Consider the following 114,865-nt stretch of genomic DNA (forward strand, 5'->3'; position numbering starts at 1 on the left):
TGAATGGCCAAGGAGACATGACCGAATGTAGTGGTTCCGCCGGTTGATGTACTAGCGGTGCATATCGTTGGCACTTATCGCATTTTTGTACGAAAACTTTGGTGTCTTGTTCCATGCGAGGCCAATAATATACTGCCCTTACCAGTTTTAAAACTAAGGAATTTGCGCCCCAATAGTTTCCGCATATCCCTTCGTGGACCTCTCGCATAACATAATTTAGTCCAGCGGGTATTGGAAAGATTTTGTCACACCCCGAACTCGGGGAGCGCGACCGGCTCTCAACCGAGTGAACCTGGTCAAGCAAGCATGTTAGATAATTTCTACCCAAACTCACTTATGAATAAAGATAATACATATTTTCGTTAATTATACAATAAAGAGATCGTGTATACAATACCAATTCATTACCATTAGTTACTTCATTTTAAAGTCTCAAATTTCACATACTTTCATAGTTTAAAGAGGAAGATGTAACACACATACAACATTACTATCTTGACTTTTCCATTACTAATACAACCCACACCATGTCTACGAAGCCTCGAATAGATACAAAATAGTACTTTGATAGTGCCGGTAACAAGTCCCAAGCTATACCTCAAACACAATACACAAGGAACAAAAGATATGACCCCGAAATGAAGTGGGTCTCACCAAGTAAGTTGGGAAGAAGGTGTACCACTATCACTAATCAATGTCTCTTGCTGTGGAACCACCTGCATCCATTGAAGATGCAGCGCCCCCGAAAAAAGGGATGTTAGTACATATGGAATAGTACTAGTATGAATGACAAAACACCCTTTCAATATAACGATTAATAATACAAGCAAGAACAATCATAATATTAGTGGAAGCCTTAATCAACATCAAATCTCAAGTCAGGACCAAGACAATGTTCAAATAAATTTCATATTTTAAGTTAGGAGATATTTAGTACCAATATTCCACCGTTCATAATACCAATACCACTATACTTTTAGCACAGAGTCCGATCACGACCCGATCGGCTAGGCCGTCTCATCCGAGACTTCAACCACAATCACGATTTCAATTATAATTTCCAGCACAATCACCACCATGTGTGCGGCATGGCGTCCGATCACGACCCGATCGGCTAGGCCGTCTCACCACAATGATGTGTGGATCGACATCATCATTTTCTAACAATAATCTTGTTTCATACTTCTTTCACATCTTTTCATTTCATTGGCACTATTGGCCACAATTACAAAATCATTCATGGCACATCGACCATATTTAGTATTTCATGCTCACCTTTCTCACTTTCAAACATCATCATCAACAACAACAACAACAACAACAACAACAAGGCATTTCAAATCAAGGTTTTTAGTACACATGTGAGTAATTAAGAGTCTTAGGCACATAGAGATCTTTCACAAAATTTGGCATGATAGCCTTCGTTTGGACTTGACTTGAAGTCGAAACATTTTTAATGCACAATCCATACTTTGAACACATTCTCAAATGATAACATAACTTTATAAAAGCATTTGGGATACATATTGAACATATATCTTTCAACACAAGCTTATTTGGAATAGCCAATTTTATAATGAACAACTCGGAACTTGCATAGATTATATGAATACTGTGGGATTCAATTTTAAGAGAGGAGTTTAGCCAACATACCTCGCTATGAGCTGTCCTTAAACTACTACAATGTTTCGGAAATCATAGCAATCCCAATATATTTAGAAACATACAAATTGGATCATAATTAGGAAGATATTCGTGGTTTCAACTCATTTGAGTATTTTATCAAACACTAGGTGCAAATTTGGCTACAAGGTTCTACTACAAGATTTCCTTCATTCCACAACCCAATCTTTACTTATCTGAGCTCAACAATCCTCCCACAAACCTTATTGGTACACGCATGTATACATAATACTTTCACACCCAAGGATCATACTCCCAATCACCCATATTTTACCCCAAATTCAAAATTGAAGAATTGGAAAAATAAATTCTTACCTCTTTGAAGCCCTAGTAAGATCCTTGTGAAATCTTCAAGCCTTGAGCAAGAATTGATGAACAAATGGATAGGTCTTATCTTTCTCTCTCTAAGATACTATGACCTCTCTCTAAAAATATCAGATGAAATCCTTAAAAATGACCCTCAACGCCTTTTTATAAAAATAGGATCGAGTAAAATTTCCAAAATTTAAACTTGCTGAAACGTGTTGCGATCGCAGACCGTGCCGCATAATCGATATGCGGCCCGCATAATGGCCGCAAAAATGATGCCCCAAAACTAGGCTCGTCTGACCCAGTCTGCGATAGTTTTGCGGTCCGCAGACCTGTTTTGCGACCGCAGACCGGACCACATAATCATATTCCAGATTTCCTCATGCCAAGTGTGCGACTGAAATGCGGTCCACGAAGTGCATATGCGATCGCATAATGGACCTTCAAATTCAACAATCTCTCTGCTTCAATTCGTGGCACATCTGCGGTCCGCAAATCAATTATGCGACCGCATAATGAACCGCAGAAATGCCATACACTTCTGAAGATTTTCTTCAACTCCCCAACGCACTGTTCAACCCAACACGTAAGCCTACCTCGGCACCGCGGAATCTTAAATTCCTTTACAAAATTTTACGGGGCCTTATATTCTCCCCCACTTAGGATCATTCGTCCTCGAATGAGGGTCAAAATCCGTCATTAACATTCAATGTGACTTAGCTGTTATAACACACACCAGCAATTCCAAATTTTTGACCAACACCCTAAATTTCCAAAAAATTTGTCAGAGTTCCCCTGTAACTGGGCCTATCCACCTGTAAGAGAATTCCAGAAACCAATCCTAACAACATATACATAATCTGATGATGCAATATAATATAAAAACAACACCAAACGTGGCCTCATAAGCAATATATTACCATAAAAAGAACACCCTTAGCATAAGCTGTACAAATGATACGTAATTCATAGGGAAAAATTTCATAGAATGATTACATAGCTATTCAAACAAATAAGGTTAATTCTTCTTCATTTCTTCCTCGACCTCCCAGTTGGCCTCTTCAACCTGTTGGTTTCGCCATAACACTTTCACGGAGGTAATTTCTTTATTTCTCAACTTTTGAACTTGTCGGTCAATAATAGAAGGTGGAATCTCTTCATAAGTCAATTCCCTATTAACCTCAATAGTCTCAACCAGAACAATGAGTGTCGGGTCTTCAACTACTTTCTTCAACATAGATACATAAAATACCGGGTGCACTAATGACATCTCAGGTGGTGGCTCAAGCTTGTACACCACCTCACTAATCCTTTGAATGATTCTGTACGGTCCGATATACCTTGGACTCAATTTCCCTTTCTTACCAGATCACACTACACCCTTCATGGGGAAAACCTTCAAGAATATCCATTCATCTTCTTTGAACTCCAAATCTTTACGATGAACATCCGAATAGGACTTTTGATGACTCTGAGCAATTTTGAACCGCTCCTTAATGATCTTAGCCTTCTTCATAGTTCGATGCACGAGGTCCGGTCCTATCAACTCTGCTTCCCCAATCTCAAACCACCCAATGGGAGATCTACATCTCCTACCATATAAAACCTCGAACGGTGCCATCTGAAGCCTAGCATTATAACTATTGTTGTAGGCAAATTATATGAGTGTCAAATGATCATCCCAACCACCTTTAAAGTAAAGAACACAAGCGCGCAACATATCCTCAAGCGTATGTATAGTCCGCTCTACCTGTCCGCCGGTCTTTGGATGAAAGATTGTACTAAGATTCACCTGAGTACCCAAACCTTGCTGAAATTTCTTCAAAAAGTTAGCCGCGAACTGTACCCCCCGATCAAAAATGATAGAAACTGGAGTGCCATGCAACCTGATTATTTCTTTGATATACAACTGAGCATACTATTCTGCTGTGTCGGTAGCCTTAACTGACAAAAAGTATGTTGCTTTTGTGAGCCGACCTACAATCACCCAAATCGAGTCAAACTTATAAGGAGTGCGAGGTAGTCCTACCACAAAGTCTATATTAATTATTTTCCACTTTCACATTGGAATTTCTATGTTTTGTGCCAACCTACCGGGCCTTTGGTGTTCGGCCTTTACTTGCTGACAATTTGGACATCTCGCCACAAAATCCGCTACATTTCTATTCATATCATTCCACCAATAGAATTCCTTAAGATCATGATACATTTTCGTAGACTCCGGGTGCACGGAATCCTCAAACACGTAAGCCTACCTCAGCACCACGAAATCTTAAATTCCTTTACAAAATTTTATGGGGCCTTACAGATTTATCCTGCCCTTACCAAACATCGGGCCAGTGGGCATTGGAAATATTTTATGTACAATTATCTTCCTTTAAAGCTATACCGTGTTGCTATGACACGCAATGCCCAAGATGCCTCAGAATCTTCAGGCAATTTTACGTGCTCGAGATAATCGATGATCTCATTCCTCCAGCCCTAGACCAAATTAGTAGTATTTACCTCGTAATAACTATTTGCATCCGGGACTGAGTGCATAAGTTGTACTACCATCCCAAACTCTGATCCCTTCATTTTCGTCGACGATCCGAGGTTAGCCAGTGCATCCACTTCTGCATTTCTTCCCTCGAGATGTGAGTAATCGACCACTCCCGAAATTGATCCAGTAGAGCCTGGACCTTTACCACGTATTGTTGCATGCGCTCTTCTTTGGTTTCGAAGATCCTGTCTACCTGATTTACCACCAGCTGTGAGTCGCACTTGATTTCTATGACCTCAGAATTTAGTCCTCGGGCCAGTTCGAGTCTTGCAATCAAAGCTTCATACTCTGCTTTATTGTTAGTTAAAGGAATAGTTCTGATGGCTTGACTTAGGGTTTCTCCCGAAGGCATAGTTAATACTATGCCAAGGTCGGGCCCTTTTACGATGGAGGCTCCATCTATAAATAAGGTCCAAACTCCCTATGTTGATTCTGACACCATGATTGTCTCTTTGGTTGCTAGAGACAACAATCCCGGACTTAAATCGGCCACAAAGTCAGTCAAGACTTGTGACTTAATAACAGTCTTTGGTTTATATTTTATGTCGAATTTACTCATTTCGACGACCATTTGGCCAGCCTACCCGAGATTTCGGGTTTGTGAAGGATATTATACAAGGTAAATGTGGTCACCACAACTATTGGGTGACATTTGAAGTAGGGCCTCAGCTTCCGAGCGACGACTACGAGAGCTAAGGCAAGCTTCTCCAAGTGCGGGTAGCGAGTTTCTGCTCCCGTTAAAATTTTACTAACATAATAAATGAGAGATTGCGTACCTTCATCCTCTCGGACCAAAACTGCACTTACCACTACTTCCAAGGCTGCGAGGTATACCAACAATGTTTCGCCTTCCTTTGGTTTCGAAAGTAATGTAGGGCTTAACAAGTACCTTTTCAATGTTCTTAGAGCCTACTGGCATTCCGGGGTCCATTCAAAGTTGTTTTTCCTTTTGAGCAGTGTGAAGAAACGATGACATTTCTCTGATGACCGAGAAATGAATCTGCTCAAAGTGGCCAATCTACTCATGAGCCTTTGGACTTCCTTCACGCTTGACAGCTGGTCCGGGATGTCTTCAATGGCCTTGATCTTATCGAGGTTTACCTCAAACCCCCTTTGTGATACCAGAAATCCCAGGAACTTACCGGAGCTGACCCCGAACGAGCACTTCTCTGGGTTAAGCTTCATGTTATGCTTCCTGTCAAAAGTTTCTTGCAGATGCTTAAGGTGATCACTTGTATTCAAAGACTTAAAAAGCATATCGTCTATATAAACTTCCATAGTTTTCCCTATTTGTTTTTCAAACATCTTATTTACGAGCTGCTGATAAGTGGCTCTGACGTTCTTCAACCCGAAGGGCATCACATTATAGTAATATATGCCGAAATTTATTATAAACAGAATCTTTTCCTGATCCTCCGGGTTCATATTAATTTGGTTGTACCCGGGATAAGCATCAAGAAAACTCATTAACTCGTGCCCGTCTATCGCATCAATCATTTGATCGATGTTTAGCAGTGAGAACAAGTCTTTTGGGCACGCCTTATTCAAGTCCTTATAGTTCCACACACACGCAAAATTGATTGTTCTTCTTAGGAACTACTACTATATTAGCTAGCCATTTTAGATACTTTATCTCTCGGATCGAACCGATATCGAGTAAACGAGTTACCTCTTCTTTGACGAATTTATTCTTGGCCTTCGCAATAGGGCGTTTCTTTTGTCTTACCGGAGTGTTGTTGGGATCCAAACTCAGCTTGTGTACGGACACCTCCGTTGGGATACCTGTCATGTCTACATGCGACCAAGCAAAAAAATCAACATTAAGTTTAAGAATTTCAATAAAGCCAGACCTAAGCTTGCAGTCTTTTCCCCAAGTGGAATTTTCTTACTAGGAACTCTTCAAACAATGCAACTCGAGCTCTTCCACCGTGGATTTTGTTACATCCGTCTCTTCTGGTACCTGGAAATACCTTGGCACCTGATAAGATTCCGACGCTTCTACCCCCGAGCTAACTTTATTTGATTCGGGAGCGGGCGCCGGTTCCTGTAGTTGCTATGCCGCGTGTTTCTTCCCTTTGCTAATGGAGATCGATATCACATTCATCTCCCTTGCCTCCTGTTGGTCTCCCCTTATCTCTTTAATTCCTTCGGGTGTTGGAAATTTCAGCAACCGATGATACGTTGACGGTATATCTCTCATCTCGTGCAACCATGGTCTTCCCAAAACAATATTATATCCCATGTCACCATCCACCACTTCAAAAAGAGTCATTTTCATCACCACTTAAGCGTTCGTGGGCAACAAAATCTCTTCTCGGGTTGTCATGCTAGCAAGGTTGAATCTGGCGAGGAGTTTTGTGGACAGAATGATAATTCCGGTGAGTTTAGCTTCCTCCAATACTCTCCATTGTATGATGTTGGCTGAGCTTCCTGGATCCACTAGAACACGTTTGATTTTAAAGTCTAGCACATTTGAAGAAATTACCAATGCGTCGTTGTGCGGTAGCAACAATCCGTCTGCATCTTCCGCCATGAAAAGTGATGTCGTCTTCAGCAACTTCCTGGAGTCTCTTGCTATGGGTTATCAATACTTTCATCTTTTTTACTGCCGAGAAGGTGACCCTGTTGATTTCATTCCCCCTCCCCCCCCCATATCATGTTGATCGTCTGGCACAAAGGATATTCTCCTGCTTTCTAGGGTTCCGCGTTATCCCGGTTATGACCATAGATGTTCTTGGCCCAGTCGCTTAAGAATTCTCTATGGTGTCCATTCTTCAACAATGTCGCCACTTCTTCCCAGAGATGTCAGCAATCCCCAGTCCGGTGGCCATTCATCCCGTGGTATTTACACCACAAGTTGGGATCCCTTTGGTTGGGATCGGATCTCATCGATTTCGGGAACCGTGCTTCTTTGATATTTCTCATAGCTGACACCAACACTACTACACTAACGTTGAAATTGTTTCTGACAACCTGGGGTAGGAAGGATCCTGCGTACCTGATGCTTCTTTATCCTGCAATGATCTATTGTTCTGATCGCGATCAGTCCTTCTATCGGTGGCAAACTTGTCCGCTGACCGAAAGCCTTCAGTCCATTCGTAGGGCAGAAACTGACCCCTTGAAGATCATATGTCCGAGTCGAAATCGTATTTTGATTTTTCTATGTTCTTCTCCCATCCTTTTTTCGACGACGAGAAGCCAACCTGATCATTTTGGATGCTTATCTTCAATTCGTACTGGGTGTGGACATCCGCCCAAGTCGTTGCTTGAAATTCAAGCAAGTTTTCCTTCAGTTTCCGATAAGCATTTGAACTTCTAGGATTCAAAACCTTGGTGAATGCTTCAGCCGCATATTCATCCGGAATAGCTGGGAGCAACATTCTCTCCTTTTGGAATCGGGTAAGGAACTCTCGCAGCAACTCGGATTCTCTTTGTGCAATTCTGAATATGTCGGTCTTTCGGGCATGCACTTTTCTAGCCCCAGCATGAGCCTTAATAAAAGAATCTGCGAGCATCTCAAAGGAATCTATAGAATGCTCGGGCAGCAGCGAATGCCACGTCAAGGCTCCCCTCGTGAGAGTCTCCCCGAATTTCTTCACCAAAACAGATTCGATCTCGTGAGGAGCTAAATCATTCCCCTTCACTGCTATTGTATAAGTGGTAATATGCTTATGAGGGTCTGAAGTTCCGTCATACTTTGGCACGTCAGGTATTTTAAATTGCTTCAGGATTAATTCTGATGTCGCGCTTGGTTTGTACGACAGCTGAGCATACTTCTTTGATTCCGGACCTTTCAGCACCGGTGGTGCATCCGACATTTGGTCCATGCGGGCATTCACTTCCCTTATAAACCGTAAGTGTTCATTCTTGAAGGGATCATTTTCGTTATTGGGGTCGAATCCTCCCCCCCCTCCCAAAGCTCTATTGGAGCCAACCTCTCCCCTCGGGGTGTTATTGTCAACCCTCTGCGTTGTTTGATTCGCGGGAGCACCAGGAGGAATTGGACCTCGTCTATTCGCATTATTTGAAGCCCCCGTTAGCGCCTGTTTTAAATCCATCATAGACTTATCCTACCGTGTGAGGTGGCCTATAATTATCGCTTGTTGTTATTGTAGGACCCTTACCGCATCAACAATATGCTCCTCTTCAGCATCATCGGAAGTTGCCTCCTGAACATGTCGTGGGTATCGCCTGTCGTGGACCGAAGTGGCATCGTTTCCCTCATTGTGGGTGTCACTGACTGAATCCTTAATATGAGGCTGGTCCCCTTGAATCTTAGGATTGTGTGTGTTGTTAACACCATTATCTGTCATTTTTATGATTTTTTTTCTAAGATAATTAATCAAAACACGTTAGTAAAAAAAACAAGGATCAACTTAATTACACGGTTGTCTAGGCCCTAAAGTGGGCGCCAAACTGTTTACCGGTAAAACGGTACAGTTGAATTTATACGTGATTTCTAAATAAATGAATTAATTTGATCATAAAATAATGGAATAATAAAATAAATGCACAATACTTAGCCTTGAAATGAATATAAAATCACGAAAAATAATGATTTGGGGACAGGGCTAACAGGCACAACAGTGATGAAGTCAAGGAACAAGAAAGTAAAATTGTATAAAGATTTTTATTTCTTATAGTGTAAGTTTGCTAGAAAAATCCGGTCATTTACAATGATAATAAAACTCACTATTTATAGTTTCACCTAGGGAACAAGGTCCTAGGATCATGTCCTTCTTTAATGTCAATTATGAGGGCCATTGAAAAAGGTGTAACAGTAAGAGCAAATGACAAATTCTCTGTAACGGGCAACACACTAAATGCTGTGGAATATTCTTCATTAAATGCTACCGGACGGAGTGTATTTATTGTATTTTTTTGAGCGATATTCTTTCTGGTGACAGACGGGATAATTGCCTACGGTTTTAGCTATCCCCTGCCCTAGGTTCCACGTGTCCCTCTTTTGGACGGCCACGTAGCATAGCATATTTTACCCTATACACAAATCTTTTACTTCCATTATAAAAATCTCTGGCAACGCTAAGCTTAATTTACTAGGGATTTTGACTGAGAAAATAGTATTTTCGATGTTATGATTCCTAGTCTGAATGGATTCCTCATCATTAATGGCTGTAGCTATTAATAGAGAGGTTCCTTAGTTTGACTTGCTTTTCCAATGGGGAGAATTCTTGGATTGTCTTAAAGTGAGGGAAGGCAGCAGGTAGTCTAAGATGAGAAAGAGATCACCAGTGAGGTTTTCGATGGTCGGAGGTGGTCTCAGGCGTGGGTAGATAGTGGCGCCAGCAAGGGGGGAGGGGGGGATTCCGGAAAACGTAAATGAAGAAGAAGTTTTTTCTTTAAAAGAGAAATATACGTGTCACCTATTGATTGGTCATTTTTTAAAATTACGAGGCGTTTGAGATTCACACACCTTGTTCTTGTAAGAGGTTATTAATTAAGTGTTTAATAGACCCATTTTAAATAAACATTAGATGTTCAATAGGAATATGGGTTAATTCAAGTGTTTAAATGAAAAAATCGCACAAGTTTAAGGGATTGCATATGTATTTGACCAAAAAATAAATTTAAAAGGTAGTTAATTGTTTTTGGATAATTTGATCCAAAATAATTATTCCCTATGAAATGTTACTTCAAGTTAATAGTAATAATTATAAAAGATAACAAATTATTACACTACTTTGTTCGAAATATGTAGTCAAGATTCAAAAATTCGTGAAAATGAGCTAATAGTTCTTTTAAGAAAAATACTAGTTACGAAATTGGGGATAAGGCAAATTATGTTGAAAAGGCAAATAATGTAAAGGGGGAAAGATGGTGTCATGGTCGATTATTTTATAAAATTTGTACCATACCAATTTTTTGGTTATTCTATTATGTATAACAAAAATTAGATTTTTCGAAATCGTCCCAATCATGTCGGTTTCTCTTCGGTATTGGTACGACTCGGTTAATTTTCGATATTTTTTTTAAATGGCATGTAAAAGTCACTAGTAGAGTAGTAGAATGCAATAACATACATACGTAATTTTATAATAGACATCTTTACTGTTTAAAGGGTGATGAATTAAGAAAACATGAAAATGGCCAGAGTATAGGTCCATCAACTCTTCTATAACAACGTAAAAGAAACTAAATAAATACAGTGAAAATATAAATCACACGAGTGATTTTAACCAAGTTTGGGCTCAAGAATAAAGTCTATAGAAAATTAAATATTCAAAAAGATAAATCTAAATCATACGAAATGAAACATATTCAATAAATTATAGTTTGCTACTCATAATTGCTAGAATACCTTGTGTCTTGGTAGTGAATATGCTAGAAATAACTTAGTTTCAATAGGAGCAGCATAATAGGTCTCATAATTAGGATTTTGAGTTTAATTACTTGTTGGCTTGTAACCGTTTTCATAATTTCAAGGCCCAAGAAAAAATTGAATGCTTTATTATTTTTAAACTTACTATATAAAATAGTATATTTTTCACACGTAAATTTATTCGGGACGGTTCAATATTTTTTTGGTTTATTTTTATAAAATAAAAAACTTATCCTATTATCGGTACAATTCTACATTTATATAAAAGCCAACGGTTGGTTTATTTAGAAAAACCTGAAAATTGGTTTGGTCAATTTAGTCGATTTTTAAATATCCATTGACACCTCTAGAAAATATAATAATTGATGTAAGACAAAACATTACAAGACAAAAAGTGTAGTTGTACTTTTTTTAAAATAAAAATTTGGCATTTTATTCATCTCCAAGAAAAAAGGAGTATTGCAATTTGAGTTGAGAGGTTGAGCTATTCCCCGAAAGATAGACAAAGATATTCTTAGTACAATCGAAATGAGGTAAATTTGCATTTCATTTACACTAAAAAATATTTAAAACAAGAGATAAAAAAGTTTTATTTCAGAAGCAGATCTAGAATTTCTAATACATCGGTACACTACTAAAAAAAAGGAGGAAAAAAAAGAATTATGTGGGAATTGATACATATCCCTCTTGATAAATAATTTAACTTTCAACCAAGTGTACCATTCAATCTTCTTAGATTATGAATGACAGCAGTTAATATTATACAAATTTTTAAAAATATGTATATGAATTATGAAATATCTAATTTTGCGAATAGATCATGTGCTCACGTGCCATAAAATTTTGCATCTAAACCCGCCACTCCTACTCAATGAGGCTCAAAATATGCTCCTACTCAATGAGGCTCAAAATATGGGTATACTCACAGTTCTATGTCGTATAGTTAGCTTCTTAAAAGTATGGTTTTGTGTTGGACACTTCATTATTACGTCAAACAAAGTTGATAGATAAAGTGCAAAAACTTTACAACTTTATAAAGTAATTAGTTGTAAGCTGTAAAACATATGTTATTACTTTAAGAAGTAATCCATAGCTTATCATAGTCCTTTTGAAAGGTAATTCAATGCAACGTGACTTTTTTATTTACTTTAGGGGCAAATTTGTTCAGACCATACCATTATAGAAAAAGTAATATTAAAACTTCCAGTGATCGGTTAAGCGCTGGGACGGATAGAATATGTCTATTTGTTGGTCATGGCTATAATTAGTCCATGATAAGCACACAATTCATTTGTATTGACATATTATATTTTGAGGAGAAATAGCAAAGATTGACAATGGAATAACAATTTGGTTACTAGATCACATTGACATGTTATTAATTATTAGTTGATGGAGAGATGTGTTAAGTTTTGTATCTATTGATTGTTTTTTCATCAATAAATAATGTAAAACTACTATAATTATGCAAAAACTCATAATATAAAACGTTTTCTCCTTTAATTGGCCCATATGCAATATGAATTGAGCAAATTTCATTTGTAGCCCGTTGGTGAAAACAATTATCATTCGCTAGCCATGAATTAAGTCATACAATTTATAGTCCCAAATAAATTATAATGGCTAGCCTAAATTTGCTCAAATACGGTAGATTTTGTTGCCATCGAGCAGTTCCAATCTTCCACCAATCATATGCAAAATTAGGAGTTTTTGGCGTGTTTTAATTTGGGTTTTGGTTTGTTTAGGTTTTTGTTGTTGCCGTCGCTGAGTGTCCATGTGTCTGGTATAACGGAGCAGAAGAATATGTTGGGGTTTGGTTTGGGTTTTTTGGTGGGTTTGCGAGATGGGGTTTTTAGTGGAGTTGAGCAGAGAAACGAAGATTGTAACTCTTCCATTTAGCAATTTGGAAGTCTTTGAGAGAGTTGAAGAAGTAGACGATAGAGCGCATGTTGTTCAGTGGAAAGAAGATAGCATAGATAATGGCGACTCAGCTCAAATTAGCTTCAAAGAATCTAGAGATGAATGAGTGTGTGTTTGTATATGGAGATAAAAAAGAAAAACCTGAATATCACTGAATATTCATTATGCATAACCTTGAAATATATACAAAAATAGACTGTCATATGCAAAAAAATATACTAAATAGATTATCACTATACAAAATATATACAAAATAGACTGTCTCTATATAAAAATATACTAAATAGACTGTCACTATACAATTTATATACAATAGACTGTCACTATACAAAATTTATACTAAATAGACTGTCACTATACAAAAAATATACAAAATGGGTTGTCACTATACAAAATAGACTATCACTATATTACAAATATACAAAATAGACTGTCACTATACAAAAAATATAGAAAATAGATATTTCGAGCTATTAGATGTAATATGTTTGGGCCGGAGGACCATTTTGTGTCAATGGATAAAAACATGGGCTATTAAAAAATTGAGGGGACTATATAGAGCAGTTTTCTCATATGAATTCTTGTGGATTCCATACACGAATGTTTAATTTTTTTCTAAAGAAAACTAAACAAAAATAAAAGAAAAATTTAAGCCCCGTTTGTCCATTTTAAAATTAAAAAAAATCAAAAATGTGTTTGTACCCGAATTTTTGCAAGTTTTTGAAAATTTTTCGAAAAATAAGTTTTTCAAAAATTTCAAAAAAATAATTTTAAATTCTAAATACTATTTTTCAACTTAACTCCGAATATTATCTTTTTTTTCAAAAATTAGTGTTTTTATATCCAAACGCCTACTTAGTCTCCAATAATAATGTAAAAGAAAGAAAATCGAACTAGAAAATATCTAGTAGCCTCAAAATATATGTACAGCGCAACCTCAAAAAAAAAAAATCTTTTAACTTGAGATTTCTATGGCCATGGCTGCGTGGTCATGTTCAAACCAATCTCCAGCTTCACTCTTTCCTTATCCTTCAAAATTCTCTACTAAACCCCTCATCCATTATCACCCTCTAGCAATTCTCTATTGCCCCAAAAATGGTTCTTTTTTGGACCCAAGTCATGCATTGGCAATTGAAGCAAAATCTTTGTTTTTTGAAACCGATATTGAGGAGGAGAGTAGCAGTAAGATTGAGATTATTAATGAGAAGATTGAGTTAGCATTGAGAAGAAAGAAAAGGAGGAAAAGAAGGTGTTATTCAGAATTTTTGGACATGGAGAAAGAGGATAAGATTTCCATTTCTAAACCTGTAAAGACAGGTCTCTACTTGACCCTTAAGGAAGAGTCAGAGTATTCTTGGTATCTCAAGGTGCGACTCTGAAAATCAACAATTACACTAATTCCTGCTTCATAGAACTATAAAATTGAATTACTTCGTATATGTAAAAAGTTGTCTTTTTGTGTAATATGGCCAAATTTTATAATATCCATTATAACAAATTTGTGGTTCATGATATTTGCCATGATATAATATACGTTATAACAAATTTGTGGATAATGACATTTGCCATGATATAATATCCATTATTAGGCTAAGTATTTCTTGCTATAAATAAAATAAAGGAGTTTCTCCTCATTTGTAGATACACCAACAAGACTTGTCTTCAATTCTTGTTTCTTCCTTTCTTCCTTTATTAAGAGTGTTTTGTACGAGAGTTAGTGTTGTGAAATACTTATGTGAACCCTTTCTTTGGAGTGATTTTGTGAGGTTATTCTCTTAGGGTATTTGGGATTAATTAGAGTGTTTACTCTAATTTTGTAGTCTTTTTTGTACTCTTATTGTTATAGTAAATTGTTCCTCTCCGCTTGTGGACGTAGGTCACTTTGACCGAACCACGTTAAATTTGTGTCTTCTTTATCTACTTTAATTGTCGTTGTTATCAACTTCCATTGTCTTTGTTATTGCCATTATACCGTTATTTGGCTATATTACGCACTACCCGGGTTCCCGATCCTAACATTTTGTAGTATTATTTTATTTTCTAATAGCTTAGAAATCAACATTGTAATAGAGCAGGAAGAAGTTCTTGGTTCAAATCTCACCACCACCACCACAAAAAAAGCAAAATAATTTCCACGTGTTCGATCAATGAAAAAGAATCGGAGTCATATGTGATAGGCTGTTGAGACATAAATTGCTCTTTCTAATAGTTTAATTTTTTTAGAAGAAGTCATCACACTTCAACAATAATGTTTGTTTAATTTAAACAAAGGCGGATGTATGATTTTTATAATATGGGTGCACCACTAAATAAAGGAGAAAAAAAATATATTAAGTGGGAATTGATCCTTGCTCCTTTAGGTAAAACTCTTAACATTTAATCAAGTGCACTATTTAACCTCTTTGGAGCATGGGTGCCCAACAGATAATATTAGATCAATTTAAGAAAGTATATACTACATCAAATATCTAGTTTTGCGGAGAGACTGTGGGTTCACGTGCCTCATATATTGTGCTATTTAAATGGAATATATTGATGATAATTTGTATTTTTGGAGCAATTTGATTGGCCATTTGAAAATAAATATTATGTATATAGTCTACATGTCCTATCCTTAGAACACGTTTAAATATGGGCTTATTGTTACTATTCTTTTCTGGCTTTTTAATTCAATTTTTTCCCCCTTAAATCTTGTTCTAGGAAGAAGCAAGAATCGAGACATTGAGAAAGAGGGTTGAGGAAACAAGTGAGATTGAACTAAATCCAAATCAATTAGCTAAGGCTGCAGGAATGAGCAGAAGAAGGCTAGATAAGCTCTTGGTTAATGCTAAGATATCACAAAAGAAGATAATTAAATGCTATAGAGGGCTTGTTGTATCGGTTGCAGCTTCATATCAAGGCAAAGGATTAAGCTTACAAGATCTAATTCAGGTCCAACTTTCATCACTGTAATTGGTTTCATTGGCATTGAAGTTCTGTTATTCTTGGACCATAACCAGCCCCTTTCTTCACTGCCAATTACAGGAAGGAAGCATAGGTCTACTTCATGGTGCTAAGAAGTTTAATCCTAAGAAGGGTTATAAGCTCTCTACTTATGCTTATTGGTGGATTAGGCAAGCTATTACTAGAGCCATAGCAAACAAGTCTAGAGTTATAAGATTACCGGTAAGCTAATGCATTATTAAGGTCTTCCGTTACTCTTTATATTCACCATTGTGCAAGTTTTGCTTGTGACATTGTGATGAGTGTCAAATTTTGTGATGGTTCTTGGCAGTGACCATCAAGTTCTGCAGGGTCTTGTTTTACATGGACTTCCTAAGCATAAGTCATGCAATGAAATGCTGTTAATTTAGCAATATTTGCCCGCAAAAATCATAATAATCTCTCATTTAGTTTATTTAATGATATGCACATTAGGCCAATCATGAACTTTTCCGGTTAAGTAGATATATGTAACTGCCTTTCTCCCTTCTTTAAGTACATGACTGTACGATAAAACTTGTAATTAGTGAAATGCATTGGTTAGTCTGTTATATGCAGGGGAGTATATCTGAGCTTGTGCCAAAGATTTGCAACGCGAACACTGAGTTAAGCAGAAAGCTTCGGCGAATGCCTTCCTACGATGAAATTGCAGAAGCTCTTGATATGGATGTTTCAACTGTTAGACTAGTTATCGAGAGAAACCGAGCACCAATTTCCATTGATCAAATAGTAACTAGCAAAGGCTACATGTCATTGCAGGTTTGCCCCAAGCCTTTGTTGTTTCGACAATTGTTTTTCTTAGATTAGCGTCGCCTAATGAGAATTTGTTGCTTATAAGCTGCTGGAAATTGGATAAGTCTTGCCTACATGGATTAACTTGTCTGCAGTTCATACTTGTAGTACTTGGTGAATTGCAATGAAAAGAAATGAACTACTAGTAAGTGAAATATAATGGAAAAGAAAAGGTAGCATTTTTTCCTCAAAAAGGAAAATAATCATTATGATAGAAATTTCCTTTTAACTACCGGATTAGAGAGGAATGAAGGCAATATATTTGAGGAGAACACATAAACATGCTACTAGACACCTTTCATTTATCTTATCATTCCGTATCCTTCCATTATTTCATATTTCGTCTTTCCACCTATTTCCTTTCCTTCATGTTTTAATCAGTTGGCTTAATCCAAATAGATGAAGGGGAGCCTTGGAGCGGTAAAGTTGTCTCCGTGTGACCTATAGGTCACGGGTTCGAGCCATGGAAGCAGCCACTAATGCTTACATTAGTGCCGGCTGTCTACATCACGCCCCTTGGGGTGCGGTCCTTTCCCGGACCCCGCACGAATGCGTGATGCCTTGTGCACCGGACTGCCCTGACTTAATCCAAATAGATCTAGTTATTGAGCTAATGTTGATCATGCTCGACCGATAATTACACACGAAAAAACAGGGACGTGCCTGATTAAGGATAAGAAAAAACTCATGCTTTTCCTTCAAATTTTGATTATCTTGTAGGATATCATATCAGGGCCTGAAGATATAATACCAGAAGAAATTGTGAAAAGACAAATGATGAAACAAGACCTGGAGAAGCTTCTGCACAATGTGTTATGTGATAGAGAAGCAAAGATTCTGAAATTGCACTTTGGCCTCAATGGAGATACCCCTCAATCTTTTGAGGAGATTGGAAAAGTACTTAAGCTTTCGAGAGAAAGGATCAGACAGATTAATTGCACTGCCTTGTCAAAATTAAGAGAAAGTACTATGTTAGACAGCTTTAAAATGTACATAACATGAATATATTCTGTAAAGGCAAGACATATTTTTAGCATTATCACACGCAAAATTGAATTGATATATAATATAAAAGATCGACAAAGAGTTAATCAATCATATGCAGAACCTTTTCCTTTGAGGTTTAATGATTTATTTAATTACATTGGAGCTAACTTAACAAAAAGGAGAAAAGGGAAACTTTCTACTCCAGTAAAACTATGAAAAATCTACTAAGCTGAACGTAAAATCTTTATTATGAAATGAATCAATGTCTAAATCTATTCTTAAGATAGTATATTTTTTTTCCGTTTTGGTAAACCAAAAGGTGAAAGAAGTTTTCTCGATAGATTACAAGTATAAAATGTATAAACAACAACAAGCGTTTGTAGTCCAACGGTTAGGATAATTGCCTTCCAAGCAATAGACCCGGGTTCGACTCCCGGCAGACGCAGTTCATTCTTTTGATAAGTTTTGCAATTGTTCCTTTTTGCTTTCCAGTCATTTAGTAGAACTCATCCATGGGAAAAATAAGCTGCACATTCTGTAACTCGCGTCCATATGGTATGTAGTTACATACAAATTTTTAAGCATGAATTGTTTGGCCAAATCAAGAAAAGGGTGTGTAATTGGAAAATGTTACTCAAAACAATATGGCCATTACAAGTTATCTAATGCAGACGGGCGGTTTTTCCTATCTTGGAGGGTGAACAACGAATTATAATTTCATTTGTTTGAGTAAATGACGTACAAATTTTTGATTGTCATATACAATTTATGGTTCTCAGTGTAAAAGTAAGGCAAAATTGTTATAGACGTCTTCAGAAATTAAAGTACAGTGCCATTATCTATTGGCATCCACTCAATGTAAAATTTCCTTCTTAACTTCGCCAACAAATTTTCCTGATAGCCATTCAAAACATTGGTTAATCAAAAGGTGCCTGTATTTGAATAATATGGAGTACCTCGTTGACACAGTAGAGGAAAGTGTCTCAATAATACCAGTGGCTATAGTAACCGTTGGACTACAAACGCATTATTAGAGATGAAATGCAGGAGAACGAGCACGCTAGGACTTCAGAAATGGATTAGGATAACCGACTTCCCTAGATATTGTGTTTTCTTTCAATTAAAGTCTATGGTAACTGATCAAGAATTACAATAGATTATGTTGCGGAATATCGTGGGTTAACTAGCACAGAATCATACACAAAGCAAATAGACAAGAAAAAATCAACACAAGGATTTAACAAGGTTCGGCTAAGCCTAATCCTCGGGGCAGAAGCTGAAAGAGTTTTTTGCTATGAACGATAAGAAAAACACAATACAATCTATAGAATCCCTAAGTACAACCCCTACATATAGATCCCAAATAGTCTCAAACCTACAAGAAAAATGTTTCCCAATTTGACAAGGACAATATGTTTTCCTTTCCCAAATTTATTAGGACAATGAGTTTTTCTAAACCTATAGGGATTATGGGTTTCCTAAAAAATACAAGAAAATAATTCAAGCTAAAAAATAACAAATCTTCCCCTTGGCTTGAATTCTCTTCATCAACGGGAACGTCTTTCTACCTTGCCCTTAGCCCTCATGAGGGCTCTACCCATTTCCGCACACATCAACTAAGTCTAGGCAACACTTAAACTGGTTAAGAGACTTAGGCCTCATTTGTTTGCACTTAATAGAGGTCTGAATCTTAATCATTCAGATCTCAGATATTAAGTACGTTTGTTTTCAAAGTATGAATCTTAATTATTCAGATCTTAATCATTAAGGTTTTTTTTTTTTTTTTTACTTCACAACCACTTAGTGAGCCTGAATAGGTATGTATCATTAAGATCTATAACAGAGACTTAATTTCATTAAGATGCTATCATCCATATTCATTATTAACTGCCGCCACCGCCTACCATTGTCAACTACCACCATGCCACCCACCACCACTATCATCCTCAATCATAGCCGCCACCATTGTCGACTACCACCACCCACCATCCCCACCACTCCCACCACCATCATTAACGACAACCAACACTCGTCCACCTCAACTACCACAGCTAACCACCCCATCACCATCAACAACTATAGCTAGCACTGCCCATCATTATAAACTACCACCACCCATCACCATCTTCCTCAATCACAACTACCACAACCAACACTCGCCATTATTAAATATCACCACCCACCATCACCATCTTCAATCATAATAGCTACCACTACCAATCACCACTAGCTACTACCCTAAACTACCACCAACCACCGCTTTTAGTAGGCATTCACAAGCACTGCCGTTAGCCATCACCACCAACAACTATTATTTTTTTGAAAAGCTATATATTTTAGTGATGTAATATTAGATTAATTAGTATTTTATTTGAATTTTATGTTTATTAATTTTCAAATAAACGTAAATTTTATACATTCATATGTTAAAAATCAAACAATCTTAATTATTTAGTATTCAGATCTTAATACACATCTTGACATTAAGATGTGTATTCATATTCGGATGACTTAATCTTAATACACATTTTGATATTCAGACGTATATTAAGATTCAGACGTCTTAATCTTAAAAAAAATAAATGAGGCCTTAATCTCTTTAGCCATAGCACTAAATCGTCGATTTGGTTCTGTATTCGGAATATCTTATGGATAACTATAACACTCAAGCAGATCAACGGTTTCTGCAACTGCTAAAGAAAATCACATAGGATTCGTATATCCAAGAAGATTCCCATCAACTACGTTTGCAAACCTTTGCGGTTGGTTGATCACTCTCTTCTCTCTGCCTGTTGTAATACTATATGGTTGTTGTTGTTGCGCATGTGCATCAACATTATCATCTTGATCAATATTTTTTACCTCATCCACTTCCTCAACTTTAGAATTACTTGGCTGAGCTAGTGGCGATTCAGTTTCTAGCTCTATGCGGTCACTGACACTACGATTTTGTTTATGCTATTGCCTTCTCCCTTTGACTGTCCAGTGAGGCAGATTCGTTGAATGTTACATCCCTACTGATAATTAGCTCTGGAGTCTTTTGATATGTGCACCACCACAACCTATAACCTTCACTCCAGTTACATACCCAAGAAAAATACACTTCTTTGCCCTCGCCTAAAGTTTTCCATCCCTCACATGAACATAAGCATGATAACCAAATATCCTTAAATTTAAATAATTAGCAGGCGAACTGGACCATACCTCCAAAGGAGTGTTACACTAAATAGTTGTGGATGGAGATCTTTTGACCAAATAACAAGCTGTATTGATTCTTTCAGCCCAAAATTCCTTGCTAACACATGAGTGTGAAAGCATGCTTCGTGCCCTATCACAAAGCATCTTGTTCATATGTTCTGCAATACCATTTTGTTGTGGTGTTCCGACACAAGTGTGGTGTCTCACTATGCCCTATCTGCTGCAGAAATTATCGAACTCAGAATTGCAAAATTCCAACCCATTGTCAATTTGAAGACGCTTAACTTTTCTTTCCATTTGCCTCTCAGCCATCGTCTTCCATTTAACAAATGTCGGAAATGCCTAATCTTTTGTTATCAGAAAATACACCCACACCATCCTTGAGTAATCATCAATCAAAGTCATAAAATATCTGGCACCACTCTTTGAGGAAACTCTGTTTGGCCCCCACAAGTCTGAATGTATATAATCTAATTTATCTCTGGTATTGTGTGTTTACCAAACACACAATGCTCACAAAAATTCAAAAGTTGATTTTTGTACCAATTCAACAGATTTTGCTTACTCAACAAAGACAATCCCTTATCACTCATATAACCAAATCACAAGTGTCACAACTGAGACTGATTCATATCACTTTTTCCAGAAGCTACAACAACTTCCCCTTCAATTACACTAGCTTGGAGATGATACAATTTAGAATGCAATTTACCTTTCATGAGTACCATGAAACCTTTACACACTTTAAATATTCCATTCTCGGAGCGAAACTTATACCCTAGATCATTCCCTAGATTGGTTAATCAAAAGGTGCCCCTATGCTTGAATAATAGCACCTCGTTGACACAGTAGAGGAAAGTGTCCCAATAATACTGTTTTGTACAGGCTTGCTTCTTGTTGGACGTAGGGAAATGATTTTTGTGTTGTTTCTTTAATCTATGGTTAATGGTAGATGCTGGAATTTCAGTTTTAGTACTGCCGAGCCATATGAGAGAAAGATAAGTATTCTGCCCTCCACAACTCTAGAGAAACAAACCACCTCGTTTTTTTTTTCTTTCTAAAAACACCTCGGATTGAAATTCCATTTTCTTTCATAAAAGAGACTATTCATACCGAATGAATCATGCAAGGTTTTTCGGGAAAAAAATTAAGGGAAATTGATCAAATATACCCCTTTACTTTTAAATATTATTTATATTTAACCTCCGTTATACTTTGCGTGCAATTATACCCTACCTTTAACAAACTTATCACAAATAGCCCTAACCCTAACGGAACCTCTTTCATCACCAACTGCCCCCCCTCCAATCTTCTTCTCCATAAACCAATAACTTCCTTCATATTTCTCCTATCTAATAAGAGGTTGGTTGCTATTAAAGGGTATTTTGGTCATTTAATACTACTCCTAATTTAACGTGAAAACTAACGCGTGTCCATCAATTTGACAGCTGCTGCAAATAGCATATGACAAATAGGTCACTCTCTGTCTCTGCCAATTCATCTTCTTTGTTTTTCTCTGTCTGCGTTTTGGTTCATTCTCTGGTTTCTGCTTTGTTTCAACTTCCAAGTCACTGATGAATTTGTTATTGCTGTAACCTCTTAGTTTGTTCAGAATTATTGTAAGCTCTTTCTTCTTTTGATAGCAATTTGGTCTCTACTTTAGATTTTAAAAACCCATTTATGTTTTGTTTGCCCGTATTTGTAGTGCTTTGTATGTTCCATTGTTCAGTACCGTTGAAGTAAGGAAAAACTCATGTCCAAAATTCAGGTTGAAATCAGCTGCCGCTCGGTTCTTTACTGCTACACCCGTCTACTGGTCAGTTTACATTTTCTACAATTTTTTTTCTTTCTTCCATTTATAATTTTGCCTTAGTAATTCTGCATAAGGGTCTTATTTTGTACTCCAATTTGTCTTCTCTGAAATTTCTTCGTCTGTGTTTTTTCCCCTTTTTTGGGTGGAGCTTTGGTGTTGTTTCTTACCACTGTGATTCTAGGGCGGAGAAAAATATCAACACTTCTCATGAGAATCTTTGTGAGTTGTTCTTATCTTAGGGGTTTTGACATTTTCGTACGATAAGATTCAACAGTATAAAAGGACTTGCAAACAAGAGAGAATGATTTTTTGTGCATTGGGTTGTCATTAGAAAAGTAAGAATTGAAAAGACAATTTCTTTAAAGGGAAGATCAAAGTGCTTGTTGAAATTGGATTCTGAAATTGGTTTTTGCTTCTTCATTCCACCTTCACTTTTGTAAATCCATTTTGGGGTACTGGGTGCTGGGAATTTTGGGTATTTTATCACGTTATTTTGGTAGTACACGCAGCGCGACGACATGTCTGCTTACTACTAAATGGTCAGTTGGAGATTTTTGTGTTGCTCTTAACAATTGTGAAAGAAACGATGCTACCGATGTATTTGGGCCAACGTTAAGGAATAGTCGAAACGTGGGCGGGGATTTAATCACTTTTAAGCCCACCGCAATGTCTTTAAAGATAGAGAAAATTATGCTATATACCTATTCTACTCAAAATAATTACCCGCCTTTACCTATTCTAGAAATAATTACAATATATACCTATGCAACTAAAAGTAATTCCCCGTTAATCCTTCTTCCTATTTTATTTAATACCTCTTATCTTATCTTATCTTGCAAAGTTAGCATCACTCGAATGAAAAGATCTTGTGACCATTCTTACTTCTGTAGAAGGTAAAATGAGACTTAGCTTTTGGTAGCATCCTGTTGAAAAGACATGTTCCCCGTTATTTTTATATCTGTGAGTCCTCCAGCAATAATCAGATGTGCAATCGATTATAAAGATCTACATGATGTCCACTTTTAAGTTTTCTCTTTTGTGATTTACTAGTACTTGTGGCATGCTAAACTAACACCATAAGTTAAACTTAAATATTCATTCTGCTAGCTTGATACAGAAAATCAGTCATAATAATAACAAAGATGCTGCTGATAGAAGAGTTGATAGAAACAACTTCTTAAAATTTGAGATCTCAGAATTGCAGGAGGTGAGCAATGATTGAAGCTTTTCTTTTTGGATACTCTTACAGACAGTAAAAAAAGGTACTGTAGTGTATTTTTTTACTTTTTGATTCTTGTAGTATCTCTTATTTTTTACAAGCTGGATATGTCATTCATCCAGGTTATTTGTGCAGCCTTTTCACAGCTTTTGACTTAACACGATATTTTTCTTTTATTAATTTTCTAAAAAAATACTTACTTGGTAGTAATTTATTGTACAACATGTTACACTTCTCTATTTGTAGTAAAGTCATTTTAAGTGTTGAACGAATTATCTTGCTTGGCTACATCATTTTTTTTTTTGAGAAGGTAACATGTTATATGTATTAAACACAAAACAGTACATGGGTTGTACTGAAACCATATATACAAGTGAGCAAAAAGAGTAAACCAGTCTACATGTCTAACAGGAACCTAATGTGTCTAAGATAGAAATAGTATCCTCTGGGTAGATCTTGTTGCACCAAAAACAAAAAAGCTTAATACAGTTAAGTTTGATCTCTTGCAATGTGTTGTTGTTGTTCTCGAAACATCTAGAGTTCCTTTCTTTCCAAACTGTCCACCAAATACTAGCAGGGACTATTATCCATCTGTTTTTGTTGTTTGCCCCAGCTCCAGCTGCTTCCTAACTAAAGAGAGCTTCATTAATCTTTCCGGGCATTGTCCAAGCTATGCCTTTGAGATTAATGAAGATCTTCGATAACTGATCAGTTATCCTACAGTGCAAAAATAGGTGACCAACTGTTTCCACTTCATTTTCACAAAGAAAACATCTTGAGCATAGAGTCCACTTCCTCTTGTTTAAGTTTTCATGTGTGAGCACAACTTACTTTGTCAGTAGCCATGAGAAACATGGTATTTTGGTATTTCAAATATGTTTCCAGGTCCAGCTGGTGACTTGAGGTATTGGTTGGTTTATCGTTTTGTAGGCTGCATTGACACTGAATTTTCCACTGCTACCTGCCATCTCAATGTGTCATCTCCATTCTGAATTCCTGTGAAGTTGTCCAATTGTTTGTAGAACTCAATCATTTTATTTATCTCCCAATCATTCAAGTCTCTTCTGAGTATTAGTTTCCAACCTTGAGGTGACCACATTTCCGCTATAGATCTCTGTTGGTGATGAGCTAGAGCATATATGTCACAGCATAAATCCTTCAGAGCTCCATTTCCCATCCAATTGTCATTCCAGAATGATGTCCTGCTACCATTTAGCACTTTAATAGAGATTTGGCTTTTTAGAGCTGGCCATAATACCCTTATGGATCTCCAAAGACTAAATCCATAAGATGTGCTAACTGGTTTAGTCATCCAGTTGTCTTCTACTTCATATTTGGCTTTGATTACCTTGCTCCATAAACTTTGAGGGTCTTGAGAGTACATCCATAGCCATTTTAGTTTAAGGGCTTTGCTGTGATTCTTCAAGTTTCTAATTCCCAATCCACCTTGCGCTTTGCTGAGAGTTACCTCTTTCCACTTGACTAGGTGATAGGCTTTTTTTTTCCTTTTTGCCTTGCCACAAAAAATTCCTTCTTATGTTGTCCAGCCTTTGAATGACTCCCGCAGGAATGGGAAAAAGGGACATCATATAGGTTGGCAGTGAGTCTAATACCGAGTTAATCAGAGTGAGCCTTCCTCCCATTGACAAATATTGACATTTCCATTTTGACAACTTTTTCTCACATTTCTCCAGTACATTGTTCCATATTACAGTAGATTTTGACTTGGCCCCCAGTGGCATACCTAGATAAGTGGTAGGGATAGTCCATACTTCTCCCTCCAGGATCAATGCCAAATCCTCCATGTTTGTTACTTTATTGATCGGGAAAAGATGACTCTTTCTCCAATTAATGTGTAGCCCAGAAATTCCTTCGAAAAGAACCAGTATAATCCTCAAAACTCTTAGTTGTTCCACTTCTGCATCACATAAGATCAAGGTGTCATCAACATATTGAAGATGTGTAATCTCCTGGTTGTTATGTCCATTCATGGCTACCTCAAAGCCTTTAATCCACCCGTTGAGTTTGGCTTTTTTGATCATGTTGTTCAAACCTTCCATGGCTATTATGAAAAGAAAAGGTGACAAGGGATCACCCTGCCTGAGACCTCTCTCAGTAAGAAAGAATCCTTCTGGAGAACCATTAATAATGACTGAGAATTTGACAGTAGATATACAAAATTTCATCCATTTAATCCATTGCACTCCAAATCCCATTTGTTGTAGCATATTTAGTAAGAAATTCCAATTCACATGGTCAAATGCTTTCTCAATATCTAGCTTGCAAAGGATACCAGGCTTCTTCTGTTTGTCTTGAGTCTATTGCTTCATTGGCTATTAGTATGGCATCCATTATTTGCCTTCCTTTTATGAATGCCATTTGCTGAGAATCTATCAATTTTTCCATCACCTTTTTCAGCCTCTCAGTCAGGACTTTTGCAATAATCTTGTAAATGCTCCCTATTAGGCTTATAGGCTTGAAGTCCCTCAATTCATTTGCACCATTCTTCTTGGGGATCAAGGCAATGTAGGTTGCATTGAAACTCTTTTCAAATAAACCATGGGAGTGAAAATTGTGAAACACCCCCATGATGTCCTGTTTAAGCACGTCCCAACATTTAATAAAGAATCCCATTGTAAAGCCATCAGGTCCTGGTGCCTTGTCCATAGCACACAATTTCAAACACCCAAAAACTTCTTGTTCATCGAATCTGCTTTCTAGTAAATTTTTATCTTGCTCAGTTATTGTTGGACAACTCCTAAAATTGGTTGCAGGTCTCCATTCTTCGGTCTCAGCGTAGAGTATTTTGTAGAAACTTACTATCTCATTTTTGATTCTTTGTGGATCTGTGATTGATTCACCTTGGATCGTTAAGTGGTCAATGTTGTTGCATCTTTTGTGAGTATTTGCAGTCTTATGGAAGAACTTTGTATTCCTATCTCCTTCTTTGAGCCAAATGGCCCTGGACCTTTGCTTCCATGCCACTTCTTCATTCTTCAGAAGTTCTTCATACTTTAACAGTAGTGATGTCTTCTCCACCATTTCCCCCTCAGTTAGGCTTCTGATTTCTAGTACTCTATCCAGTGCATCCAGTTGATTAAGAAGGTCTGATTTTTGGGCCTTCAAGTTGCCTTGGTAGCTTTTGCTCCATTCCCTTAGTTTACCTTTCAAGGCTTTCAATTTACAAGCTAGAATATAATCAGGTTTTCCTGCGAAGTCAAATGATGTCCACCAACTCCTGATTCTGTCAACAAAGCCATCTGAGTTCAACCACCAATTGTCAAATTTGAAATATGACTTTGGTTGGTCCCAGTTTCCACATTGTAAAACAATAGGAACATGATCAGATGTCACTCTCTGAAGAGCGAATTGTTTGATGTTGCTAAAACAGTCATCCCACTCTTCAGAGATCAAGATTCTGTCAATTCTTGATGCAGTGGTGTGAGTGTCCCCTTTGTACCAAGTATAAATGCCTCCTTCTAGCTGAAGATCAATAAGACTCATGTCCTCTATGAAGTTTGAGAATTCCACCATAGCTGTGGACCTTCTCCTGCAGTTTCTTTTCTCAGTAGGGAATCTAACAATGTTGAAATCCCCACAAATTGCCCATGGACCCTCCATCAGACCCCTCACAACACTAATTTCTCCCCAAACCTCTTTTCTTTCAATGTCACAATTAGGGGCATACACCCCTGTAATATGACATTCAAAGTGCTGTAACATGCCTTTAAATCTGTAAGTCAAAGTGTATAACCCAATTTGCAGAATCTCCCCTTTCCATACCCTTCTATCCCATATCATCATGATTCCACCTCTAGTACCACTGGCTTCTAGACAATCATAGCTTGCCCATCTTCCTCCCCAAATATAATCAACAATATCTTCTACATCCCCTTCAAGCTTTGTTTCTTGCAAACATATAATGTCTGCTCCCCAATCGATGAAAGAATTCTTCACCAACCTCCTCTTATCTATTTTATTTAATCCCCTCACATTCCATGTGACTAATTTGAGCTTCATTGATCAATTAAGAATAAAGCCCTTCCCCTGCTCCTATTTCCGTTGCTTTTGAATTTAAGATCAAAAGATGCCAACCCTTTTAGTTCTTGTGACCCCTTGAACCTGCTCTTCTTGATATTAACCTCTGCTTCCATCTTCCTTGCCTTTCTGCTACTATCAATCAGCATGAGAAGTTCAAGAGCTTCTTCTTCATGGCCCTGGAAATCAACCCCAAACATTTTCCCCAGTTTTATCAAATTTTGATGAACCCAAAGTGTTGCATCCATCTCCTTATCAAGAAGAAGATTTTGTTGTTGTAAGGGTTCAACATCCTCCACTACCCATTCATCAATATCTGGACCTTCTTGGTGAGTGGTCATGGCCTGGTTCTTCTCAATTGCACTGTAATTGCTACAAGTATCTTCCCTGATCTTGATTATTGCCATGGAGTTTAGGTTTTTCTCTGCTTGCATCTCTTCCTTTTCACCATCAGTTTCAATCGGCTGCTTCCCAGGTTCTGAAGTAGTTGTATTTTCTGTTTCTTCCTTTTCTGATTCTGATGTTAATGAATCAGAGTGATTCATTGTGTATCTTTGTTGTTTCGGTTCAGATGTGGCTTTTAAGTCTATAAAGAAAGGATCAAGTATTCCTTCTTTATTGGGCTTATTGTATAAGTCATTAAATATGACTTGGGCTGCAAAATCTAGCCCATAAGTTGTGTTCACAGAATCTGAAGCATTGGGCCCAGTAGAGTGGCCCATACTTGTGTATAAATCTTCTGAAACCCTAATCTCCTTTTCTCTTGCCTCCCCCTTATTTTGTAAAATTGTGACAGCTGGCTCTTCACTTGAGGATCCCATGTGCACTTTGCCTCTATCACGTGAAACTGTAGGGCTGAGTTGACCCATCTCTTTCACGTAGGTTGTTTTTGTCCATCGGCCCTTTGACATCTTCGGACCTCTGGATTCTTCGGCAATCTCCTTCAGCTCCGACGATCTCAGTTCAAATCGGGTTTTCCTCTCCACCCAAATTGGAATAAAAAACTTGATGCCATCTCTCTCAATAACAACTTCGCTAGGGCAGCATCGACCATCTCCTGCTATCTGGATCCTAGCCCACTTGAGGTGGTTCTTTAGGCCTGTCTCTTCCTCTGTAGAAATCCATCCACCGCATAAGTTTCCAACTTCACTGAATATCTTCTGCGACCATAGATGTACTTCACTGAATATCTTCTGCGACCATAGATGTAGTGGGATCCCCAAAGCTCTAAACCAAGTGGTTTCCACAGAATGGGAATTAGAGATGCAGCCTGCAAAAGGGTTCCACCAATCGAGATTCATCTTAAAGTTCTTCCATCTCCATTCTTTTTGAAGAATCTGTTCTGCCATATTCCTATTTGGAAATTCAAATAGAAACATGTTTCCGGTCATCTCGTGCATGTTCACTCCAAAAGCAGCTTTCCAGGTAGCAGAAGTCCATTTCCTGATGTCTGACAAGGATGGTTTCTCTGCTACTTCTTCCCCAAAATACCCTGTTATGCATCTTTTGAGTAAACCAGTATCCTTCATTCCAGCTGGCTCCGTGACAATGATATCTCCTTTGCAAGCAGTGATAGCAGCTTCTCGAAGGGTATTAGATTGCCATTTATTTTCTCGTACTGCTTTGGCAAAAGGATAGTCCTCTTTAAAGGTTCTGGAAGGTTCTGTATTGCTCAGTTTAGTGGAGCACATAATGAACCTTTCTATCTTTAAAGCTATATCTTTCCACCCCGCATTCAATGCTAGCTCAGGAATTATAATAACCGATCTATCATTGCCCAACAGTGAGAGAATACTCATGTATCTTCCATAATTATTGAATTTTCTGGTGCAGAAATATTCTGTTAGCTGCTCCTTGGTTTTCCATCTCCTAACTGAATTCCTTTGATCTTTCGAGGCCTCTTTGAGAGTACTGCAGATCCATTGCATAGTCTTTTTACTCATTGTTGACCTTCTCATCATGTGACGACTTCTTTCCACCCAATCATACCATATATCTGTGCCGGAAGTCCATCTGGTGATGTCAAAGGATTTGAAACCTGCATTGAAATAAATTCTGTTTTCCTCCATGAGAATGGGAATGCAGGTAAATTGAACAATAATAATAATAATAATAATAATAATAATAATAATAATAATAATAATATTAATAATAATATTAATACTATAAAATCACAGTGGGTGAAAACTGAGCTCCAAAACACTAAAAGAATTCCGATGGAAGGACACCGGAAGTGGTTGCTCTACAGTCCTAGGAAGTAGGAAAGAGAGAAACCTCGGGGAAAGTGCCTGAGAGCATTTCTTTCTTTTCCTAATCCAAGTGGGCTAGGATCCCTAAATGACAGGTTCTGATATATTCGTCAGAGAGTTAGAACAAAAGAAGCTAGTGATATCATAACTAGGTAACGTGATCAATCTTCAGAAATAGCTAGGTAGTTGTAGTGCAGATACCATCAAGCTTAATTTTGTATTTTCTTTACATATGGCTTTAAGTAGCCATGATTTACTGGGTTTTATTATGTGTTTGTCACCTAATGCTTTAAGTAGATATAGTTTACTAGGTATAAGAAATATGATTGTTTTGTCAAATTCACTAATTTGTGTATGGGCAGCTAGCATGAAGGTTTTGCTGAAATGGTGTCCTAGATTCCAACTAAACAAAAAGTACTTAAGATGCCTGCTAATATCTAAATGTATTGTAACCGCAAAATCAGAGTATTTTCATTCGATTTGTGCCCTCATTTTAGATTATCGCTTACGTGGTCCTTCAATGCTGCGTATAGTGGTTAACTTCCATTTTTACATGATATAGTTTACCTTTAATTTTACATCTTTTAGGGTGGAGCTATTCCCTTCTAAAACACCTCCCCCTTCGCATTGTGCTTTTCCTGTGCTTGTGTATGACAACTTCAGAGGTAATCCTAATGCTGTAGACTAACTTTACTAGACAGAATACTCTAATACTGCTCTTGTAAAAATATATCAATCTCAAGGGGAACTAATGTTGAAGGAAAGTGTTCTTCCTTTAATAAACAAATGTGGATTTTGGTTAGAACTATAGTGCTACTTATAATTTAGTTGTGGGCTGCAGATTCATCTTCTTGCCTTCTCTTTTGGTGCTCCTTCGGTAAATAAGAAATGTAAATGTAGAGAGATACATCGTCAATGAAACTAATGCAACAAGAATACCAAGATCCAATTAGTACTAGATAAAATAGGAGTTTCAACAAGATCTGGTTTCAACATTTGTATTAAATCCTTTAGGGTTAATTATCTAAACACAGTTATCCCTCTGGTGGAAGTACCACCTATGCTAAACCTGCAACTGGAAGTGAGCTCATTGTCCTCTTTAGATATTTAGAATATGTTGAATGTGAAAATCTGAGACGTATAAACAAGCCATGGTTCTGCCACTATTATTACCCACTTCAGGCAGGAAATACAGATCCACTAATTGATGTTTTACTTCTTCCTGTCTATATTTTGTGTATGTTATGACCATCCAGCTTTCGTTTGATTTCTTTCCATCCATTCTATTCTTTGTCTTGGTATATGAAGTTATTTCCCATTATATTGGCTCCCTGGAGCTTCAGACCTAAGGCTGCTCAAACTCCTAAGACAATATTCAGTAATTTTCATATAATTTTCTATACTTCCTCGATAACGTTCATTATACTTACAAATATTTTATTAATTATATTTTTATTTTCAGCTAAAGAACAGTTCACTTTTTTAAGACACGAGATACGAAATATGCGCAGTCAGTTTTGCTATCAAGAATGTATAGAAGATTTTATTCCACACGGAGTATAGAACATTAGTTCATTAACTCTTGGAAAAGGGACAAGGAGCAGCAGTACAAGTATTGATATGTGAATGGGTTGATTTCACATAGATAGATTGATTTCATGACAGGGACGCCCCTAGGAAGCTCGAGTATTCCCCTTTTATCTTTTTTTTTGTCAATCAGTTAAGTAGCAATGTACATAAAGGAAGCTTCTTTCTCTGTAACTTTTTCCAATGGGGGTAGGAAATGATATCTCCTCCTACATCTACCACGAATACTCCATGATGATCCCTAAATACAATACTATCCAACTATGATGTGATTTTTATCTATGGGAAATATACCTCTCTCAAAGTAGTACTAAATTACATTTCTTCCTTCAACCTAACTTCATATCCAAATTGTACGTTAATCAAATTTTCAATGGTTGCTCTGTTTGCAGAGATCTTTTGTGGAACAGAAGAAGTTAAAAAGAAGAGCTATTGTAAGTAGATTCTTTCATGTTTTAACAACAAAACTTTCTGATATTGTTATCTTGGTTTTGGAATTCGAAGATATATTATCATGCCTAAAAGCTTCTAGGAGTATTCTCCTAGAGTTGAGACCACTCAAGCATGCCAAACTTTCTTTTTACTTCTTGGCGTAATGCGTATTTTTTATCATTTTAATTTTGTAGCCAGGGCCTTTAATCCCCACGTTAATAGACACAGATCGACCTTTTAAGTAAATTGAATTAAATTTTTTTTGGATTGTCTTTTCAGAGTATAGAATTATTCTATTTCAAAGGTGCTGTGTTTTCTACTAATAAATAGATTGGCAGATGTGGAATCTCTCTCTCTTCGTTCACCTAATGTAGCTTAACAAATATGAAATATGTTCCCTATGGAGTCCATTGGGTGATGCCTGGAAGAGTGGAAGTATGGAGCAAGTTTGAAATTGTTGGCATGGACAGAAAATAGAAAAAAGACGGACATAAGTGTATGGAAAACAATTCAGATATGCATTTATGGATTATTTTATTAGAAAAGAATAATAGGATCTTTGAGGGAACTATGGAATGTATTCCTCATGTAAGATTTATTTGCATTGAGAATTTGGACTGTTGGAGCAAAATAAATGTATCATTTGATATTTCTAGATATCCTGGAATTTATGGACTCCTTGCAGGTGTAGAGTGAGTATATCATGTACACGAGGATCTTTTCTACAGTTTAGTACCTTTTCATGGAAGATGAAGAACGTATTTCTTTGCAACACGCAATGTTCTAAATGTAGATATTTGATTATTAATTTAAGATAAAAATTAATTACATCAGCGGAGCTAACTGGTATATTTTTGGACAGATTCAAAAGGTACGGTGAATGCTTTCCTTCATGTAATCTACTTTGTTTGTTATTGAGTAATTTGATTCTCAAAATGATGTGTAATTCCAGAGCTTCACAGGTATGGTCCTGTCCTTGAATGCATTATCACAATTAGTGAAGAATTATCATAGCAAAAGAGGTCGCTCAACTGCTTTCAAAAGGCAAATATTTGGGTAACATTCCTCCTTCCTTTCTCCCCCTTGGCCCTTTTCCTTTCTTGTATACCCTTCCTGCTATTAGCATTTTACCTACTCTTAACATCCTCCATTGTTCCACTTCTCACTTTATTCTAAGAAATGGATCCTGCTGTTTTTTTTTAATCTTAATTAGAAAAACTTCAATATACAATTAGCTTTCTCTGAATTTGCTCAAAGGGATTAGATACATTTATTTGATTCTTTTCTTTATAGGTCCTCTTCATGGGATTCTGTAGAGACCACATCCAGATATTGAAGCTTGGGTTTACAAGAGGTATTGACAATTAATGAATGTAGAGACCGCATCCAGAAGCAACCCTGTATTTATATAACTACAAGGAAAATTCAACATTCATGTATCTCTTATCTAACTACGTCCTTTTCTATGTAGTATTGATACCTTTAGTACAAATTTACCGTATTGTTTTCTTCCGTCACTTGCATTAAAGGGTAAACCAGCTAGACAAAATATTACACTTGCAGTGTATATATTTAATTTATTCTTTAATCTTGAATTAACTTCTTTTAAATCTATTTACACAAGCTAATCGTATAATCTGGTACATACCAATTGTGTTACCTAAAAATATTGTAGAGATTATCACTGTCTGCATAGCCAACATGGAGGATTCAAATGCAAAAACAATAGTATTAATAACAACCCTAAATAGTTGTTGGGCCTCACTAGTATTTAGCTAGAAAATACTGATTATCAATTCAGTCCAAATGAGAAGCTAAACTCTTATAAAGTTATAAATTTTCAAAACTTTTTAAACCCAAAATGAAAAGATCAGTGCAGACCACCAAATTCGCAAAAGACCCATAAAAAAATTATGCAAGATAAGCAAAATGGAACATTAATGAACATCAAAGAATGTTAATTTTTTCTCATATTCAAGATAGAAATGAGATTGAAGGAATTTATAGGGAGTATGATATTGTTCACTGCTTCTTTCTAATTCTCCCAATATTTCTAGTGCTACAAAATTGTACAATTTAATTGCTCCAAAGTATCAAAATCAGCGGAAATTTGATTTGCGTTGGAATCAAATTCAGTGTTTAGTTAATAGCGTACAACATAGAGGATATTTTGAATTTGAGAAGACCCTCCAAAGGAAGGTTGTTGGCAGTGTTCTCGACTACGGATCTCGAAATTTATGAAGAGGGTGGTCGAGTTTCTCTCTTGTGGGTTGAAGCTGAAGGTCTAACTGTGTTTACATTAGGCAGTGCAGGGCGGAATAGTAGTGGTGGACCTGGTGGTTATGGTGAAAAGGAAGCAGTGATTTTTACCCTTTTTTTTGAAGAATGTTTGAGGTTAAATGCTTGAGGTGAGACTAACAATCTAAAATGATGGAGGCCTGGAGGTGAAGATAATGGTGGTTCATCATTTTAGGTGGTCAGACGGTGGAGATATTAGTGGTGAACGGATGAGGGAATGGAGAATAAGATTGGAATGGTGGCAGTTGGTGATGATGGAGGTTTCTTTAGGGTTAGGGGTATCTTTGATAAGTTTATTAACGGCAGGGGTATATTTATACTCAAAGTATAACGGATGTTAAAATATAGACAATTTTCGATAGTATATTTGAACCTTTTCCCAAAATTTAAATACTAGCTTCAAAAGTTTGATTACTTGGCTATACATACATACATGAGTATGGTACATGTCAACTATTACTCCTTGTGCAGATTATGGAGAATATACAAGGAAGCAGAAGATAAGAAGATACACACTGAGTAGCTCAATAGATCAGTACCAGTGGCTATAGTGACCATCTTGCTCCTCTCGAACATCTTGACAAGAAGGATCATGACAATTACATGTCCCACTTTGGTTTTTAATTCATCAAGCGAACTGATCTTCATCCATTTTGGCCTCTCCTACATGGCACCAACAAGTGATTTAAACAAGAGAATGAAATGGAAAACTCTATATCTAGAGACAGACATGTTTCATGATTGATGTATACAAGATGCATTCGTCGCATCACAAGCTTACATGTTACAGCACCAATTTCTGGTCATTTGCAAACTAGACTAGAATTTCAAATCTCTAATGCTAGTATAGAGGGTCATAAGAGTAGCAGGACAAAAGAAAGAGTGTTACTAGCTTTCATGAAACTTATGCTTCTTCTGACTATAACAATTTTCAGCAGTTCAATTAATTCTTTAATACTTCTTATGTTAGTCTTTTAGGGATATTCAGAGAAACCATGTTTCTTAATACATTATGATTGAAAAATGAACCATATTAGAATGTAACATGACAGCAATTCCAGCTTAAACAATTCTCTTCTAATCCATTTTGAAAGAGAACCATAATTTTTGCCATCTCCAGTTATCAAACAGGAATGAATAAACTGAAGTTTATGAAGAAAGCAACAATATATAGTGGAAGTATAAGACCGTTAAAATTGGCAAAAGAAATCGAGAGAGAAATAGGATACATAAGTGATGAAGATCCAGAGTGCAACTACCTTCAGAGCAAACATCCCAAACAAGGAAGACTGCTTGAGGGCACGATCACTGCTTGGATGCACATCAGGAGAGACATTAGTGATGAACAATCCATACAAGCCCATCCCAAATATTAACATCACGGTCCCAGCAAGATAAACATCTGCATTACAAGGATAGTAAACTCAGGAACACAAAAAGAAGATATTACACGTTTAGATGTAACCAGTGTTATCAAAGGCGCGCTTAAGCCCTAAAGCGAGGCGAAGTGCTCAACATAGCCTCGCTTAGCGGGTGCTTCAGTGTTGTCATCGAGGCTCTAAGCCATACTTTTCCTTGCCAATGAGCGTAATCCTGAAGAGGCGACACTAAGCAATTGATATTTTACTTTATCGTAAATTTTCTTCAATTTCTCTATCCTTATATTTGGCATTCATGCTTATTGATATTAGTTTTGGACTACACATACATATTTGAAGTTTTTCTCCATTTGAGCCTTTCTTCATTAAAGTCCACACTTTATTTGCGCTTAAAGCCCTAATAGACCTTAGAACTTTTTTGCGTTTTTCGCCTTTGATAACGTTAGTTTACAAATATGTATAGTGTAGTCTTGTCCCACATTGGAATAGAAGTAATATCTCCTTGTAGTGTATAGTTATAAATATGGACCTCTTGTATTGTATTTATTATCCAATATTAATAACATATTTTCTCCCGTGCTTTCTCACATGGTATCAGAGCTTTAGTGAGAAACCCGTCGCTGTGCATCATTCCAGCGACTTCCGGGAAGAAAGACCTCTTCGCCGTGCAATTTTCCGGCGACTTAGAAGGCTGTCCGTAAGCAAATCACTTTCTGTTGGTGTTGTGCAAAAACCAACACCACCACAAGACTCCTCAGGGCTTCCGCGACCAAACCCCAATCAACTCCACAGGAAAACACACGTTCACGCGCCCTCACGAGAAAATAAAAATTCCGGCGAGATCTGACCCACGCGCCGGCGCGTGAGCACTGGTCCGGCCAGATTTTGAAAAAGTTCCAGTTGAACAGTAGGATTGCCTAGTAATTCCGATTCTACCCTCACTGGTTTTGTTTCATTCCGACCACTTTGAGTTTTTCCGTCAGCAACCGTAGATTCCTGCGAGTTACAGTGTTTTTAGCGTGAACAGTGTTTCCGGCGCAGAACAATGTTCTGGTCCTGCTGTAAACAGTGTTTTTCAAGCTATTTCTTCAGTTTTCTCACAGGAGTTACTTATTTCTACTATTTCAAGTTAACCCTACTACTACAAATTGTAGCGACATGGGAACTGATACTTTGAATAGTCGGATGGTTTCTTTAGCAGATTATATTGAGTTCCTTCAGTACAAAACATGTAAGCAGACATCTCGTAGCGACATGGGAACCGATGTTTTGAATAGTCAGATGGTTTCTTTAGCAGATTATATTGAGTTCCTTCAGTACAAAGCATGTAAGCAGACATCTCGTAGCGACATGGAAACCAATGTTTTAAATAGTCGGATGGTTTCTTTAGCAGATTATATTGAGTTCCTTCAGTACAAAGCATGTAAGCAGACATCTTCTGAGATAGCTTCTGTTGTTCAAACAGGTAATAGCGTGACTTGTTTCTCCCAATCTTCATCCTCTGAGTCCTGGGTCATTGATTCAGGTGCATCAGATCATATTTCTGGTAACAAATCTCTTTTCACTACTATTTCGTATTCTCAATCTCTTCCAAAAGTCACAATGGCCAATGGGTCTCAAACCATGGTAACTACAATAGGTCAAGCAAGTCCACTTCCTTCCTTACCTTTAGATTCTGTCCTTTATGTTCCCAATAGTCCTTTTAATTTCATAGATGTTAGTCGCTTAGCCAAATCACTTAAATGCGCTGTTTTATTTCTTGATGACCATGTTTTTATACAAGAGCGCAGTACGGGGCGGATCATTGGTACCAGGCGTGAATCAAACAGACTTTATTACCTTATCCTTGCTAAATCACATGGACTCACATCCTGTCTTCCTTCTATAACTTGTCCTGTTACTGATTCACCAGATTTATTACATAAACGGTTGAGACATTCCAGTTTGTCAAAACTTCAGAAAATGGTATCTAGTTTATTTCACTTGTCAGCTCTAGAGTGTGAGTCATGTCAGCTCGGTAAGCATACTCGCTCCCATTTCCCTCGACGTCTTGATAATCGAGCAGAGTCACCTTTTACTTTAGTCCATTCAGATGTTTGGGGTCCTAGTCGGGTCAGTTCCACCTTGGGATTCCGCTACTTTATCAGTTTCATTGATGATTATTTCAGGTGCACTTGGATATTTTTGATAAAAAATCGATCTGAGCTGTTTTCTATTTTCCAGACCTTCCACGCTGAAATTCAAAATCAATTTGGGGTTTCTATTCGCACATTTCGTAGTGATAATGCCCGAAAGTATTTGTCTTCCCAATTTCAGCAGTTTATGAAATCGCATGGGATTATTCATCAAACATCTTGTCCGTACACATCTCAACAAAATAGGGTAGCTGAAAGAAAGAATAGACATCTTATTGAAACTGCTCGTACCCTACTCATACAATCTCATGCTCCATTGCGTTTTGGGGATGCAGTTCTTACATCTTGCTATCTTATTAATGGTATGTCATCTTCAGCTATCCAGAACCAAGTTCCATTCTCTGTCATGTTTCCCCACTTACCTTTGTTCTCTCTTCCACCCCGTATCTTTGGAAGCACTTGTTTTGTCCATAACCTTACTCCAGGAACAGATAAGTTAGCTCCTCGTGCTCTTAAGTGCGTATTTCTGGGTTTCTCAAGAACACAAAAGGGGTATCGATGCTACTCTCCTGACCTCCAGCGGTACTTTATGTCCGCTGATGTTACCTTCTTTGAAACCCAATCATACTTCACAGGTTCACGCCCAGGTGATTCGTCCACATCCAGCATTAGGCCTAGGTGATTCACGCCCCGTATCAGATTCTGCACATACTGCAGACTTGTCTCCTCTTAGTCAACCAATTACACTCAGCAAAGGTGTACAATCCACACTTAATCCTAATCCCCACTATGTCGGTTTAAGTTATCATCGCATGTCTTCACCTCATTATGCTTTTATATCTTCTTTGTCCACTGTTTCTATCCCTATGTCTACAAGTGAGGCATTATCTCATCCAGGATGGCAACATGCTATGATTGACGAGATGTCTGCTTTACATGCGAGTGACACTTGGGAGCTTGTTCCTCTTCCTGCAGGTAAGTCTGTTGTTGGTTGTCGTTGGGTTTATGCAGTCCAAGTCGGCCCGGATGGCCAGGTTGATCTGCTTAAGGCTCATCTTGTTGCAAAAAGGATATACTCGAATTTTTGGGCTTGATTATAGTGATACTTTCTCTCCCGTGGCTAAAGTAGCATATGTTCGTCTCTTTTTGTCCATGGCTGCTATACGTCATTGGCCTCTTTATCAGTAAGACATTAAGAATGCGTTTCTCCACGGTGATCTTGAGAAAGAAGTTTATATGGAGCAACCACCTGGTTTTGTTGCTCAGGGGGAGTTTAATGGTTGTGTTTGCAGATTGCGCAGGTCACCATATGGTTTGAAACAGTCCCCTCGAGCTTGGTTTGGTAAGTTCAGCACAATTATTCAGGAGTTCGGCATGACTCGTAGTGAGGCTGATCACTCTGTGTTTTATCGGCATTTTGCTCCTAATCTATGTATTTATCTAGTGGTTTATGTTGATGATATTGTTATTACTTGCAATGATCAGGATGAAATTACTAATCTGAAGCAACATCTCTTTCAGCACTTCCAGACTAAGGATCTGGGCAGATTGAAGTATTTTCTAGGTATTGAGGTCGCTCAGTCTAGCTCAGGTATTGTTATTTCACAACGGAAGTATGCCTTAGACATTCTTGAGGAGACTGGAATGATAGGTTGCAAACCTATTGACTCTCCTATGGATCCGAATGCTAAGCTTCTGCCTGGACAAGGGGAGCCTCTTAGAGACCCTACGAGATATAGGAGGTTGGTTGGCAAATTGAATTACCTCACAGTGACTAGACCTGACATTTCTTTTCCGGTGAATGTTGTAAGTCAGTTTATGAATTCTCCGTGTGATAGTCACTGGGATGCAGTTGTTCGCATTCTTCGGTATATAAAGTCAGCTACAGGCAAAAGATTACTATTCGAGGATCGAGGTCACGAGCAGATTGTTGGGTACACAGATGCTGATTGGACAGGATCACCTTTTGATAAACGTTCTACGTCTGGATATTGTATTCTAGTAGGAGTAACTTGGTCTCGTGAAAGAGCAAGAAACAGAATGTAGTTGCTCGATCTAGCGCTGAAGCCGAATATCGGGCCATGGCTATGGCGACATGTGAGTTAGTTTAGGTTAAGCAGTTGCTCAAGGAGTTAAAGTTCGGAGAAATCAGCAAGATGGAACTAGTGTGGGATAACCAAGTTGCTCTTCATATTGCGTCAAATCCGGTGTTCCATGAGAGGACTAAACACATTGAGATCGACTGTCACTTTGTCAGAGAAAAAATACTTTCAGGAGATATTGTTATAAAGTTTGTAAAGTCGAATGATCAACTAGCAGATATTTTCACTAAGTCTCTTACTGATTCTCGTATTAGCTATATGTGTAACAAGCTCGGTACATATGATGTGTATGCACCGGCTTGAGGGGGAGTGTTAGTTTACAGATATGTATAGTGTAGTCTTGTCCCACATTGGAAAATGAGTAATATCTCCTTGTAGTGTATAGCTATAAAAGGGACCTCTTGTATTGTATTTATAATCCAATATCAATAACATATTTTCTCCCGTGCTTTCTCACAGATAACACTGGAGGTAAACAATGAGGTACTATACACCTGATAAAGTGACATTTTTGTTGGAAGTTCTGCAACTTTTATGCAAGCGACAACTGAATATTCTTTCACAACCACAATTTTTACATAACTAGGCCGTGACTTCAAGAGCAGTGCATCGAAACCATTGGAAAAGATACTTCGTGAATAATTTACAGGACAACCAGAGGAAGTTACAATAAAAGTGCAAGTGTTCACCAACAAAGCCTGGAATAAAAGAAAGAGTAACAGGTCGTATACTGAAGCGCCATAGATGACTCACTTTAAGGGAGATAAGAAAAGGATTTTCTATCCATCGTCTGAGAGATATTGAAGCACCATAGATGACTCACATCAGGAAGATGAGAAAAAGAATTTCTATCCATCTTCTAGGGGATATTTCGGATGAATATCAGATTCCGGGGTAACTATCAGAATATCCCATACAGTTCTAAAGTGTGATAAGCTTTCTTGTCGTCTGATAAATTTTGCATATAATCTTCCACTATAAAGTGACACTAAACTAGAAGACCGAGAGTAATCGAGATGATATAGAAGCAACTAACTCTAATGCCGTGAATACAAGAGCACTGCATTCAAACCAAGGTAGAGTTACTCCACCGATAATTTACAAGACAACTAGAGGAGTTTCAATTAAATAGAGATAAATGTCCAAGTATATACCAACAAATCTTGGAACATTAGAAAGAATACATGTTGTATTCTGAAGCATCAAAGATGACTCACTTTAGGGAGATGAGAAAAAGAATTTATATCCATCATCTGAGAGATATTCAGATGAATATCAGATTCAAACAACAACAACAACAAAAACAAAGCTAGTGAAATCCCACTAGTGGGGTCTGGGGAGGGTAAAGTGTACGCAGACCTTACCCCTACCTTATGATGGTAGAGAGGCCGTTTCAGATGAATATCGGATTCTGGTGTAAATATCAGGATATCCCATACAGTTCTAAAGTGTTGATAAGCTTTATTCTCGACTGGTAAATTTTGTATATAATCTTCCATTAGAAAGTGACACTAAGCTAGAATAGTGAGAGTAATATAGATAAAATAGCAGCAAATAACTCTAATGAAAAGGAAAACTGTTAAGGCAGGTTAGAATGGGATAGCATATGTACTGGGATTTTGCACAAATAATTTCAAAGGACAAGTGGTCATAAAAAGAGAGGTGACTAAGGATCTATTGAAATGCAATCATCGAATGTCTCCCCTCACTGAGGTGCTCTTCTACTATTTTCTGATTACAAGCATCATGATCTTTTAAAAATCAAGATCATTCAGAAACTCACCTATAGCTTCAACCAATCGCAGAACCATTTGTCCTGTGTGAATTCCTTTGACACAGCTGCTCCAATAAACTTTGTAAGCGTCAACGATGTAGACACAACCCTACAAAAGGGAATTTAACTGTATAAACAACTCATACAACGGGTAAAAATGGCATTATCTCCTTTCCTAATGATGATATGTATTAGAAGGAAGAATAAGATTCAGATTAGCATTAAGCGTATGAACCAAAACCAATGTTTTATGCCTTAAAAAACTAGAGAAAGGCTTTTAAGAACGAAAGTACCTAAATAAATAATTGGCCGAGGATAACTATATTGCACTTAAGTCAACTATAGTCAGAGAATTAACTGATTGTAGAGGTTAAGATAGAGTTGCCCAACAGATGAAGGATAAACAGTATATTACATCTGCAACTTCATTATTTGATATATTGGTGCTATAAGCTAGTGAAAGACTACAAATTTTTGAAATGCAACAGAAATGAGCATGACTAGGACTTCGGAAATGGATTAGGAATAACCGACTCCGGTAGATACTATGTTTTCTATTGATGCAAGTGTATGATAACTGATCAAGAGTTACAAGTATTAATGTTAGTCTGATTCTGGACAAGCCATTTTCATCATATACTAAATCCAAGAAAGAACTCCTGAAGTTTTTCAAAGCAAGAAGTTTCACATTCCCAATCACCCTTTAGCATGTAAAGATCAAATAAAATCTATGAACCAACATCTTGTCAGTTTATGGATTATATATTTTCTGGAAACAACAAGTGCACTAAAGTATACAAGTTCATGCCTTAGTTACAGCCTTAAAAAGAAGTCTTGCCGTCATAAATTTAACCAGGAAACACAAAGATATAAACATTCACCGCCTATAGCATATGATATCCATATATTTCGCACTTAACATTGAAAAAAATAAGGGATGCTTAAAGAAGGATTACATTGAGGAAGCAGAGCAGAGAACCAGCCAGTGAACCTCCAATAGCAAGGAGTGCCAGAAAACGAAAGTCAAATATCGCCTGCTCAAATATAAATAAGCAGTGAGCAATAGATAATATGAAGCATCAATTTTCCACTCATATTAAACAGATATCAATATTAAAACTCGGCTCATTATCAATTTTTGATACCACCCCAAAGGATAGAACAACACAAACCATATCACTCTCCACCCCAAACCTCAAGAATTAGCTTCTGGTTAACGCACTAATATGTTTTGTAAGCCCGGTCACCAATTCAAGCAATCTAGTATAGTGATTCTGTCTTTGAGAGAACAGACTTAAAACCTCATAATAATACTATAGCTCTGTATTAATTCTTCAGACCACCCAAAAAGAATTAAAAACCACAGCATCCTCTAATCCTCAAGAATTAAACAGCAAATAAACAAACAAATATTAGTACTAAGTACCCTTTCAATAGTTGATTCAGTGTGCTGAACAAATCTAACAACTGGGTTTCCATTAGGATTTGCCAAAGCATAGTTGAACCCGTCATCCGGGGTTTTAGAAGACTCAACAAAGGGCACTTTTGGTGGAGAATTAGTTGAGGATAATACACTCCCACTTTGTGTGGATGAAGATGATTCGTGAGAAGGCGTAGCTGATGATGAAGCTAGTAAAATAGGCAAGCGTCTGTAATTTCTTGGAACTTGAAGGTTAGAGATGGAAAATGATACGTGCGCTACTGAAACTGAACTTAATAAAGCCATTGAAGTTGATCACAGAGATAATTAAACTGAGCTACTTTTGTGAAGAAGAGTTTGAACCGCGTTTCTCAATCAGGCTTTGGCGCGTAGTAGTAAGTAGTAAGAGTAAGAGCCACTTGGTTCCTTGTCCCGTTTTCTTTGTTGGACCCGTTTCCTTTGGCCAAGTCGCCAAAAAGATGTATTTTTGTTAAAAAGTGTTTTTTTTAAAAAATTCTTTTATAATTCGTCATTATTTTATGTTTGACCAATCTTTTAAAAAATATTTTTAACTATCAAATTACGAAAAAGACAATAAAGGTTCAATTTGTGATTAATACTATTAAGAAAAGAAAAATAAATTTAAACATTTATTATAAAAGAACTCAATTAAAATATAAAATGTAAAATAAAAATATAAATTAAAAATTTCAATCAATATAAAATATAATTATTCCAAAGCAATAACATTGAGTGTTTAGTATTACTTATTGTTTACATGATAATTTAAATATACCAAAATATATTATTTAATATAAGTTTAAAATCTACTCGTAGGAATAGGAGAAAGAGAATAAAAATATGATTAAAAAAAAAGAAAAAAGAATTGTATAGTAGAAATAAAAAGAAAGAGGAAAAGGAAAAGAAAAATGTTAAATTAATGAAGGATAATTTGAAAAATATAATTATTTTGTAAAGTTATTTTTGTTTTGGACAAATTAATTTTCTGCTTCTGCTTCTTGGAAGAAGCCAAAATTTATAGCTTCTCCCCAAAAGCAGAAAAATTAATTCTGCTTCTATTCAAAAGTACTTTTTCATTTTGGCCAAACACCTTAAATTTTCCAAAAAATATTTTTTTTGACAAAAAAATAATTTTAGCCTCCCAAAAGCTTAGCCAAACAGGCTCTTAATCAGCCTTTGGCGCTTATATCTCTCAAAAAAAGACAATATTAACACATTTCTTATTAGGTATATATAATATACCATGTGAATACCGTTCCTAGTTGTTTCTCTTTATCCCCCTTTTTTAGTGCTACATTTACTCATTTAGAATTCCTAAACATAGACACTTATGTCTAATACAATACCTTCTTGTTGTGAAATCAACGCCTAACCAACATGCATACATCATTCAATCATATGATATTTTTCTGAATTTTTAAGGCAAATGGACCTACATTTTGACTTCACACCACTCTTTCATTTCTCTTGATGTCGGGTTTTATCTATCGGTTATTATTTTGCTTTTCATCTATTTTTTGGTTCTTGTGATGCTGTTATTTTTTTTCTATGGTTTTTATTGATGGTACTGATATATTATCTTTTTTCGTCGTCTTTTCATCTTCTTGAGCCGAGAGTCTATCGGAAACAGCCTCTCTACCCCTTTGGGGTAGGGGTAAGGTCTGCGTACACACTAACCTCCCCACACTCCACTAGTGGGATTTCACTGGGTCGTTGTTGTTGTTGTTGAACCTACATTCTGAATTTGTGGACAGCTCTTTTCTGCTTCTTAATAAAACAGCAAAATGCCTTTTACAAAAACAAGCGTTTGTAGTCCAACGGTTAGGATAATTGCCTTCCAAGCAATAGACCCGGGTTCGACTCCCGGCAGACGCAATTAAAATTTTTAATATTTTTGGCAGTTTTTCCTTTTTGCTTCCCAGATAAGCTGTAAATTTGTAACTCACGTCCATGTTGAATGTAGTTGCATACAAATTTGTAACCGTGAATTCTTTGGCCAAATGAAGAAAATGGTGTCTAATTGAAAAATGTTACCCAAAAAGATATGTTAGTTACAGGTTATTAACTTTATATGGGCGATTTTCCCTGTCTTGGGAGGGTGGACAGTGAATTACAATATCACTTGTGTAAATTTTCCTTCTTATTCTTTGCCAACTAATTTTCGCGATAGGCTATTCAGCACACTGGTTAATGAAAAGGTCCCTGTATTTGAATATCAATACCTCGTTGACACAGTAGAGGAAAGTGTCGCAACAATACTGTATTATACAGGCTTGCTTCTTGTTGGATGTAGGAAGCTCATTATTTTGTTTCTTTTTTTATCTATGGTAAATGTTAGATGCTGGAATAACTTTTAGTGAACACTGTTGAACTATATGAGAGGAAGAGAGAAGCATTCTTTCCTCCACAAGTCCATAGCAATAAACCAAGGTTTTGACTTTTGAGGAAATTTTTTTTAATGCTAGCTTAAAAAATTTGATTACTTGGCTATACATGCTCATCAGTTCGGTACATGTCAAGTGCTACTCCTTGTGCAGATTATGGAGAATATACAAGGAAGCAGAAGATAAAAAGATACACACTGAGTAGCTCAATAGATCAGTACCAGTGGCTATAGTGACCATTTTGCTCCTCTCGAACATCTTGACAAGAAGAATCATGACAATTACATGTCCCACTTTGGTTTTCAGTTCATCAAGTGAACTGATCTTCATCCATTTTGGCCTCTCCTACATGGCACCATCAACTGATTCAAACAAGAGAACAAAACAGAAAACTCTATACCCACAATTGCACATGTTTCATGGTTGATGTATGCAAGATGCAGTCATCTTCACAAGTTTACATGTTACAGCAACATTTTTCCTTCAATCACAAACTGGACTAGACTTTCAAATCTCTAATGCACATTTAAAGGGTCAAAACAGTAGTTAGGTACAAGAGAAAGAATATTACTCGCTTCGTGAAACTTATGCTTTTTATGATTACTACAATCTTCAGCAATCTAATTAAATCTTCAATACCTCTTATATTAGTCTTCTGGGGGATATTCAGAATTTATTGTAGTCGTGAGAGTACCACAATCTTCAGCAGACTGCTAGCAGGAATAGATGATACAATGAACCTTTAGGAGTTTCATTTGGCTGTACCATAAGAGCTTATATAAGTTCAAAAATGATCTCAGAGATTCATTGGCATCTATCCCATCAGAACTCTGGGATTCATTGATACATGAAGCTACAATTAGACTAAAACCTATTTTGTAAAACCTAGTTTCTTAATACATTATGGTTGAGAAGTGCACCATATTAGATCATGTGACATGAATGCAATTCGAGCTGAAACAACTCTCTTCCAAATAAAGTAATTTTCCTTTTGAAAGATCACCATCATTTTTGCCATCTACAATTTCCATTCTCAAGTAATCAAACAGGATTGAATAGTTGAATCCACTTAAGTTTACGAAGAAAGCAACAATGTATAGTGGAAGTATATGAACAGTTAAGATTGGCAAACAGAAATATGTAAGTCAAGAAGATCCAGAGTGCGACTACCTTCAGAGCAAACATCCCAAACAAGGAAGAGTGCTTGAGGGCACGGTCGGCAGTTGGATCCACATTAGCAGAGACATTAGTGATAAACAATCCGTATAAGCCCATCCCAAATATGAACATCACGGTCCCAGCAAGATAAACATCTGCATTACAAGGATAGTAAAATCAGGAACATAAAAAGAAGATATTATGCGTTTAGATGTAAACAATGAGGTATTATATCACTCAAATTGACATTTTAGATAGAAATTCTGCAACTCCCATACAAGCGACAACTAAGTATTCTTTCACAATAGGCACAACCTTTATATGACTAGGCTATGACTTCAAGAGCAGTTCACTGAAAGGGAGCAACTTCACTAATGATTTACAAGACCACCAGAGGAAATTACAGTGCAACAGAGCGAAGTAAGTCCAAGTGTACACCAACAAAGCTTGGAACAAAGAATAGAATAACAAGTTGTATATTGAAGCACCAAAGATGGCTCACTTTAAAGAGAAAAGGATTTTCTACTCAGCTTCTAGGTGATGTTTCAGATGAATATCTTATACAGTTCTACAGTGTTGATCAGCTTATCTTGACTGATAAATTTTGCATATAATCTTCCACTAGAAATTGAAACTAAGCTAGAAGACTGAGAGTAATCCAGATAAAATGGCAGCAACTCTAATGTTAAGGAAATCTACCAAGGCAGATTAGAATGTGATAACACATTTACTGCGAACTGCGATGCAAAAATAATTCCAAAGGGCCAGCGGTTATCAAAAGATGGTTGATTAAAAGATATGTTGAAATGCAATCATTGAATGTGTCGCCTACACTGAGGTGCTCTTCTACAATTTTTTGATTACAAGCATGATGATCTTGAAAAAATCAAGATCATGCAGAAACTCACCTATAGCTTCAACCAAACGCAGAACCATTTGTCCTGTGTGAATTCCCTTGACACAGCTCGTCCAATAAACCTTGTAAGCGTCAATAATGTAGACACAACCCTACAAAAGAGAATTTAACTGCTAAAACAACTGATAGAACCCGTAAAAATGGTATTACCTCTTATGTGATGTCATGATTATATGTATTAAAAGGATTAAGCGCATGAACCAAAATCAATGTTTTGTGCCTTAAAGCACTAGAGAAAGACTTTGACTAAAATAATGTACCTAAACAAATAATTAGCTGAGGATAACTATATTGCACCTAGTAAACTATAGACAAAGAATTAACTGATAGCGTAGAGGTTAAGATAGAGTTGCACACCAGATGAAGGATAAACAGTTTATTGAATCTGCAACTTCGTTATTTGACGAATTGGTATTATAAGCTAGTGATAGACTAAAATTTGAAATGCAAGAGAATGAGCACGTATAGGACTTCGGCAGGAATAACTGACTCCCGTAGATACTATGTTTTCTATCAATGCAAGTGTATGATAACTGATCAAGAATTACAATGGATTAATGTTAGTCTGATTCTCAACAGGCCATTTTCATCATACACTAAATTAAAAAGAATTCCTGGAGTTGATCAAAGCAATAAGTTTCACATACCCAATCACCCTAAAGCATGTCAAATCATATAAGATCTATGAACCAACATCTTGTCGGTCTAAGCCATTATATATGGTCTAAAAAACAATAAATGCACTAAAACAATCGAAGTTTGTGTGTTAATTACAGCCTTCAACACAAGTCTTTCTGTCATAAATTTCCCCAGGAAGTACTAAGATATAAAATTTAACCACCTATAAAAAAAAAGGGCAGCCCGGTGCACTAAGCTCCCGCTATGCGCGGGGTCCGGGGAAGGGCCGGACCATAAGAGTCTATTGTATGCAGCCTTACCCTACATTTCTGCAAGAGGCTGTTTCCACGGCTCGAACCCGTGACCTACTGGTCACATGGCAGCAATTTTACCAGTTAAACACCTATAGTATATGGTTTTTATATATTTTCATACTTCACATTGAAAAATAAGGGATGGTTGGAAAAGGAATTACATTGAGGAAGCAGAGCAGCGAACCAGCCAATGAGCCTCCGATAGCAAGGAATGCTAGAAAACGAAAGTCAAATATTGCCTGCTCAAATATAAATAAGCAGTGAGCATTAGATATATGCAGCATATACCAATTCCTACTCATATTGAACAGATATCAATATTAGAACTCAGTGTCAATTCTTGATAGCACCCAAAAGAATAGAATAAATCATATCATTTTCCAATCCTCAAGATTTATTTCTGGTTGAACACACCAACATGCTTGGAAGCCCGGCACCATTTTAAGTCATCTTGTAGTTATTCTATCTTTGAGCATATAGACTTCTTCTTTTTATATGAAGAAAAATAATTTTATTAATGAATCTTTGTGGTTACAATCCTATTGATGAGCATATAGACTTAGAAACCCCATATTAATACACCCAAAAAGAGTTAAAAATCACAGCACCCTCTAATCCTCAAGAATTAGATAGCAAATAAACAAACAGATATTAATAATAGTAAGTACTATCAAGAAAGAGCAAAAAGATCAAATTTGTACCCTTTCAATTGTTGATTCTGTGTGCTGAACAAATCTAACAACTGGGTTTCCATTAGGATTTGCCAAAGCATAGTTGAATCCATTATCCGGGGTTTTAGAGGACTCAACAAAGGGCACTTTTGGTGGAGAATTAGTTGAGGATAATACACTCCCACTTTGTGTGGATGAAGATGATTCGTGGGAAGGTGTAGTTGATGCTGATGCTGATGCAAATAAAGTAGGCAAACGTCTGTAACTTCTTGGGATTTGAGGGTTAGATATGGAAAATGATACGTGCGCTACTGAAACTGAACTTAATGCAGCCATTGAAGCTTGATCAGAGAGATACTATAAATTTGAGATATTTTTTGTGAAGCAGAGCGGGGAACTAGTAATAAGAGCAAGAGCCACTTGGTTTGCAAGCCCGTTTTCTTCTTTGTTGGACCACGTCTCTCAATCAGTTTTTTGGCGCTAGCCGTATGAAGACAAGAATACTACTAGCATTTTTTTTCATTTCTTCGTTAGATATATATCATGTGAATCCCGTTCCTAGTTGTTTCTCTTTTTCCTGTTTTATTTGTTTTAGTTTTATTTGGCTTTAATAAAACCAGTAGCTTTTAAGAAAGATGATATCTAGTTACGTTGTCAGGAGTTTCAAACTGTGCACCCCTCGAGATTTATCCTTTATCAACAAATTTTTAAAAATAAGAAAAATTTAATATTCTGGATCGAACAAATTTTTCAACAAATTGAACACCCATGTATCTGAGTTTACATTGAAAATGAAGCCAATGAAAAAAATGGGGAAAAAACTTCCACTGACTCGGAGGAAGTTAGATACAGTACGGGTGATTCTGAATAGGTTGACCAAGTCGGCTCATTTCATTACTTATTCTTCAAAGCAGCTGGCTCAAGTTTATATTCGCGAGATTGTCCGACTTCATGGTGTGCCGATATCCATCATCTCTAAATGGGGTACGCAGTTTACATCACGATTCTGGAGGACCGTACAACGTGAGTTAGGCACGCAGGTTGAGTTGATTATAGCATTTCACCCTCAGACGGACAGTCCGACCTCACTATTCAGATATTAGAGAATATGCTTCGTGCATGTGTCGTGGAGTTCAGGGGCCCTTGGGATCAGTTCTTGCCGCTTGCGAAGTTTGCCTACAACAACAGCTACGAGTCGAGCATTCAGATGGCCCCGTAAGAGGCCTTGTATGGGAAGCGGTATCGGTCTCCAGTGGGTTGGTTTGAGCTGGGTGAGGCTAGGCTATTAGGTACAGACTTAGTTCAGGATTCTTTGAAAAAGGTTAAATTGATTCAGGATCGGCTTCGCACAACCCAATCTAGAAAGAAGAGTTATGCAGATCGGAAGGTTTGTGATGTTGTATTCGTGGTTGGGGAGCGGGTCTTGCTTCGGGTTTCGCCCATGAAGGGTGTTATGAGGTTCGGGAAGAAGGGCAAGTTGAGCCCTAGGTATATCGGACCTTTTGAGATTCTTAAGATGATTGGAGAGGTGGCCTACAAGCTTGCACTGCCATCTAGCCTAGCTGCAGTTCATCCAGTATTCCATGTTTCTATGCTCCGGAAGTACCACGGTGATTCGTCTCATGTGTTGGATTTTAGCTCAGTCTAGTTGGACAATGATTTGTCTTATGTTGAGGTGTCGGTGGCCATTTTGGACAGGTAGGTACGAAAACTGAGGTCGAACAACATTGCTTCAGTGAAGGTTCAATGGAGGGGTCAACCAGTCGATGAGGCGACTTGGGAGACCGAACATGATATGTGTAGCCGTTACCCTCATCTTTTCACTACTTCAGGTATATCTCTATACTCGTTAGAGGACGAACGTTTGTTTTAAGAGGGGGAGGATATAACGATCCAGCCAGTCGTTTTGAATATTATAGCCCCGATCCCCTATTTATTGCCTCCCATGTGTTATATTGTGGTTATGTGATTCGGGGTATTTGGTTTTGATTTCGGGTGAGTTTCGGAGTGAAATGGGACACGTAGTCCCTAAGTTGGAGGTTTAAGTTGAAGGAGTTGACCGTAATTTGACTTATGTGTAGACGACTCCGTAATTGAGTTTTGACGGTTCGAATAGCTCCGTATAGTGATTTTAGACTTAGGAGCGAGCCCAGATTGACTTTTTGAGTTGATTTTTTGTTTCTTTGTAAAGATCGTCACTTTGTTGTTCGAAATAGTTTTCTATAGTTTATATTTATGGTGTGAAGTTGTTTTGGCTAGATTCGAGCCGTTCGGAATTGGATAATCGAGGGAATGGCCTATTAGTAGATTGAGTTAGTGTGTTTTGAGGTAAATGTCTTGCCTAATTTTGTGTGGGAGAATTACTCCTTAGGATTAGTGTTATTTTGTGATAATTGTGATGTGTGAAAGCCGTGTACGCAAGGTGACGAGTGTTGGAAAGTGATTTTGGTGTACAGTCTATGTAGGGAAGGGCAAGGCTGAACCTATTCCTAATTCTAATTGGATTCTTATTTAGAAGTTACCCTTTTCAAATTAAAAAATATCAAATTTTTAAATGGCTGAGTTTTGTTTTTAGTCATAAAAGATTACTGATTTGCAAAAAAAGATACACTGGGCACCAAGGGTGGCTGATGTTACATGATTAGCTACTACTGAACTATGATCCATAGTTGGATCAGTACTAAAACTACTTACTACTGCAAAACTAGGATTCATAGATCAGGATCATGACAAAAACCATCTGTAGTACTATATGAAGGAGTGACAGAGATCCTGTTTCAGGATGAATTTACAACTGGGGGATTAGGGGGTGTATCAAAAACGCAAGAGTTGACAAGTCTTCGTCTCTCCACTCCTGCTTTGTCCGACTGGAAGTCATTGTAGACAAAAGACGGTGTTGTATCAAAAAGTTGTAGACTGTTGTTACATGATAACTTTGTACCATATTTCGCTAGGCCAGGAGTTTTTAATGAATCAATATAGACTATATTTTAGGTTTCTATCCTGTTATATAAACTAGTCTACGTGCACTTCAATGATGATTAAGTACAAAATTTGTATCTCAAACGATAACATTTTAAGTTTTTATCTTATAAAAATTATTAGTAAAGATACAAAGTGTGTTTTGGAATGTTTGTCGTTTTAATGTGAAATTGGAAAATTTAAATAAAAACTAATAACTTTGAAAAGAGATTTATTTGCTTTTATTATGTCAATATACAAGAAAATAAAAAATAATCGAAAAGTTATCACATTCCTAATTTCGCAATACAAGAAAAAATAGGTTCTTTAAATAATTAAAAAATATCAAATTAAACAATGAATAACAGAAAATAATGAAAATTTTAAGAACAATTATAATTTTAATTTTATCCAACATAAAATATACTTTTAAATAATAAAAATGTCGACCAATATTTCACTTAAAACTTTGTGCTATTATGATAGAAAAGATAGATAAATAGATTTAAGTCACATATAAGTATATCCTCCCAAAATTAAAATCACTGCTAAGTGCTAACTTATATCCTCCCAAAATTAAAATCATTGCTAACTTTTTCGGGGAACGATAGATAGATGATAAGAACAAATATCATTAAAAATCATGAAAAAACTTATGTGGGGATGGATTTAAATTTCTTCGAGACATTTGCATCTTGCAATACCTATTCTCCTGAGAGATGGTTGAGCTTTAGGACTTGGAATACCTTGTTGAAAGAGTTTCTAATGCTAAGTATTACAAGATGAAACATCCAGCTGTTACAAAATAATGGTCCTGTGGACAACCCCGTACCTGGAAAAGACTTATGGATATCAAAGACGATGGCGCTGAGAATTGCATTCTGTGGAAGATTGAAACGGGTGATGCATCCTTTTGGTCGAATAGTTGGTTTGGTAGAGGTCCTCTTGCCAAGGTGATATATCCAATTTACGAGAGCTTCCAGGCAGGGGCGTACGTAGAAATTTTTGCAAGCAATGTCAAAATATATAGAAGTACAAAAATAATAACTTCAATTATTATACTTCTAGACAAGAAATATTCTCTTTCAAATGTTTGCAGAAAAATGTGCTAGTTAATGTTTGAATCTCTGACTTATTAGAGCAAAATAAAGCATATACCAATGCACCGAGAGACAATTTATGTCAAGTGGTGTCATTGTTTCTTACTTATCTAGTTTCTCACAGTATTAATATATATATTTAGTAAAAAAATTCGACGAAGCGGTGTCGCGTGACACCGCTTCACTAAGAGTGCATCCGCCCCTGCCAGGCACACTAAAATTCATGAATTTCTGGTGGAGGGACATTGGAATACTGTTAAACTTTTCAATGTCTTTCTATGAACAGTGGTCCACACCATATAGGATATTGATATATATGTTGACATTGATGACTATCAGGTTGGCAAAAACCGAGGAAGCAAAGAAACAATTCCTTTGCAACTAAAATGACATGGGAAAAAAATTGTCCTTCAAGCTTTCTTTTTTGCATGTTAAGGGTGTTGTATGCCAGGATTTCCACAAATGACTTAATATAGAAATTTTGTGTCTAGAATATTCTGTAATGTACATAAAGAAGAAACCATCTTGCATCTACTCTGCCAAAAGCCAAATTGCAAAACAAATCTGGTCTTATTTTGGAAATTAGCATTGTGGGATTATAGTGAAACAATGGGACATTAGGCAAATGGTTATGAGCTTGTGGTTGTATAAACCAAAGAATATGATTCATGTTTCTCTTCTTCAGTGCCTACCAATAATGATCTCCTGGGAGATATATAGAAGAATAGGTATGGAGATATTGTTCATATGTTTGCCACGTTTATCATCCAACAAGTATGTAAATATTTAATTATCTTGCTAAATAGTCAATTTCACAAGGTGCAACTTCCTCACTCTTAGGATTGAGATGAGTATAGCTATGGAGAAAGTACAAGTTATCTCTAACCAAATTTGTGAGGTGGAATAAACCTCAAGAAGATTATAAGGGTAACCTCGGGTTTTAGAGGTGGTAACGTTATTAGGGACAGTAAAGGTTATTTTATTTTAGCTTTTGCTGAACAATATGGCCTTTGTAGTAACAATGCAGCTGAGGCCAAAGCCACATTAAGTGGCATCATGGCTTGCAACAACTTATTAGCGAGGGCACCCACTACAAAAAATCGGGATTATTGCGGCGGTTAAATAACGAAGGTTGGAAGGAACCGATTTTTTTTTTATTTGCTAGGGTTCATGCATGTTTGGGAGTGTAGTGATTTTTATCAATTTCTACTAATGTTTTTACCTCTTCTTTCTATTAGTTTTTAGTCTATTTAATTTTTTGTTATTTTTCAGTTCAATTGGTTTGATATTTAGATTGTAGTCAAATACGTGCACTTAATTTTGATATTTTTAGTTGTTGTTCAGTCTAATACTAACCTAAATTATTATATATGCGTTTGATAGGTAGCTGAAGTTATTGGGATTGACGTCGACAGTAAATAATTTGATAGGCATAGCTCTTATCGGTGTAAATTAACAAGGTTATATGAATTTTTTTGCACCACAATATTAATAGTTTTTTGTTTTCCTAGTTGATTTTATTTTCATTGTTGTCACTGCCTGATATTACTATTTTGCAGATTCTTCAAGCTATGAACAAACCTCTTATTCCTTCTATTTTACTTCCCTTGATTCAATTCCTCATCTTTTCACCCAATCGAATGCAGTAGTACATATCTTGAAATTGTGTTAATGGAATTAAGATCATACCTTGCAAGATTCTTAATTAAAAAGATTGAGAAACTTAGAAAGACTATGTAGCATTCAGTTCTTAATCTGAAGCAATGAACTTTGAAATCCATAGAGTTAGACAACAAATTATAATGAGTTCAATATTAAACTTGAAAGTTGAACCCATAGAGTTTGACAACAAAACTAAGAAAATATTAAATCCATTGCAGTATAATTCTATGCTCACAATACAACTTCATGTTCAGTGACTTTTTACTTAGGCCATCTACTGTAGTACATATTATGTATCAGCTACCTATATAAAGTACATTCTGACTGCTTCTATGAATTTGCCGTAGAAACCCTTATTATTAGCAGTAACTATCTTTTTCTGCATCATGATATTAACGTGATTCTTGAGCCATTCATGTCGAGCAAAAGAAGTCGCCGGTGTCGGGACGTGTTTCTTCAATTACCGTATTGTTAACACCATGAATAAATGAAGGCTGCTGTTGACCATCAATTGTTCCAATAATAGTTGCAAGACTACTGGAGAATATGGAATTACCATATTGTTTGTACAACGACTTAAACGTACATCCTTTGGAAGCGTGAGCACCAACACAAAATAAAGAGAGAATTGCGAGAACAAAGAAGAAGTCTACTTTTGTTGCGGCAGCCATGTGTGTAATTAGAACGTACAAGTGATGGAATAAGGTGTTTTGGGAAGTGATTTTGGTGTACAGTATTTATAGAGAAGGGCAGGGGCTGAACCTATTCCTAATTCTAATTGGATTCTTATTTAGAAGTTAGTTACCCTTTTCAAATCTTTCCTCGAAATTTTCTAAATGACTGAGATTTTAATGAATTAATACAGACTATATTTTAGGTTTCTATCCTGTTATATAAACTAATGAATTAATACAGACTATATTAACGTAAATTTGTACCTCAAACGATAATATTTTAAGTTTTTATCTTATAAAAATTACTAGTAAAGATAGAAAGTGTGTTTTGGAATGTTTGTCGTTTTAATGTGAAATTGGAAAGTTTTAATAAAAAGCTGATAATTTTAAAAAAATGATTTATTTGCTTTTATTATGTCAATATACAAGAAAAACAAAAAAAAAAAATTGAAAAGTTATCGCATTCCTAATTTCACAATACAAGAAAAAAAATAGGTTTAAGTAATTGTAAATGTCAAATTAAACAACGAGTAACAGGAAATAATTCAAATTTTAAATTTATCCAACATAAAATACATTTTAGATGATAATAAAATTGTCAACCAATATTTCACTTGAAAACATGACTATGTAGGTGCAATGTAGTGTAGTGTGCTGTTTTTGTAAGCAAATATTTCCTTATAATAGTATTGATAGATAAATAGATTTAAGTCACAATTGTAACTAACCGAGTCAGTAAAATCTTTCTTGCCATAATCATATTTGATCCTTTTTATAATGGTAGAATACTCAACTAACTCCTAAACTTGACGCGATTTATTCAGTGTATTTTTTGTAATTAGCCTTTACTTCTTAGATGTTGATGTGACAAATAGAGTGAATGCACTTCTTATTTATCATGTGAAAGTGTAAAAGAATTGAAAATTTAACTTTCATATATGGTATTTCCCAACGTTAATTTGCCACATCATTATATACTACTACAACTTATTTATTTTAAATTGTGTATTTATTTTTTTTCCACCCAAGTATGTAAATACTCGACTGTAACTCCATTATTTTTAGCTAAATAAAAAAACGTTGAGTCGAGTGAAGTTCAAATTGTATTTTTTAGATGCAATAACCTATTTATTTCAACGATGTATCTTATTGTCATTCAAATATGTAAAAAATAAGAACAATTACACTGTATATCACGCGACCCAATCCTATAACCAAAACGAGCCCATATTTTAGAATTTACCTGTTGGGACGCATATTATACAAAATTATAATAAGTGTATAATATCGTATAATATTGTATATTAGGTGTGTAAATAGTATTATACAACGTTACTCTTTCTATACGCGATTTCTGTTCGACTTTGGTGTAGTGGTCTTTCTTTTGAAGTAAATTCCTCTTTCACATTTGCAATTAGAGGTAATTTTGCTTTTTTGTGTTGGTGAAATACTGGAGTACATTATTATACATTCCATATACATATTTATACAAAGTTATACGTTTTTATACATGTACAATATATGTGAACTTAAAACTGAAATTTTTTCTCACTTTTTCTTGAACAATCAATGTATAAAGTCAATTTTTTGTTGATTTTTCTGCCAAATTGCGAACTTGCAGTAATTTTTTTTTGTTTCTACTAGTTAAAACTTGGGGAAGAAGAAAATTTAATTTTTTTTGAGTTGCATTATAGTTGGTTTGTATTGCTGTAGTTGCAATAGGAATGTATATGATCGATTTAAGCTGGTTGTGTGCAAAGAATAAAAGATCACATATAGATATATAAAGTTATATCCCGGCGATGATGTCATATTACGAGGGTTTCATGGGCTACGCGGATGAAAACTTAAAATGATGGCCATGCGGATGAAGAGCACCTACATGGACTGTACTTTTCTGCAATTATCTCTAAAAAAATATGGCTGTAAATCTATAATTTTTAACCGAATAATTTACTATAACAAAAATAATGGAGTTCTAACTATTTAAATTAGACCAAAACAGTACACTTAATTTAATTGAAGTTCAAATGTGTTCAGTTAAATAATAGGAGGACTGAAACTGTAATAATGTGATAACTCAGAGATCAAAACTACTATTTTTCGAACAAATAAAACGAAAGAAAGAAAGAAGGAAGCAAGAAAAATAAAGGAAAAAAGAAAAAGAAAAAAGAAAAGGGAACACTCCCTAGGGTTTAGAGGTTCTCACTTCCAAAACCCTAAGCTTTAGAAGGGCTTCAATTTCCTGGACGCAAAAAACCTTCTTTCTGGTGTAGTGAAAAGAAGAAGAAATAATAAAGCTTTAGCAGTGATTCAATAAAAGAGCTTCTTTCAAGTGTTGTGGAAAAAAGGGGAATGGGGATATTCGAACCGTTTAGAGCAATTGGATACATTACGACAAATGTTCCCTTCTCTGTACAGAGACTTGGCACTGAGACCTTCGTCACCGTTAGTGTCGGCAAAGCTTTCCAAGTTTACAACGTATGCCTTTTCTCCCTTCAACCTTGTCAAGTTCTATTTTTTTTTTTTTTGTGGGAAAAATTTAATCTTTTTTTCATTTTTGGAATCTGCAGTGCGCTAAACTCAATTTGGTCCTTGCTGGTAAGCAATTAATTTATTTGGTTGTGATTCTGCATAATTTCAGTATTTTCAGTTTTTCTCTAAGCAGTTTAATTCTTGAAATTTGTTAAATTTGAACTTTTGATTCTGTTAAAAATTTTAAATTTTATGGGACCTTTTGGTTTTTGGGGGTTCTTGGTTCTTGGGGGGGCGGGGGTGTTGAAGTGAGAAAGAACATTTCTTTTGGCTGGTAGGTGTAGGTTATGTGAGGTATTAGCTGTAGTTAAGGTTAAGTGAAGATTTTCTGGTAAATGATTTATGCCCTAAATAGGTCTCTTAAGTTACCCAGAGTAGGGTATCCATACCCGTATTTTACCCCTTAATACCAAACGAGGAGTCCCATTTCTGATGTCTGAGAATTACCGCGATGGACTTTGTCATTTTTTAATATCCTGTGGGCGATCTTAGACTGAAATAAATTTATGCACTCTTGAATATCTTCAATAGTTGTAGGCTGCAAAGTACAATGACAATGTGTTTTGAAGAAATTTGTTGTTTTTTTTTCTTCTTTTGAAAGAAGGAGTGTGAAACAGTTAACTATGTTGTGAACCTAAGAAGCCAAGAAGGAATAGCGTAAGACAGAGGCAGATGATATGACAGCACACATGGATTTCGGAAAATAGTTAAAGTTGAGCATAATTAGGGTATATATTATACCACACAATGTGTACCAATGAGTTGGGCTATCCACCAGAGTCTCAAACTTCAGTTTGATACCAGGCTGTTCTCACTGAATTCGCCCAATGAGTTGGGCTATCCACTGCTGTTCTCACTGAATCCCCCAATTTATCAAGCTACTTCTCTAGTAAAGGAATGGTTCAAGGCTGAGAAATAAGTAGATGAAATTTCAATAGACATTGAATGCATGACGGAATTATTATGCCAATTTTTGTTATCAATTTTCATTCATATTCTGTTCTGGTTAACATACTGGGCTTTAGAGCAGATGTAGTTCTTATTATTTTCTGCTAGCTATGTCACTTGATCATGCAAAACAGTGCTTATATTTTCTAGTCCTTTATAACTTAAGAACAAAAAGCCATTACTTTAGAGAGCGTGTCATTGAGTACATCAGTATTATACTGTTATGGCTTTAGGAGAAGACAACAATTCCTTTTCTTTGATGCTATCAGTTGAATCGCCAGTCGTATTCACTTCTTTCCATTGTGGTTTTGGAGCTTATTGCATTCTTTTCAATTTTATCCATATCTTGTCCTACGCTGCAGTAATATTCCTAATTTAGTCTAAACTTCCTTGAAGAGGTCACTGGCGGGAAATCTGGTTCTCTCGAAAAGATAAAATTTGGAACTAGGTTTCTTAAGTTCATAAAAATAAAACACATAAGTCATGTTTAACCTTTTGCAATCCCCTTTTGGGGATTCCAGAAAAGCTTCATTCGTTTAGATATTTAAATGAAGTTCCATTCCTTCTTCAGCAGTTTTACCATCTATATTTTTTTAGAAAAATAAATGATTCTGAGATGTTGTGCCTTTTTTGACATCCCACGAACTGTAATTAATCTATAACTGTAGGATGGGAGAATTAATGTCAGTTATGTTGGACCTGAACTTTTCACTTCAGGTTTTCTTTATGGAGTTCGATGTAAAATTTGAAAAGGGATTTATAAGAGGGCTACAAAAATGGATACAAGTTTTAAGAGCAAATTGTCTTCAGAAGGAGATGTGATAGATTGATCTATAGCTGAAAGACTTACTTGATTTGAGGAGAAATCCTTTGGTTTCAATAGCAGCTAGGTCTAGAGGGAAGTTATGAGAATGATGTTCATGCATTACTTCCATAGGAAGTTTAGCATGGTTAATGATATCAGTTATGCATTACAGTGTTTTGCGGCTCTGGAGTTGGGGGAAGGTCAAATTTAGAGGAAGGTCAATTGACTAGTAGGTGGAAAAGGCATATGTAAGAAGATCATTTCAGTAAAATAAGGGAAACAATATCTTTATAAAAGGTATAATAAGAGAAACAATCAGCTGCTGACAAAAAGAGAGGAAACGATGAGCTCTCCTCTTCTAGAAACAATGATCAGTTGAATTTTACTCATTACTAGTAGTTTTAATACTAGATTGCAGCCCATACTAGTTAGCTATACTGCCATGTCCAGATTGTTGTCAACTAAAAATCAACTATGCCTCAATGCCAAAGTATTTGGGGTTGGCTGTATGAATCCTCTGTATCCATTCCACTGTACCTGAACCTTTTTGTTCCAACATCAAGTAATTTGTCTTTTCTAGGCAAATTGCTGGTTTCTAAAACTTTAGGTTTTCTCTGAATCTCTCACTTTATCCCTTTACTACGTTCGTACAAGTCTCAAACCCGAACACTTTGGCAAACATCTGGCCTAATATAAGTGGTGTTCAGTCTATTGTGTGGTGGAAACGAGTTGTTACTAATCTTTAAGGAGTTATTTAGTGTCGTTCTTAAAACTTTTTCCTGCACTTCCTTGACATACATATTTTAATTATTAAAGGTCCTCAATTGCCAAAGAAGATTCGAGCTCTCGCTTCTTATCGTGAATATACTTTTGCTGCCTATGGGAGTGATATTGCAGTTGTTAAGCGTGCTCATCAGGTTTGCTTTTTCCTCTGAATGTATTAATCTTGATTAGGCTTTGTTGGAAATAGCTCTTTTTCCCAAAACTGTGCATGTTACTCAATATTGTTGAGGAGCCTTAACAATTGAAGCATTCCCACTCAGACGATCTAGATGATTGATCTTATTGCCCTTGTATCAGTTTGAGAAGAATGCCTTCGAACTCTCCGAAATGTGTTGAAGATTACTTGGCCTTGTGTTGGGCATTATTGGTATAATGTTACTTCTGTCATTGCGTCGTTCACAAAAACCCATGATCTTTGGAAAGCTTTGCTATAAATGTGGATGGGCTTTAGCTTCCTATAATTTATTGATGATCTGACAGTTTCTGGAGCAGGAGGATAGAAAGAGTTCGTCTGAGGCATCTGCCTTCAGGGGATCTCTTCTTGAATAATCCCCTTTCCTGATCTCTCTTTCCTTTTTCTCTTCTTTTGCTGGATGAAAGTCAGGTTTTGTTTCAAATGGTGCAAGGATTGGGTCCTCCTGCTCCTATTACCAGTTACTTCGCTGTTTCTTCTTGAATAATCCCCTTTCTTGATCTCTCTTTCCTTTTTCTCTTCTTTTGCTGGATGAAAGTCAGGTTTTGTTTCAAATGGTGCAAGGATTGGGTCCTCCTGCTCCTATTACCAGTTACTTCGCTGTTTCTTTCTATTTCATAGATTATTAGCACATTTTTGTCTTCTCCTTTATCCTTGAAGTATTTCGGTTCAGATTATTATTTTGGGCTTACATTTGAAGTTCAGCATGAAATAAGGGGCCTTTTTATCCTTTTCTGGTGCAATGATTCGCTATTCTTTGGTCAGGTGGCTACTTGGAGTGGCCATAGTGCTAAGGTCAATCAGCTGCTTCTTTTTGGTGAACACGTCCTAAGTGTTGATGTTGAAGGCAATATTTTCATATGGCAGTTTAAAGGTATAGACAAGAATCCTGCTCCGATCGGACACATAAAGCTAGATGATAAATTCTCTCCTAGCTGCATAATGCATCCAGACACTTATTTAAATAAGGTATGGCTTTTTTTTTTTTTTTGACTTTGAGTAACACAACAACTGAAGCATGTGTTGGTGACAGTAGTTAATGCAACCTCTCCCTCTCCTCCTGGAAACCCAAAATGAAAAAGCTAATGTAAAACATGCTTCTTAAAGGAAGAAAAAAGGTAGTTCAACTAGTTTCTTTGTTCCTATATGTTTCACTGGACAGATTTTTCACATTAAGTGGCTTGCAAACAGGTTATGGTAGGAAGTCAAGAAGGTGCTTTGCAACTCTGGAATATAAGCACAAAGAAGAAAATTTATGAGTTCAAGGGATGGGGATCTTCTATTACTTGTTGTGTTTCATCTCCAGCACTAGATGTTATTGCTGTTGGATGTGCGGATGGAAAGATTCATGTTCATAACATTCGTTATGATGAAGAGATAGCTACATTTAGCCACTCTACTAGAGGTGCTGTTAATGCCTTGTCATTCAGCACTGATGGGCAGCCGCTTCTAGCTTCTGGAGGCTCATCTGGTGTTATAAGCATATGGAATCTTGAGAAGAGAAGGCTGCACTCTGTCATCAGGGAGGCCCATGACTCCTCCATAGTTTCACTTCAGTTCTTTGCTAATGAGCCTGTCCTCATGAGTTCATCCGCAGACAATTCAATGAAAATGTGGATCTTCGATACAAGTGATGGGGACCCTCGTTTACTACGGTTTAGAAGTGGTCACAGTGCTCCTCCTCTATGTATCAAGTTCTATGCAAATGGACGTCACATCTTGTCTGCTGGTCAAGATCGAGCGTTTCGTCTTTTTTCTGTTGTTCAGGATCAACAAAGTAGAGAACTTTCCCAGCGACATGTGTCTAAAAGAGCAAAGAAGCTTAAGTTGAAAGAGGAGGAGATAAAATTGAAGCCTGTTATTGCATTTGATGTTGCTGAAATCAGGGAACGTGATTGGTGCAATGTGGTTACATGTCACATGGACACCCCACGGGCTTATGTATGGAGGCTTCAGAATTTTGTTCTCGGTGAACATATCTTAACTCCATGCCCTGAAAATCCAACTCCAGTCAAGGCCTGTGCTATTAGTGCTTGTGGCAATTTTGCTGTACTAGGGACTGCCGGCGGTTGGATTGAGCGATTCAATCTTCAGTCAGGAATCAGCCGTGGCAATTATATTGATCTGTTGGAAGGTAAAAGTGCTGCTCACAATGGGGAAGTAATTGGCATAGCTTGTGATGCAACAAATACCATCGTGATAAGCGCTGGATACCATGGTGATGTAAAAGTTTGGGACTTCAAAGGACGTGATTTGAAATATAAATGGGAGGTTGGGTGTTCCTTAGTTAAGATTGTGTTCCACCGTTCTAATGGTCTTTTGGCTACTGTGGCAGATGACTTAGTTATCCGTCTATTTGATGTTATTGCACAGAGGATGGTTCGTAAATTTGAGGGTCACACTGACCGTATCACTGATATGTGTTTTAGCGAGGATGGGAAATGGCTTTTGACATCCAGTATGGATGGGACTCTCAGAATTTGGGATGTAATTTTAGCTAGGCAGATAGATGCAGTACAGGTTGATCTGTCTATCACTGCATTATCTTTATCGCCTAATATGGATATCTTGGCCACATCTCATGTTGACCAAAATGGCGTCTACCTGTGGGTCAATCAAGCGATGTTCTCTGGAGCTGCCAGCTTTGCATCATACGGAAGTGGACAAGAAATAGTCAATGTTAAGATGCCGTCAGTTTCTTCTGCAAAAGATGGTGAAAACAATGATAACAAAACTATTGTTAAGCAATCGGAGTCCTCTGATACTTCCCAGTTTTTATATTCAGGTCATCAAATTCCAGATCTAGTCACTCTTTCACTATTGCCTAAGAGTCAATGGCAGAGCTTGATCAACCTGGACATAATAAAGGCCCGCAACAAACCCATTGAGCCTCCAAAGAAACCTGAAAGAGCACCTTTTTTCTTGCCTTCAATACCGTCTCTGTCCGGTGAGATATTATTTAAACCAAGCAAAGGTGCTAATGAGGAGAATAATACACAAAATACCGAATTGGAAAAGAACAGTAAGAAAACTGATCTTCCACTATCCAAGTTCTTGCAAATTCTTCAGTCATGCGCGGAGAAAGAGAACTGTAAGCTCCTCTCCTTCTCTTTATATGTATCTACTTTCCTTGTTATTGGACAGACTCTGATGACACGTTTTTTGCCTTTGCAGTTGCAACATTCACTGATTATATCAAAAGCTTGTCGCCTTCAACATTGGATATGGAGCTCCGAATGCTTCAGATAATAGATGACGACGACGAGCAGGAGCCTGAGAAGAGACAAGAATTGCAATTTATTGAACTGCTAGTGGATTACTTTATTCACGAGGTTTCATACAGAAACAATTTTGAGTATATACAGGCTCTGGTTAGATTGTTTTTGAAGGTAAATTCCTGTGTTCACAAGCTGTCTAGTTTTTATTCTCATCTCGACATTGGTGAGATTGTCAAGCTTAGGTCTAGAGAGTGTTCTGAGGATTCAACTACTGACATAAGCCTGACTGGTATTGGCTATTATCCCGCTTGGAATTTCTCTTTGATGTTTTCTGATTTTGACATTTTCATTTAACCCTCTCTTTTGTCCTGGCCAGATTCATGGTGAAACAATTCGGCGCCAATCAAAATTGCAGGATAAGGCAAGAAAGCTTTTAGAAGTTCAATCTGCAGTTTGGCAAAAAGTAGATAAATTGTTCCAAAGCGCCAGATGCATGGTCACATTTCTTAGCAACTCTCAATTTTGATTAATGTCAACATGACATCCTTTGGCTGTTGTAATGTAATTGCAATTTTGTTTTGTTTCAAGAGTTCATTTTGCCACTTCTGCTCATCTTTTCACTTTTGAATCCGCAATCCAAGTGCGGAAATGCTATCATGGCGTTATGATTAACTTGTATCCGACTGAAGAAACAAGAGTTATCGACAGAAGGAGTGAGATGTAATTAAGTCAGAACAAATTTATGAGGAGGAAATAGATTACTTTTTGTTGGTGATACGTGCTAGTGCTATTTTTCTGTTTCTCAATGCCAGTATTCTTTTTGCTTGCATAGGGGAATCTTGATACATATCGTTCTACCTCCTCCTCCTTGTTAAGTGATAACACCTTTTCATATACAAGACACATTTCCCTTCCATGTAACGCTCATGACAATAGCACCTGTTGGGATAACCAGTTAGCAGTGGCGGACCCAGAATTTTGTGCAAGTGGGTTTAATCTTAGAAGTACATAACTTTAGTCGTAAAATAGTAGTTGTCAAGTGGGTTCAAATGAAATATTTATATAAAATTTATGCAGCTTTAATCTTAATTTATATATATATATATATACAATATTATTTTTTGATGAAGCGGGTTCAGTTGAACCCGCTTGCCACCACGTGCGTCCGCCACTACCAGTTAGTACGATGAAAGTCACCTCTTAATGTAAAAATATTCTGAACCCGCTTGCTACCACGTGCGTCCGCCACTACCAGTTAGTACAACGAAAGTCACCTCTTAATATAAAAATATTTTAGAAATGATACCCTGTAGGAATTTGGCTATTTCAATCCTTCTAGTGTAAGATTTTGTATTCCAAGAAGGAATGTATGTTTACCCGAAAAATAGATAAAGTTGAATTTGTACGTAGTTCTAAGGATATATGGTATAACTTGATACAAATCATAGGAATAAATAGAAATATCAAATATGGATTGCAAAGAATGCAAAATAAACCAGGTTGGAAAGAAGATGATTTTTAGGACTAAGCACAATGAATCAATTAATGAAGTTTAAAAGAATAATCCTTGAATGTAAGAGAATATGGTGCTTGAATTACAATGTAAGCAAAAAACTGCCCTCTACAGAAGTGTAGCCATCCTCTTTATAGTGGAGGATCCTACTTTAGATATAATTAAAAATATATAGTGGAGAACCCATGATAAATCAGCTTTTCCCTAATTTCCGTCGAGATTCTCTCCCTTAGTGTGTTTGCAACGGCTCTTGTCTGTGAGCTCGAGCTCGATCGGCCTCGGTGCTGGTCGGTATTGCTTCTAGAACTCGATATGGACTCGGGATCAGGTGATGATTCGGACTCGGTCCCGGTTGACCTCTGCCCCTTAAGCTCAACCCATCTCGATATTACGAAGTCTTTCTTCGATCCATTATGTTTCGACCTCGATCAATCGTACGAATGCCGAAATCTATTTCGACCGTATACAGATAGTCCCCTCGTTTCTCGGGAAGGATGTGGTGAGAAACGGTATGTTTTCTCAATGGCTCGAATGGATTATAAGCTGACGTTCACATTGGCCTCGATCATGACGCATATGATAGTTGTCCCGTCGATTTAGTTTTTCAAGGCATTTAATGCATGTCAGATGGTGGTCGGCCACCACTGATACTGAACCGCCATTGCTTTAATCTATAAATAGCCCTTCCTTTTACCATTTACCACTTTTACATCTTCAATCTTCCAAATTTCCCAAGTTCCTTTTCGTATCCTCTGAGTTTATTCGCAAATCTGTGATTCCTCTTTGCAAAAGCCCTTCTTCAAAATTACCAAATCTTTGTCACTTTCTTCTATTCTCGATCTTTAAATTCGAAAATGGCGAAAACATTACAAACCATTCCTCAGAAAGAGAAAGCTTCATCTTCATAGTCTGCCGCCGACGAAACACCAGTAGAGCCACGACCCGAGGAGTGCGTTCCTGGGGCGTGTGTTCTTACCTCTGATTTTAAGGTCGATAAAGGCTCATCGGTTCCCGGCCGATATGAGCCAGTATCGAGGTACATGTGTTCGATAGCCGAGAGGCACCTCAAACAACTAAAGAAAGATTGCAATTAGGAGAACAAAGAAATAATAATCCCTTCTTCCGACGAAGATATCACCACTTACGTGAAAAAGGTTTTAAGTGTGTATACTTACCCTTTCACGTTAGGTCCCCTCGACTCTGTTATTATTGACTTCTGCCGTCAATACCAAATAACCCTAGGCCAGGTCCATCATTCTTTTTGGCGGATCATTATTTTTATTCGATACTTTGTGAACAAAATCGAGGGGATGTCGTTTACCCTCGACCATCTCATCCGATTGTACCGTCCTCGCCTTTTTCGAGGAGGGTTAATAAAACTTCAGCATCGGTCTACCAAGGCTATGTTCTCGAGCATTGACGAGGACAGGGATCGAGGCTGGATGGGCAGGTTCGTTCGAGTAAGGACTTCGGACCTGATTCCGGCCGAAGAGATGCCTTTTTCCGAGGAGTGGAATATGAAACGTAAGTGTAATTGTGCTGTTACTTCCTTCTATTTTGCCCTTTCATTTCTTTTCTCATCGATATTCCTCTTTTTGTGATGCAGCGGTTCCCTGGATGCCCGGAGCCGTTTTCGATCTCAAGAACTGGGTACGAGCTCTGGCTTCGACCTCCATATACACCGAGCGCTCATGGCGTGATTTGTCAAAGGGCCAATGGGAGGCCAAAAATCATGGTAAGCCCCTTTCTCGTACTTTTTGGTAGTTCGAACGAGATGCTTTTCATATACTTTAATAAAATTTTCCATATGTAGATGTGGGCAAAGATGCGGTTTTGAGGCCCTCGTTCGTCGAGGATGAGGCTTCGGCCTCTGTCCCAAATCCGGTGAATGATAATAAGAGGAAAAAAGCCTCTGTTCCCGAAGATCCAAAACCAAAGAAGCGGATGACTCGTAAGCCGAATAAGAATACCATTCCTTTGACCGTAGAATCAGTTCTGCGTCTAAGGGATAAAGACGAAGAAGAAGAAGAAAATAATGGGTCCGCACTGGCGGCCAGAGCGAAGAAGACCACCGACGTTCCACAAGTAGCTGGATCGATGGTGGTTCATAAGGCTCCGCCTCGAACTAAGGATACATCGGAGAAAGATTCGGGCGGAGTCCCCGAGTTGTTGGAGATCGAAGATGCTTCCCATCGAAGCCAATAGATGAGGGATATGTCTGAAGGGGCTCTCCTCGAATCTCTTCGAACCGAAGAGAATGCTCCAAGTGATTCACTTGGGGCAGTAGTAATCGAAGACTCACCCACCTTCCCTGCTTTTTCCGCAGGGGCGATTCGGGAAGCCCAAGCTTTAGGGGCCCTCAAACTAGACATGCCTCATGATGGAGAGGATCCTTTTCGTGACTTGTTTACTGGTGTCGAGGATATTGCCGATACTAGTGATGCATCAGATCTTTTTCACGGGATGCAGCAGGCTTTGAATCAGGTAAGCCTTAAATTATTTTGTTGGTATTACATTTATGTTTGCTTTTCCTTTCTAACTTTGTTTCTTCTTTCTTTACAGGTCGTGACAGTTTAGCGAGAAGTATGTTCTCGGTCCCGAACCGAGCTGCGTCGATACGAGGCCGACCTTCAACGGGTTACGGAGGAGAGGAACTCCCTAAAACTCCTCTTAGGGCAAATGGGAGAGGAAATAAAAGACCTCCGAGATGTGTTAGCCAAGGCTCACCAAGATCAGACCGATCTGTCCGAATAGGTAATAATACTTTTAAAAGCCTATGGGCTCGATGACGGAACGCTGGCTAATTGTTCGATCTCACAGCTGCAGTAGAAAATTGAGATGATCAGAAAACTCCGTGAAGAAGTCGATGTGATAAAAGCGGAGTCTTTGAATAGAGGAGAAAGGCTCGGTTCTAGCAAGAAGAATAGAGGAGCTCGAGGCTCGGTTGGCCTTTGAATTTGCCAAGGCCGAATCTGACGCCGAAAAGGCAAAGGCCGATGCGGATGCACTTGTGGCCGTCTATCGGGCCGATGCTAAAGCTGCCCAAGTCCAAGCAAGAGAGGCAGCCGAGACCGCCGATACTCGAGCACATTGGGTCGCTGAACTTGCTAAGTGCCGATCTCGGAGGGAGACCCTCGAGGAGATCCATGCTCGAGGTTTCGATCTCGCTGAAGAGATAAAAAGGGCTAAAGAACTCGAAGCTGATGATGAAGCCTTGGCTTCCGATGATGATGATGATGATAATGATGATGATGAGAGTAAGAGCAGGCCCGAGAATGGGGGGAGCCCGGTGGAGAAGAGACCGCTTCCAGAGATGACCAAGAAACTTAGCCCTTAGTTTCCACGTTGCAATCAATCATGTAAATAATCTTGTATATATAAAAATATCTTTTTCTTTTGCCGACTTGCTTCTGTTTTGTTTCTTGCCTTGTGAAGATTTTATTCATGTTTTCACAAGGATTTAGGCAATTTGATCGAATTTGGACTTTGTAGCCTTTATAACCGAGTGAGCGCTTACTCAAAATTGAAATAAGGTAGTTCATAGGCTTAGTAGTCGAGTTGAGTGATTGCTCAAACTTGAGATGATGTAGCCCTTAGGTTTATTAGTTGAGTGAGTGATTCGAATTCGACGTAATACAGCCCGTAGGCATAATAGTCGAGTGATTGTTTCGAACTCAAAGTAATATAGCCTGTAGGCGTAATGATCGAGTGACTGTTTCAAACTCGAAGTAATATATCCCGTAGGCGTAATGGTCGAGTGACTGTTTCGAACTCGAAGTAATATAGCCCGTAGGCGTAATGGTCGAGTGAGTGCTTGCTCGAACTTGAAATAAAAGTAGCCCCTAGGCTTATTAGTCGAGTGAATGTTTCTAACTCGAAGTAATATATCCCGTAGGCTTAGTAGTCGAGTGAATGATTCGAACTCGAAGTAATGTAGCCCATAAGCGTAATGGTCGAGTGAGTGTTTGCTAGAACTCGGAATAAGAGTAGCCCGTAGGCTTATTAGTCGAGTGAATGTTTCGAACTCTAAGTAATATAGCCCGTAGGCGTAATAGTCTAGTGAATGCTTCGAACTCGAATTAATGTAGCCCGTAGGTGTAATGGTCGAGTGAGTGCTTGCTCGAACTCGGAATAAGAGTAGCCCGTAGGCTTATTAGTCGAGTGAATATTTCGAACTCGAAGTAATGTAGCCCGTAGGCTTAATGGTCGAGTGAATGATTTGAACTCTAAGTAATGTAGCCCATAGGCGTAATAGTCGAGTGAATGTTTTCGAACTCGAAGTAATGTAGCTCGTAGGCTTAGTAGTCGAGTGAATGTTTCGAACTCGAAGTAATGTATCCCGTAGGTATAATGGTCGAGTGAATGAGTCGAACTCGAAGTAATGTAGCCCGTAGGCGTAATGGTCGAGTGAGTTCTTGCTCGAACTCGGAATAAGAGTAGCCCGTAGGCTTATTAGTCGAGTGAATGTTTCGAACTCGAAGTAATGTAGCCCGTAGGCGTAATAGTCGAGTGAGTGCTTGCTCGAACTCGGAGATTTATCTCAATCCTGTTTGCATAATAAATCTAGAAATAGAGGAATTTTTCTTGGATATAAGATATCGGTAAAGAAGAGAACTTTCTTTGCAAGTCATTATACATGTGTTCATGTTTTGCATCAGGGCTCGAGCCAACTACATGAGCATGGTTCGTTTTGACCATTTGGCTCTTACAACTTTTCCTATTGGAACCCTGTTTTTACGAAATAACTTTCTTGCATCAGAACTTGATATATTTGAGGGCTAATGCCCCCAGTATTCGAGGTCGATTGTAAAGAGGCCTCGTATACTGTCGAATTGTTTCTAAGTTTAGCACGATCATTGGTTGCCTCATTAAAAACCTTGCTGAAAAACCCATTTAGGATAAAACCGGTGTAAGGGAAAAAGAGTGCAACGCGTGCTTTTAGACCTAAGGCTTCATATTGAAGTATCCATCCTAGCTCCTGATCGGACTCCTGCAGGGGTTAGTTTCGAAATGTAAACGAATATGGGAGGGTCGTACCTTAGCAGTAGTATCGTTTTAGGACATTTTTGTAAACGAATATGTAAACCAATTTCTTGATAGTTGTTTGTTGTTTATAATACCGAGCTTGTATGATCCTTTTACGACATTTTTGAGAACCTGATACGGTCCTTCCCAGTTCGGTCCTAGTTTTCCTTCGTTTGGATTTCGGGTACTGAGGGTGACTTTCCTTAGAACTAAGTCCCCGAGTTTAAAATGGCGAAGCTTGGTTCTTCGATTATAGTATCTTTCGATTTGCTACTTTTGGGCGGCCAATTGGACGAGAGCAGCTTCTCATTTTTCATCCAATAATTCGAGGCTAGTGTTCATGGCCTCGTTATTTGACTCTTCTATTGTATATCGAAACCTGGCACTGGGTTCCCCGACTTCGACTGGAATCAAGGATTCAGAGCCATATACTAAGGAGAAAGAGGTTGCCCCCGTACTAGATTTTGATGTTGTTCGATATGCCCAAAGGACTTCGGGTAGGATTTCTCTCTATTTTCCTTTAGCGTCGTTCAACCTCTTCTTTAGGTTTTGAATGATAGTTTTGTTCGTTGATTCGGCCTGTCCGTTCCCACTGGGGTGATACGGTGTTAATAATATCCTTTTTATTATGTGGTCTTCAAAGAATTTCGTCACTTTGCTGCCGACAAACTGTTTTCCATTGTCACACACTATTTCGGTGGGTATCCCGAATCGACATACGATATGATCCCAGATAAAGTCTATAACCTCTTTCTCTCTTACTTTCACGAACGCCTGTGCTTCAACCTATTTAGAGAAATAGTCAGTCATAAATAAAATGAACTTAGCTTTACCTGGGGCCGATGGCAGAGGGCCGACGATATCCATTCCCCATTTCATGAATGGCCATGGGGATAAGACTGAGTGAAGTTGCTCTCTGCGCTGATGGATCATCGGTGCAAACCTTTGACATTTGTCACATTTTCGAACAAACTCCTTTGCATCTTTGCCCATATCGACCCAATAATACCCCGTCCTGATTATTTTTCAGACTAATGAATCAGCATCGGAGTGATTTTCACAAGTGCCCTCGTGCACCTCACGTAGGATGTAATCGGTATCTCCTGGACCTAAGCATACTGCCAATGGTCCATCTAATGTCCTTCAGTATAGCGTTCCATCTGCAGTTAATATGAATCGAGGAGCTTTGGTTCGTAGGGCCCTCGAATTTTTAGGGTCAGATGGGAGCTTTCCATTCTTTAAGTATTCAATATACTTATTCTTCCAATCCTAGTTTAAGCTCGTAGAATTTATCTCAGCATGACCTTCTTCGATCGCGGATCTCGAGAGTTGAACGACAGTCCCCGAGCTTATCTCGCCTTCCTCGACCGATGATCCCAAATTTGCAAGTGCATCAGCCTCACTGTTTTGCTCTCGTGGAACATGCTGTAAAGTCCATTCTTTGAAATGGTGCAAAGTGACCTACAGTTTGTCCAAATACCTTTGCATTCTATCTTCTCGAACTTCGAAGGTTTTGTTTACTTGATTTACCACCAGCAAAGAGTCACACTTGGCTTCAATGACTTCTGCTCCCAAGCTTTTATCTAGCTCGAGACCTGCAATCATGGCCTCATACTTGGCCTCATTGTTAGTCAACCTAGTAGTTTTGATAGATTGCCTAATAATGTTACCCGTGGGTGGCTTTAAAATGATGCCTAGCCCGGAACCCTTCACGTTCGAAGCCCCGTCCATAAAAAGGGTCCATACCCCCGATGACGTACCCGATTTCAATAAGAGTTCTTTTTCGACTTCGGGTACAAGGGTCGGCGTGAAATCGGCTACGAAGTCCGCTAAAATTTGAGACTTGATGGCCGTACAAGGTTGATATACGATATCGTACCTACTGAGTTCGACAGCCCATTTGGCCAATTGGCCTAATAGTTCGGGCTTGTGCAAAATATTACGAAGCGGGTAAGTGGTTAATACGCATATGGGGTGACATTGAAAGTACGGTCTTAACTTTCTAGAGGTGCTTATCAGTGCAAGTGCCAATTTTTCTAGGTGCGGATATCTAGTTTCTGCTTCTCCTAAGGTTCGACTTACATAATAAACGAGAAATTGCGTACCTTGCTCTTCTCGAACTAGGACACCGCTTACCGCGATTTTCGATACTACCAAGTACAAGCAAAGTTTTTCATTTGTTTTTGGAGTATGAAGCAGTGGTGGGCTCGATAGATATCGTTTTAATTCCTCTAATGCCTATTGGCATTCAGGGGTCCAAGCGAAATCGTTCTTCTTTTTGAGTAGAGAGAAAAATTTGTGACTTCGATCTGACGACCTCGAAATGAATCGGCCTAAGGCTGCAATCTGTCCTGTTAGCCTCTGTACGACTTTTACACTGTCCACAATGGCGATGTCTTCGATGGCCTTGATTTTATCGGGGTTAATACCAATCCCCTGATTTGACACCATGAAGTCGAGGAACTTGCCCGAACCGACCCCGAAAGCACATTTCTCTAGGTTGAGCTTCATGTTGTATTTCCTTAAAATCTCGAATGTTTCTTGCAAATGAGTCAAATGGTCCTCTGCGAGCAGGGACTTAAATAACATGTCATCAATATAAACTTCCATTGATTTACCTATTTGTTACTCGAACATTTTATTTACTAGGCGTTGGTAAGTAACTCGTGCATCGATCTCGTGGCCGGCTGTGGCATCGATCATGCAATCGATGTTGGGTAGTGGAAAGGAATCTTTGGGGCATGCTTTGTTCAAATCCTTATAATCTACACACATTCTAAGTTTGTTCCTTTTTTAGGCACTTCAACTAGATTGGCTAACCATTGAGGATATCTCACTTCCTGAATGGACCCTATTTTGAGAAGTTTGGTTACCTCGTCCTTTATGAATATGTGCTTTACCTCAGACTGGGGTCTTCTATTTTGCTTCACCGGTCTTAACCTAGGGTCCAGGCTTAGCCGATGCGTCATTATATCCGGTGGGATCCCTATTATATCTAAATGGGACCAGGCAAAGCAATCTACGTTATCAATAAGAAATTGAATAAGTTTTTTCCTAAGTTCGGGGGTCAACCCCGTTCCCAGCTATACCTTCCGTTCGGGCCAGTGCTCGATTAGTGTGACTTGCTCCAATTCCTCAATCGTTGATTTGGTAGCGTTGGAATCATTGCAAACCACGAAGGATCGAGGGATCCTTTGATCATCATCTTTATCGATCTTTTGATTATCTGGTCGGGTTAAAGCTGATGTCTGTGATTGCTATTTGGTATCTCGTTCCCCTTTTGAGCTCGATCCCTTTATTGGCGAAGGCAAGGATATTGGATTTGCTTCCTCAACGATAAACATTTCTCTTGCGGCCGGTTGTTCTCCATACACTGTTTTGACTCCCCTTGATGTTGGGAATTTAAGGACCTGGTGTAGGGTCGAAGGTACAACTCTCATGTTATAGATTCATGGCCTTCAAAAAAGGATGTTGTGCCTCATGTCGCCTTCGATTACGTGGAACTTCGTTTCCTAGATGGTCCCGGCCACGTTTATCGGTATAATTATCTCGCCTTTGGTGGTTTCACGTGCCATATTGAATCCGTTTAGAACCAGGGTTGCAGGTACAACCTGGTCCTGTAGACCGAGCTGTTCTACGACCTTCAATCTAATGATGTTGGACGAGTTACCCGGATCAATTAACACACACTTAACTTTAGTTTTATTCATAAGTATGGATATTACCTGTGCATCGTTATGAGGTTGTATGACTCCTTCTGCATCTTCATCATTGAAGGACAAAGTTCCTATGGGTGCGTTATCCCGAGTTCGAGATCGCTTTTCTCTCACAATCGATGTCTTAGTGCGTTTAAGCACCGGTCCTTGAGGGGTATCGGCGCCGCCGATGATCATGTGAACGAAGTGCTGTGGTTCTTCTTGTTCGTTTTTCTTGCCGAAAGCCCTGTTTTTAAAATGGTTCTTCGCCCTATTGCTTAAAAATTCTCGAAGGTGCCCTTTGTTGAATAACCGGGCTACCTCCTCTCTTAGTTGCCTGCAATCTTCCGTTCTGTGGCCATGGGTGCCATGATATTCGCACATTTGATTGGGATTCCTCTAGGTAGGATCGGTCTGCACGGGTCGAGGCCATTTAGTGTCTTTGATGTGTCCGATAGCCGACACGATGGCGGATGCATCAATGCTAAAGTTATACTCCGATAACCGAGGCGCTTCCTTAGATCCGGCAGGCCTGTCGAACCTACTTCTCTTCACCAGCCTCCGGGACCCTTGACCTCGATCACTTCTTTTGTTATTTTGTCTCGGGTTATGTCTCGATTCACCGATTTTGTGGTTTTCGTTATACAGTCGGCATCGATCCCTGATCGGACCTTGTTCTCGATTAATATCCCTTTGAGCAGCGGGTTCAGACCCCAATTGATCATATTCGACCCTAATTTTTGATTGGTACCGATTGTGCATGTCGGCCCATGTGATGGCTGGGTATTCGATCAGGTTATGCTTCAACTGCCGTGAAGCCGTCGAACTTCGTTCGTTCAAACCTTGAGTGAAATCCTGAACAGCCCAATCATTTGTGACTGGTGGCAGATCCATTCGTTCTATTTGAAAACGAGATACGAACTCCCTCAGCATCTCGTTATCCTTTTGTCTTACCTTGAAAAGGTCTGATTTCCTTGTTGCGACTTTTATGGCGCCGACATGTGCTTTTACAAAAGAATCTGCTAACATGGAAAACGAGTCGATGGAATTCGGTGGTTGTGATACCAAATCATTGCTCCATTCGAGAGGGTCTTTCCGAATTTTTTTAACAACACAGATTCGATTTCATCGTCTTCTAAATAATTGCCCTTGATGGAACTCGTGCAAGAAGTAACGTGTTCGTTGGGGTCGGTCGTTCCGTTATATTTGGGAATTTCGGGTATACGAAATTTTTTGGGGATTGGTTTTGGGGTTGCACTCGAGGGAAAGGGTTTTTTCATGAATTTTTTGGAATCCAACCCTTTTATCATTGATGGAGCTCCCGGGATCTGATCGACCCTGGAGTTATATGTTTATACTTTTTTATTGTTGGCTTCGATTCGCTTTGTGAGCTCCTCGAGTCTTTTAGCAATTTCGGGAGTAGTCCCCGATTCTGGCTCATTTGACCTCACTATGGGTGGCTCCGTTCTGTGGGCAATTTCTCGAGGTGGACTGGGCTCCAGCCTGCTCAGTAGCTGGGTTTGGCTCTGCAACTGAGCTATTGCTGCTTGTTAAGCTTGCAACATTTCGAAAATCATACGTAAGCTGACGCCGTTTTTCTCGACGTTATGGGTATCTCGAGCTGTAGACCGAGTGCCACCATGAATGCTATTTTCAGGTTTAGAATGTAGGTTCTCCTCAATGGCCACATGCGAATTGATGTCCATCGGCACTTCGATTCGAGCTCTAACGGCGTTGACAAGTGGCCTTTTGATACTGGGTGTCAAGTTGTTTTTCTCATCTTGAAGACCGGCTTCGTTGTCGATAGGTGAGGCCATTTGATTGGTAGTTAGTCGTTGCTAATCCGAAATCCAAGATACTTTCGGAAACAAGCGCAAAACGGTGTGTGTTTGCAGATTCGTATCAAATAACCACTGTTATCCTTAGCCCCACGGTGGGCGCCAAACTATTTACCCGAAAAACGGATAGAATTGAATTTGTACGTAGTTCTAAGGATATGTGGTATAGCTTGATACAAATCATAGGGATAAATAGAAATATCAAATATGGATTGCAAAGAATGCAAAATAAACAAGGTTGGAAAGAAGATGATTTTTAGGACTAAGCACAATGAATCAATTAATGAAGTTTAAAAGAATAATCCTTGAATATAAGAGAATATGGTGCTTGAATTACAATGTAAGCAAAAAACTGCCCTCTACAGAAATGTAGCCATCCTCTTTATAGTGGAGGATCCTACTTTAGATATAATTAAAAATACATAGTGGAGAACCCATGATAAATTAATTTTTCCCTAATTTCCGTCGAGATTCTCTCCCTTAGTGTGTTTGCAACGGCTCTTGTTTGTGTGCTCGAGCTCGATCGGCCTCGGTGCTGGTCGGTATTGCTTCTAGAACTCGATATGGACTCGGGATCAGGTGATGATTCAGACTCGGTCCCGGTTGGCCTTTGCCCCTTAAGCTCGAAATCATCTGATCATAGTTTGATTCGCACCCGAGCTCGATAATGACTTCGAACTCGGTGTTTGACCTATGCCCGAAATCTGAAGCTTGCTTGTACCATCTTCGAAACCCATCTCGATATTACGAAGTCTTTCTTCGATCCATTATGTTTCGACCTCGATCAATCGTACGATGGCCGAAATCTATTTCGACCATATACAATGTACTCGAACAAGCCAAATCACTAACTTGACATGATTAAAAGAAGGGGATAGAGAAGCATAACTCAGAGAAAGGGGATGCATACACATCATAACATTTCCCATAAACTAATACTTTCTAAGCCCTAGTCCTTTTAACCAGTTGCCAATTGGGTCTGGATCCCAAATAAACTCTGCGACATTATATTTGGCCTAATAATTCCAACTGAATTAGTCACATTCTCCACTTCTAGCACATAGGCCCTTAGGAAATCAACTTCGACATTTAATATGGAGGAATACAACAAAGGGTTTATTCAGTAACACATTGAAATAAGACAATCTGGATTTGCTACGTAACTTTAGGACAAAGCTTAAGAAGGAAAATAGAAAAGAAACTAACTATAAATATAAACTCACGTTACGTTTTTCATGTTTTAGATCCAATTTTGTAGCATATAGATAATTTAGGTATCTCTCAAGTCTATTTTCTTTCCAAGGAATTTATATCTAGTCCATTTTTTTCGTACTTCTTTATGGTTTTTGTTAACATAGTTGCTATTCACCCTAAGACTTTTGATTTTTTTTTTCTCGAATTTTTAACAATACCTTAGGTACAAATAATGCACATTTTAGACATCATTTTAAGGAGCTAAGAATATCCAAAAATAGCTTGTAGACCTTAGTGACAGGAAAAATAATAGGTCCCAAAAATATTGTGATGGAATAATGCATCATATTTTCCTTACAAAATTTGCTTTTATGAAAATGTAACAGTTATTTTCCGGATCGAACGATGTAATCAAGGCATCTTTGGTAGATTTACAACTTAAATGGATAGTAGAAAATAGTATGAAGGTAATGAATCAGAATTATTATTTCGTATATCAGTTAAGCGAGAATACAAAAGACATTTATATAAAAGAAAAGGAAAAATGAATTTCTTGATTGCAAAGGTCCAAAAAAAAAGTTTACTTTTGGTGGAAGAAATTAATTTAACCTTATGAAAATATTATTACACTTTTTTGATTCTTTTTCCTACCCGGATACACAAATGCATGAAAAGTTGATTCCTAATCGTTTTGTTTTGTTGTTTCCTAATTAGAATAAGATTAGAAGTAGGAATAAATATTATAAATAAGTGCAAAACCATTGAGAGACACTACCCAGAATTAACTTAGCAATTCCTTTCTCTTTGTCTCTAAGCAATTTCTCTTTTTTTTTTTTTTTTTTTTTTTGGTGTAATGGATATTGAATCAATGTTTCTAAACCGTTTTGGCATAGAAAAAAACTCAGATGATATCTTTGAGTTGATTCAAGCAGCTATAACAGTGAGTAAATAGAAGTACCCTACTGAGTTTAAGAAGCACAAATAATATAATGAAGTGGTTGATGAATCCGGAAATATCAGAGTATGAATCTCATCCATTGAAGTGGAGCTCATAGAATCTCATCATTTAACATCACCTAATAATATTATTATTTATATTGTTAAGACTTAATTCAAGCTAATAAGATATTAGCCATGTATTTGCAATATATTACCGTGGATCTTATTGTAAAAATTTTGTTTGCCAATATGAATTTTTGAGTTGTCTAATTCAAAATTCTAAATTTTTTGTACCGTCAAAAAGTCGATAGTCTTTCTTTCTTTTTATAAAGATTTTGTTCTTTTTTCTACAAACTTCAATATTATTATTTATTTAAATATTAATACTTTTTGGAGCCTCAAATTTTTGGGGCCTTAAAGCAAAGGCTTTACTAACATTCCCTTGAGCCACCCCTGGATGGAAGTGGAGCAGCTGGAAGCAATTGTTCAAGAGAAGATTCATATTTTTCAAGATTAAGAAAAACAAACCTAACTCTAGTGCGGCAACAAAAAAATAGAGTTTCAAGAAGATGGTCACGTTTCCAATACAAGAACATGAGTACAGTAACAATGATGTCAGACAGTTGCACGAGTGGTTTAAGGAAGATCAAGGTGTCCATCAAAAACACAAAAAGGTTGAGGAATTAGGAGATCAACTCAAAACAATTGGATGATGGTGATAAAAAAGGAACAAAATACACCATAATACCGAAAGAAACAACTAGACAATCACTACTACTGTTAATATGAAATCAGCAATAAATCAGTGTAACAGAGTTATGAGGAAGAGTGGCAAAAGTTTCAAGAAGATAGATATTGACGGTGACGCTCAAAGAAAGAACACGAGTACAGTAACAACAACTAAGAATTGCCCTACAAATTTAAGGAAGATGAACGAGAGACTACTACTGGAGTTTCGAGGAATGCGGCAATCATATGTGTGGAGTTGCTCCTCTTCATGACAAAAAGTCTTCTGGTGATTGTTCCCAGCAGAAGAGACCATTTCTATTTCTGACCATTTTCCAAAGGAGACAGTCGGGAATAAGCGATTTTCTAGTAGTGCCTGGTGATTACTACTATATTTGCACTTTTGGAAGGCATTGCCAACTTGGTCAAATGCTAGCCATTAACGTCTTTTTGGCACCAGAATTCCGAGCACTCCAAGTCTTATCACATATGTGGTACCAGGCGCTTGTTTTCCCACATCAGCATTACTAGAAATTCGCTAAAAATCGACCAAAAATATCGACCAACGTTGGTCGGTTATGGCAAATTACCGACCAAAACGCGACCATTACGGTGTGGACGGTGTTTTGATGGTCGGAATGGCTTACCGACCAACTTTGGTCGGTATATTAAAACGACCATCTGACAAGTTTAATTACTTACCGACCAACTTTGGTCGGAAATATATTTTATTAATTTAATTTTACCGACCAAAGTTGGTCGGTTTAACTAAATTATATTTTTTTATTAATTATTAAAATTAAAAAAAACCGACCAACTTTGGTCGGTAATTGAAAATATATATTTTTTAAAACTAATTAAAATTAAACATTACCGACCAACTATGGTCGGTAATCTCAACAATGCAAGCAAAATACCGACCAAAGTTGGACGGTAGTCTTGAATTCTGGGAATTCAACGTTCATTAACCGACCAACTTTGGTCGGTATTTTGGAATAATTTATTTTTTTAATTAAAAACCGACCAACGTTGGTCGGTTTTTCTGGGATTAATTTTGGCATAAAATGCCTGTTTTGGCAGCTAAACCACCTGCCAGCATACCAATACAACAACACAACAACAACAACACCAACAACAATAAAAACACAACAACAACAACACAACAATAACAACAACAATAAAAACACAACAACAACAACACAACAATAACAACAATAACAAAAACACAACAACAACAACAACAACACAACAACAACAACACAACAACAACAACAACACAACAACAACAACAACAACACAACAACAACAACAACAACAACAACAACAACAACAACACAACAACAACAACAACCAAAACATTCAATAAATACTTTAAAACTAACAAATTAAAGTTCAATTGAACATAAAAATCCAAAACCAAGTTAAAACTAATTACAACTAGTTCAAAACTGGTTCTATTTGTCTAGTTCAAAGTATATAAAAGCCAAGGAGTATTTTGTATAACATCATCATCACCGTCTGATGAACTTTCATCTACAAGACAATATAGAGAACGGTCTTGTGGAGGACGGGAAGCACGATCACGGGGAGGACGGGAGGAACGATCACGAGCAGGGCGGGAGGAACGATCACGTGGAGGTCGACCCTCTGGAGATGACTCACGAGATCGGGGCAACGGAAAAGCTCCACTAGATAGGAGAGTTCTGATCTGAGCTTGCATGCCAAGGAATTGAGCATCTCTAAGCCTTTCTCTTTCCTTGGCCGCTTCTAGCTCTGATGTGAGCTTTGTCACTGTCTCCCGCATAGCAGAGAGGCTCTCCCTATTAAGTTTTTCGCCATGCGAGGAAGTCCCTATTCCTCGCATTCCACACTTATATCGATGGAAGTTTTTAGTAGGAAGCCCGTATACCTTCCCCCATTTTGGACCGCCAACAGACTCCAACCATATTCTTTCAGCATCCTCGTCCGAAGGTTGGGTTGGCTCACCTGATTCACCAGCTGGATGACTACGGATGAATTCCTCCACGTTACTTTGGTAGCGACCCTATATTATTTTAAATTAAATCAGTATTTCAAGTTGCTTATAAAAGTAAATTATAATACTTAAATAAAATTGAAAGCTTACATACGCAGTCGAGGCCCGGTCCTCAACCCACCTATCTTGATCCCCCTCTTTCTTCTTCTTCATAATATGTGTCTCCTTGAATAGCTCATCATGACTCATTGGACACCCATACTTCTTTTCCTGAAAACAAATTAATTTAGTTAATAAACAGAATAGATATACTTAGAAAAGTAAAATAATTTAAGCAATTACGTACCAATCTTCTTTTTATTGTCCCTAGGCTGATCGCACCTCCAGTGTGCAAGGAGCCTCCCTTCTCGGATGCGCGAGTTTTCTTTCCTTTTTCGCTCCTCTCTAAGAACTCTGCGGTAAGCCATTGCCTTTGCAAATCATTCCACAAATTCTCAAGTAACCAGCCAGGCCTCTTGTTCTTCTTTCTAGCATCCGAGAAAGCATCCGCCAATCTCTTGCGAGCTTTATGATGAAAATTTGTAGCCACTTCTGCGCTATAGCGGTCTTTCCATACACACTTGCTCTGTATTTCAAAAGTTAAATATTAGATGGAAACATCATAAATATAAATTATTAAACTGTTTAAAAGAACATTTATACCTTCAATTGATTGAAAATTTGCTCTTTCAGTGAGAATGGGCAATCAGTCCAAGTCGCATAAGGGCCATCATAAAGCTTTCTGATGGCATTGGTGATTATCCTCGTAGTTTTATTACCCAGCCTGAACCTGTAATTTAACAATAAAAACACATTAATATCTTAGTAAAAATGTTACAAATCAATAGACGCAAAAATAATAAATAACACTTACCCATCACCCTCAGGGACTATGATGATCCTGCCATATCGATCATAATGCACTACCTCGTCATCACCATCCGAAGCATATGTATCAGATGCATGTGAAGACGGTGTAGGCGGGTCAGAGCTAATGCCTCCCAGGTGAAGGCCTGCAATAGATGGAGTCGATGATGAAGATGGTTGCGATCCCTGTGACTGCGACATAGCTGGATGCGACCCAAGTGGATGTGATACCGATGGCTGTGACCCGAGTGGCTGTGACATGGGTGGATGCGATCCATGTGGCTGTGATATGTAGGGATGTGATCCATGTGGATGTGATGCAGATGGCTGTGAGGCAGCTGGACTGTATGTCGGACGTATAGTCCTGTGGCCCTGTGATGGAAGACTGGGTGTCTGAATGAAGGTGTATGGCTCGTGATGCTGTGGCAGCTCAGTATAGCCGTGTGGTGGAGGATAAGACATAGGCATCTCTGAAAAAGGTGGACAAGAGGGAGTATTATTTTCTACCCTCCTCTTTCCCTTCCTACCCTTTTCTCGACCCCGAGAACTAGTAGGGTCATTGTTACCTTGACCCTTGCCTGCCATCTGCATAATATAATACACATTTAGATTGAAACATATAAGAAACTAGCTATAAAACGAGAGTGGTTTAAAAAACTAACTTTTTAATCCTCATCGACGTATTGTTCCTCGTCCGAGAATTCTTCGTCCTCACTTGTTTGAGCTTCATCAGTTGATTCCTCGTCCTCATTTTCTATAATTGTTACTTCATTTATATCAACTTCTTCCAATATGCGTTCAGGATGTTCCAAATCATTTTCTAACTGATCGTCCACTATTTGGTGAATATTGGAGATATCGTTTTGATATGCAACATCTAACACATTCTCGACTTCCACCCTACCTACAGGCTTAGTTTTTATTACAACCCACTAATCGGACTTATTCCGCCGTAATGGATAAGGAGCATAATACACTTGCCTAACGTTATGTGCAATTATGAAAGGATCATAGCGATCATACTCCCTCGTATGATTAACCTCAATTATGTTGTATTGGTTGTGTACTCTTGTACCTCTTGTTGCATTTGAGTCAAACCACTTGCATCTAAAGAGTATCAATTTCTTATATGGCCAACCTGTATATTCTAGTTGTAATATTTCTTTGACCACACCATAATAATCAATATCTCCAACTTGGTTGCCATCACCACCTAGAACCCACACCCCGCTATTGTTGCTATTTTTATTTTTAGAGCAATCCTCTGTATGAATCTTATAACCATTCACTACGTACTTAGACATTGTTGTGACCTGAAGCCCAGGTCCCCAAGATATATCTTTCAAAAATTGATTTACACCATTATTTGGATTATTTACCTACATAGAGTTAAAAAAAGTCATAAGTTAGCACAACTTATGAATCAATTTTTATACATTCACTACATATGTATATATATATATACACACACACTTACAAGCTATATATATATATATAGCGGACACTTCAAAAAAACATTATCAGGATAAACTTACAAACTGTTTGAACCACGTATCAAATCTCGTATATACAGCATCATGGCCAAATTGACCCACGAAGTGACTGTGACACATCAAATATTTTTAGTAGTTGCATCAATATGTAGTCACAGTAAATTTTACATTTTGATAACTAATAAATCAATACTTACTTGAGAAATGGTACAACTTCGGGACAATTTAGCAACACATGAAGTGTAGCTGACTTGTACTCCATATCACTCAAACTTCTCTTTCTAACATCCTTAGAACATCGGCCTGGTTGATTGAATATGGACATTGGTGGATATAATGGATCATTCACACATTCGACCGTGTGCCTATTGGGCCTATTCCAAGAACATGGCACGTTACTCTCAAAATAATAAGAACAAAAATGTGCAGTTTCCTTTGCAAGATAGGCTTCGCATATAGATCCTTCAATCTTATTCCTCTGCTTAACAAATTATTTGCATTTGCCAATTGTCCTACATAATCTCATGTTAGCCAATAACATTCAAATAAAATAGAATAGTACATCAAACTTATAATATTACCTCTCAAAGGGATACATCCATCTGCATTGAACAGGCCCTCCAAGTCGTGCCTCGTGTACAAGGTGTATTGGAAGGTGTTCCATCACATCAAAGAAACCACATGGGAATATTTTTTCCATCTTACTAGAAATTACAGGGATGTTCTGGTCCATCCGAAGTAGGTTTTCTTCCCTTAATGTGGTAGAACACAAGTCTTTGAAAAACAAACTAATCTCTGTGATGGGTTTTCAGATTCTTTCAGGCAAACCACAAAATGCAATAGGCACTAAGGTCTCCATGAAAACATGGCAGTCATGACTTTTCAAATGGCTCAACTTCCCTACCTCCATATCTACTTTTTTTCCAAGATTCGACGCATAACCCTCAGGCATCTTTAATTTCGTAACCCAATCACAAATTTGTCGTCTTTCCTCCAAAGTGAATGTGTAACTTGCTTTGGGCTTGAACACCTTACCATTGTTTGCTGTCTGCAAGTATAATTCAGGCCGCCTGCAATATTCTTGTAAGTCCATTCTAGCCTTCGGGTTATCTTTTGTCTTACCTTTAACATCCATTACTGTGTTGAACAAATTATCAAAATAATTCTTCTCAATATGCATGACATCAAGGTTGTGTCGGAGAAGATTATCCTTCCAATAAGGCAACTCCCAAAATATACTCTGTTTCATCCAATTATGATTAACACCATATTCGGGGAATCTATAAGGTGGAGCCTCAGTAACTTTACTGAAGTTCTGGACCCTCTCCCAAATTTCCTCACCTGAAAGTATTGGAGGTGGAGAATCATATTCCACTTTATTCTTTTTGAATGCATTTTTCATCCTTCTAAACTCATGATCATCAGGCAAGAATTGACGGTGACAATCAAACCATGATTGCTTTCGGCCATGTTTCAAAGTGAACGCTTTACTATTTTCCATGCAGTAAGGACAAGCTAGCTTCCCAGCAGTCATCCACCCAGACAACATTCCATACACAGGAAAATCATTAATAGTCCACATTAAATTAGCACGCATATTAAAATTCTGCTTGGTTGATATGTCATATGTTTCAACACCATCATACCACAATTATTTTAGCTCATCAATCAAAGGTTGCAAATATACATCAATCAAACTTTTCGGATTACGTGGACCGGGGATAATACAATTTAAGAATATATATGGACTAGTCATACACAACTCAGGTGGTAGATTATAAGGTGTAAGAAAGACAGGCCAACATGAATATGGTATCGCAGATATAGAAAAAGGCGTGAAGCCATCGGCACATAGACCTAACCGAATGTTCCTTGGTTCACTAGCAAAATCTGGATATGTCCTATCAAAGTGCTTCCAAGCTTCTCCATCTGAAGGATGACACATAACACCAGGTGGTCTTCTATTTTCAAAATGCCATCTCATATGAGGAGCAGAACTCATCGACGCATATAACCTCTTTAACCTAGGTATAAGAGGTAAATAATGCATTGCCTTGACAGCGACCATATTCCCGCTGGAAAGCCTCTTGAAACGAGGCTTTTCACAGAATTTACAACTGTCTAAAGTTGCATCATCTTTATAATATAACATGCAACCATCTTCACAACAATCAATTCTCATTGACGAAAGTCCTAACTTAGAAACCAATCTCTTCGCCTTATAGAAATCACCAGGTAAGTTGACATTAGGGTCAACTAGTTCACTCATAAGGTCAATGAAACAGTCCATGGCTGCTTGAGAAATATTCCAATTAGATTTGATACTTAGTAATCTAACTGCAACAGACAGCTCAGAGTGAGGACTTCCTTCACGTAGTGGACGACTAGCTTCCTCTAACTGTTCATAAAAACGTTTTGCGTCATCATTAGGAGTTTGTTCAACATTTTCATTGGGCTCACCCCCAAAAGCATCCGCAACCATATCCTGAATTCTAGAATCAAGATTTGTATTCTCCACCGACCTACTACTTTCACCAACAACCATGTTATGAAATATCCCACGGCTACCATCGATCTCTCCATGATTAGTCCACACAAAGTAATTCTCTATAAACCCCTTCCTATAAAGATGAAGCTTAACTTCCTCTGATTTTTTAAACTTCATACAATCGCACCTGACACAAGGGCACCTAATTACTCCTTCACTTTGGTATGGTGGAAGTGACATTGCATGTCTAATAAAGTCATCAACCCCTTCTACAAAATCCTCCCACAATCCTCGCCGATTAGGATAATTTTTATTGTACATCCAAGTACGATGTTCCATCTATACAAATAAAACAAGAATAAATTAATTTATTCTACAATTATAAATTAATTATATCTTTTTTAGTTAATTCAAGATAATTATTTTTTCCTAATTACACCAATTTATATCCTAAAAGTTCAATTCATATCCAAAAGGTCCAATTCATATCTTAAAAGTTCAAATCATATCCTAAAAGTTCAATTCACAAGAACAAATTCTAAAAACTAAAATTTCAATTCATATCCTACGAGTTTAAACATAAACTAACTAAACTAAAGAAATTCAACCCATACCCTAAAAGTTCAATTCCCAAGAACAAATTAATTTATTCTACAATTATAAATTAATTATATCTTTTTTAGTTAATTCAAGATAATTATTTTTTTCTAATTACACCAATTTATATCCTAAAAGTTCAATTCATATCCAAAAGGTCCAATTCATATCTTAAAAGTTCAATTCATATCCTAAAAGTTCAATTCACAAGAACAAATCCTAAAAACTAAAATTTCAATTCATATACTACGAGTTTAAACATAAACTAACTAAACTAAAGAAATTCAACCCATACCCTAAGCTAAACTAATTCATAAATAATTGACTAATTAACAAAACTAATTAGTTAATAAAACTAATTAATAAAACTAATTAAAACAAGACCTAAACCCTAATCCTCAATAAAATGCAATGTTCAAATAATTAAAACACTAATCAATTGAAACTAATTCATAACTAATTAACAAAACCTGGAAATAATAAATAAATGGGTTGTAATTCAAACCTAGAATTTGTAGGAGATGGAGAAGGAGATCGAGGGGCAGCAGTGGCAGTGGCAAAGGCGACGACGACGGCGCGGCGACGGCGAGGGTGAGGGCTGGACGGCGAGGGGAGGCCTGGACGGTGAGGGGGAGGGGCTGGGAGAAGGAAAGAAGGGAAGGAAGAAGAGGGATTTTTTTTAGAGAAATGGGGGTTTCCCCCGTTTTTCACTTCTCTGATTTTAGAATTACCGACCAAAGTTGGTCGGTAATTTTGGTCGGTACATTAAGTGCTGACCGTTTGACCAAAAATTGACCAACTTTGGTCGTTTTTTTTTTAAAAAAAATTTAAAATCTTTAACCGACCAGCGTTGGTCGGTAATTTTAAATATAAATTCTTAAATATTATAAAATATTTAAGAATAATAAAATAATTATTAAAATTTAAAAAATTGGATCCAAATTACCGACCAACGTTGATCGGTAATCCAAAACTTTCTTGTCTGACCAGCTATTGACCAATTTACCGACCAACGTTGGTCGATATTTTATTTAAAAAAAATGTAAATATTTTTTTTCCCAGTTTGCGTCCAACCTGGACGGTTTTTGGTCGTATTTTTTGACCGACCAACGTTGGTCGGAAATAGTTGGTCGATTTTTAGCAGATTTTTAGTAGTACTGCAGCTACCAGATCTTAAGGTTCCAAAACTCATAGTGGGAGCTCTCGGTGATACAATCTAGATAGCCATCGAGCACTTTGGATTCTAATCGAAAGCTACTTTCATAATGGGGTGGCGTGCAATTTGGTTAACAATTGGATACTACATTATACTTGATGGCTATACTTGTAATACTTATCTCCCTAGTATAAATAGCCCTTAAGGCTCTTATTTTAGACTTAGCTTATTTTGATATTGAGATTATAAACTCCTTGAGTGAGTATTGTGGATGAATTTCATTGTTGATTGAAAATTATAAGGTAGCTTTTATGAGGATTCTTGTCCTTGAGGGTTATCCTATAGTTTAGGGTTAACTAGGAATTAAATTAAAGGGTATTTATGTTTGATTTCAAGTGTTCTTCAATTTTCCTAATTAGTTATTTGCTAAATTCTATCTTTCTCGCTTTTTATTTATGTTCTTGTTATTTTTGCTTTCGCATTCATATCATCTTGGTATCAGAGCTTGGATTAGTGTGTGTTTTTACACACATTGTTTAGGATTTGATTATTCAATTTTTTTTTTTGAGTTGTTCTTCAATGTTTGCAATGAATCTATCCAAATCTATTGTTGTTTAAGATTTTGATTGAAGAATTATTGTTGAATCTGATTGCGCACTTGAGTTCCAACATTTTTGTGGAGATACTTTCAGATTTAGGAATGAAAATCGAGCTAATCAAGTAGCCATTGTTGAATAAAGTGTGAGCTCAAACCGAACATTAGATCTCGAATTTGAGCATGATTATGAACCCAAATCAGTGGGGTTTTTGTTTGTTGAGCTACGATTTAAAGAATCCTAGCTGGAAAGTAAAGAAAATATGGCTCCAAATCATGGTAGCTATTGTTAAGGTCTGAAGCTTGGAAGAAGAAACTTGAAAATGAGTTTCAAATTTTGTTGGTGATTTGAAGAAATTGATTATTGGGATTTGTTCTTAGAGATGTGGAGAACTTGTATATCAAATTTGGTGAAGTTTGGTGAAGATTTGAGATGTTTTTGGTTGGATTTGGGATTGAAAAATGAGGAATATTGAAGAACAATGCTAAAATTCAAGGTTTTGCAGAAATAGCCCAAATTTAACATTAACCACTTTGCATCTAGTAGCCACTTTTTACCCAACGACCAATTTGCGTCCAATAGCCACTTTTTGCCCAGTAACCACTTGCACCCAGGAACCAATTTTCTGCCCAATTTCAAATATAACCCTTTTCAGTTTGTTTTTTAACTTTCTTTTCTTGTTTACTCTAGCTAGTTTTCTTAAGTATTAGTTCATACTTAGTGATAATTTTGTTTTTGTTTGCTTTATTTTATTTTGTGCTAATTTTGTTTGTGCCTTTATTTTTGTTTTTAATTTCTTATTTTCATTGTTCTTTAGTTATTTTAGCTTATTTGTTGAGTCACATAAACTCCATTCTCGTCCCGAAGTTAGAAGGTCCATTTGAAAGTACCTTGACTGAGTTTGATATCAACTTTGGATATTCATCCAAGAGTGAAAAAAGGCTTGAGTGGCGAGATCTTAGAGTGTGTGCCTAAAAGTCAAGTGCACAAAAGTAAAAATTTGAGTGCAATCTTTGAGGGATACACTAAGGCAGTGAATTGGAGATGTCCTTTTACTTTTAACTTGGTTTTTGTTTGTTTGTAGGTACTATGTCTTTGAATATTAGAGATACTACAACTCCAACGGAGGGAGTCTCTAATGAGACCATTTTGGAGGCTTTACAAGCTTTAATTATGAAAGTTGATAACATGGAACAAGAGGTCAAGTCTCATGACAACCTTCTTAATCAATGGCAAGGCTTGTCACCTAATCCTAACCAAGGAGTGGGAACTAGTGCAACACAGCAAACTAGTTCAATCAATCACAAGCTAAACAAGCAAGAGTTGAGCAACAACTACAACCTCTTAGGCCACAACGACCACAAAATGACTTTGATGAGGATTTGGACTATGACGAGCAGTATGATGAACTGGTTAGAGTCCAACCAAGGAGAAATGAACAAGGTGGCTTTAGAAGAAGAGGTGGAAGGAATGGTAGGGAATATCAAGGTAGGAACATGGATGATATTTATGATAATGATTATGATTATGGTGGAAATATTGGGAATGGAGAACATGGTAGAAGATGGGGAGATAAAGAAGACTGGGGTCTTAACAACATCAATACTTCACTCCTACTTTCAAGGGAAGTAATGACCCCGAAGAACTTTTAGAATGGAAAATCCAAATGGAAAGGATGTTTGAGATTAACAATGTATCCGATGCAAATATGTTCAAATATGGCATTTCTAAACTTGTTGGTTATGCTTCTTCTTGGTAGGAGAAAGAGAAACGAGATAGAAATAGAAATAGAGATATTTCCATTGATTCTTGGTGGTCTCTTAGAGTGGTTATGAGATCAAAATTTGTGCCCGAAGAGTATATGAATAACTTGCTTACCAAATTTTATAACATGAAGTAAGGAAACAAGAATGTGGAGGCTTAATTTGATAAGTTGGAGACAACTAGTATTGGAGTCAATCTTGATACTAATAGAAGACTCATAATTTCTAGATTTTTGGCGGGGCTTAAGCATGAAATCTCTAGCTAAATAACTTTGCACAAATTTTCTACTGAGGCACTCCAAGGGGCTTTCAAGCTTGAAAATAAACTCCAAGAATAGAAGCAACTCAAAAAGAGCAAATCCAAAAGCTACAACACTTCATGTAAAAACAAGTCAAAAGTTGACTCCAAGTGCCAAAATGATAAAGGCAAACCAAAGGTGGAGGCTAAGGCTGGAGAGGTAACAATTCTAATCCAAAATTCTAACTCTAATAGGTGCTTTAAATGTCAAGGTTATGATCATAAAATGAGTGAATGTCCTAATAGAAGAACCATAATTCTTATGGAGGAAGCCTATAAAAGAGAAGAAAGTAGAGAATTATGTGACGAAGAGGATGCCGAATGTGATGATGAAGTGGAATATGACACTCCTAATTTGCCTTTGTATGTTGTTAGGAGACTGTCGAGTATCCAAATGATGGAAGATATGAACCAAAGATAAAACTTGTTCCATAAAAGGTGTAAGATTAAAGATCAAGTGTGTTCTTTTATTATTGATAGTGATAATTGTGCTAATGTTGCTAGTGCTTCTATAGCTGATAAGTTGAATTTGAAAACCCAAAGACATACTCGTCCTTGTAAACTTCAATGGCTTAATGAATGTGGTGAACTCAAAGTGACTAGACAAGTCTTGGTGAGTTTTAAAATTGGAAAGTATGTTGATGATATTCTTTGTGATGTGATTCCCATGCAAGTATGCTATTTATTGTTGGGGAGGCCATGGCAATATGACAAGGGTGCTCTACATGATGGAAGGACTAATAAGCATTCTTTTGAGGAAAATGGCAAGAAGATAGTCCTTACTCCTTTGACTCCATTTCAAGTGAGTGAAGACTATAGGCATATGAAAGAATTGAGTAAGAGAGCCAAGAAAGAGGGGGAAAAAAGATTGAAGAGAAGAGTGAGAAGAAGGAAGAGAGAAAATAAGAGAGTTCAAGTGAGGAACATCCTTCTTATATTTCTTTTATGACTAATGCTTTTCTTGCTAATTATTTTGGCTTATTGTGTACATCCTTTGAAGAAAATTTCAGGTGGATGTCTTCAAAACAAAGCTCCAATTGAGGTGGCCGAATCCATCCTAGCCTAAAGTGAAGATTCTTTCATTTTTCAAGGAGGTAAAATAGAATCTTTAGAAGTACATCAAGGTATGATCGCTAAGCCTAACACTCTTTCTTCTTGTGATGAGCATAGTTATATTTCAAGTGTTAGTTTTGATACATTTAGTGATTCTAATTATTCTTTGAATTGTGAAAATATACTAGATAGTAATTCTAGTTGTTTTGATGGTTTGAATGACCTATTTGCTTATGAAGAAGTATTGATTGAGGTATATGAAAGCATAAAGGCTGCACCTTTATATGATTTTGTAGAGTTTGATCCATTGATTCCTATTGTTCATACTTTCTATTTTGAGGATCACTCTTTAATTACTGATGATTGCTTATTTGAAGGTGAATTGAGTGATAAAGTTTTAACCTTTAATCCTTTCGATTCTTTCTTATTTGATTATGAGATGGAATCTTTTGAGTTTGATTTGGATTTACCAATTAAGGGTTACATTTTTGAGAAGTCATTTGAGATTACTAATGAGATTGATTTGGAAGGTAAACTTTGTGAAAAGAAAGAAAGTTTTTTACTTGTGCATACTAGTGTCAAATTTCTTACTTTTCCCGCTCACGAGTTTAAAAGAGATAATAATTTGTTTTATTATACTAATGCCTTGAATTTTAAGCAAGTTGATAACTTTCTTGTGGATTGGTGTGATGAGTTTAAAAAAAGCATGCAAAATCTTTCTTGAATGATAATTTTGGTGAATCCAAGAGACTTGTTTTGTTTGAAAATATCGTTCTTATTCTTGATTTGTCATATCTACTTGAATTCAAGAATGGGTTATTTGTTTGGATTATGCTTATGCTTGGACTTGATAAATCTATGAAAGATAATATTTTTCTTGATGATTATTACATTGGGGCAAACTTGGTGTGGATTGAGGGTGTTTCATGATAATTCCCATAATTTTTGTTAGCTTTTATGTTTTATTTTGTCCATGGGTATCATTAGATTTTGGTTTGAATCCTAAGTGTGTCTTACTTGTTGGCTTGATTTCTTGGATTTACCATAAATTTATGAAAATATAGTTTCTTGTTGGTTTGAGGCACTTGTTAGTGTCGAAGTTGAAATGTTACTAATGTAAATTCCCTTTCTTTTGTTTAAAGGACTAAATTTGAGGACGAATTTCATTTAAGGGAGCTCTCCATGGTACAATTTAGATAGCCATCGAGCACTTTGGGTTCAAATCGGAAGTTACTTTCATAACGGGTTGGCGACATGTGCAAATTTGGTCAATAATTGAATACTACATCTTTGATGGCTATACTTTTAATACTTAGCTCCCTAGTATGAATATCCCTTAAGGCTCTTATTTTAGACTTAAATTATTTTAATATTGAGATTATTAACTCATTGAGCGAGTGTTTGTAATGACTCGGCCGGTCGTTTTGAGTATTTTATCCCCGTTCTCCTATTTATTGCCTCCTCTATGTTCAATTGTGGTTATGTGACTTACCGAGGTGATTGATTTGATTTCGGGTGAGTTCGAAGTGAATTGGGACACTTAGTTCCAAGGTTGAAAGCTTAAGTTAAAAGAGTTGACCGGAGTTTGACTTTTGTGTAGATGACTCCGAAATAAAGTTTTGATAGTTTCGATAGTTTCGTATGATAATTTTTGACTTAGGCGTATGTTCGAATATTAATTTGGAGGTCCGTAGGTTGGTTTGAGATTTTTTAGCGAAAGTTGAAAAGTTGAAGGTTTAGAAAGTTGATAGGTTTGACCGAGGGTTGAATTTATTAATACCAAGCTCGGATTGTGATTCCAGGAGTTTGTATAGGTCCGTTGTGTCATTTGGGACTTGCATGCAAAATTTGAGCTCATTCGAAGTTGGTTTGGTATGATTCGACTTTAGTTTTAGAAGTTGAATGTTTATTGATTCAATAGGCTTGAATTGGGGTGCGATACATAGATTTGATATTGTTTGATGTGATTTAAGGTCTCTCGAGTAGGTTTGTGTTGTATTTTGGGACTTGATGGTATCTTTGGACGAGGTCCCGGGGACCTCGGGTGTGATTCGAATTGAAATCGGGTTCATTTTGGACATAGGATGATTGCTGAAGAACATCTGAGATATGGGGCAATAGCACCTGTGACGGCATGGCCGCAGGTGCGGCACTGCAGAAGCGGTCCAGTAACCGTAGGTGCAAAATGGGTCTGGGTGCTGGGTCTGCATATGCGGAGGTCCTTGCGCAGGTGCGAATATCTTCTGCGGAAGCGGATTTATGTCAGTTGTCTCAGGACCGCAGGTGCAGTCAGCTTCCACAGAAGCGGAAGCGCAGGTGCGCGTTTTGTCTGCAGAAGCAAAATTCCCTGAGCCTTATTTGAAGCCACAGATGTGGAGTCGCAGAAGCGACCAGTCGTCCGCAGGTGCGGAATACCTGGGCAGAAACAAAGGAGATCGAGGGTTTTGTTCCATTTTTCATATTTTGAGTAAGAGAGCTCGGTTTTGGACGATTTTAGAGGGGATGTTAAAGGATGGGATTGGGGTAAGAGTTTGTCTCGGATTTGCTTATTATTCATGATTCCATCATTGTTTTTATTATTTAATTAGTGTTTTGAGTTGGAGAGCTTGGGAATTTCGTTAAAACTTTTCTAAACTATAAATTGAGGATTTGAAGGTCGATTTGAGGTCAGAATTGGATAATTTTTGTATGGTTGGACTCGTATCGCATGAGTATTATTTTATAAGTTTGGTCGGGTTCTGAGGTGTGGGCCAGGGGTTGACGTTTTGAGTTGACTTTTTGATTTTCTTTAAAATTACAACTTTATTATCCAGAATCGTTTTCTATGGTTTGTATTTTTGGTATTAAGGTATTTTGGCTAGATTTAAGCCGTCTTGAGTTGGATATTTGAGGAAAAGGCTTACTAGTGGGTTGATTTAGCTTGTTTGAGATAAGTATCTTGTCTAACTTTGTGTGGGGGAACTACCCCTTAGGACTTAGGTTGATTTGTGTTATTTAAATTATGTGAAAGACGTGTACATGAGGTGACGAGTGTATACACATGCTTATATGTGGTATTTTGACCGGTTTAGGCTCTTAGACTCTTTCATGCATTTAATTAGAGATTAAAATATCATGTTAGATCTTCCACTATTAAATTGCTCTTACATGATTTACTTGATGTTGTTATTACACACTCTATCCTTTATTGCTAAACATGCTCTTATATGCCTTGATTGCCTTTGTTATCTCTCTTATTGTTATGATTCCTCCTTTGTTGTCAGGATATTCTTATTTGAAGTTGTTGATTACTGAGATATCTTTCCTTGTTGAGTAATTCTCACTCATTTTGTTAGTACTAATATTTTTGTTCGTATTGTGGTTGAGCCGTGGACTATATGTTATGGTAACTTCAATATTGTTGTTTTTGGCAAGTTGTGGCATATGGGCACTTGTGGTGCGAGTTGTTATTGTGTTGTGATATTGATGCGCATATGGCGGTATAAGGATATGGTTTAATATGCATGCGACGGCATAAGGTGGAAATTTATGTGTGTGTTGCTAGTAAGGGAATTACTTGAAACCACGCGACGACATAAGGGGGCTAAAGTGCGTGTAGCTATTTCGGGAAAAAACATTTTCAAAAATATCTTAATGTAAGGCTCACGCGGCGGTATAAGAAAAGGTTATGATTTTGAATTGAGAAATATAGATACGAGGCGGTACATCACTTGTGATTCTTGTTGTTAATTATTTTGCCTTACTTGCATTTGTCGGTATTGATTACTTGTAATTCTTCCATGTGATCACTCCTTGTAGCCTTTTTTGCTTTAAATTCCGTGTTAACTTACATTATTGAACCGCTTTATAGTCATTTATTTCCTCATCTTTCATTATTCATTTATGCTATACCTTGTTCAGTTTCTCTTATTTTAGTAGGTGTCTTGAACTGACCTCGTCACTACTCTACTGAGGTTAGGCTTGATACTTACTTGGTACCGTTGTGGTGTACTCATACTACGCTTCTGCATATTTTTGTGCATATCTAGGTACTTCATCTTAGGCTAGACATCAGTGATTTGGCTATACATTTTGGAGACTTCAAGGTATACCTGCTTGGCGCTCGCAGGCCTCGGAGTCACCTTCAATCATTATTTTTACTGTTGTTTATATTCTACTCAGACAATGTTGTATTAGAGGTTTTTAGATTATCTCTGTAGAGCTTATGACTCAGTTCTACCGATTTTGGGAATGTTGTTACAGATGTTCTGTTTTGGAGTTATTATGAGTTTTATTGAATTATCTTAGTATCTTAGTTGTTAATTCTGTTAAGCTATCAACGAATGTTAGGATTACCTAGTCTTAGAGACTATGTGCCATCACGACTACCTTAGGTGAGATTTTGGGATCGTGACAAGTTGGTATCAGAACTCTAGGTTCATAGATGTTACGAGTCATAAGGAATTTTAGTAGAGTTTTGCGGATCGGTACGTAGAAGTTTGTACTTATCTTCAAGAGGCTACAAAACTCTTAGGAAAATTCCACTTCCTTGATTCCTTATCATGCGTATTTATTTATTTCAAAATCTGAGTTTTGTCTTTCTATTCTCTCACAGATGGTGAGGACACACACTACTAGTTACGATGATCAGACACCCACTCCCCCTACTAGAGTCGTGAGAGGCCGGGCCAGGGTAGAGGCCGAGGAAGGGAACATGGTGCAACCAGAGCACCTGCCCGGGCAGTGATTGAGGAGCCACCAGTAGCTCCGGTTGGGGGACAGACACCCGAGATGCCTGTTGTTGCCCCTGGACTTCAGGAGACCCTGACACAGTTCATGAGCATGTTCGGTACTCTATTTCAGGAGGGATTGATTCCCCTGGCACCAACTACATCTCTGGATGGGGGAGGAGCTCAGACTCCCGCAACCCACACTCCCGAGCAATGGGCCCATGATGATCAGGTCCCGAGGGTTATGCCACCAGAACTTGTTGTTCCGGTTCAACCTGAGGTCAGACCAGCAACATCTTAGGAGGAGCAAAGGAGACTTGAGAGGTTCAAGAAGTATTATACTCCTATTTTCAGTGGCACAGTTGCAGAGGATGCGTAGGGCTTTCTAGAGAAGTGCCACCATATTCTCTGCACCATGGTTATTGTGGAGGTGAGTGGAGTTGCTTTTACTATATTTCAGCTGTCAGGAGCAGCGTATCAGTGGTGGAAAGCTTGCGAGGAGGGTAGATCAGCTGATGCAGTCCCACTCACTTGGGCACAGGTTTCAGAGATATTTTTGAGAGAGTTCATTCCCAGACCTTTCGGGATGCCTAGCGCATAGAGTTTGAGAAGCTATGTGAGGGGGGTGTGTCAACTATCAGATTCAGTGAGTTATTCGGACATACACCTACCTTAGTTTCTATAGTCAGAGAGCGAGTCCGTAGATTCACCTAGGGGCTCAACTATGGTATTAGATTCAGTATGTCTCGAGAGTTGGAGACATACACTCCATATCAGCAGGTGTTAGAGATCTCATGGAGGTTGGAGGGCATGCAAGGCCGAGAGAGGGAGGACATAGAGGCTAAGAGGCCTCGAGGTACTGGGGGATTTGATGATGGCCACACTGCAACCACAACCCATCATGGTAGGGGATATGTGAGTCGACCAGTTTATTCGGCACTTCCAGCTTCTAGAAGTGCTCCGGCTATTTCTAGGCCCCAAGTTTCCCACTATGCACAATCACTTTCTAGTGCACCTTCCACACGGGGTTCTTTCAGTGGTCAGTCCAGCCGACCTGACCAGGGTCGGTTTCAACAACCACGCCTACCGAGAGCTTATTTTGAGTGTGACCATACCAGAAACATGGTGAGGTACTGTCCCAGACTTTGGAGGGGTGCACCTTCACAAACTACACAGGCTCCACATATTCCACATGGTCCACAGGGTTTTGCCGCTCCAGTTGCCGGCCCACGCGTTTATACCCAATTTTGCCCTCATATTTTTCAAATAATATATATACTTTCAAAATATTATTTTGCATCATTAATGAATTTACAAGGGTTATGTAAGTACTCTCTGTAATGTTTCATAATTGTTAAGGCTTTGAAATTGATTTTCTTGCATTTAAATTGTTCAAATATTTATTAATCACCCCTTTAAATTATTGTGTGATGACTTAATCATCCAAAATTATTATTTGCTTCCACATATATGTTTCATAATATTTTACTTGTTTTTATATAATTATATTTGTATTTTAAAGCGATTTTACATAATTTTATAATAATAGCCTATATTCTGTACATAATTGTATTTATTATATTATTTTTTACTAAAATTGCATTTCTTATATTTTTATAATGTTTAGTTGTTATTTCAATCATTTTACTACGTGAATATTTGTTTTACTATTTATTAATTATTTTTTATAATTATTATTTTCTTAATTCCTTGTATTTAAAATCTATCCCAATCCCAAGCCAATTTTCGGACCAAATTAATGGCCCAAACAGCCCAAACCTTAGCCCAATCTGCCCTGGCCCAAACCAAACGACTTCTTTATTCCAATCCGATCGGGAACCGTTTATTCAACTCGCCCCACCTTCCTTTTAATCTTGGTTGTTGACCTCAAACGATCAACGACCCGAAATAAAATCCTCACTCTTCTTATATCCCCACCCTAAGCCCTAGAGACCATTTTCTTTTCCCAGTCTCCCTCACACGCTCTTATCTTCTACGAACCCTAGCTATCTTACCCCCCCAAAAATCTCTCAGAATCCGGTAATACTATGGAGTCCTACGATCTGCTTACCTTATTTACACTACCCTGCTACTACTCATACTCTCTTGATGTTACTTAGTACTCACCCTAATTTTGGCAAGTATCACCATTCCAGATCGGACCTGTTCAGCTTTGATCTTCAAGATTTGGACGATATCTCGTCCATATACACGGAAAAAGGGATTGATTCCCTACATCCACGGGTCGATTTTCAATTGTTGAACCCTAACTAGGGTTTGAAATTCAATTTCTTCCTTTGCCGGCTCTATTACCGATTGCATGCGATATTTTCTTTCATTATTTATGTTTAATCGATTATTTTCCTTATTTGTTCATTCAATTTCAACATTATATAAACCCCTCCCCTAATTCCCCTAAACGGACTAGATCACTGTTATTCTCTCACTCTCCTTCATTCTACTATTCTGAAATTTGAGACCTTGGCCGGCTGAAAGCCAAGGCAACCAGAATTCAATTGTTGCTCCTTCTCAGTGTGAGCACTGCCCGGGGTTCATTCAAGACCCTTGGGAACTATGACGCACTGCGATTCTAGGAGTCCCGCTGTTTATTGCTAGTTGATTTGCTACCGGAGCTTAATTTCCTTGTTCGTTTAATTTGCAACTGGTGAGTACCTTGACTCTTGCAATTTTATGCTTAGTTGTGGTCATGTCCTGGATACCATGCTTGTTCGAATTTTCTAAACCTATATGATTATAATATGTTGTTACCTTTGTTTGCAATCCTATCTGCCTTGAAGTTAGCTTATAGTCGTGTATTCTCTAGCATATAAACTTGCCTAAATCCTGTGCTCGAATGTTTGCCCACTATGTATATTTTGACCATCTTGAACCTACTTAGTCTACTATGTTTATGCACACATGAGTTTCCTATGTATTTTGCTTGCCCATGTTCATGCACTGCTCTGAGTTATTGTATTAATACTCTTGGGATACTTATTCATGCCCAGTTTCTGCTCGACTGTATTTCTCTATGCTAAGCCATTCAGGCATAACTTGCTACTTGGTCATGTTTGTATAAATTTTGAACTCTGAACTCTTCAAGCAAGCATGCTACTCCACCATTTGCGAACCCCAATCCTCATTGTAGTTTTTTGCTTTACTACCATCCTGTTCGGTAGACTCATGCCTGCTAATGCTAGGATTGCTCAGGTTTAATGCCTAGGGAATCTTTGATATCAATTTGTATTAAGTACTTGTTCACTGACTAGTTGTGGTATTGAGTTTGTGATATTGTTGACCCTAAGCTTATGTAATAGGTTTACTTAGTAGCATTTTTACTTGCCCTAAATTGGTCTGCAACTCTTAGTTATGCCGTGCCTTGAATACTTATGTTCTTCTTGAGAAGGCTGTTGTGGTATATACCCCAAAGAGGAGTCTATCGAGCATGTCATTATCATTTGTTAATATTCTTAGAACTAATCCCTATCCTTAACTCTTATGCTGAGTTTCTTGCTTTGTGGATTCATGTTTCCCATAACTAATCTGGTGCATCTTAAGAAGTCTATGCTTTGAACTTATTTGTTAGTTTGAAAGCCTCACTTATGTGCTCATTGTAAGGTCTTTGTACATGTGCGTCCTCTCACCTGTTAGATGTCACCCCTAAAGTGATACTTAGAAAATCTTTCTGCGGATGATTGTAATAATAGAAATCCATGTGTCTTTGCCTGGGCTCTGAGCCATTTGAATGACATGTTTTATGACCCCATGTTCCTATTATTTGTTAATGGGTATGCAAGACAATTATTTTTATGTTTGGGGCCTGGCTTATTGGGCCGTGTGTGTTATTTGATCTGAGCATTATTTAAATAAGCTTGCGAGCCTGGGTATTGGGCCTATTTGATATGCAAAAGTATGGTTGGTGAAGGCCCAGAAGGGCACTGCTGTGTTACTTTGTACTTGTGCTGGACCTGTAATAGCCCTATTAAGTTTGTATTTGTTTTATTATTCTAAACTGGGCCTGTAATAATTTGTAAACAAACAATTGGGTATATTAATGAATATGGGGGTTTGGGTATTCTAATACTTGCATGAATGGGTTGAAAACATGCCTATAGGGTCTATGCGTTCTATTTGCTATTATGTCCAACATGCTTTGTTTGTTTTGTTAGCTTGCGTTGTATACTTATAGGAATCATGCACACACTTAACATGTCAAAATATGTTACACTCATTTCCATGTCTGCTATTCAACGCTCCTAGATAATAATGCAATACCTTTGCTAACCTAGATACCCTGGCTATAAGGTTTAATAGTTAATCAACTACTTCATGCTGCTTTTGTCTACCTCACTTAGATAGCATGCCTATAGGGATAAAGTATTATAAAATCAAGTCTAATTGTCAATTGTTAGAAATCCTGCCTATAGGGTGTTTATTGACGCTACTAATCTTGTGTTTTCGAATGACCTCACTGCCTAATTATGCGACTACTAGAGATCATGTTTATAGGGTACTGTCACCTACCTAAGACGCATACCTATAAAATTATTGCTGGCAATTTAGAGTTCTGGGATTGTTTTGCATTACCTTATTACTCAAACGATTAGAAATCATATTTATAGGACTTGTAGCGCTCTAATTTGCCTCTACGTTAGTCCAGAAATTACATCACTGTCTGTATAATACTAGAATTATATAGAAATCATGCCTACAAGACTTAAGGATTCTAATACGTCTTAATTCTGTCTACTGCCTAACCAAAAATCTGTTTGCGTGATTTCATGCTTATGTGTGGAGGTTAACTTGAGTCTTTTATTTCTATTGTATGCAGTCCTATCTGTTTTGAATATCACCTAATTTTTATCATTTTTGAGCAACCTAAGTAAAGTCTAGAACCACCTGATAGTAGGTCCAAAGCCTCATGGACCATAGGCATGGGACGGGTAGTGCACGCATAGGGCACGACTTAGAATTTAATTAGAACGCCTTTAAGTAAACAACTTCAACATAGTAATCGGGTAGTGGGAGATGATAGTCTTTGCTTGCTGAATAATATGAGCAACCTCTACCTTAAGAGAGTTGCGAAGTATTATTTATGTTGCACGGGGTGATCCTTTAGGCTAAAAAACACAGGACCCCTCCTACTTTTTAATGCGTGTTATTTACACTTCGTCATTCATCATTGATTAATATAGTTTGTACCTTTGTAGTTATTAAGACTTGTTCCGATTCTCATATGTTTTAATAAGACTCTACAACTTCTGAATTTCCCTTCTATTTATTTGATCACCTAGCCTAATTACACAATCCATACAGTCTAAAGTTCGGTCGGGACCCACAGTTGTGGACCTCGAAGAGTGCCTAACACCTTCTCTTTGAGGTAATTTAAGCCCTTACCTGATCTTTGGTGGCACTGACTAGTCAAATAGAGTTACTGCAAATAGGTGCCCTAACGCATCTTAAAAATTGTTAGGTGGTGAGTCTTCTCTTTCAATACCCATTTAAAAGAGTTGTCACATGTCGAAATCCGCTTTCGCGAGAAAACGGGGCGCGACAGCATGGCGACTCTGCTGGGGAAACTTAGTCTTTTACCATAATGAACTTGACTTATGTGGATTACTTTCTTTTATTTATTTTAAACTGCTATTACATTAACATCCCTTTCCTTATTTACCTTTATTTGTTTTAAACTGCTATTACATGCACATCCCTTTCCTTATTCACCTTTATTTTCTTTAAACTGCTATGACATGCACATCCCTTCCCTTATTTGTTTTAAATTTGCTATGACATGTACGACCTCTCTCAATCTCCTTCATCTTGTCTAAGACTACTACATTATGACTCTCCCATCCCTATTTCCCTGCCTGCTTCATTACGTTCTCACACATTTTCATGAGCTAAACTAACTTCTTTATTTTGTCTTTCTTTTCTTTTCTCTTCTTTTCATGTTCACTTCTGCTATTTTATTTACCGCTTTTACGTACTTTTATCATGAAAATACTTGGTAATGTGTCATTATTTGTGCATAAAGCATGCTCCGCATCATACTCCACTCATGCCAATTATCAACATAACGGCGCTTGATGAGTGTCCGCGCTTTCCTGAAATTACTCTTTTAAATCGAAAAGACTTATTTGCGGTAGACTAGTCGATCAACGGTGCAGTCGACGATCCCGTGCCTTTCCCTCTTAAGTTGTCCACTTGGGAGTACCATTCTAGACCCTTCTAGAAACCCTACTCCAATTTGAAATGTACATGCATCATGCTAAACCTAGTACGGGTTGAAGTGTTGTTAACGTAACAACTCGCTAAGATAAACCTTGTCCAAAGCCCGACGGGATTTCCACAATCCCAATGGACACCATCATAATATTTGCATTACTTGGAGAAAATGTACCAACATGTTGATCATTGTTGCATAAGTAGTCAAATCTGGAGGGGGAAAGGGCTAACCTTTGTTTGTTTACAAAAAATTGAAGCACGAAATCCCCAGATTTGGTATGGTCCAAAACATCCCACCTTTGCTACTTGACTGGTGGAATGACCTTGCACCTTGTGACAAAAATCATATGAGGAGAATACTTGGTGACTTGCCATCTTTGATAAACATTCGACCAAATAGAGAGATGATCGAGGCCGTCACCATGTTATGGGACGAGAAAAGAGCTGTTTTTCAATTTGGTAATATAGAAATGACTCCCCACATAGAATAAATAAGAGGTTTCACCAAGTTGCCATGGGATAGTCCGGGATTACTAGTACCAGAAAATCGCACTCCCCGCGGTTTCCTGAAATTGTTGGGTTTTAAGAAGAATGATGAACTTCTCTGTCTAAAGAAATCATACATTCCTTTTGAGTTTCTTTACAAGCATTATGGGCATAGCACGTCGTATCATCTTCACCATGATGAACTAGCCATTACTTCCTTGGGATGGGTGCACCGCCGGGTGTATGTGTCCGTTGTTTGCTTCTTGGGGTTGCTGATATTTTTGATGAAAGGAGGAAGGATTCATACTCGCTTAGCCATAGTCACCAAGACCTTAATGGATGGCATCGAGGGACAAACTTACACTATCATTCCCATGATCTTAGCTGAGATGTACCGCGCTCTAGATCGGTGTAAGTAGTAATTCGGACACTTTGAGGATTTTAATCTATTGCTACAAGTCTGGTTGCTGGAACACTTTCAAAGAGGAGAGTACCGACAAGAGCTTCTGCAAAGGACATTGAATGACTATATAGCCAACCTGTCACGACCCCAATTTTCCTCCGTAGGATATTGTGATGGCACCTAGTCTCTAAGACTAGGTAAGCCTAACAATTTTATAGAATAACTGAATATAAATATGAAACTCAATCCTTAACAACTGAAATAAATAAGAACTACAAATTAAATAATTACAACACCCAAAATCCGGTAGAAATAAGTCACAAGCTTCTAAGAATTTATTCTGAGTGTCTCTATGCATCTGAGTCTAAGGAGAATAAGGAAAACAACATAATAAGGATAGAGGGGGACTCCAAGGTCTGCAGACGCTGGCAGATATATCTTGAAGTCTCAGCGTACAGACTAGTTCACTAATACCTGGTCTGATAGGAAGTACCTGGATCTGTACAAAAAGATGTGCAGAAGCGTAGTATGAGTACACCACAGCGGTACCCAGTAAGTGCCAAGCCTAACCTCGGTAAAGTGGTGATGAGGTCAGGTCAGGCCCTATTGGAATTAATAAAAGACAGGGCAAAAAGTTTAACAATATAATAATAATAATGACAATGGAAGTGAATCAAGTAAGGAGTACGTCACAATTTAACTACACAGAATAAGGGCAAATAAAATCTCACGGAAGAAAAACAGAAATTTACATATTTAGGAAAAACACAAAACAATCAAGACAAGTACACCAATGAAAAATATACCAACAAGGGCACTCCCAAGGTACCGCCCCGTAGTCCATAATCATAAATAAATTCACAATATTTCTTTTCCTTATATCACCACGGGAGACTTCACATTTAATTTTAAAGAAATTATTTTTTTCGAAATAGCATCCCGTGTTTTAGCCACCCTTATCACACCGCATGACTTCTAGTAGTTTCCCTACTAGCCAAGCATATCAAGACAACCTTATCTCACCGCATGAATTTCAACACCGAGACCTTATACCACCGAATGTGTATCAATATCACAATATATCACAATTTTTACCTCAAGTGCCCAAATATTTCAACTTGCCAAAGTAAATCAACAACAATATTATTTTCCACAATAAGAAGCTCACAACTCAATTACAATGTATACAAAAATCTCAACAAAATATTCGAGAGTGAATAACTCAACAAAATAATATTTCACAAATTTAACACTTTGCCTTAATACCAAATTTTGAATGTCAAATACTCCATATTAACAATAATTCAATTAAGAAATTAAACTTTCAAATAATGAACACATAATAAAAGAAACAAAGCTTCAACTAAACAGGTAAAGCTATTAGCAGGAAAAGGTAAGGCAAGTTTAGAATATATAAATAGACCAATGATGATGAGTATAACGGGATAAAATAATTTAATTAATATGTGACAGAGATCTACACAATTTAAAACCAGAATTTTCCTATATTTAGCCCGTGTACACATTCATCACCTCGCGTACACGACTTTCAACACATCACAATTTTCATAACAATACCAATCCTAAGGGGAATTTCCCCACAAGGTTAGATAAGTCACTTACCTCAAACCATATAATTCTTTACTCTGCTATAGGTTTGCCTCGTGATTTGGCCACTGAAAGCCTCGTATCTAGTCACAATTATTTTAATTCAGTCAATACAATTTATTGAAATTAATTCCATAAGAAAATACTAATTTTTCAACAAAATCTGAAATTTAACTCAAAAATCGTCAGCAGGGCCCACGTCTCGGAACCCAACAAAAGTTACAAAATATAAACTCCCATTCAACCACGAGTCCAACCATACCAATTTTACCAAATTCTGACATCAACTCGACCCTCAAATCTTCAAATTTAACTAAGAGGGTTTCCAAAATTTTCCAACTTAAATTACCAATTAAATGTTAAAAACTACCATAGATTCGGGAACTTTAACCAAAATTGAGTTAAGAATACTTACCCCAATATTTTACTTGAAAAATCTCCTAAAAATCGCCTTACCCGAGCTCTTAAAATCCAAAAATGGGTAAAAATGACCAACCCCCGAATTATATGTTCTGCCCAGGTATTTTCGCATTTGCGAACCAATTGTCGCTTCTGCGGAGTCGCATTTCCGCTTCTGCGAAGAAGCAATGGAAAGCTCCCTTCGCACCTGCAGACAATGGTCCGCTTCTGCGCAACCGCAGGTGCGACCCCGTCTCCCGCTTCTGCGCTTTTCTCGCTTCTGTGGTTCATTCCATCGCAGAAGTGCCTTCGTTTCTGCGGAGCTTGTTCCGCTTCTGCGACTCGAACTGAGCAGCCCTTTGCCCACTTCTGCGAGCCACAACTCGCTTGTGTGAATCCGCACCTGAGGTCAGTCCCTCCGCAGGTGCGATGACACCAGAAGCTGCAAATTTCAGAATTTGCCTAAGTCCAAAAATTTATCCGATTTCGATCTGAATCGCACTCGGGGTACTCGGGACCCCATCCGAATATACCAACAACTCCCGTAACATAACACGGACCTACTCGGTGTTTCAAATTACATCAAACAACATCGAAATTACGAATTGCACCTCGAATCGCACTTATGAGTTTTCAAGTTTCAAATTTACAAAATTAGTGCCGAAACGTATTAAATTAAGTCTAATTGACCTCAAATTCTGCACACAAGTCATAAATGACATAACCATCCTATTCAAATTTTCAGAACTGGATTCCGACCCCGATATCAAAAAGTAAACTCCCCGATCAAACTTCCAAACTTTTAATTTCCTATTTTCGCCATTCCAAGCCTAATTTAACTACGGACTTTCGAATAATTTTCCGGACATACTCCTAAGCCCAAAATCACCATACGGAGTTATTGGAATCATCAAAACTCTATTTCGGGGTCGTTTATACATAAGTCAATATCCGGTCAACCTTTTCAACTTAAGCCTTTAACTTAGGAACTATGTGTCCCATTTATCTCCGAATCCAAAAACCAAACACTCCGACAAGTTATAACACCACGATATAGCATTGAGGAAACAAAATTTAGGGGATCGGGGTTAAAGTATTCGTAACGACCGGCCGGGTCGTTACATTCTCCCCTCTCTTAAACAAGCGTTCGTCCTCGAACGGGTTTAGAATTATACCTGGAGTGGTGAAAATATGAGGATAACAGCTACGCATATCATGCTCGGCCTCCCAAGTCGCCTCCTCGACCGGATGACCCCTCCACTGTACTTTTACTGAAGCAATGCTCTTTGATCTCAACTTTTTAACATGTCTGTCCAAAATGGCCATTGGCTCCTCAGCATAAAATAGATCCTTGTCCAACTGGACTGATCTGAAGTCTAACACATGTGAAGGATCGCCATGATACTTCCGGAGCATGAAAACATGGAACACTGGATGAACTGCAGTGAGACTAGGTGGTAGTGCAAGTCCGTAAGCCACCTCTCCAACTCTCCCAAGAATCTCAAAATGCCCGATATACCTAGGTCTCAACTTATCCTTCTTCCCGAATCTCATAACACCCTTTATGGGAGAAACCCGGAGCAAGACCCGCTCACCAACCATGAATGCAACATTATGAACCTTCTGATCTGTATAACTCTTTAATCTAGATTGGGCTGTATGAAGCCGATCCTGAATTAATTTAACCTTTTTCAAAGCATCATGAACCAGGTCTGTGCCCAATAACCTAGCTTCGCTCGGTTCAAACCAATCCACTAGAGACCAACATTGCCTCCCATATAAGGCCTCATACAGAGCCATCTGAATGCTCGACTGGTAGTTATTGTTGTAAGTAAACTTTGTACGTGGCAAGAACTGATCCCAAGCACTACCAAAATCCATCACACACGCACGAAGCATATCCTCCAATATCTGAATAGCAAGCTCGGACTGTTCGTCCGTCTGAGGCTAAAATGATGTACTCAACTCCACTCGAGTACCCAACTCACGCTATACGGCTCTCCAAAACTGTGATGTAAACTGCATACCCCGGTCAGAGATGATAGATACCGGTACGCCATGAAGTCTGACAATCTCATAAATTTAAACCTGAGCCAGCTGCTCCGAAGAGTAAGTAGTAACCACAGGAATGAAATGAACTGACTTCGTCATTATATCCATAATCACCCAAACTGTATCGAACCTCCTCTGAGTCTGTGGGAGCCCAACAACAAAATCCATAATGATCAGCTCCCATTTCCATTCTAGAATCTCTAACTTCTGAAGCAATCCACCCGGTCGCTGATGCTCATACTTCACCTACTGACAATTTAGGCAACGAGCTACATATTCCACTATGTCCTTCTTCATCCGCCTCCACCAATAGTTCTGCCTCAAATACTGATACATCTTCGCAGCACCTGGGTGAATGGAATACCGCAAACTATGAGCCTCCTGGAGAATCAACTCACACAAACCATCTACATTAGGCACACATAGCCTAACCTTCATCCGTATCACACCGTCATTTCCAATAGTGACTTCTTTGGCATCACCGTGCTGAGCAGTGTCCTTAAGGACAAGCAGATGGGGGTCATCATACTGACGCTCTCTGATACGATCATAAAGGGAAGATTCAGAAACCACACAAGCCAAAACTTGGCTCAGCTCGAAAATATCCAATTTGACAAACTGGTTGGCCAAGCCCTGAACATCCAAGGCTAAAGGTCTATCTGCTACTGGTAGATATGCTAAGCTCCCCAAACTCTCCGCTTTACGACTTAAGGCATCGACCACTACATTGGTTTTCCTGGGATAATAGAGAATGGTGACATCATAATCTTTAAGAAACTCCAACCACCTCCGCTGCCGCAAGTTAAGATCCTTCTGTTTAAACAAATGCTGTAGACTTCGGTGATCGGTGTAAACCTTATAAGGGACACCATACAAATAGTGCCACCTGATTTTTAAGGCATGGACAATAGCTGCTAACTCAAGTCGTCGACCGGATAATTCTTCTCATGTACCTTTAACTGTCTGGACGCATAGGCAATCACCCTACTGTCTTGCTTCAACACTGCGCCAGACCAATATGCGACGCATCAAAATACACAGTATAAGAACCTAAATCTGTAGGTAACACCAATACTGGGGCTGTAGTCAAAGTTGTCTTGAGTTTTTGAAAGCTCTCCTCACATTCCTCAATCCACCTGAACGGAGCACCCTTCTGGGTCAATTTGGTCATATGTGCAACAATAAAAGAGAAACCCTCTACAAATTGGTGATAATACCCTATCAAACCAAGGAAATTCAAGATCTCAGTAGCTGAGGACGGTCTGGACCAACTCTGCACTGCCTCAATATTCTTCGGATCTACCTTGATCCCCACGCACCAAACTATATGACCAATAATTCCACTGACTGCAGCCAGAATTCACATTTTGAAAATTTTGCATATAACTTCTTTTTTCTCAAGGTCTGAAGCACAATCCTCAGGTGCTGCTCATGATCCCCCCCAACTCCGGTAGTATACTAGAATGTCGTCAATAAATACGATGATAAAGAGTCAAGATAGGGCTGAAATACACTATTTGTCAAATGCATAAATGTTGCTGGGGTGTTGGTCAGCCCAAATGACATTACAAGGAACTCATAATGACCGTACCGAGTCCTGAAAGCAGTCTTCAGGATATTTGGCTCCCGAATCTTCAACTGATGATAACCTGAACGTAAGTCGATCATAGAGAACACTCTGGCACCCTGAAGTTGACCAAATAGGTCTTTAATGCGTGGTAATGGATACGTGTTCTTCACTGTAACCTTATTCAACTGGAGGTAATCAATACACATCCGCATAGAACCATCCTTCTTCTTCACAAATAAGACAGTAGTACCCCAAGGTGATACACTGGGCCAAACAAAGCCCTTATCAAGCTGCTCCTGTAACTGCTCTTTTAATTCCTTTAATTCCGCTGGGGCCATATGATATGGTAGAATAGAAATGGGCTGAGTGCCCGGTAACAAATCAATGCCAAAGTCAATATCCCTGTCGGGTGGCATACCCAGAAGATCCATTGGAAATAATTCTGAAAACTCCCTTACGACCGGAACTAACTCCACTGTAGGAGTATCAACACTAACATCTCTCACATAGGCCAGATACGCATCACATCCCTTCTCAACCATTCGTTGAGCCTTAAGAAATGAAATAACCCTACTAGGAACATAATCTAAGGTACCTCTCCACTCTAGCCATGGTAGACCTGGCATAGCCAACGTTATCGTCTTGGCGTAACAATCAAGAATAGCGTGATAGGGCAACAACCAGTCCATGCCCAAAATAATATCAAAATCTACTATACTGAGCAATAATAAATCAGCTCCGGTCTCAAAACCACTGATAACAATTAAACACCACCAATACATGTGATCAACAATAATATAATCACCTACTGATGTAGATACATAAATAGAAGAACTCAAACAATCATGGGATACACCCAAATACGAGGAAAAACAAGATGAAATATAAGAATAGGTGGAGCCTGGATCAAATAAGGCTGATGAATCTCTATGGCAGACCGGAACAATACCTGTGATAATAGAATCAGATGCAACTACCTCCGTCCTAGCAGGAAGGGCATAATATCTATCCTGGCCTCCCGCTCTAGGACCTCTACCTGTCCGACCTCCACCTCTAGCTGGCTGTGCAGGTGGAGTGGCAACTGGTGCAGTAATCATGGCCTGAGAAGCCTAAGGGTCCTGTGGAATAGGTGGGGCCTGAGAAATCTATGGAGGTGCACCCCTCCTAAGTCTGGGGCATTCCCTCATTTTATGACGAGTGTCACCATACTCAAAACAAGCCCTCGGAGGACGTGGTTGCTGGGACTGGCGGTGCATAACACCGAACCTAAGGTTTGGGAGTAGTCGGAATACCGCTGGAAATTGGAAGTTGTGAATAAATAGGATGGCCCACATAGACTCTACCATGACAGGCTGCAGCTGGGGCACGAGAACTGTTATACGTGCAAAACTCTCGAGGTCTCTTAGCTTCCCTCTCTTCTATATCACGGATCCGCATACCCTCCAATCTCCTAGCAATTGCCACCACCTGCTGGTATGCAATGTGCATCTCCAGCTCTCGGGCCATACTGAATCTGATACTAGGGTGGAGTCCTTCAATAAATCGTTGAACATGCTCTCTGACAGTAGCAACCAGGGCAGGTGCATTCCTGGATAAATCAATAAACCGAACTTCATACTCTGATACTGTCATAGAGCCCTAGCGCAACTGCTCAAACTCTGCGCGCTATGAATCTCTGAGACTCTGAGGAACATACTCCCTCAAAAACATATCTGAAAACTGAGTCCAAGTGAGTGAAGCTGCCTCAGTCGGACTATCCGGCTCGTATGCGCGCCACCACTGATAGGCTGCTCCTCTAAGCTGGAATGTCATAAATTAAACCCCACTAGTCTCCGCAATACCCATAGTACGGAGGATACAATGGCACTCCTCAAGAAAACCCTGGGCATCCTCTGACGCCAAGCCACTGAAGGTAGGAGGGTGGTACTTCTTGTACCTCTCAAGCCTGAGCTGCTCCCCTTCAGAAACTGCTACCCTAACCTCGGGTCGAACTGAGATAATTCGCTGCACTGGTATAACCTCTGGGGCATGGTCAAACTGGGCCCGTGGCTTTGGGGTACGGGCGGTAGGAGTTTGTGATCCTCCCCCGGCCTGAGATGTGGCAGAAGTAAGTGGATTCAACCTTGCCTGAGCTAGAGTGCCAAACATGCTCAAAAACTGGGCAAGAGTCTCCTGAAGTGCAGGAGTAGTAACAAGCATCTCAGGTGTCTGTTCTCTAACTTGAGATACGGGTGGTTCCTCTGCAGCAGCTCGTGTAGGTGCTCTGGCTGCACCACGTGGTCATCCTCGGCCTCTGCGCTGGCCCCGACCTCTTGCGGCTCCAACAGGGGGCGCGGATGTCTGATCATCGGATCCAATTGTGCGTGCCCTCACCATTTGTGAGAGAATAGAAAGGCAATGGTTTAGAATTTCAAAGTCAACAAATGTACGAAAAGGAAACAAAGAAGTGAACATTTTCCTAACTGTTCCATAGCCTCCCGAAGATAAGTACAGACGTCTCCGTACCGATCCGCGTGACTCTACTAAACCTGCTTGTGACTCATAATACCTATGAACCTAGAGCTCTGATACCAACTTATCACGACCCCAATTTCCCTCCATAGGATATCGTGATGGCACCTAGTCTCTAAGACTAGGTAAGCCTAACATTTTACAGAATTACTAAATATAAATATGAAACTCAATCCTTAACTGCTGAAATAAATAAGAACTGCAAATAAAATAATTACAACTCCCAAAATCCAGTAGAAATAAGACACAAGCTTCTAAAAATTTATTCTGAGTGTATCTATGCATCAGAGTCTAAGGAAAATAAGGAAAGCAACATAATAAGGATAGAGGGGGACTCCGAGGTCTGTGGATGCTGGCAGATGTTCCTTGAAGTCTCAGCGTATAGACTAGCTTACTGATACCTGGTTTGATAAGAAGTACCTGGATCTGTACAAAAAGATATGCAGAAGCGTAGTATGAGTACACCACAGCGGTACCCCGTAAGTGCCAAGCCTAACCTCGGTAGAGTAGTGACGAGGTCAGGTCAGGCCCTACTGGAATTAATAAAAGACAGGGTGAAAAGTTTAACAATATAATAGTAATAATGATAATGGAAGTGAATCAAGTAAGGAATACTTCACAATTTAACTACACAGAATAAGGGCAAATAAAATCTCACGAAAGAAAAATAGAAATTTACATATTTAGGAAAAACAAAAAACAATCAAGACAAGTACACCAATGAAAAAAATACCAACCAGGGCACTCCTGGGGTACCACCTCATAGTCCCAAATCATGAATAAATTAAAAATATTTCTTTTTCTTATATCACCGCGGGAGCCTTCACATTTAATTTTAAAGAAATTATTTTTGCCGAAATAACATCCCGCGTTTTAATCACCATTATCACACCGCATGTCTTCTAGTAGTTCCCCTACTAGCCACGCGTATCAAGCCACCCTTATCTCACCGCATGCGTTTCAACACCCAGACCTTATACAACCGAATGCGTATCAATATCACAGTATATCATAATTTGCACCTCAAGTGCCCAAATATTTTAACTTGCCAAAGTAAATCAACAACAATATTATTTTCCACAATAAGGAGCTCAAGACTCAATCACAATGTATACAAAAATCTCAATAAAATATTCGGGAGTGAATAACTCAACAAAATAATATTTTAAAAATTTAACACTTTGTCTTAATACCAAATTTTGAATGTCAAATACTTCATATTAATAATAATTCAATTAGGAAATTCAACTTTCAAATAATGAACACAAAATAAAAGAAAAAAAGCTTCAACTAAACAGGTAAAGCAATTAGCAGAAAAAGGTAAGATAAGTTTAGAATATATAAATAGACCAATGATGATGACTATAACATGATAAAATAATTTAATTAATATGTGACAGAGATCTACTCAATTTAAAATCAGAATTTTCTCACATTTAGCTCGTGTACACACTCGTCACCTCGCGTACACGTCTTTTAACACATCATAATTTTTATAACAATACCAATCCTAAGGGAAATTTCCCCCACGCAAGGTTAGACTAGTCACTTACCTCAAACCATGTAATTCTTTACTCCGCTATGCCTTTGCCTTGCGAATTGGCCTCCGAAAGCCTCGTATCTAGTCACAATTATTTCGATTCAGTCAATATAATTTATTGGAATTAATTCCATATTAAAATACTAATTTTCCAACAAAATCCGAAATTTAACTCAAAGATCGCCAGCAAGGCCCACGTCTCGGAACCCGACAAAAGTTACAAAATATGAACGCCCATTCAATTGGTGAGTACCTTGACTCTTGCAATTCTATGCTTAGTTGTGGTCATGACGTGAATACCATCCTTGTTCGAATTTTTTGAACCTATATGATTACAATATGTTGTTACCTTTGTTTGCAATCATATCTGCCTTGAAGTTAGCTTATAGTCATGTATTCTCTAGCATCTAAACTTGCCTAAATCCTGTACTCGGATGTCTTCCCACTATGTATATTTTGACCATCTTAAACCTACTTAGTCTACTATGTTTATGCACACATGAGTTTCCTATGTATATTGCTTGCCCATGTTCATGCACTGCTCTGAGTTATTGTATTAAAACTCCTGGGATACTTATTCATGCCCAGACTCATGTCTGCTAATGCTAGGATTGCTCAGGTTTAATGCCTAGGTAATCTTTGATATCAAATTGTATTAAGTACGTGTTCACTGACTAGTTGTGGCATTGAGTTTGTGATACTGTTAACCCTAAGCTTCTGTAATAGGTTTCCTTAGTAGCATTTCTACTTACCCTGAATTGGTCTGCAGCTCTTAGTAATGCCCTGCCTTGAGTCCTTATGTTCTTCTTGAGAAGATTGTTGTGGTATATACCCTAAAGGGGAGTCTATCTAGCATGTCATTATCATTTGTAAATCTTCTTAGAACAAATCCCTGTACTTAACTCTTATGCTGAGTTTCTTGCTTTGTGGATTCATGTTGCCCATAACTAATTCGGTGCATCTTAAGAAGTCTATGCTTTGAAATTATTTGTTAGTTTGAAAGCCTCACTTATGTGCTCATTGTAAGGTCTTTGTACATGTGTGTCCTCTCACATGCTAGATGTCACCCCTAAAGTGATACTTAGAAAATCTTTCTGCTGATGATTGTAATAATAGAAATCCACGTGTCTTTGCTTGGGTTTTGAGCCATTTGAATGATATGTTTTATGACCTAATGTTCCTGTTATTTGTTAATGGGTAAGCAAGACAATTGTTGTCATGTTTGGGGCTTGGCTTATTGGGCCATGTGTGTTATTGGATCTGAGCATTGGTCAAACATGCTTGCGAGCCTGGGTATTGGGCCTGTTTGATATGCAAGAGTATGGTTGGTGAAGGCCCAGAAAGGCACTGCTAGGTTATTTTGTACTTGTGTTGGACCTATAATTGTTGTATTTCGCCCTGTAAGAGCCCTATTAAGTTTGTATTTATTTTATTATTTTAAACTGAGCCTGTAATAATTTGTAAACAAACAATTAGGGGGAATTAATGAATAGGGGGTTGGGGTATTCTAATACTTGCATGAATGGGTAGGAAACATGCCTATAGGGTCTATGTGTTCTATTTGCTATTATGTCTAGCATGCCTTGTTTGTTTTGTTAGCTTGCTTTGCACACTGATAGGAATCACGCACACACTTAACTTGTCAAAATATGCTACACTCGTTTCCATGTCTGCTATTCAACGCTCCTAGATAATATGCCTATAGGATACAATAATGCAATACCTTTGCTAACCTAGATACCCTGGCTATAAGGTTTAATAATTAATCAACTGTACCGTTGAATCGACTTTGGTAGTGAGGGATTTCCCAGATATATTTCTGGCAGACTACCGAGTATGTTGCCCGATAGGGATATTGATTTTGGTATTGACTTGGTGCCAATCATGCAGCCCATTTCTGTTCCACCATATCGTATGACACATGTGTTGTTGAAGGAATTGAAAGAG

The 114,865-nt window shown here is 37.9% G+C and overlaps 5 protein-coding genes and 2 non-coding genes across 58 annotated transcripts; 5 read left to right on the forward strand and 2 right to left on the reverse strand.

The window, feature by feature from the left end:
• Nucleotides 1-13,705: 13,705 nt before the first annotated feature.
• On the forward strand, nucleotides 13,706-17,666 carry LOC107792030 (RNA polymerase sigma factor sigD, chloroplastic). The gene is made up of 5 exons (XM_016614207.1): nucleotides 13,706-14,161; nucleotides 15,495-15,725; nucleotides 15,819-15,959; nucleotides 16,335-16,535; nucleotides 17,289-17,666. Exons 1-5 carry the CDS (start codon nucleotides 13,766-13,768, stop codon nucleotides 17,568-17,570), a joined length of 1,251 nt encoding a protein of 416 aa, XP_016469693.1. The 5' UTR covers nucleotides 13,706-13,765; the 3' UTR covers nucleotides 17,571-17,666.
• A 262-nt stretch (nucleotides 17,667-17,928) lies between these two features.
• TRNAG-UCC (transfer RNA glycine (anticodon UCC)) lies at nucleotides 17,929-18,000 on the forward strand. The gene has a single exon. It is a non-coding gene; the product is annotated as a tRNA-Gly (tRNA).
• A 3,710-nt stretch (nucleotides 18,001-21,710) lies between these two features.
• Nucleotides 21,711-33,701, forward strand: LOC107792027 (uncharacterized). 50 transcript variants are annotated; one of them, XR_012702782.1, is made up of 7 exons: nucleotides 22,209-22,372; nucleotides 22,459-22,569; nucleotides 23,763-23,828; nucleotides 30,661-30,737; nucleotides 32,052-32,093; nucleotides 32,430-33,147; nucleotides 33,385-33,701. XR_012702782.1 is itself a non-coding variant. In XM_075237996.1 (6 exons), the coding sequence occupies exons 1-6, from the start codon at nucleotides 22,218-22,220 to the stop codon at nucleotides 33,425-33,427; spliced, it is 348 nt and encodes a 115-aa protein (XP_075094097.1). In that variant the 5' UTR covers nucleotides 21,711-22,217; the 3' UTR covers nucleotides 33,428-33,701. The 50 variants fall into 50 exon arrangements, 1 of the variants encoding a protein (XP_075094097.1); XR_001649412.2 differs by having other exon boundaries at nucleotides 32,777-33,147; XR_012702793.1 differs by having other exon boundaries at nucleotides 33,044-33,147.
• Nucleotides 33,702-34,751: 1,050 nt separating this feature from the next.
• Nucleotides 34,752-43,591, reverse strand: LOC107792026 (uncharacterized). The gene is made up of 5 exons (XM_016614201.2): nucleotides 43,206-43,591; nucleotides 42,736-42,813; nucleotides 41,789-41,888; nucleotides 35,649-35,791; nucleotides 34,752-35,052 (listed from the first exon to the last, which is right to left on the reverse strand). The coding sequence occupies exons 1-5, from the start codon at nucleotides 43,503-43,505 to the stop codon at nucleotides 34,846-34,848; spliced, it is 828 nt and encodes a 275-aa protein (XP_016469687.2). The 5' UTR covers nucleotides 43,506-43,591; the 3' UTR covers nucleotides 34,752-34,845.
• A 1,432-nt stretch (nucleotides 43,592-45,023) lies between these two features.
• On the forward strand, nucleotides 45,024-45,095 carry TRNAG-UCC (transfer RNA glycine (anticodon UCC)). Its single transcript has one exon. It is a non-coding gene; the product is annotated as a tRNA-Gly (tRNA).
• A 556-nt stretch (nucleotides 45,096-45,651) lies between these two features.
• LOC107792025 (uncharacterized) lies at nucleotides 45,652-49,788 on the reverse strand. Of its 2 annotated transcripts, none has more exons than XM_016614199.2 (5): nucleotides 49,312-49,788; nucleotides 48,772-48,849; nucleotides 47,671-47,770; nucleotides 46,775-46,917; nucleotides 45,652-45,949 (listed from the first exon to the last, which is right to left on the reverse strand). In XM_016614199.2, the coding sequence occupies exons 1-5, from the start codon at nucleotides 49,615-49,617 to the stop codon at nucleotides 45,743-45,745; spliced, it is 834 nt and encodes a 277-aa protein (XP_016469685.1). In that variant the 5' UTR covers nucleotides 49,618-49,788; the 3' UTR covers nucleotides 45,652-45,742. The 2 variants fall into 2 exon arrangements, with proteins under 2 accessions (XP_016469685.1, XP_016469686.1); XM_016614200.2 differs by lacking the exon at nucleotides 45,652-45,949 and adding an exon at nucleotides 46,226-46,363.
• Nucleotides 49,789-57,752: 7,964 nt separating this feature from the next.
• Nucleotides 57,753-64,935, forward strand: LOC107792024 (uncharacterized). 2 transcript variants are annotated; one of them, XM_016614198.2, is made up of 7 exons: nucleotides 57,753-58,159; nucleotides 58,252-58,279; nucleotides 60,783-60,883; nucleotides 61,708-61,911; nucleotides 62,134-64,033; nucleotides 64,117-64,331; nucleotides 64,537-64,935. In XM_016614198.2, the coding sequence occupies exons 1-7, from the start codon at nucleotides 58,034-58,036 to the stop codon at nucleotides 64,684-64,686; spliced, it is 2,724 nt and encodes a 907-aa protein (XP_016469684.2). In that variant the 5' UTR covers nucleotides 57,753-58,033; the 3' UTR covers nucleotides 64,687-64,935. The 2 variants fall into 2 exon arrangements, with proteins under 2 accessions (XP_016469684.2, XP_075094101.1); XM_075238000.1 differs by having other exon boundaries at nucleotides 57,757-58,159; nucleotides 64,117-64,449.
• Nucleotides 64,936-114,865: the final 49,930 nt, after the last annotated feature.

This window comes from Nicotiana tabacum, chromosome 19 (genome assembly GCF_000715075.1).
Source record: "Nicotiana tabacum cultivar K326 chromosome 19, ASM71507v2, whole genome shotgun sequence".
Lineage (NCBI taxonomy): Eukaryota > Viridiplantae > Streptophyta > Magnoliopsida > Solanales > Solanaceae > Nicotiana > Nicotiana tabacum.

Excerpts from the sequence above, each read along its gene's own strand:
- LOC107792030 (XM_016614207.1), top strand. The coding sequence starts at position 13,766 with ATGGCCATGGCTGCGTGGTCATGTTCAAACCAATCTCCAGCTTCACTC. Across the intron at positions 15,726-15,818 it reads GCTTACAAGATCTAATTCAG|GAAGGAAGCATAGGTCTACT; the intron begins GTCCAACTTTCA and ends TGCCAATTACAG. Across the intron at positions 16,536-17,288 it reads AAGGCTACATGTCATTGCAG|GATATCATATCAGGGCCTGA; the intron begins GTTTGCCCCAAG and ends ATTATCTTGTAG.
- LOC107792027 (XM_075237996.1), top strand. Across the intron at positions 22,570-23,673 it reads ACTGCTACACCCGTCTACTG|CTTGATACAGAAAATCAGTC; the intron begins GTCAGTTTACAT and ends TCATTCTGCTAG. Across the intron at positions 33,148-33,384 it reads TTCAAAAGGCAAATATTTGG|GTCCTCTTCATGGGATTCTG; the intron begins GTAACATTCCTC and ends TTTTCTTTATAG.
- LOC107792026 (XM_016614201.2), bottom strand. The coding sequence starts at position 43,505 with ATGGCTTTATTAAGTTCAGTTTCAGTAGCGCACGTATCATTTTCCATC. Across the intron at positions 42,814-43,205 it reads CTGAATCAACTATTGAAAGG|GCGATATTTGACTTTCGTTT; the intron begins GTACTTAGTACT and ends ATATTTGAGCAG. Across the intron at positions 35,792-41,788 it reads GCGATTGGTTGAAGCTATAG|ATGTTTATCTTGCTGGGACC; the intron begins GTGAGTTTCTGA and ends CTTGTAATGCAG.
- LOC107792025 (XM_016614199.2), bottom strand. The coding sequence starts at position 49,617 with ATGGCTGCATTAAGTTCAGTTTCAGTAGCGCACGTATCATTTTCCATA. Across the intron at positions 47,771-48,771 it reads CGCTGCTCTGCTTCCTCAAT|GGTTGTGTCTACATTATTGA; the intron begins GTAATTCCTTTT and ends TCTCTTTTGTAG. Across the intron at positions 45,950-46,774 it reads TTGGGATGTTTGCTCTGAAG|GAGAGGCCAAAATGGATGAA; the intron begins GTAGTCGCACTC and ends GGTGCCATGTAG.
- LOC107792024 (XM_016614198.2), top strand. The coding sequence starts at position 58,034 with ATGGGGATATTCGAACCGTTTAGAGCAATTGGATACATTACGACAAAT. Across the intron at positions 64,034-64,116 it reads ATGCGCGGAGAAAGAGAACT|TTGCAACATTCACTGATTAT; the intron begins GTAAGCTCCTCT and ends TTGCCTTTGCAG. Across the intron at positions 64,332-64,536 it reads TGGTTAGATTGTTTTTGAAG|ATTCATGGTGAAACAATTCG; the intron begins GTAAATTCCTGT and ends TGTCCTGGCCAG.